The 136,893-nt window shown below is 53.4% G+C and overlaps 8 protein-coding genes and 1 non-coding gene across 11 annotated transcripts in view; 4 read left to right on the top strand and 5 right to left on the bottom strand.

Moving 5' to 3' along the window:
* The first annotated feature begins 5,523 nt into the window (after window positions 1-5,523).
* CCNF (cyclin F) lies at window positions 5,524-18,315 on the top strand. The gene is made up of 17 exons (XM_040079082.2): window positions 5,524-5,643; window positions 7,512-7,666; window positions 8,079-8,185; window positions 8,900-8,967; window positions 9,450-9,643; window positions 9,976-10,029; window positions 10,577-10,681; window positions 11,229-11,306; window positions 11,696-11,847; window positions 12,567-12,731; window positions 13,586-13,709; window positions 14,007-14,187; window positions 15,114-15,201; window positions 15,600-15,699; window positions 15,877-16,007; window positions 16,190-16,359; window positions 16,890-18,315. Exons 1-17 carry the CDS (start codon window positions 5,631-5,633, stop codon window positions 17,285-17,287), a joined length of 2,283 nt encoding a protein of 760 aa, XP_039935016.1. The 5' UTR covers window positions 5,524-5,630; the 3' UTR covers window positions 17,288-18,315.
* VRK3 (VRK serine/threonine kinase 3) lies at window positions 18,303-27,038 on the bottom strand. Its single transcript, XM_040079402.1, has 12 exons — window positions 26,944-27,038; window positions 26,538-26,869; window positions 25,034-25,086; window positions 23,290-23,356; window positions 22,490-22,574; window positions 21,937-22,039; window positions 21,513-21,605; window positions 21,194-21,326; window positions 20,314-20,434; window positions 19,967-20,025; window positions 19,208-19,357; window positions 18,303-18,609 (listed from the first exon to the last, which is right to left on the bottom strand). Exons 1-11 carry the CDS (start codon window positions 27,036-27,038, stop codon window positions 19,209-19,211), a joined length of 1,290 nt encoding a protein of 429 aa, XP_039935336.1. The 3' UTR covers window positions 18,303-18,609; window position 19,208.
* Window positions 27,039-34,740: 7,702 nt separating this feature from the next.
* Window positions 34,741-67,252, top strand: ABCA3 (ATP binding cassette subfamily A member 3). The gene is made up of 31 exons (XM_040078763.2): window positions 34,741-34,796; window positions 39,712-39,813; window positions 42,596-42,860; window positions 43,484-43,611; window positions 43,706-43,871; window positions 45,830-46,089; window positions 46,759-46,875; window positions 47,393-47,513; window positions 48,477-48,650; window positions 49,253-49,434; window positions 50,578-50,724; window positions 51,051-51,180; window positions 51,905-52,059; window positions 52,810-52,965; window positions 53,257-53,467; window positions 53,756-53,906; window positions 54,841-54,939; window positions 55,102-55,294; window positions 56,127-56,430; window positions 57,403-57,676; window positions 58,571-58,775; window positions 59,231-59,450; window positions 59,681-59,839; window positions 60,315-60,487; window positions 60,770-60,904; window positions 60,987-61,181; window positions 62,119-62,306; window positions 62,473-62,643; window positions 63,036-63,223; window positions 63,322-63,395; window positions 64,713-67,252. The coding sequence occupies exons 2-31, from the start codon at window positions 39,760-39,762 to the stop codon at window positions 64,842-64,844; spliced, it is 5,127 nt and encodes a 1,708-aa protein (XP_039934697.1). The 5' UTR covers window positions 34,741-34,796; window positions 39,712-39,759; the 3' UTR covers window positions 64,845-67,252.
* Window positions 67,253-67,904: 652 nt separating this feature from the next.
* MCRIP2 (MAPK regulated corepressor interacting protein 2) lies at window positions 67,905-71,445 on the bottom strand. The gene is made up of 5 exons (XM_040078766.2): window positions 71,324-71,445; window positions 71,160-71,241; window positions 69,462-69,589; window positions 69,179-69,280; window positions 67,905-68,366 (listed from the first exon to the last, which is right to left on the bottom strand). Exons 1-5 carry the CDS (start codon window positions 71,373-71,375, stop codon window positions 68,296-68,298), a joined length of 435 nt encoding a protein of 144 aa, XP_039934700.1. The 5' UTR covers window positions 71,376-71,445; the 3' UTR covers window positions 67,905-68,295.
* A 1,627-nt stretch (window positions 71,446-73,072) lies between these two features.
* TRNAG-CCC (transfer RNA glycine (anticodon CCC)) lies at window positions 73,073-73,143 on the top strand. Its single transcript has one exon. It is a non-coding gene; the product is annotated as a tRNA-Gly (tRNA).
* Window positions 73,144-73,259: 116 nt separating this feature from the next.
* METTL26 (methyltransferase like 26) lies at window positions 73,260-76,154 on the top strand. Of its 2 annotated transcripts, XM_040079171.1 has the most exons (6): window positions 73,260-73,456; window positions 74,573-74,735; window positions 74,838-74,897; window positions 75,298-75,365; window positions 75,557-75,635; window positions 75,705-76,154. In XM_040079171.1, the coding sequence occupies exons 1-6, from the start codon at window positions 73,260-73,262 to the stop codon at window positions 75,750-75,752; spliced, it is 615 nt and encodes a 204-aa protein (XP_039935105.1). In that variant the 3' UTR covers window positions 75,753-76,154. The 2 variants fall into 2 exon arrangements, with proteins under 2 accessions (XP_039935105.1, XP_039935106.1); XM_040079172.1 differs by lacking the exons at window positions 74,573-74,735; window positions 74,838-74,897; window positions 75,298-75,365.
* A 426-nt stretch (window positions 76,155-76,580) lies between these two features.
* On the bottom strand, window positions 76,581-79,163 carry WFIKKN1 (WAP, follistatin/kazal, immunoglobulin, kunitz and netrin domain containing 1). Its single transcript, XM_040079355.1, has 2 exons — window positions 78,936-79,163; window positions 76,581-78,071 (listed from the first exon to the last, which is right to left on the bottom strand). Exons 1-2 carry the CDS (start codon window positions 79,161-79,163, stop codon window positions 76,581-76,583), a joined length of 1,719 nt encoding a protein of 572 aa, XP_039935289.1.
* A 3,857-nt stretch (window positions 79,164-83,020) lies between these two features.
* RAB40C (RAB40C, member RAS oncogene family) lies at window positions 83,021-119,450 on the bottom strand. Of its 2 annotated transcripts, none has more exons than XM_040079351.1 (6): window positions 119,229-119,450; window positions 101,239-101,299; window positions 98,513-98,573; window positions 88,357-88,434; window positions 87,760-87,982; window positions 83,021-85,992 (listed from the first exon to the last, which is right to left on the bottom strand). In XM_040079351.1, exons 1-6 carry the CDS (start codon window positions 119,380-119,382, stop codon window positions 85,712-85,714), a joined length of 858 nt encoding a protein of 285 aa, XP_039935285.1. In that variant the 5' UTR covers window positions 119,383-119,450; the 3' UTR covers window positions 83,021-85,711. The 2 variants fall into 2 exon arrangements, with proteins under 2 accessions (XP_039935285.1, XP_039935286.1); XM_040079352.1 differs by lacking the exon at window positions 119,229-119,450 and adding an exon at window positions 109,992-110,030.
* Window positions 119,451-123,294: 3,844 nt separating this feature from the next.
* Window positions 123,295-136,893, bottom strand: part of PIGQ (phosphatidylinositol glycan anchor biosynthesis class Q) — a 37,626-nt gene continuing 24,027 nt past the window's right edge. The window contains exons 9-11 of the mRNA XM_040079332.1: window positions 136,183-136,297; window positions 132,096-132,157; window positions 123,295-127,777 (exon numbers count right to left, since the gene is read on the bottom strand). Of these exons, the coding sequence (XP_039935266.1) occupies window positions 127,625-127,777; window positions 132,096-132,157; window positions 136,183-136,297 (330 nt within the window). The 3' untranslated portion in view covers window positions 123,295-127,624. The remainder of the gene's footprint in view (window positions 127,778-132,095; window positions 132,158-136,182; window positions 136,298-136,893) is intronic.

A 136,893-nucleotide genomic window follows, 5' to 3' on the forward strand; every position in this document is an offset into this window, starting at 1 on the left:
ATGTACCACCATGGAGTACTACTCGCAGTAGTAATTATGCACAGCAGTAGTAAGCATGAAGACGACTAGTGAAACTCGAGCTTTTCTAAAATATCAGTGCAGCCCCTCCCATCTCAGGAATCCTACCCTGAGATGTCCCAAAACTGGAAAAACGTCCCGAAACGGAAAGTTCGATGTCCCTCCACGTGGGTTTGATGCCACCTCGTGGTAGCTCCACGTCCTAGTTTGCAAGGCAAAGATTTTCACCCTTGGGATGTTTCCCAAGGAAGTTCCTTCTGAGAGAGAAACAGTTTGGGAAAAGGATGAAGATAGACAGATGTCCGGCTCTTCATTGCTGATTTGCAGCTCCACAGCACTGTTAATAATTGTCAGTATGAGTGTAAAACAGAGGGATTGCACATTATTGTGTACGGTAACGTGGAAATACCTTCAGGATATGGATGTGGCCATCACAGAATATGCTGAGATGTCCTGACATGAAACTTTTGCCATAGTTGCCTCATCATCTTGGGACGAAACACTTCTACTGAATTCACAGTTAGATTTTCAAATTTGGAGTTCTTTCCTCCTTTGAAGAGCAACTTCCCCCTCCAGCCCAGTTGTCATTATATTGTTCTAAGGGTGTAATAAAGAGCTGAATTATCTTTAAAAGGGGGAACAGAAAATACTAGGACTGGTACAAATATTTCAACCGAGAATTGGCTCTTTCAAAAGGAAATTGTTCCTCCTCCCCTCTCATCACTATAGCAGAGAGTGATTTGCCAGGTGCATTCATGGAGCTTTCGAGCCTTTCATGCAGCAAATGGCCCAGATTGCTTTTGTTTGCCCTCTGAACTGCAGGAAATACACCACTTTACAACGGCCAGAACGCATTCTTGGGCTGTTCTAATAGAAAACTCTCGTGTTAGTTGATTGAATAATCACAGACCGTGTACAAATTGTAGTGAAACGACTCCTTGTTCCTGCTTTTCCCCTGAGCCTCCGGCACTGTCATATCCATGACAGCATTATGTCAGGCCCTGCACAAGTGCAGCATAGCTGGGACTGCTGCCGCTGAGCTAATTACTCTTAGGTTTCAGCTTGGCTGATTAACTTTTATGCAGCCCTGTAATATCACAGGTATTTTGTTTTCAGCTCTGGAAGTATCAGGGACAGTGTTAATCTGGGGGAAAACCCTCTGCAAATCACGCAGGTCTGCCGTGCAATGAGACAGATGTCATTTCGCTGTCTATATAAATGAAATTACTTTTGCAATAGTGTGTAATGGAATCTCCACTGTTCAGGTGCTTGTCTGCAACTTTTTCACCAGACTGAACGTGACAAATGTTTAATACAGCTGTTTATTAAGCTGTTCACTATCTGAAGAGTTTAGATGGGGTGTTCCATTAATCTTTGTTTATATCACTCTCAAAAAATTATTTGACTGAAATTCTTCATCTTCGCTCTTTCCTTAAAATCTGCACATTAGAATCTGATCACAATGTACAAATTGAGTGGAAGAATAGGAGAGATTTTCACACATGCCCATCTGAAGAGGCTTTAAAGGCTGAAGTGGTAGAGGCAGCAAGTGAGCAATGATCTGTGGAGCAAGGAACCTTTTTCTCTCACACATAGACTTGTGATAGTGGGAGCTGATATTTCCTGGCTAAGAGATATTTTCAGCAAATTTTTGGTTTTCCTATGACAACGTTGCTGTTGGATGTCCTGCTTAGATGCCATGGTCTCAGGCCCTTGGATCTCTTCAGAAGATGGATCAATCCCTTCAGTGAAACCAGAGCTGGTAAAAACAACTCTTGCCCCAAGAGAATCCCAGTTTTGGCATAACTGCCAGTAAGTGTTACACCTGTGCTGAGTTTTGTTTAAATAACAGCAATCAAGGCAAACAAAATGCCTTTGTTGTATTTACCTACATTTCCAGAGTCGGCAGAAGAGAAGAAAACAAGGAGCCATTCAGATTGAGGAGAAACACAACCCTCTCCCGCTTCTTCAGTGGAGGAAAAGGCATATAAGGGAAATCACAGAATCCCAGAATGGTTTGGGTTGAAGGGACCTTAAAGCTTGTCCCATTCCATTGGACACTTCCAGGGATGGGGCAGCCACAGCTGCTCTGGGCAGCCTGTGCCAGGGCCTCACCACCCTCCCAGGGAACAATGTGATAGGACAAGGCTTAAGAATGGCTTAAGGCCGTTCCCTGTTGTGAAAAGTCCCTCTCTAAACTGATCTGAAATCCAGCTCAAGACTTAGCAATACAGATTTAAACATGCACAAATCCGCCTTCTCCTCTGCAGTGACTGACTCTTTGCTGTGTAATGGCTTCCCACCTGGTGCAGGTGTGTTTAGGATGCCGTATCCCACCCAACATCGGCTGCCTGTTGGGGAAGGTGCAGGTCCCACTCCTGTCCTGCCTGCCACCTCCGGGCACGGGTTACAAACCACAGGCTTAGCAAAGTCAGATGGATGTGTTCAGGTAACACAAGTCCACTTTACACCTGTCAGCCTCTGCTCTGGGTTATCTGTCAGTGGTAAAACCACCTGGATGTCCTGCCATCCTGTTCTAGAGAGAACAACGCAGGCCAAGGTGTACTGCTGCTGAGAATCTCACCTCCCACCTCCCAGTGCCCACCCAGGTTTTGGTTATACCTATCCCTCAAATATAACCCTCTCCATGCCCTGCCTTCCTCTGCTGCTGCTGCTGTGTTTGGGAAGAATAGGATCTACCTGAAGGGACTCTGCACTGCAGATCACCCAAGGAGCATCACTTGCCGGGATCTGAGCTCTCCGTAGGCAGCTGATTATTCATGTTTTGTTTGCTGGTTCAATTTATTTTTAGTTGATAGAAACAGCTGTGAGGGGGAGAAGAAATGAGGAACAGAAGCTGACAGCATGATTAACTTTTTAACTCAAATTGCTTCTCAATTAAAAGAAGCTAAATATTCCCTGTGCTCCTGGTGCCACTTTTCCATGTTGGCAGCTGCTGTGCTCCTAGGAGTATAAGACAGTTTTGCAGATGGAGGCGGAGGTGGGGCTACACGGGAGAAAGGCTGTTCACAGCTGCTTCTCTCTCTGGGGTCACCTCACGGGACTGGGGGACAATGCACGAGGTGCCAGATCCAGCGTGGCCAGCGCTGTGGGGTGGGCTCAGAGAAGCCTCAGGCTACCCAAGCTCAGCCTCCCCAGCTATAAAATGAGATCTCTAGCGAGATTTCAAAGCTATTCCAACCCCTTGCAGGGTGGAGGGGTGGGGTGCAAAGAAGCATCCAGAAGTTCATGTTCTAACAATGAAAAGCGCTTGTAAAATCCCCAAACAAATCTCATACACGCTACCAGGAAGAAACCTCAGCTCTTCTGGGATTGATAATGTTTATTCAAGGTACAATGCTGGGAAAGTTTCCAGCCACCACTAACTGGGGTGCAGTCATTTAATGTCCTACAAAACAAGAGCTCTTCTTACTGCTTTTAAGTCTTGTGAGACTTAAGACTCACAAAAGTCTTCACCTGGGCAAACTCGATATCTGTTTCTCCCTAATTTTCTTTGTTTGCTTGACAGCCTTTTCAATACACCTCCTTATCCCACTCTGCCCTTTGCCTTGTGAGGATCAGGGCTTTCCTCTGAATCCTGTACTCAGGTTTGAACTTTGATTCCCAGTTGTCTGCATAATTCCCCCTCTCCCCCACACAAGCCCAGGAAGGGGCAGGAACAGGGGTATGCTGGGGAGGGATGGCACAAGGTTGCAACTCAGGACATCAGAAACAGACTCTGTCCAAGCAGCCCCTGGCTCCTTCCCTGAGCAGGAATCACAGAATGGTTCAGGCTGGAAAAGACCACAGTGGATAAAATAGTCCCATCTCCCTGCTAAAGCAGGGTCACATAACACAGGATTGTGTCCAGGTGGGTTTTGAGTATCTCCACTGAGGGAGAGTCCATCCCACCTCGGGGCAGCCTTAGTCACATGTACAGGAAAATTCTTCCTCATGTGCAGATGGAATATCCTGTATTTTAATTTTTGCCCATTGCCTCTTGTGCTGGTCTTACACTCTGACCTCTCCCTGCAGACACTGACAGATATGGAGCAGGGCCACTCTCAGCTGTGTCCTCTTGAGGCTGAATAGCCCCAGCTCCCTCAGCCTTTCGTCATCAGGGAGATGCTCCAGTCCCTTCATCACCTTCCCTCTGTGGACCTGCTCCAGCTTGTCCAGAGGAAGCAATGGAGATGTTGCAAGAACTGTTAACCCTCTTGTTCTGGAGCCAGGCTGGGAGAGCTGGGGGTGTTCACCCTGGAGGATGCTCCAGGGAGACCTTGGAGCCCCTTTCAGTACTTAAAGGACCTTCAAGAGAACTGGAGAGGGGCTTGGGGCATGGGCCTTGAGAGACAGGACAAGAGGAGGTGGCTTCACACTAATATGGTTAGCTTATTAGGAAGCTGTGGCTGATTAGGAAGAAATTCTTGACTGTCAGGGAACTGAGCCCTGGCACAGGTTGCTCAGAGAAGCTGTGGCCACCCCATCTCTGGAAGTGTTCAAGGCCAGGTTTGTCAGGGGTTGGAACAACCTGGGATAGCAGAAGGTGTCCCTGCCCACGGCAGGGAGTGGAACCGGATGCTCCTTCAGGTCCCTTTCATTCCATGATTCTATACCCACTCCAGGAGCTTCAGGGCCCTCCTGTCCCTAGGAGCCCAGAACTGGACACAGTATTCCAGATGTGCCTCACTAGATGAACAGACAAGCAGGATCTCCTCCCTGACCTGCTGGCAATGCCCTTCCCACCCCAGGATCCCCCACCTTGGCCCCTGCACACAGGGCTGGTCAAGGACCATTGTGACCCCCCAGGGCTTTCTCTGCAGAGCCCCTGTCCAGCACGTCACCCCCATCCCAGGCTGGGACACACCACAACCTCCCTGATGTTTTAGCTCCAGCACAGATACACTTAGGCGCTAGATATTCAAGGTGGAAATCATCAGGCAGCAACCAATAAGCCCCCATGGCTCCCCGCAACAGCTCCCTTAGCAAGGGAGCCTCGGCTGAGCATAGATAACTATGAGCGACACAGCACCGGCAGGCAGGGCTACTGCTGGCTGGGGCCGAGAGAGGAGAAGGGACTCCCGGCTCCCGGGGGAGCCGGGGCCGCCGCTGTGCCCCAAACTCGCCGCCGGCCCCGGGTAACGAGACCACGGGAACATGGAAGTCGGCCCCTGAGGGGAAGCACCGCGCCGCCACTCCAGCGTACCGCCCCGCACGGCAGGGGGCGCACTGCCGCCCACGCATGCGTCGCTGCGCTGGAGGTTCGAACCGCCAACTGCCCCGATTCGAATTCGCATCCTCGCCGACCAATCACAGCGCGCGAGGCGGGTACGGCCCCGCCCATTCGGCCTCCCGGCCAATGACAGAGCCTGCTGTGTTTCAAACAAGTGCGCGCGGGCGGTGGGCGGGGCGGCGGCGCGGCGGGCGGGCCGGGGGGCGGGGCTCCGGCCGCTCCCGGCGCCCACTGGGCGCGCCCGCGCCGCGAGCGGGGCGTGTCAGCCCGCCGGTCCCCGCCCGCCCCCGGCGCTCCGGTCCCTCCTCCGCCCGTGCCGCTCTTTTGGAGCCGGGCTGGGTGTTATATCCGTCCGCTCCGTCCCCGCGGACGCGCCGCGATGAAGGCGGGCGGTGAGTGCGGATCTACCTGTGGGCGCTGCCGTTTCTCGGGTCCTCCCGTGCTGAGGGGCGGCTCCAGAGCGGGCTCTGCCTGTTGGGCGCCCTCTGAGGAGATCTGGGGTTGGCGGGTAATGGGATCCAGCGAGCCCGGGCTGAGGGACCGCTGGGACCGGCAGCGGGTGGGGGCCGGCCCACGGCTGCGCGCCCAAATTCAAACGCGATGGGGGCTCGGGTCCGGGCAGTGCGCCCCGCCGGGGCCGTGCCTCGGCCCTCCTGTGACCGCGGGAGCCGTGCCGGCGGCTGGAGGCTGCTCCTGAGCGCTGCTGGCCTCAGAGCCAAGGGGTCAAAATGTGCATTGCGCGTGGGATCACATCTCGGGCGTCGGTGAGATTGCAGGGTGCACAGGAATGTGCAGGAAACCCCGTTCAAAAGTAAGAGAAAGTATTTTTTACTGTTAGGGTGGCTAAGCGATGGTGCTTGACTGCCCAGAGTGATTGTGGGATCCACATCCTTGGAGCTGTTCAAATCCACCTAGATGTGGTCCTGCCCCACTTGGCGGGACGCTTGAACTGGGTGACCCCCGGAGTTCTCTTCCAGCGTAAACCACTCTGATTTAATGAAGCAATACATTGGAAATGAACCCGTCCTGCTTCCTGTGTGCAGAAGTGGAGTTTTCACTGAGTTGCTCTTGTTACCCCCTGGCCCCCATTTGGATGCTCATATAGGCTGAACTGGCGTCCCAGTTTGGGTGTCCATTTCATTTTCATGGCAATAATACTGCTGAGGATAATACCTTTTGTATATATATATATATATAAAATATTGCATTGTAATAATACTCCAGAAGATATAGGCAATGGATCTTCCATTAGCACCCCTGGCAGCAACTGTTTGGAAAGATAGGCTTGAGTAGGTTTGGTGGTTTTCCTAATAGTTCTGGTTGTGTTCCAGGGACTGCTATCAGTTGAGAAGGAAAAGTTGGGGCATGGGGGAGGTAAATGAAGTGATAGTAGTGACAGCTAAACTATTTGTTACTACTGAACAGGGACAGCTGAACAGTTTGTTGCTACTAAACATGGTCACAGAGTTCCAGAATGGTTTGGGCTGAAGGGACCTTAAATTTCGTCCCATTCCATGCACAGGAACACCTTCCACTATCCCAGGTGCCTCCAAGCTCTCTCCAGCCTGGCTTTGGACACTTCCAGGGATGGGGCAGCCACAGCTGCTCTGGGCAGCCTGTGCCAGGGCCTCACCACCCTGCCAGGGAACAATGTGATAGGACAAGGCTTAAGAATGGCTTAAGGCTGTTCCCTGTTGTGAAAAGTCCCTCTCTAAACTGATCTGAAATCCAGCTCAAGACTTAGCAATACAGATTTAAACATGCACAAATCCGCCTTCTCCTCTGCAGTGACTGACTCTTTGCTGTGTAATGGCTTCCCACCTGGTGCAGGTGTGTTTAGGATGCTGTATCCCACCCAACATCGGCTGCCTGTTGGGGAAGGTGCAGGTCCCACTCCTGTCCTGCCTGCCACCTCCGGGCACGGGTTACAAACCACAGGCTTAGCAAAGTGGGGTTTGCTAAACATGAGCACAGGAGTCAGGGCTCAGAGGGGCTCTTGGTGAAGAGCACTTGAGCTTGAGCCACCCCTTCCAAGTGTCTTGGCTTCGTTAACCAATTTGAACAAGCCCTTTCTGCTCTGTGGCTTACTCCTGTGGCATTATGAGACATGAGCTGTATTTCCCTGGGTAATGTGTTAGCAGTGTCCTGTGCTGCAGGAGGAAGAGGTGCTCAGTTGAACACTTGTGTAATACTATGTAGTATCTTTTTTCCTTGTGCTGTTCTATCACTAACTGAGTTGTCCTGTATTTTTCTTTTCCAGTGGTTCACTGTAGATGTTCCAGATGTTTTTCTTTCCCTTCAAAGCGAAGGATAATAAAACGGCCTCGTGTCCTGACGTTCTTGAACCTCCCCGAGGATGTTCTGTTTCACATCCTGAAGGGCCTCCCTGCTGCAGACATCCTCTCAGTCAGAGCTGTAAGTGCTGCAGCTTCCCCTCTGCCAGGCACCAGTGCTCAGCTCTGCCTTCAGGAGCCTGGACTGCACACAGAAGAGGCTTCTCATGTCACAGAGCCTGAAGTGCCAACGAGTGCCTGCGGGGTTAAGGTTTTTGCTATCCCAGGGACAGTTTTGTTTCTCACTGCTCACGTTAAGAGTAGCAGCAGTATTTGGCTGCTTTTTGTACCTTTTCTGTGGCAATTGTCATGATAGATTACTGTGGCTGAACAAATTGGTTTGCCAATTCTTGCCGTACTGGTTATCAGGCAGGCAACAAGTTAAACATACCTTGTGATTAATTAGTTACTTCTCTAAAATAAGATTGCAAAGACCTGTTTTTCTGTTGGTCTTTTTATTTTGGTAATCATTATTTTGTGTTCCCTCCATGCAGGTGCACTCACATCTTAAATACCTTGTGGATAATCATTCCAGTGTTTGGGCACATGCAAGTTTCCAAGACCTGTGGCCATCTCCAAACCATCTGAGGATGTTTGAAAGGTAAGTTTTAAACATCAAATTTGTCTGGCCTTTTAGAAGAGGATGCTTGAAGGAAGATTAACTGTTCTAATCAGTCCTCAGTGTAATTGGGGTATCTGAGTCATACAAAGAGGGAAAATACTTGCTTTGAAATGAAAAAATTATTAATTTCAGGTCTAAGCTGCAGCTGGTCACTGCTGTCTCTTTAACCAGAGCAGGGCCTATTGCATATACCAGAGTTATTTCTCTTCACAGGCGTTAATATTCCAGATTGGAACGTAACACATTCCCTAAAACCTCTCTCTGGTGCTCCCACGTGAATGAACAAGTGAGGTCAGGGGCTCCAGAAAACAATCCTGTTCCTAAGTCTGAGTTGGCTTGGTCACTTCTTGTGCAAACCAGTGTGTTGAAAAACAGGTGAATTTCAGTAACAAAGTTTGAAAGGGTAATAATAAATCTGCTTTAAAAAGATGGGGGACATCTTTCTATCCGTCTGATTTGAAGGGGATCCACTGATGTCAGAGATTTCTTTAACAGGTTTAAATGCCATGGCAATAGTTTTGCTTCTGACTGTCGCTTCTTTTGAGGGAAACCACTATGTGTGCATCATTTGGGGAGGGAGGAGCACAAGGGCTTGGTGTTTTTATGTATGTCCACGAGGGCACAAGGTCCAAACTGTGGATTCTGGTGCTAGGAGGGATTTAAACCTATAGTGCCTTCTCTGTTTGCCTTCAGGGCTGCTGAAAGTGGTAACTTCGAAGCTGCTGTGAAGCTGAGCTTGGCGTACCTGTACAACGAAGGCTGTGAGTGTGGGAGCTTGCTCTGGGGCTTTGGTGAACGTGGCGTAGCACAAGGAAGTTGTACATTGCTCTGCTTAGGCACTGGCCACGAAGCTGCCAGGTGTTCAGTGATGGGGCAGGATAGAGCCTGGGAATTCAGGGTTAGGAGTTATCCTCTGTAAACTTGTGATCAAACTCCACTACTTTGGTAGGGGGATAAAACAAGGGCCTGGCGAGTGACAGGAGGAGTCTCCTCACACAGGGGCCTGGCAAGGCAGTTGGTGTTTGGAGAACGAACCCCCCATCTTAGGTTATGTGTTCCTAAAGCCTGACTGTAGTAAGATTTTTTTCTCCTTTAGCAATCTCCATGATTTCTAAGGCTCTAGATAACAGAGACAGTTCAACCTTTTCCTGATGGTTTCCTCTTGTCTGTCTTGGTCTGACTGAATGCCACGCAGACATTGTGAACAAACTCTTCTTGATTCCTGGCTTTCTCTCTGGTTCAGTGTCCATCACGGGTCACGGACGTGCAGAAGTGAACGGAATAAAGGCATCTCACTACTTCAGCTTGGCAGAGCACCTGAATGTGTGTGCAGTCCCCTTTATCTGGCTGTTCATCCGTCCTCCCTGGTCCTTCTCTGGAAGCTGCTGTAAAGCTGTGGTCTATGAGAGTCTCAAGGCAGAGTGTCAGCTTGACAAGGTCAGCTTTCTTTCTGTCCTTGGCTTTACCCTACGTCAGTAACTGCATCTCATTATCTTGGAAAAAATACTTTTGTTTCCCCAAGGAGCCTCCTGTGCTCTTGTTGCTTCAATGCCTGTGGCTCAGTCATTTTATTGAATTTGTTGCCAAACTGCACGTGATAGATCATGAGTGCTGGAGGCATGTACTGTCTCTTCAGAGGTTCAGTGTCATCTCAGGGATAGCCAAACATAGAGAAAAGGAATGACTGAAAGATAAACCAAAACTGTAGGTGACATTACTAGCAAGAATTGCTGTGGTTTAACAATGCTTTATTTTGATGCTTTCTTCAGGTTCAGAAAGGATCTATTCTCCACAGCTTGGCTAAGGTTTTGAATTTCTTTGAGGTGAGCACCATTTCTGATGTGATAGGTTTGGAATTGAGGTTTTTTTTCTGGTGATGGTAATGCTGTTTACCTTGATTAAAAAAATAAATCAGCCAGATGTTCTTTTACTCCTCAAGTGGCCCAGGAGTTTCTGTTCTCATGAGTTTAATTTACTGGTTGTTTAAAGGAACATTATTAACTTACTTTATTGAATTGTACAAACAGGGAAATTAATTTTGGCTTAATCATGGGCTTGCAGTATGTTCAGGTCTCAAAGGAAGCTTGCCATTTGTAATGCCTAGCAAAGCAAAAAATAAAATAAAAAGCCTTCAGTGGCAAGCAAGCCAAAAAGCATTTGTCTGGCTTGAGTGAGGAAAAGCACTAACTGAGCCTGCATCTGCAAATGGCAGCACTGAGTGGATGTGGGAGCGTTCCTCAGAGGATGAAGGGCATTCCCAAGGGATGGCTTCTGCTCTGTAGCTTTAGTATAGTGTTCTGTAGCTTCTGAAATGTTGAGGCATCCACTTGTCAGGACAGAAAGAATACCAATATATGCCTTTGTTTTTAGGATGAAGGAAAAAAGAAAGAATCCCTTGAAATGCTTGAAGAATCATCAAAACAGGGCTGTTTAATCAGCTCCTACCTCCTTTGGGAAAACAACAGAAAAGCTGCTGTAAGTAGTCACTTTTTGTCTCCAAACAACTTTTACACTAACTTCTGGATCTCTGTTGTATGCAAGGAATGTTGTCAAAAAGGAATTGCTTTTCCTCAGAGCTTACCTTCATAAACAAGGAGGGTGCTAAGAACTCTCTGAAATGAGCTCCCGTGTCTGCCTGGGTCTTTGCAGTGAGGCTACGAGCAGTTGTAGCCAAGGTGCCACAGATGTTGCTTTACTCCAACTCTGCTGAAGGCCTGGGCACTGCTGGCCAGTGATCCCAGGGCTCTGGGGAACAGGAGGGGGAGGCTCCTGCCTTGTTAATAAATCTGCCAAAGCTGTCCCCTTGGAATGCTGAGGGACTGCTCTCATTTCCTATGAGACCTTGGGCAAGAACTGAAAAAAGGTTCTTAAAAACAGTGGTGTCAAGATGAGAAACGGATTTGTTGCTGAAATAATAGATGTACCTCCAGGCAGTGTTTTTTTCTCTGGATATTGGTGCTACATTTCTTCTGTTATGTTAAAGACCATGGGGTTTTACATCTGTTTGTGTTCTTCTCTGTAGATGTCGGATCCTGGCAGATACCTCCAAAGTCTCAGGAAGCTACGAGACTATGCAGCCAAGGGCTGCTGGGAAGCACAGGTAAGACTGAGTTTTCCCAGAAAAACAGTCTTTTTTTGGTCCTTCCTGTGCTGCCATTATAGGTTTAGATTTCTCTTTTTAGAAGCAGGACCAGCATTGCTGAGTAATGTCTTTACATGCACATTTGCATCTACTCTGCAGATTCTCTTCTTTGGGAAATTACTGCACACCTGTGGCAAAATGGAGTAAAGATGCATCTTTTGATGTACTTAAAAGACTGCCCCCAAATAATCTGTGTGCTCAACATTTAAACCAAACTAAGAACTGCTGGTTCAAGTAGTTTGCCACGTTCACTGTTTTCAGCAAGAAAAACAGAGGACCATCCTCTACTGCCTTAGTTTGCATTTGGTAAAATAAGCATACTTTCTTTTGTGTTCTCTCTACTACAGATAGCTTTAGCCAAAGCCTGTGGGAATGGAAACCAACTAGGATTAGAAGCAAAATCTTCCAGGGAAATGGTTTCTCAAATCTTTCAAGCTTCTCTTCCTATCAGCAAGCAAAGCATCTTCACTGTGCAGAAAGGAATGAATGAAATAATGAGGTAGGAACTTGGATCCAGGAGTGAGGTCCCACAGCAGAAACCATTCCCTATTTCCCTCTACATCTCTACAATCCCTCTACAATTTCTCTGGGCAACCTGTGCTGGGGCTTACAGCCCTCACAGGGGAGAATTTCTTCCCAGTATCACATCTAGCCCTGCCATCTGTCAGTGTGAAGCCATTCTCCCTTGTCCTGTCACTTCAGGTCTTGCCCAAAGTCCCTGTTGACTCGCTTTTCCTGAATAAACACCCACAGCAGTGTCACCGGTGTTAGCCTGCCCCTTAATCCTTACTCCTAAGTTCCTTATCCTTCCCTAGGCAGACCTCAATACATTGCAGTTGCTCTTTCACATTAGTGCAGCTCCACCACTTCCCCTTGCTGGTGTTGCTTTCCTAAAAAAGCACATTACCATCCATGGCAGCATTCCAGCAGCCACATGGGTGTCCCACCATGGCTCTGTAACCTCACACACATCTCCATCTCCTCCTGTTTATTCCCCACACTCTGTGTGCTGGTGTGCAGGGAGGGGATGGAGCAGGCAGTTTTCCAAGGGGATCCACTGCAGCCACAACTCCACTTGAGGGAGTTGGCTCTTCTCTTGGGAGGCATCTCAGGAGCACTTGTCACTGCTCTGCTTGGCCTGGCTCATTTCCCAACTGGATAGCATGGTGTGGGACACCACTTCCCAAGCTCTCCCTTAAATCTGTCTTCCTTTTCTAGGTATATCCTGGTGGATTGGCTGGTGGAAGTGGCTACCATGAAGGACTTTTCTAGCCTGTGCCTTCACATGACAGTGGGATGTGTGGACCGTTACTTGAAGCTGAGGCCTGTACCTCGTGCTCGGCTCCAGCTTTTGGGAATAGCCTGCATGGTCATTTGCACACGGTGAGGGTTCTGGCTGGTGAGCAGAGGTGGTCATTGTGATCATCCAAATTCTTTCCTGCAACTCAGACTTCTTCCCCAATCCCATCCCTTGCTTGTAATACTGGAAAGACTCTTAGACTTCCCCCTATTTTGACTGCATTTTAATTGAGTTTACATGCAAGCACAGACTGTGAATGAGGCAGAAAAGGTAGTTCCTTGCAGGTTTTTTTCTTATTTAAACACGTGGTCATAGTTGTGAATTGCTCTAAATGCATTCCATCAGCAACTGGAGTCTTTGACACCATATTGGCATGAGAAAGCTGGAAAGGAGTAACAGCAACAGCATTCCATAGTTGAGCCTGTTTACACTCAGATGAACTGCATGGTGTGGTGGAAGATTATCATTCTGTGTTAATTTCCTTAATATCTTGCATCTTAACCTAGGAGAGGCTTCATAAATGAAGAATTAGGATCAGAGAATCACAGACTCGATTGGGTTAGAAGGGACCTTAAAAATCACGTCATTCTTCCCCTGCAATGGGCAGGGACACGTCCACTAGCCCAGGGTGCTCCAAGTCCTATCCAACCTGGCCTGGAATACTTCCAGGGATCCAGGGGCAGCCACAGCTTCTCTGGGCACTCTGTGCCAGGGCCTCCCCACCCTCACAGCCAAGATTTTTTTCTGTATTAGGAAAACATTCCAAATTAGGCATGTTCTACTAGGTGGTTCCATCTTACAGGTGAAATGAAGAGCTGCAATTCTTTCTTTGCTGGTCTGCCTGGGAAAGTACCTTGTGAAGTTGTTTAACTCTGGTCATTGTGGGTGCAGTTAACTACCCTTTCTGCTGGGGCTGACTCATTATTTAACGTTACAGTTTCATCAGCAAAGAGATGCTGACGATACGGGAAGCTGTGTGGCTGACAGACAACTCCTACAAATATGAAGAGTTGGTCAGAATGATGGGCGAGATCATTTCTGCCTTGGAAGGAAAGATAAGGGTGAGTTTGGAAGGTGGATGGAATATTTCCTCCTTTTGGGCTGCTGTTCAAGTCAGGCTGTAGCAGTTCTTATCTAACAAGTTGGGCGTTTATGTCAGTGTACTCAATCAACTGTGGAGCCTGTGCATGTCTCAGAGCATGCGGATACAGAACCCTTTACCTTCTGTAGAGATAATGTCAATGTAGTAATTAAACAAAAAAGCCCCAAACAAACAAAACCCAGCACCTGGAAACAGCTGTTCTATAAACGGTGTGCTGGTACTGTATTTCCAACCCCCATTCTCCTTTTTGCACTAGATACCCACCATTTTGGACTACAAAGACGTTCTGTCAAGCATCGTCTCGCTGGAGAGAAGAACTCTTCACCTTTACAGCTTCATCTGTGAGCTGTCCCTCCTGAACACGAGCCTCAGTGTGTATTCCCCAGCCCAGCTGGCTGCTGCTGCACTGCTGCTGGCCAAGATGCTGCATGGGCAGGGTAACCAATCTTTCCTCAATCTGAGCTGCAGCACAGAGTGCCAGTCTGCCTTCTCTTGCTAGAGAGATGTTTTGGGAGTTTTGGGTGTCAGTTTGTCTATAGGCAAAATGTCCTAGTCACTTGGCTTGGGGAGGTAGAGAAGAGGGGGACAGGTATAATAATCCAGAATGAAGAGCTGAGTTCAGCTGTATTGGGCAGCCCAGATGATTAGAGGGCTGGAACAGCTCTGCTGCGAGGAAAGGCTGGGAGAATGGGGATTGTTCAGCCTGGAGAAGAAAAGCTTTAGGGTGACCTAATTGTAGACTTCCAGTACCTGAATTGAATGGAGCTGACAGGAGACATGGGCAGAGTCTATTTACAACAGCTTAGAGACAGGACAAGGGGCATGGCTTCCCACTGGCAGAGGGCAGGGCTGGATGGGATATTGGGAAGGAATCGTTCCCTGGGAGGGTGGGCAGGCCCTGACACAGGGTGCCCAGAGCAGCTGTGGCTGCCCCTGGATCCCTGGAAGTGTCAAGGCCAGGTTGGACGGGGCTTGGAGCACCCTGGGATAGTGGAAGGTGTCCCTGACTATGGCAGGGGGTGGAATGAGATGGGTTTTGAAGTCCCTTCCAGCCCAAACCATTCCATGGTTCTCTGATTCTATTTTACCTCTTATTAGCAGTGATGAACTAGAGCATTAGCATCAGACTATGAAAGTTTTGTTTAAAAGAGACTGAAGATTTCTTTCGTTAGGTATAACATCAGTTTGGCAGATAAACCTATTCCTGAAGCCAGTTGTGAACTTGAACAAACTATGGACAGATAAAAGCTGGCAAATATCATGATCCTTATCCTATCTAAAATTAAAAAAAAAGCTTCACTACAGAACAACTATACTTTATGAATATGTAATTCAATACATTAATATATATTCTCTTCTCCAGCACACCCCTGGACCAGCCAGCTGTCTGAGTGCACTGGATTCTCTCAAGAAGACCTCTTGCCCTGCGTGTTGAGCCTCCACCAGAAGTGGTAATGGTTTTGGGACTCTTTGGTGGGGGGGCACATGAGTACTGGGATTGCAGCTCTCGCAAATGTGCTGCGCCTGTACAGTCAGCCCTTCCCAGTGAAGGAGGGGCCTTTGGTTAACTGCCTTGCTCCCCTGCCACAAGGCACCAAGGTCCAGTTCAGGGACAGCTGTTCTGTTTCTGCCAGCTGGTCTGGCACTGGGTCACAGAAAATAGGGACAGAAACGGAATTAGATGCTCACATGCTCAGAAACCACCAGGTGTCCTGATGGAGCTGCTGAAACACCAACTCCCTTAGCCACAGCACACAGGGACAGAGGGAAATTACCCGACTTGGCAGGTTTTCTTAATATTGTTTCATAGAATCCATTTTGAGATAGGGGTTTTAATCTTTCTTTCCAGCTTCCATGATGATGTCCCAAAGGACTATAGGCAGGTGTCCCTAATGGCAGTGAAACAGCGATTTGAAGATGAGCGCTATGAAGAGATAGGCAAAGAACAGGTGGGTGAGCTGTGGCTGCATCTGCTGCTGGCTGACACCCAGAGCAGAGCTGCTGCCCCATGGCAGGCTGTGTGAATAATTGGTGTCCTTCTGGCTATTTAGTTCTTATAAGAATCTCATGGTCTAATTCTTACAGGTGCTTTGATTTTTTTAAAATCTATTTATTTAATATTTTAGGTTATGAGTTACAGCCAGCTCTGCTCATTGTTGGGTGTGAAACAGGAGGATCCAGAGCCCAGTCCCTTGCACAGGAACGTAGTGGAAATTCAGACTTTCCTCAGCTCTCCCTCTGGAAAGAGAGCTAAAAGGTGAGTATAGCTCATGGCTGTCAGCAGCTCTGAAGATCAGCCAGAGCTTTCCTCCTCTCTGGTACCCTGAGGTTTCATTTCTAAATACAATCAATTTTCCTGTCACCATCTTGACATACCTATTAAAAGAGCTGGAAAAGACTTGGCTTTTAACATGTGATTTCTGGGGTGTTTTGCTACAGGAGGAGGGAAGACAGCATTCAGGATGACAGGGGCAGCTTTGTGACTACACCCACAGCAGAGCTGTCCTCCCAGGAAGAGAGTCTGCTGGACAACTTCCTTGACTGGAGTTTAGATTCCTGCTCTGGTTATGAAGGTGATCAGGAAAGTGAAGGCGAGCGAGAAGGAGATGGTGAGCAGTTTATGTTTATAAAAAGCAGCCAAGAAGATTAAACCTGTCTTTTCGTTTTTGCTTAAAACTGTTTCTCAGGCACCAGCTGCCTGAACTTTCACCTGAAGACCAGTTGGAAAAACTCTTCCCCTTCTCCCCTGGTTATAATTGTTAAAACTCTCTCAGAGGTATCTCTCTGTTCTTTGCACTGCTTCAGAACATGATGAGGGATTTTGTATCAGCATTTCAAAGTCAGGCTGTTTGCAGTGCACCAAATGTGATGAATGAGCCACTGTCTTAGAAACACTCATTAGCTGTTGGTTTTGGCTGACCCTGGGCCTGGCTGCTCATTTTCTAACAGCTCTTAGTATGTGTTCAAATGGTCTGAAGGAAGAAAAGATGCTGTGTGAATAGATGGTGAACTTAGTTCTGCCCTCCAGGTGTGAGCAGACAGGTCGACTCTTGCTTGGCTTTCTTCTGCTTGACTCTGTGCTGAGTGTGTGCTTGGTTCTGGACTGGGACAAACGAAGGTTTCTTTTCCCATCCTGCAGTGACCAGCCCCAGTGGGATCCTGGATGTGACAGTGCTGTACCTGGACCCTGCAGAGCACTGTGCCCAGGACTCCAGTGATGAGGACAGCCTGCCTGGAGAGTGGGATGGCTCTGGGGCACCCCACGGGAAGGGGGAGCTGCCAGGGGCCTATCTCACCCCAAGGAATCCCAACCCCGAGGGGAGCTCGGGCTACTCCTCTGTCAACACTGCCAGTCCTACATCTTCTGTTGAAGGCAGCCCTGGAGCTCCCCCCAAACCTACCTCAGCACTGCCCCATGGCAATGCCATGGAAAGGGAGCCCTGCCAGCCCCATTACCTGCACAGGAGGCAAGTAAAGAGAAAAAACATGGCAGGACACACTGAACAAAGGCTGAACTTGGGCTTCTTAAGCCTCTGATTTCTTCATGCTTTTAACATTTCTAGGATTTCTGGAAAATGTATTTCTGTTGCAGTCAGACAGGGATGATAGTGAATAATTGTAAATACCTCCAGAATACCTTCCCTTCAGCCTTGTCTGTCTTGTATACCTGGGCTATTTCCTCCCTTCACAGCTGCCTTTTTACGTATCCCCTATTGTCTGATCCTCTGCTAAGGTTCTGCTCTCTCTATGAAATTCATAGCCCAGTTTTATCATCCCTCTTAGTGATAGAAAAGAACTGTCCTGTCCCTTGCTTCCTCTGAGGCCTGGCACTATGAGTGAAATGAATTGACATTGGTTCTCAAGTTTCTGAATGTAACACTATGCTTGAATTCTTCCACTTGAAAGACCTATTTTGAGGTTGTGCTGCCTTTTTACTCTGTCCAGGTCTCCCTCAGCTCCCCTCTTCTTGTCTATGGCATTTGCTGCACTGATACTAGGTTTTTACTGAAAAAACCCCAGAGGTAAATGAAGGCTCACTGCAGGTCTGAGCTGCTCTCTCACCTACCTCTCACATGGTTTAAACTCCATTTGCCTCTTCTCTTGTTGCCATGTTTTCCTCACCTGAAAAATCCTTCAGTGCCTTAACACATAGGAATTGGAAAACCAAGGTACAAGACTTCAAAAAGATGTCACTGAAGTTAACACTGGAACTGGACTCCAGGACTGTTTAGAAGTTACTGTGGCATTGGCAACACTTCAGATACACACAGTGTAGTGAGTGTTTATTGACTGTTTTTTATAAAATTGTTTTGGTAATAGAGACTGGTTGTGGTCTTCCTTCCCCTCATTCCCTGGCCTGAGGCTTGGAGAACTGCTGGACTGAGGTCAGGGTCAGCTCTGAGCTGAGTTCTGATGGTTAACTTGTAGTGGCACTGCCTGAAGGCTATTTACACAAACCTCACAAGGAGCACAGGGCTCAAATCACCCTCACAACCCTACAGGAGCTCCAGAAAGGCCTTGAGTCTGACAAATAACCAACAGCAGCCTTGGGTACTTGTCCACAAAGTTTATTACAAAACCACGTACTGCCACTCTCGCTCAAAAGAGAAATCCCTGATTTAGTTCCCCGGCTCACGGTGGCTCCACTGCAGTTCTCCAGCTACTGCTTCCCCTGATCTGCCATGCAGGAGTGTCTTCACATTAACTTGGTACAGCAGCAGCTCAAACTTTAGCACTGGGTCACATTAACATAGGAAGAAAATGCTTATAAAAAACCTCTCTCATTCTAAAACTGGTAAAAGTGAAAATATATCACAGGAAAAGGCCTCACTGCAGAAAGCTCTGAGCTCTTCCTTCATCTGAAAAAAATAAAAGCAGAGAAGGGGAAGATTAATCAGTTTAATTCCTTCCCAGGAAGAGGAAATTATGTGAAGAGCTGGCTCTGTGTTCCTGCTGCTGGATGCAGAGCCTTGGGTGATGCAGCCCTGCACTAAAACCAGATCTGGCTCTGTATCAAGCCTCACTCTTGGAGGTGCCTCATGGCTAAAATAGTACCTGGGCTTGAGAGCCAGTACCTCAGGGCTGAGGCACTAAAACCAGAACTACAGGCTGCTTTCTGAGAGAGAAAAGCAAAAAGTACAGCCCAGAGCTTCAGATTTAAAAAAAAGAAAAAATTACCAGATGGCCTGAGTCTGCATTCTGTTATCACCGCTGCAGCCCCTTCAGCCTTTGCTTTATTAACCCTTGCTGTATTCCTTCATGGGCAAGTATTTCCAGAAAAAATTGAGGAGCCACAGGCTAAGCCTGGCTTTGTGTAGCACTGGACTGGTTTCGGTAGGTAGTGACGTACCAAGAGGAGCAGGTTGGTCTCACCTGGAGAGATGTCACAGCCCAGCCTGCTCTGTCCCCACCTGCCTGTGGCAGAACAGGGCACGCACAGCAGGTACCAGCACTCACCTCAGGGCACCACTCGGACATCCAGAGAGTCGTAAGCTGAAGCTTTCATCCTTTCCAGTGGCTTCCCAAAGAGCTGCCGCAGGGCTGCGTAGTTAGGCTTCTCCTCATACTCCAGTGCCATCACCTGCTGCAGGTAGCTCTCCAGGGCATCTGCAAAGAAAGGCACATTGGAGCAGCACAGAAACTCCAGCTGCCAAATGGCCAGTTCAGGCTCCTCGTCCTGCAGCCACTCACCCATCCCCCCAGGCAGCTGCAGAGGAAAACCAAACCAAGGTTAATACAAAGCTCAAAAAAATCACACAACTGTACAATAAAATAGAATCACCAACTGGTTTGGGTTGGAAGGGACTTTGAAGCCCATCTCCTTCCAGACCCTGCCATGGGCAGAGACACCTTCCACTATTCCAGGTTACTCCAAGCCCTTCAACCTGGCCTTGAACACTTTTCGGGGACAGTCACAGCTTCTCTGAGAAAAAAAAATGGGATGGGGAAGTGATCTAGCCCCAGATATTTCATTTCTAAACCCACCAGTACAACTGCCCCTTCAGCAAGGTTCATGAAAGCAGATCATGGAAAGCAGCCCTTGTTCTTCCGTACAGAGAACAAGGGATTTGTTCCCAGCCTGCCAGACAGCTTGTGCAACGTTTGGTCACCATCACCATTGGAAGCCATTCTGGACCAGCACAGAGAAAGTTCTGGCTTCCGGTACAGTCAATCCTCCATGCCCGAGTCCCACTGCCACTGAGAGCAAGCCCATACCTGGAATGGACCTCTGCTTGAAGCACAGTCGGAGAAGGCATCTCACATCCCTTCTGTACCTGGAACAGTCAGCACAGAGTCCTGTCAGGTGAGAAGCAATGGAGCAGGCACCTGAGCACCTGGCCTTGACAACAGACAAAAACAATCCCCAGAAGACTGAACGCAGCTGGCCGTGTTCTGGATGAAGCAGAACTTGGGGTTCATCAAACTCCCTGGGGCCAAGCTCAGCCTTGGCTGTGGGATTTACCACATCCCAACAATGTATTGTGACCTGGGGATTTCAGTCACAAACCCCCCTTGCCACCGACTGCTGAGCATTTCCCAGAAGAATAGATGATTTCTCCTACCTTTCTTTCTGTTCCACCACAGCTTGTACTTTGGCCAGCTCATCAGACCAAGGCAAAATGCCACAGAGCCATTTCAGAAGGCAGTAGCCCAGAGATTCCAAGTCACTCCGTCGAGACGGTCCTGATGGGAAGTATGAGACATTCACATGTCACTCATGAAGGGGCAGAAGTAAAGAAATTCAAGAGCTTCATGAGGATGTGCTCTGGGATATCAATACTCCTGGGAGCCTGCTAACTCACATAGTTAAGGAATCACCTCCCAGCCTCTGGAGGAAGATTTCCTGAACACTGTGAAAGAGCAGTCACATCCCAGCCAGGAAGATGGAATTTGGCACAGGCTGCCCAGGACAGTGTGGAGTCCCCAGCCCTGGAGGGATTTAGAAGTCATGTACATGTGGCACTTGGAAACTTGGGTTAGTGGTGACTTTGGCAGTGCTGCATTTACAGCTGGACTCAATGATCTTAAAGGTCTTTTCCAACCAAAGTGATTCTATGATTAAATGCCTTTCCAGCTCTCATTGCTTCAAGGTCAGAGCAGAGCCTGCTGCAAATCTGTTTTGGGCAGGGATCCAGTCTGGCTTGAAATAAATCCCTGCTAAGCCAGCACTTAGCAGGCCCTGTTTTCTATTCCCCACGTGCCTGCAGCAGCCAAGGATCCAGATGGAGCAGGAACATCCCTGCTGCAGTCACTGAGTGACCTGGCAAGTCCCAACACAGCAGCCATCAAGAGGCAGGAGTGAACAGCCCAAAGAGGAACCCGGTTCCTGGTGCATGTGAGTGCCTGGAAAGCAGCAGTGCCAGCAACGCCAGCGGGGAGCCCCAGCTCCAGGGAGCACGACGACAGGAGCAGCCTCAGCATGTGTCACAAACCCAGACCCACCTGTGCCCTTGTGGCTGTCCAGGCTGATGAACTCCACTGTGCCCTCGTGAGGGGTCCTGCTGCCCTCGCGCCAAGCCACGTGCTTCCCCCCGGGGCAGTACCGGAATGCGAAGCCATAGCCAGCGAGGGTCACCTGCAGGGCAGCACAGAGCACCCCCCTGAGTGCAGAGCAGCCTGCAGTGCTGCCCCACAGCCCCTGCCTGAGCACTGCCCAGCCTGCTCTGCTGCCCTGCCCGAGGCAGGGACCTCGAGGCCGCTTTATCCCATGTCGCAGTCCCACCTCCAGTGCCTTTCCTGGCAGCATTGCTCGGCTCCCTACCTGTGTGAGGTCTGCTGGGTTCAAATAGATGTTCTCAGCAGTGATGTCCCCATGCACATACTCATTCTCATGAATGTACTCCAGACAGTCTAGCTGGGAATAAACAGAGAAGCATATCAGATCCACGCAGCCTGACTATCACTAGACCTTCCCCAGCTCCCTGCAGCCATGTGGAGGAGCACTAAAAACACCATGTCTCGTAGCCTTCAAGTTCAAAGGTCATGTTTTCCTCATTCTTATCCCAAATTCAAGGTGACACAGTGTACAAAAGGTGCTACTAAAGTTTACAGTAGACTTGAAAGATGCTCCTCAGAGACCCCACCCAAGCCCCTGGAGCAGCTTTAAAACACCTCTGAGAGATCCAGAAGGAAGTTAGAAGTCTTTTCTGAAAAAGTCTCTTGGGAAGGATTGTTTCTCCACATACCACACGAATTGCAATCTGAAAAGCCGCCTTCTCCTTCAGCAGGTGCAGGCCATCACTCAGGACCGACTGAAGAGATCGCCCCAAGTCAGAGAACACCAAAAACCTGCAGGAGAAAAAGCATTTGCACATGGCAGTACCCACCTGGTTTGGAGACCCTGCAACAGACACTTGTTAAGTGATCCACTGGACCCCATTTCAACTCCAAGCTGACCTGGGCAAACACCTCCTTGACTTTTGATAAGAGAAAACTTCTTACAAAGGAGAAGTGTGTGCTTGTCAAGTGTTGCAGACACACAGCCTGAGTGTCCCCTTTGTGTAAGTGTCAAGGACCAAAAGAAGGTGTCCCCTGGCCCAAAGGGGCCAGCAACACAACTTCACCAGCAACACAAGGACTGAAGGAATCGAAGTAATGAGAGGCAAAGCATTTAATAAATGATAGGAGTAGTGCATAAGGTCAGGAGCCCAGGGGACAATGACAAAAGGACTAGCAGACAGCAGGCAGAGGAGGGAAAGCCAGAAATGCTCAGACAGCCCAAGAGCTCAGTCACCTCACCTGTAGCTGTCTGCATGCAGTCCAAAGCCAACGCAGTTGGGGATGCCCAGCAGTGGCACGGAATGCCACTTCTTCCACTTCTGCACTACAAGAGAAGAGGACAGTGCAGCAGATGCTGCTGAGGAGCTTCAGGAGGAAGGAGTTAGGGATGCTCCTCCCCTGAAGGTCTTCTCTGCCCTGGACAGCTGACAGTGGCCTCTCATCCTGACTCTGTCCCCAGAATTCCAGCTGATGTGTGCATTGGCATGTCAATGCATATAGCACTGTAGAGCAAGAATGAAACAGGGAAGATTCTGGGAATACCAGAGCAAGCTGTGACATGGGATTGCTCACAGAGCTGGGGAAAACCAGGAGAGGGGAAAGAGGGGAGAGAGGGGGAAGGAAAAGCAGATTTTCACACTTCTCCCAGAAGATTTGACATAAATTCTTCCATCCCTCCTGCCTACATTCCCTGGGCAGCTTTCTTCTTGCTCAAGTTTTGGAATCAATGGAGTCAATACCAGAGAGCAGCTGACAGAAGCACCCATGGGAGAGGGACAGGAGAGTGAGCCAAGGTGAGTCAGGCTTCAGGGCTGGACAGCTCCCAGACACATCAAGACAGAGTGAGGAGCACAAGAAAGCTGTCCTCATACAGCACACAGACTGCTGGGAGAACTCGCACTGACTGAATTCCTCAGCAGTTTGGCACTAACCAAGCAGGGGATTAATTTATCCTAGCCTGGCCTTCCAAGAGATTCACATAACTGGTGAGAGAGGAATGCCAGTTATCCTTAGTCCTTGCCCTCCCAAGAAGCACCAACCTGTTCCTGCCTTCGCAGCTCGTTGGAAGAAATTCTGTTCATTGTAGATCCTCCCATCTTTGGCATCCTAAAGGGAACAGGAAGGAGCATTACTTCAGCCACACACATCCTGCTGGGAAGGGAAACTTGGGTAAGATTGCTATAAGACCTTCATTACTCCTTTTAAAGAAAGCAAAGATCAACTAGCAGAGCTGAGAGCAGAGCTCAGGTGTCTTGGTTCCCTATTTAATGCTGCCCCTAACAACCACATAAACTCTAAGCATCAGCACAGAACAGGAGAGGGGCCATCTCAGGCTGGGTCTTCCAGCAGCCCATTTACAGCTGTCTGAGAGTTAACAACAGCCAGGCAGCGCAGACCAGGCACAGCATGGAGAGAGCTCTGCTCCCACAGCTGTTACACTGAAGGGAGCCAGAGGTGACCTTAGCCACAGCAGAGATGAGGGCATTTCTACAAACACACAAGTCTCAACAGAGAGCTGTAACATTTATTCTAGCTGTCAGAAAATGAGACAAGAAAGTCGGTATTAGTAACATTTGAGGTATTGCTGTCATCGGGTGACCTCAACTGCACATAGTTCACACTTGGTATGTCTGTGTTTGCCTACACACACGATCTATTCAACGCTAACTCAGGACAGCTGCTATCGTGCCTGGGAGAAGGCAGCAGTGTTATACTCTACCTGGTTTGATACAAAACCGGTATCAAAGATAGCTGGAGGAACAGCAGGCTGCAGACAACACAGACCATGTCCCTCACTCTGCATCTTGCCTGTGAGCCCACCTGGCCCATCAAACTCCAGAGCCAAAATGCTCTCACATGTGCCATATCACACTCCATAGTGCTCAGCAGACCACCAAGCAGCCAAAAGGTGCAAAACAGAGAAGTTGGGAGTGTTACCTACAGAATTTTGCCTACAGTTGCCTACAGTTTCCCAGCTACTGGTTCTAGTTTTGTGGCATTAGCAGATTTGTCTCATCCACACTGTATTCCTTCTCCATCCTCTTACATGTCTCCTCTGACAAAAGGCAGAGGGATTAACCAAGTGCCTGCAAGAGCCACATAGCTGTCAGTCAGCACTGGCCCTCCTACAGACCAGCAACCCCCAAGAGCCACAGCAGACAAGAAAACAGTCTTTCAGCTCTGGTTTGTGAGCTACTGAAAATCAATTGACTGAATTTCTGCCACAGAACAGCTGTTACTGGAATTAACACATTTCTGGAGAACCCAAGATACTGACAAGTACCTGGAAAGGTGACTTGGAACTCCAACTCTAATTCCTATTTGATTTCAAAGTATGCTCTGGCTTTACACAGTGTCTCCATGCTGGCACTCACAGTCTCAGCACAGCACCAAATTCCAAGCTCTCCAGCTTCCCCAGACTTCAGCAGGGTGTGCGCACACCTGCTAGAGGAGGCAAGTTGATCTGACATTCCTGAATCAAGATCTCCACCTCACGCCACCAAGTTCAGTTCTGCAGGTTTCTGAGCCTGGTCAATCAAAGCAGCAGCCTTCTGTGATTATGGCTTCAGGGTTTTTTTAATACTCATATCCATTTTCTTCACACATTTAGCAGAAAAGCCAACTGAAATCCCAGCACAACACCTTCAGGAGGTTAGATCCATCTCCTAAGTTAGCAGGAGCCTTTCTGACCACTCCCTCCAAATTCCTCAGATACTCTCAGCCAAACAGGTCAGGACACAGTACTCTATGCACTATTCCTTACCCAAACAGATCAAAACTCACAAGTTTGAGGGAGTAGCTTTGCTTTTGAGGACAGGTTCCAGATGCTGACTGCGCTGTGGAAGGATGGAACAGATGTGGTTACAGGAGCATAGAAAAGAGGTTGTGCATCATCAAATGCAGCCTGTGCAACTGAATTAACTCATCCTTCTTTCCCTTGAGCTTTGCAAAGCAACCTCTCTGACAGCGCCTTCCCACATCACTACAAAATCATTCTTACCTTGCTCCAGGAGCTCAGCCCCCTGACATGCTGCAAGTGCAGTTCCACTTAAGTCACAGAAGCATCTGGGCATGGTTACAGTATGGGGGGAACTTTGAGGGGTATGTAAAGAATAGATCATTAGAAGAATCTCAAAGGCATCCCCAAATTCATTTGCTGAGCACTCCCTCCAGCTCACTCCATGGTTTGACAAATCTGTAAGAGACGCCAAGTCCCTCTGCTCTGTATGGATGTTAGAGTTGTATGTGGCTTCCATTCTCCAAAGGGATTTGCACCCATGACTTGGCCTCAGGGCAGTTCCTCTTCTCTTGCTCTTAGACCAAGTGCTATCCACAGGTAACCTGCTGCTCATCACCTAAAACCTATTTCTGTAAAAGCACCCTCCACTACTGATTTTCCTTTTTATCACATTTTTTTAAAAAACATTGATGGATGTTCAGACTTCGTTATGCAACAGCTTGAATAATGAAAAAGAAAGTAAAGCCAAATATCAGACAAAACTTGATAACGGGAAAAATTCCTCCTGGACAGTTTCCAAATTAACAAGAGAGAAGATCAAAAACTCCCCTTTGGAACTTTACAACTGGACTGAAAAGATCAGCTCTTACTAAATGGCTGAGAAGCAGCCTATGTGGTGTAGTTGCTTTTCTTTGGCCCCAAAACAGGATGAGAATTGACATTTAGTGGGTACTGACACCACTTACAGCACAGGAACTCCTATACAGTGCCAGCAAAGTTTTTGGACCTAAAATAACAGAAAGTGTGGCTCCAAGAATGGACATTTCATAATAGCAGAGCAGCCTGGCCTCGGCTTGATATTACGCTAGTGGCAGAATAGCTGACAGGCAGATGCCCAGTGAAGAACGGTTGAAGCTGTGCCAGGGGAGGTTTAGATTGGATATTAGGAAAAGCTTCTCCCCCGAAAGGTTTTGGGGCACTGCCCAGGCTCCCGAGGGAATGGGCAAGGCCCCAAGGCTGCCAGAGCTCCAGGAGTGTTTGGACAAGGCTCTTGAGGATGCACAGGGTGGGATGGTTGAGGTGTCTGTGCAGGGCCAGGAGCTGGACGCCAGGGTACTTGTGGGTCCCCTCCAACTCAGAATACTGTATGAATGACGGATCCTGCAAGCCTCTGGGTCACTGCCAGCCCGGCGGACACCGCGCTGTCACCCACGCCGCGGGCTCTGGGGGTTTCGGGATGTCCCAACAGCTGTCGCCGAACCAGAGACGGGGACCCCCGCCGCCCCTCGCCTCCCGGCCCCCCTCCGCCCGCCCCGGGCCCCGCAGCACCTTCGTAAACCAGTCCGCAGCCGCCCTGTTCCAGCAGCCGCACCAGCCTCCACTGCCGCCCTCCCAGGTCCGTCAGGACCGTGTCCGCCGGGAGCGGCGCGGCCGTGCCGGGCCGGGGCCTGCGGGGCGAGCGGGGCGAGCAGGAGCCCGGCCGCGCCGCGGGGGCCCGCGGGGAGGGGGCGGCGGGGCTGGGGGCCGGCGACGGGCTCGGGCCAAGCGCTGCGGGCTCGGGGTGCTCCTCGGGCGGCGCGGGCAGCCTCCCGCCGCAGGCCGGGCAGAAGCGGAACGAGGGCTCCACGGCGAGCCCGCACTGCGGGCAGAACCGGCTGGGCCTGCGGGACACGGACAGCGTCAGAGCCCGTCCGCCGCCCCGCTTCCGCCGCCCCGCTCCCGCCGCCCCCAGCACCTTGGGGCGCCGCCGGACACCTCCGCCCGCGGCCGCTCCGGGGTCCGCGGCCCTGCCCTGGTCCCGCGCCGCCCGCGCACCCCCCGGCCCGACATGGCCCCGCCGGAACAGCGCGGGCCCGCCCGCCGCGCCGCACCGCGCATGCGCCCGGCCGCCCGCGCCTCGGCCCGGCGGGACCGCGGAACTGCCCTGGGGATCGGAACCCTGTGGGGACACGGGGTGTCTAGGGGACACCGGGGATGTGAGGGGACACCGGGGATGTGAGGGGACACCGGGGATTCTAGGGGGACACCGGGGATGTGAGGGAACACCGGGGATGTGAGGGGACACCGGGGATTCTAGGGGGACACCGGGGATGTGAGGGGACACCGGGAATGTGAGGGGACACCGGGGATTCTAGGGGGACACCGGGGATTCTAGGGGGACACCGGGGATGTGAGGGGACACCGGGGATGTGAGGGAACACCGGGGATGTGAGGGGACACCGCGGATTCTAGGGGGACACCGGGGATGTGAGGGGACACCGGGGATGTGAGGGAACACCGGGGATGTGAGGGGACACCGCGGATTCTAGGGGGACACCGGGGATGTGAGGGGACACCGGGGATGTGAGGGGACACCGGGGATTCTGAGGGAACACCGGGGATTCTAGGGGGACACCGGGGATGTGAGGGGACACCGGGGATTCTAGGGGGACACCGGGGATTTGAGGGAGCACCGGGGCTTCTGAGGGAACACCGGGGATGTGAGGGAGCACCGGGGCTCACGACGGTCCCGCAGCAGGGACACGGGTGGTCAGGCCGCCCCGGTGGGGGCCGGCGGAGCCTCGGGAGTCCCTCAGGCTGCGCTCCCAGCGCTCCCTTCTGGGGTCGAATGTTTCCACATTACTTCATAAAAGACACCAAAAAACTACTCAGAAAGGACTCTGGGACTGCGGAACAGGCGTTCACAGATTAATGAGTGCAGGAGTTAATGTGTGGCACAGGGCGGTGTATTATACTCACCTGTGTATCCCATCCCTTGTGTACATTTGACGCCTCAATCCATAAAGGAGGTGTATGTGGACTTAAACCTTTCCCATCATGTGGGCGGAGGCCAGGGTTTGCCTGGGGAAGGTGCCTGGCCCCTGAGCCCCCACAGCAAAGGGTAGCAGAAGGAGGCGAGGTGGGGGCAGTAGGGACCTGGTTCTTGTCCCACAGAACATCTCACATGTAAAGATGTTTTCAAAGTCCATCCCAGTGAACCATGGAACACCACCGATGGGGCACGAGCGGGAGCAAAGCAGATCTGAAAAGTGACTGCCCATTGCATGAAGAGCTGAGTGGAGCAGCTGCTCCCACCAAAGCTCAGTGTGAATCAGGAGTGAGCTCCATGTGCTGATGGTGGAAGGCGGAGCAGTGGTGGAAGGCAGCATGAAATAACACCTGGGGTATGAACCCCCTGACTGAGCCCACCATGGGGCTTGCAGGGCTTGGAAGAAGCATCTCCAGATAGGGTGTCCTGCACAGACCTCGTCCTGCCACGGGCTGGTCGCCCCTTCTCAATCACTCCAAGCGCCAGGGCGTGTTGCTAACATTCACTAAGCACACAAAAGTTCCCAGCAAAGCCAGAACTCTGCCAAATGACCCTGGGAAGCTTGGCATGTGTTTGAATTGGTTTCTGCAGCCTGTTGCTGGGATTTTTTTGAAGCACCTGGACACTGTCAGGAGGGACAGGGCAGGCTGGAGGGATTCTTCCGTTCCCGTCCACCATGTCCATCAGGACACTGCACTCCACAATCACTCTGTTATTTCCCCTAGCATTGCAGGCATCAGCAGGACATTGCCTCACCTCCACTGCCAGCCCCCCGCACAGCCACTTCAGTTCCAGCTCTTCCCACATCCCATACAGGTACGGCCTCAATTCCTTTGTTAACTGAAGCATCCCCTCAGAATTTTGACAGAAAAGAAGCATCCCTTTATCAGATTTATTTGAATTTACCTTAACAGGCTGGTGGGTATTGTTTTGTTTCCCCTAATTCCTGAATCAAGATCATTGTCCCCAAGCCCTCCACAGTGACCAATGACTTAGCTGGGAATGCCTTGGTTCCGCAGATTTATGAAGTCTTTCAATTACCATTTTAATTTTTTAAACTTTCTAAAGCTGTCAATTCTTGATCGTAGCTCTATTTCGTTGGTGGTTGCCTAGGGAACAGTGATCATGACCTGACTACATCCAATTTGGGGAGAGAAGAATCCATGCGGTAAACAAATACAGGGTGCTTTAAAAAGTCAGACCCCATAAACACAAGAAAAACTGAAAAACCAGAGTGATAGGGAAAGGCAGACAGAAAATAGCGGGAAAAGGTAATTCTTTAAGATTTATTTCAAGAGCCACCAAGCCAGCATCAGAGAAGAGAAACCTCCATCCTAGTTAGTGCTGTTTTGAAAGTAATAATTAGCAATAAAAAAGAAACCCATAATAAATAGATGAAAAGGGGAATAATTAACAAATTTCTCAATGTCATAACTGGTAATTTTCATCAGCAGAGCAATCTGGGTGCCCACAGTCACTCCGTAAGGGATTGTGTCTGCAGCACTGTGCCTTTTGCCTGCAATTTGCTCCCTCTTTCCTACCTCAAGCATTGAAAACCAGTCTGGATTTTAGGCTGCAGAGGGCTCTGGCTCCTGGAGAGCCTCTGGAGAGCAGGACAGAGCAGATCTCGAGGTCAAGCTTTGGTTTTTTGAACCTTTCAGCTCTCAAGTCCTTGGGTGAGGTGCCAGGGCTTCATGACCCTCAGAGGGAAGGATTTACCTTTGGATGATTCCCTGTTGCACTGCTCACCCATCTCACCCGTTAGCCATCATTTAAAACCCCTCAGGGGGTCATTTCAAGGGATTGCACCCCAGTTTTGTTCTCCTTTAGCCAGAGCTCATCTCTCCAGGAGATATTCCCTCTATCCCCCAAGTTTCTCTGGTTTATCTGTAAGCTAAAATTCCACCCCCACAGGCAGCAACCTGCAGCACTGCCTGCCCTGTTCCAGCTTCCTCTAAAGTAGTGGGTTAGGTGAATTTTTAACTCTCCCTTGCTCTCAGAAGAGAAGTATCGATTTTTAGGAGAAGACCTGTCTTCCTGTGGCCTTTGTATGTTGAGGATGGTCTGACAGAGTCACAGAATATCCTGAGTTGGAAGGGACCCACAAGGATCATTGAATCCAGCTCCAAGTCTGTGCTGCTGTGCCTTCTGGGAAAGTGCAGACAGCTGGGGTGGCAACAGAAAGATCCCTATCTCCCCCCTGCAGGAGTCTCCTAGGTGCCAGCTCAGTTATATCTCCCTTATCTCACCCTTGGCTTCCCAGCATACTGCCAGCAGCCCAAACACATGACTTATCGGATTTAGGTACTGGCAAAGATCTTTGAGCTTGACAGAATGCCCAAAGCCGCCAGTTCTTCAGCCTCTTAATTAAATGAGGCTGTTCCTTTTCATTTACACACCTCTTGGATCCTGAAGTGATGCCTCTTGAGAAGCCATGCTAGAGTCCTGGCAGAGGCCTTGGAACCCTTTCAGCTCCGAATTGCCAGGTCCAATCCCGCAGCTGTAAGAGGCCCTGGCTGTTGGCACACCCGTGGGAAGTGGCCCTGGGGACACCAGCTGCCTCTCTGGGCTGAAGGAACAACCAGGCTGCCTTCGGGCAGTGCAGGCAGAGCCTGCCCAGGTGTCCCCAGCTCCCACCACAGCGGGAGGCTCAGCCAGACACAGAGGAACAAAGGTAGCCGAAATTCCCAGACACATCTCCTCTGTGCTGGTGGTGCACCAGGGTCTGTCAAGCGCCTGGAGCTCTGAAAACCCCAGCAGGGACACGGAGACAGAGCAGGGACACCCTGGGGACACTTTGCTGGAGGCTGGTGTGGGCAGAAACTGTGCCAGCTCCCTGCAGAGCACTGCCAGGGAAATCACAATTGAGGAGGGCAGGGATTGCAAAGAGCAGCAGGTATTCTGGAAAGCTTCCTCCCGTGTCATTTCCCAGCCCATGGAGATTTTCCAGTGTCTGAGCACTCCAAGGGGAGTCTGTTTCACTGTGCATCTTCCCAGCACTTAAAGGGCAAAGTGATACACCAGGAGACTCCAACCTGGCAGCCAAGACTAGGGGGCTGCAGGCTGGCATGCCTTAGGGGTGAAAGGAAATAACTAATCCACCCTGAGGAAAAGAAGCCCAAGAGATCTAGTCCTTGGCAGGTCTGGGGGGAGCAAGAGAAGGTGTTAGTTCCACTCACCCATTTTAGTCAAGACCACCATCCTGGCATTTTACTTCTGGATAATGGCAATACAGGTTAAAAAAATGCACCATGCAGCACTGCAGCAAAGTTAAGGATGGAAGAAATAGGACAAGATGGAAAATGCTCTCAACAGAAGTTGGTGTGCCTGTCCCTGCACCACAGCTCCTGAGATGTGTCTAATGAAGCCCTCGCTGCATGTCCCTGAGCCACCAGCGGCTCTGGAGGAAGGTGCCACTGGGCATCATGGGCTGTATGCCCTGCTCACGCTCCTTCCTCCCTCACGGGGAGCAGCAGGAGGCTGGGATGGAGGGCAAGGAGCAAAGCGGATGTGTTCACACAAGGACAGTGGTAGTGAATCCCAGCCAAAATCCTCACCTGGATACTGTCCAGGGTGGCAGTGCTGTGAGGAGAGCAGAGGAACTGAAGGAGGAATTACTTAACCAAGTTCCTCTTCCCAACGTCTGCATTTGGCTGCTGGCTGAGAGATGAGGGGCCAGAACGCCCTGTGCCAGGCCCACGTGGGCGTAGCTGGCCTGGGGGCTCACTGGCACACACACACCCCACCCCAGCGCCCCTGCCAACCTGTCCTGCATTTTGGGTGTTGTTTGGTTGGGGAAGGAGAGGTCCTTGATGTCCTTGATGGACAGAGATAAGATGGTTTCATGAGCCAGCCAGCACCTTTAACCATGTATGGGGTGAGCAGGGCTGGGGCTTCTGAACCCAGGTGGTCTGAAGCAGCAGGGGCTGGTTCTTCCTTCCAGGGGCTGTTGTGAGAGGTTAGAGAGGGACATCCCCCAGGCAAGTGCTTCCCCACTGCCTAATCCCTGCTCTGCCTTCTGCCTCCTCTTTGCCTGATCCCCACTGCCTGATTTCTCCCTGCCTGATCCTGCCTTTTCCTGGGTTTCTCCCATGTTCCTGCTGAGTCTCCTGCACACTCCCAGTCTTAGGTGTGAGCTGAGTCACTGCAATGCCACTGCACCTCATTGCAACATCTCCTGTCTTCTGTTCTAGGCACCATGAGGAGCCTGTAAATACTTTCTTTGGCAAGATTTTTGTTTTGATCTAATGGCTCCGCTTCCTTCAAAGGCATGCATGCAGAGGCACCGCATGAGGCAACAGGGAAGGTCATGGGGAGAACTGAGGCAGCTGTAATTGGGGAGGATCAAACCCAGGCTTGAGCAGGGGTGTGGACAGGTGGCTAAGCCCGGGCTGGCACGAGCTGCCAGCGTGTCACCACAGGCAATGACTGTCCCAGATACTCCCGAGGCCCACGGTCACCTGTGAGTACTCAGCTGGCTGCTGGCATCGCCTGAGACAGGGCCAGGGGCCCTGTGATGACGCAGATGCTGGGCAAGACCACACCATTCCTGAGGTGGCCACAACAGGATGCCGTGCAGAAGGGTGACACACAATGGGGGAAGGCAAACGAGGAGAGGATGAGCCCTCAGCCAGGCCATGCTTGGAGGCAAGGCATCCCCACGCCTGGCCAACCTGCATCATCCGCGTCTCAAAACGCTCGTGGGGCTCTGCTGAGGGATAACAACTCTGAGCCAGGCAGCTCCTTCCTGCCTCTGAGCACTGGAATGAGCTTTGCTGTGTGCCACTAAGAACATGAGTGTGAGCGGGGAAGCTTTGCTGTGGTCTGGTGGCTGCTCAGTCACCCATGGGAGACAGCTTCAGTTCCTCTGGTGTCTGTGGAACCAGCTGGGGGAGGGCACGAACACAGGTTCCAGCTGCAGCTCTGCATCCAGGCCTCCCACTGCAGTCCAGTGGGAGATGGGATCTGGGCACAGACCAGACAGTCAGAACTTCAACGGCAAGCACCCCATCTGGGGCCAGACCCACAACTGTGACTTGCTCCAGGTGCCCTGGGGAGCCAAAATTCAGCTTTGGCCATCACCAGGATCAAAAGCACCAAGGTGGAGAGTGAGGTCTCCCAGTTCGGGCGGTCCTGGCAGTGCAGGCTCTGTACAGGCCTCATCTTAACACCAGTGCTGCTGATTCCTGCTCCCATATCCACCTTCACCCTTGCCCTGGTTCTCAGTTCATTTCCTCCTCTCCCAGGGCCAGCCAGGATCCAGCAAGCAGCTACAAAAAGCCCCAAGATCAGAGAGGAACACAGTTTCCAAAGCAGTCATACTCAAAGCCATCATTGTGGCATTTGCTGGAGACCCCAAAAATTATAGAATCATAGAATTATAGAATCATTTAGGTTGAACAAGTTCTCTAAGATCAAGTCCAGCTGTTTCTCCAGCACTGCCAAGGCTACCACTAAAACATGTCCCCAGGTGCCACATCTACATGATTTTTGAACACTTCCAGGGACTCCACACTTCTCTCAGCAGCCTATTCTGATGCCTGAATTCCTTCTCTTTATCATGTGGCGAAAGGCAGTGACCGGGGGCTGCCCTGTCTCCTGCCTGTCATAGCTGGGGTGGGCTGGGATCTCTGGGGCTCCTCAAATCCCCCTCAGTGCTCCCAGCACCAGACAGCTGCCCGAGGGGTACCTACCCCATGTCCCTTGTTCAGTAGAGCTGCCTCAAGCCATGGCTATCCTTGTCCCCATTGCAGTCCCCTTTCCCCACCCTTCTCTTCCTCCCTCTTCCTGTACTGTGCAAACTTTCCCCACTTTGGTGTTCTCAGCACCGGCAGCACTTCTCCTGCCAACTTGGCAGCCAGCAGGCAGGGCGGGCAGGGCAGCCAGACACCAATAACTGTGACCCCACTCCACCGTCGGCACTTTCATCCTTATCTGGATCATTCCACCTGTCCCCTGGAGTGGCCCGGGAGTGCTGCATTCCCACGCACGGGGGCTGGCACCCGCTTCCGAAAACCAGGGCACCAGGGCAGGGCCCGGTGTAGAGTGCTGCTGCTCGGGAGCGGGGAGGACGGACAAACGGACACGGCAGCACCGACTCTGCACCGGGAACCACCACGGCTGCTCACAGCCCCTGCCCCACCCAGTGCGTGTGAGCTCCTGCCACGCACACACAGCCCCTGCACACACACAGAACCCTACACACACACGGCCGCTTGCACACACTCGCGTGTCCGAGTGGGCACACGTGAACGTGTGTGTCCCACGCCTGACACACGTGCAATGCCCAGTGCATGCGCACACAGCTGTGCACTCACACGGTGGCATGGGTGCACACACCCGCACCCCCACATGCACCTGGCACACGCGCAACGCCCGCGACACACACACAGGCGCACCATGCTCCATGCACACACACACCGGTGCATGCAATGCCCAGGGGGATCTGTGCACACACTGAGAATTCACACCCACAGGGATGTGTACATACACACACACACACCGCCCAGACAGGTTCACAGTAACACACACACATCATGCACACACAGGATCACGCACACGCTGACACACACATACATGAACGCACACAGACACCCGTGTACGTACAGACACGCACAGACGTACACACACACATTTCCTCACCCTCCCAGGCTCCCGCCCCGCTCCGGGCCCGCCTCTCCCGGCGCCTGCGCGGTGCCGCGGTCCCGCGGCGGGCGCGGGCGGGGCCGGACGGAGCCGGAGCCGCGGAGCCGCAGCCGGAGCCGGAGCCGCCCGGCCCGGTGAGTGAACGGGGGGCGATGGGCGCCGGGACCGGCACCGGCACCAACACCAGCACGGGGGGCGATGGGCGCCGGGGGGCGATGAGCACCGGGGAGCGATGGCAGCGGGAGCGGGGGAATCGGGCGGGGCGGGGGATGCGTGCGGCCGCGGCCTCTCTGCCGGTCGGCGGGGCGGCCCCGCCCGGAGCTGCGGCAGCGCCGGGGCCCTTGGCCGGCTCCTCCCGCTGCCGGCTGCGCGCTCCGGCGCGGCTCGGGCGCGGTGCCGGCGGTGGCTCCCGCGCCGGTCGCGGCCCCCGTAGGCTGCGGCGGATGGAGGCGGCGCCGCGCGGGCTCCGCCGGGGATGCTCGGCCGCGTTCCGGCAGTGGCGGGGGGCCGCGCCTGGCTGGGACCCCCCGGCATCCCCGGGGGAGCTCGGGACACCCCTCCCTGCCGGGGAACGGACACCGGGCTGCGAGGACCGAGGGGCCATCTGCCGGCCCCTCTGCGCCCCGGTGCCCTGGCTCCTACGAGAAAGTCTCTTATGCCAAGAGAGACCTTGATGGGCTGGAGCGTGTCCAGGGAAGGGAACAGAGCTGGGGAAGGGTCCGGAGCACAAGTCTAATGAGGAGCAGCTGAGGAAGCTGGGGAGGCTCAGCTTGGAGAAAAGGAGGTTCAGGAGGGACCTTCTCAGTCCACAACTCCCTGATGGGAGAGTGCATCCAGGTGGGGGGGTCAGACTCTGCTCCATGGGAACAAGTGGTGGAACAGGAGGAAGCGGCTTCAGGCTGTGCCAGGGCAGGTTGAGGTTGGATGTTGGGAAAATTCCTTCATGGAAAGGGTGGTCAAACACTGGAACAGGCTGCCCAGGACAGTGGTGGAGTCCCCATCCCTGGAAGTGTTCAAGTAGACACAGAAGGGTTTTCCCTGTCCTCTGCTCACAGCTGCCACAGAGCAACTGCAGGGCAGGAGCAGGGTTGTACAAGGGTTCATGAGGAACCCGTGTTGGGCTCCAGACCTTGTTCTTCCTAAGTCTGTGAGGCTAGTGAGTTTGCAGAGTTTCCCATTTTATGGGCAAACCCAGCAATGTTGTTTTTGCAGCAGCTTTGTCCCCCCTCTCCTGCTGCTGCCCCAGCACAAAGGCAGTTACAGACGCACCCATGGAGCCCATCAGGCTCCCTGTGCTCACCAGCCCACTCCCACTGCAGGGCAGCAGCTGGGCACAAGCCAGCCCCTCATTCTGCAAACAGGATCCAGCCCCAGCTCTCTTCTCTATGTCAAGACCCAAAGTTCCTGTCTGGGTCAAACCCAGACTCATATATCTGTCAGGTGTTGGGTTTGTAGAGGGCTGTGAGGTCGCTGCAGCACCCAGCCTTACAGCCTCTTAGAAAGTTTTATTACTGTTTGCACAGCCAAGGTGAGGTTTTTATGGTCTGGCTGTGTTGTGACTCCCAGATCTCTGTGAACACTGAGAAGGTGAGAACACCCTAGCAGTGAGAGCTGTGTGTCACTAAAAACTCATGTTGTGGTGGCTGCTGGCCCTGGTTGCTCTTTGCAGGACCTGTGACTTTCTGGATGCACCCGCCTCGGAAATCACTCACTCTTCCTGAAAACAGTGGCCATAAAAAGTCCTTGCCCTGCTATGGCTGCTTAGTTTCCAACAAAACACTGTGAGGAGCAGAGAGGAATTTCCTGCTCCAGTGTCAGTGTGGAAAGTACCCAGGAACTGACCTCGCCAGGTGTGTGATGCCACCACCCCAGGCACCATGTGCTCCTCAGCACGGCTGTGGAGGTGCAGGCACCTGGCAGCTCATCTTGTAGGGGTGACAGGGTGAATCTGTCAACCAGCAGGAGGAAACGCCGGGTTTATATTAAAAAGGCAACGTCTGCCGTTTCCAGGGCTGGTTTCTATGGGAACGGGACATCAGAGGAGCAGAAATGTGGTGTGTGCTCTAAAATAACTGCCAGCTCTCGGGGGAGTGTGGCCTTTGCTCGGCCCTCTCTGCTGAGGCAGCACCGGGCACAGCACCCCCGGGCGATGAGGCGGTGTGGAAGTGGATGGGGGTGGGATCCCGAGTGGATCCCACTCAGGAGGTGGGATGCTGTGGCTTTGATCCCTGTCCATCCTCAGCCTGTCCTCATCTGAATCCACTGGCAGAACAGCTCTGGTCCGGGCTGGCAGCTGGTGCCACCACATTATCCAGCACACCTTGGTACTGTGGCAGGGACTGGTGAGGACCAGGTGGTGTGGACCGCTCTCGTATCCACTCATGCAGGCTGTGGGTAGGCAGGAGTGTCTCCTTCCTCATTGACCTCCCTGGGGATGGCAGGGTGTGTCCTCACTCACGTATTCAGGAGACCCTTCCTCCTGCTGTGGTTAGATGCAGAGAGCAGGGAGAGGAACTGGGTTGTTCTCCCAGAAGCTGGTGGTGGTCGCCTCTCCTCCGAGATCTTTGACCCTGCCTCTTGGTGGGAAATTCAGTTTTATCTTGTGCTTGAGGTCAGGCAGAAGCATCTCTGGCGGGGACAATCCAGTGTGCTGCCCACGTCCTCCTGCAAGGCACCTTGGTGTCTCTGAGGTCATCAACCTGTGGCACTCAGCCCTCCCTTTCTGCTGAAGATGGGCCCAGACATGGACCCTGGGCCCTGCCGGAGCTGCCTCTGGTCACGGACATCTCAGGCTGATCCAGACAGCACCTCTCAAAACAGGTTTTCTCTTTTGGGTTGGGAAAAAAATAATAAATCATTTTTGGATGTCAGAACCTAGAAAACCATTTTTGCTCTCGAATCTAGTACGAACTTCTGTAACTTAGCTTCTTCCTCCTCTTGTCCTCCAGCAAGCAAAAGGTCCAGAACACGTTTTCTTGGAACACTTAAAAACTTGGAAAATATTTTTTGGCAGTAATGGAGTTTTCAGTCTCTGCGTAGTGTTTGTGTTACCCAAGAGCTGCTTGACATTTTCCCAGCAGCAAGCGTAAGAGCCGTGGGGGCGGTCGGGGGGACAGCTTGAGTTGGAGGGTGCGGCAGGGCGAGCAGGATTTGGGATCTCTGTGAGGGCTGCAGCCTGCTCCTGCCTGACCTGCAGCATTTGTCCTCTTTAAAGTGAGTCACAGCTCTGATTCCCTTGGTTTGCTCTGGATTCCTTCAAGGGGGTGCATGACAAAGGACTGTGCTTGGGGGTGAGGGGGCTTATTTGGGGGGCGTTTCACATGCTGCCATGTGGGGTATGTGTGTGTGGGCCTGTGGGACCTGCTAAGGGCACAGCATGGAGTGTTCTGCTTAGCCACATGTGGACCAGAGGTCAGCTGGAGACATGGCACTTTGTGAGGTGCTTGAAGTCCCCCTTGCTGCTAGTCCTTTCCTGCTTGCTCTGGGCAGGGGTTCTGATGGACTTTTTGGGGCTGAAGCATAAGTTCTCTTCTGCTTTTTCCTGTCTGGAGGAAGATCCTTGAACGCAGATGTCCCTGCTGTTGTGGGAATCTGTCTTCCGTGCATGGAGGGGCAAAGAGACGGTGGGTTCTTTGTGCTCTGAGAATATATTTGGGTTTAGCATTTGGGCTGGGAAGGTGCTTGCAAAGCCAGGAGAAGGCTCCTGGGTTTAGGGTTGGGGCTGGGAAGGTGTATGCTAGGGCAGGAGAAGGCTCCTGGGTTTAGGGTTGGGGCTGGGAAGGTGTATGCCAGGGCAGGAGAAGGCTCCTGGGTTTAGGGTTGGGGCTGGGAACGTGTGTGCCAAGGCTGGAGAAGGCTCCTGGAGAGGTCAAGGAGCTGGTGGCAGAGAGCAGGTGAGGCAGGTGGGTGTTGTTGCTGTGCCTGCAGCCCTGTGTGCGTCTCAGGTTGCTCTTGCTGCATTTCTGTTGCCCCCGGAGCTGTGCTCGCTGTGTGCGTTCACCAGCAGCGGCCCGGGAGCCAAGGTCGGCGGGCTGGGTCAGCAACCTCGCCTCCTCTTACTGTGGCACCCTGAAACTCCTGCTGAGGTTGCTGGGTGCCAGCTGCATCCAAGGAGCTGATACCATCCCGAGCAGGGCTGCAGAACGTGCTGTGGAGCATCTGCCGGGGCGTTGCTCGTGGGTTATGTGCCCGTCCGTGTCCCTGTGGCAGCTTGCAGCGCTGCCAGGCTTCGGAGCACCAGCTCAGAGCTGGTCCCAGCAGCTGCCCACTGTGCTCCTGTTGGGATTTGCCATGCTCAGAGGCTGGCACTGCTGGGTGGGGGCTTCTGAGAGTGCCACAGCGTGTGCAGGAGGCTCTGCTCGTGCCGGGGCTGCCCCTTCCTTCTCCATGCCGCTCTGCGAGCTCAAAATCCCAGCCGGTCTTCTGATGGGACAACAGTGCTCCATCAGGAAATGCCACTGCGAATGGCGACACAAACAACTTGAAGGGATGGCGGATACTTCCCGAGAGGGGAGGAGGTGGCGGGGGCTCGTCCTCAAGCACCGACCTTCCCTTGTGCTTCCCTGCCCTTTCCTCATGCTCGCCTCTCCGAGCAGAGTTTCTGCTGGGAAAGCACCGGCAGTGTTGCAGAACCAACCCTTCACACGGCAGGAGGTGGAGGCACAGCTCAGAATCCCCACCCATCCCAAAATAATGGGCTGCCAGAGGTTTGACGGCCTTCGTGGGGCTGGTGTTTTTGGTTCTGTAACCCTGTGCTCCTGCAGCTCTAGGAAAGCTGTTCCTGTCTGCTGCTGGGACGGACCCAGCTTGGGTACTGAAACAGCAGCTTCCATCTCTGAGAACAGCCATGCCAGAAACCAGGAGCTCTTGCTTTGAGGAGAGGGAACACAATGGTTATTTTGCCGTGTTTGGGGTTAAGCCAGCTGCTGTGGCAGCAGGCTGGAAGCAGAGAGCTGCCCTGGGCTGGATGTGGGTGGGGTGTGGGATGCTGCCCTCTTACTGCCCGACTCCACCAGCACCTGGCACTCACAGCTCTCTCCTCTGCTCCAGGGTCCTGTGGAGGAGTGGTGGCAGCGCTGGACCCCTTCTGATGGGAGGATGGTTGTGCTCAGGCAGTTTAGGCTGCTGCTCTGGAAGAACTACATCCTGCAGGTAGGCTGGCACTGCGCCCGGGGGGCTGCTTCTGACACGGCTAAATCAGCTTACATCAGAGCTTGCTTTCCTCCAGGAAACCTCCCCCGTGGACACAGGGCTGGGGAGGAGGAAAGCTGGGTTATTTGTGCATGTGCTGTCTTTTGTGCTGGGCTGTGTGACCTTACAGGCTGCGCTGTGTGCTCAGTTTCCTTGTCCCTGGCATCCCCCGCCTGCCCTCCCGTTCTCCTGGGACAGGGTAACCCACAGCCCACCATGTGACAGTGGGGTTTTTTGAGCTGTCTCATTGCACAGCTTCCTCTGGAAGTGCCCGTGCCTCCAAAAACCCACTGAGGCCCTGGGGTTTTTTTACTCCATTGCTTTCTCTCTTTCAGGAGCAGCTTTTACGGGTTTTAAAAATATCAAACCACTGGGACCCACTGCCAGCCCACCTCCCACCATGGCAGCTGGGTGGTGCTGAGGGATTTGGGGACCTCAGGGCCAGCAGGTCCCAGCTGGTGCTGGCCAAGGCCATGGCCCCTTTAAGCAGCGTGTGGGTGTTCTTCAGTGGATGCTGTGGCTCCGCTGGGACCTGGAGCCAGCCCTGGCAGAGTGCAGGGGAGGAGGAGGGAGCAGGGGTGGCTGCAGCCTGGCTTTACGCTTTCAATTACCCGTCTGCATCTCTGCACAGCCTTGCTGTAAAAATAAACCAAAGGAAGAGGGAAATGCTGGCTGCACCCGGCCTTCTGGCAGGCACAGAACAGGGAGCGGGGGCTGGAGGGGGTGAAAGGGACTGGCAGCAGGGCTGATTTGCAGCCAGGAGCGTCCCCCATCCCCTCTGCAGGGCAAAAGCGTTGTTTTCTGGGTGTGCTCCAGGGTGGGGATGCATCTCAGCGTGCTTTACAAGGCCACAAGCTGACTCAGATCTACTGTGCCGGGATACAGCTAAAAGTCATGTTCCTGATAAAGACACAGAGCTCCCAGGTCACCCCCAGCCCGCTGTGAGGATGGATGCTGGCTCTCCAGAGCTGCTCCGGCTAGGCAGAGGTGGTGATCATGGATGAGTGTCCCTGTCACCTCTGAAATACAGCGCTCGAATGATTTCTGCCGCAAGGCTGGTGAAGGTGTGTGAGCCTGCAAGTTCAAGGAGGCAGAGAGCTGTTCTGGAGGCAGCCCAGGAGATAGGGAGAGCTTTAGTACGATAGTAAATCAGCAGGAGGCAGCTGGGCTGCATTATAAACCCATCAGACATCTGCAGCGTTCGCTTTTATGAGCGTGGCTTTGGGAAAGCTCCTTTTTCCCTGCCTGCCTGAAGCTGCTGCCTCCTGCCCATGCTGCCGGGGCTGGCTGTGGCTGGAGCAGACTGTTCCTCCCAGGGGAAGCCCCAAGAGGTGTTCTGGGCTTTGGCAGTGGGTGCTGAGAGCCAGGGTAACGGTAGTCCCCATGTTATCTCCTGACAAACTGTCCCACATCCCATTCACCCTGGCTCTTGCAGGGCTGTCTCCCTTCCCAGGATGTCCAGGCTGTTCTCAGGGGTCTCTGTCTGCCCCACTGGAGACTCTGCCCACCCGAGCCTGCCCACTGGCTGCTGGATAAAATCCAGTTGCTGAGACAGCAAAGTTGTGAGACTAAAGCTCTTGGTGCTCCTCTTCCAGCTTTGCAAAGGGGAGGGTGGAAAATCCCCATGTCTTGAGGAGCTCAAATTAGCCAGAGGTCTCAGAAAAGGTTAATGCTGCTGCTGCCGCTCCAGACACGTGCTCCAAGTGAGCAGCCATGACCCCCTGTGGCCAGGGACATCTCTGAGCTGTCACTGCTGAGGCGGGGTGTGCTGTGCTGCTCTTGAGCATGGCCTGGGGGGAAGGCAGCTCAGTTTACAGGAGGAAATCACAGAATCCCAGAATGAATTGGATTGGAAGGGATCATCCATCCCACTGCCCTGCCATGGGCAGAGACACTTTCTACTAGACTGGGTTGCTCAGACGACCATAGCCCCTGGGACACTAATTGACCTGGGTTGGATGCTAATGAACCTGTGTTGGGGGGGGTGTTACTAGGTAGGGGGCATTGTGCAGGAGGGGGAGCCCTGGAGGGATTGATGGATGAAGCTCCAGAGTGCAGGGCTTGAGTTCATTCTCCGGTTGCTTGAACCTCAATTAAAAAATTACCTACTGTGTGTAGTGCAGTAGCGGCTTGGGTATGCTCCTGGGTGTGCTTGCTGTGCTGCAGCCATACCATAGCCAGAGGCTCTGCTGGCCCCATCCTGGGATGCAGATCCCATGTCCAGCTGCCTGGAGCAACTCAGCTCCAGCAGGAAAAGTTGCACTGGTTACAGTAGTGTTGCTGCACGTGGCAGAGCCCCAGGGCGCAGGGAGGATGCAAAGGATCAGCCTTGGTTATTCAGCCCAGCAGCGTGGTGAGGAAGGCTCTGATGGAGGCTGGTTGGAGCTGGAGCAGTGCTTAGGATAGGGGACGCCTTGGCTGGAGCGTCCTCAAGGATGTGGGAACCAGCACAGTGTCATTCCTGGCCTCTGGAAAAACCCAGGTTGTGAAACCTTGTGGAATGCAAGAATGATATTGCTCCTTGGTGTTCTCATGCCCTGAACCATGTGACTGTGCTCATCTACCGTCTGTGTTTGCATCTTCTTTTTTATCTCTTGAGAAAGAGAGAGAGAGTACTACATATGGATAGGTGTCTCTGTATAGATACGTACCTATGGTAGATATCTAGCTGTCTGTGTACGTATCCATAGATAATAGATTTTATATCCTCGTGCCCATATCCGTATCCCCCCCTGGCCTGCAGAAGCGGCAGATCCTGGTGACGGTGATCGAGGTGTGCCTGCCGCTGCTCTTTGCTGCCATCCTGATCGCGCTGCGGCACCGCGTGCACTCCGTCAGCCACCCCAACGCCACCCTCTATCCCGCCGAGTCCGTGGATGACCTGCCCAGCTTCTTCTCCTCCCAGCACGCCAGCAGCCCCTGGCAGCTGGCCTACGTCCCCTCCAACAGCAGCGCCGTCCGGAGCATCGCCGAGGCGGTGGAGAGAGCTCTGCCCATCAACATCAGAGGTGAGCGGGGCTGGGGCTGCCCCTTCCACCCCAGAAATTGGTGTGAATCTTTACTCTGAGCAGCCTGGTCCAGTGGAAGGTGTCCCTGCCCACGGCAAGGTCTTGAGACTGCATGGTCTTTTGTGTCCCTTCCAGCCCAAACCTTTCTGTGACTGATTCGAAATCCTCGTGCTCCTGGAACACCATTTTTTTCTGAACTTCAAGGCCATCGTTTGATTTTTTTTTTTCCCCCCCACTAAAACGACAGAATTTTAGGTTGCTTCTTGGAATCATTTTATTGCGGTTTCCATCTAGAAAAATACCACTCTAAAACAGTTAAAGAAGGTGGCACCGCTTCCCTGTGAAAGAGTATTTTTGGAAATCTTTTGGCACAGAAAATTTTAGCACTTGGCGTTCCAAACTGTTAGGATTTTCTGTGGGAAAGCTGACTCCTACTCTCAAGGAGGAAGAATGTCTGCATGCACGTACAGGGCAGCATCCCGTGCAACTCCCCCGTGTCTGACAGCGGGCACGGCGCATCCCTCCTGTCCCGGACCCAGCGATGCTCCCGGTGACGGCTGAGCACCGATGCGTGCTGCGTTGCTGCGCTGCATCCCCGCATCTCCCTGTTTTCCCCTCCACAGCTCAGGGCTTCCCCTCGGAGCGGGACTTCGAGGAGTACATCAGGCTGGACAACCGCTCGGGCAGCGTCCTGGCTGCCGTGGTGTTCCGGCACCGCTTCCCGCACGGCTCGGCCCCGCTGCCCCTCCAGGTGAGCGAGGGGAGGCTGGGGCCGGCATCCCCCGGGTGGCATCCCGGGTGTCGCTGCTGCGTGTCCCACCCACCCGCCCTGGTGCTCCTTGCAGGTGGAGTACGAGCTGCGCTTCAAGTACAGCCCGAGGAACGCGCCGCGGAGCGAGCAGACGGGGCTGAACCCCAACCTGGACCGCGACTGGCACACCAGTTACCTCTTCCCGCTCTTCCAGCTGCCCGGGCCCCGCGAGGCCAAGTTTGCTGATGGGGGGACGCCAGGTGGGCACGGCTGAGGACGTGGGGTCACCTTCCTAGAGCACCCGGCAGGCTCTGAGCTTTTAAAGAAATAGGTTCATTTAGAAGAAATGATTAAGTTCGGTTAATTGTAGCGAAGTGTTGATTTGTATTGATGCTAGCATTAAATTTGTATCTGTGTAAGGCAAGCAAAGATTTGTTTGCTATGAGCGTATATTTGTTTTCTAGAAATACAGGCAAGCGATTCAATATCTATATAGATATTAAAATTGTAAATTTAGGTATAGATCTTTATGAACACATAAATAGTTATGTGTTTGTATAGATGTTTATATGCAGTTTTATGCATGTATAAGCAATTTATCAAATAATGACACAATTTAAAATTAATATTTGAATAATAATTATTAACTACAGAGCTTCTTAATGTTTATTTATATATTAAATAATATGTCTTTATTTTGTTGAATTATTATTTATTACTTAGATATAATTGGACTATATTTACAATTTTGTTATATTCCTTATAGCTATCCTTTATTTAAATTTTACCCTGTGACTTCGTGGGCATTGCTTGGCCTCTGGGCACATCTGCTGAGCGGGGTTGCATAAGAATAAATTTTAATGTGCATGAATAATTTTAAAATTTACTTTTTTCCCCGCTTCAGTTTTTAATGGAAATTTTTTTTCACGATCCAAACTGCCCAGTGTTTAGTGTACTGCTTAAGTACTTGAAAAGTAAAGAGGGCAGTTCTGTGGTTTGAGGTGTTTACAGGCAGCCAAACCACTGGCAGAGCAGGAGCCAGCAGGGACATTGTTGGAGCTGGTGCTGGCTTAGGACTGGATTTTTGGGAACTTTTGTGGTGGCAAAGGGAACATTTCCCTCAGTGGGATTTCTCCCTCTGTATTTGATTGCAGTGTCCAGGGAGAGTGAGGGCGAGGAAGTGGGCAAACGGGTTTTGCTCACAGTGTGTAAATAAAACAGAGCCCCAGAGTGTTTGCTCAGTACATGAGTTAATATCAAACAAAGTTCCCAATCTCATAATTCCACTTTTATCTTCTCTCTGGGTCATTTTAGCCCACTGACTTTCAAAATGTTCACTTGTGGTTTTGTAGGAGAACTTAAGTTCCTGTTCAGGTAACGCCAGGCAGCAATTCCACTAAAAAATAAACTATTTAAAGTTTATTTTGTTATCTAAAGCTGTTTCAAGAGAGGTTTAGATTGGATATTAGGAGAAGGTCCTTTCCCCAGAGGGTGCTGGCACTGCCCAGGCTCCCCAGGGAAAGGGCACAGCCCTGAGGCTGCCAGAGCTCCAGGAGTGTTTGGACAATGCTCTCAGGGATGCCCAGGGTGGGACTGTTGGGTGTCTGTGCAGGACCAGGGGTTGGACTCATGATCCCTGTGGATCCCTTCCCACTTGGGAGATGCTGTTGGGAAATTAAAATATTTTCAATGTTTTCTAATGCACAAAAATTAAAGCCACACATGCAAGTCACAGGATATACTTTTTCTCACTGCAACCCGTGTAGTATTGTTTATTCTTTGGATTTACAAAGAAAAAGGGGTGAAACACAAGCCTAGTGACTTGTGGTAGTTGGTGGTGACAGAGAATCTCCCCATTGCAAAATCACAGCCGTGCTGCAGGACAGCAACCATGGACAGAGTTTTCCTGGCAGCTCCTTCTGAGTGATGGTTATGTGAGGTACTGGTTTGGTCAGGTGGAAGGTGTCCCTGCCTATGGCAGGATGTGGAACAAGAAAAGCTTTAAGGTCCCTTCCAACCCAAAGCAGCGATTCTGTGCATTTGCTGTGCTGTCAATCCTTCCCCAGTCCCCCGTGTCACAGTGATGCTTATCTTGCTTTTCCCCTGCACTCCAGTTTTAGCCCCTGTTCTCCTTCCCACGCAATCCTTCCCACAAGGGCTGTTTGTCCCTGCAAAGCCCAGACCTGTCTCCATTGCTGGTGTGGTTCTTGCCGTGCAGGTTATCTCCGGGAGGGCTTCCTGGCGGTGCAGCACGCCGTGGACAGGGCCATCATGCAGTACCACGCCGGTGCCAGCTCTGCCAGCCTGCTGGAGAACATCACCGTGGTGGTGCAGCGCTTCCCCTTCCCAGCCTACGTCAATGACCTCTTCCTCCTGGCCATCCAGAACCAGCTGCCGCTGCTGCTCATGCTCAGCTTCACCTACACCTCGCTCAACATCGTCCGCGCCGTCGTCCACGAGAAGGAGAAGAAGCTGAAGGTGAGAGCTGGGATGTGCTCCCCTCCCTCTGCAGCCTTTCCCAGTGGAGGATATCTTTAGATTAGGAACAGAATCCCTGCTGGATGTAGAGCCAGTGAGCAGGAGGTGAGGGTGGCAGTGGATTAGCGAGCCCCAGGGAAGAATCTTGCTAATCCTGCTGCCGTGAGGAGGCTGGGCTCTCCTGGCTGTGCAGCCCGGGGGTGCTGGACCACGGGGATGGTGTTTCTCCTGGGCTGGGAGAGAGAGCAACATATGTGGGTTTCTGAGTCCGTGGATTCAAGAGCTCAGCCCGTCGGAAGGAAGGTTTTTGCCTTTTGCGTTGTGTGCGTGCTGTGGGAGCGCCTGGAGCTCAGCTGCGTGGTTGCAACAGCAGCGCTTGGCTTTCCCTAGATGTTGGGTGCCCTGCCCTGTGCTGGGTGGCCCTGGTGGCACCGCTGGCACCCTGCTCTGGGTTTGGGTTCAGCTCAGCTCCCTGGGGACTCCTGCAGTGGTGGCGGCCCTGGTGTGGGGAGGCGGGGGACACCATGCCGTGCTGGTGACTGTGCAGGACCAGGTTCCTGGGGCTGCCACCTCTTTGCTTGTGCCACGACACAAAGCCACCTGTGCCGTGCCCCAGCCGTGCCTGGGGAGTGTGGGTGCAGCCCTGGCTGACACCCTGACCTCCCACAGGAGTACATGCACATGATGGGCCTCAGCAACTGGTTGCACTGGAGCGCCTGGTTCCTCATGTTCTTCCTCTTCCTCCTGGTGTCCGTGTTCTTCGTCACTGTGCTCTTCTGTGTCAAGGTGAGCGTCTGTCCCCAGGCCACGAGCTGTGGGGCAAGGCACAGGGGTGACAGGGCCGCCCTGCCATGGGGCTCTCCTTGTGTCCCAGGGCTCCTCCAAAGTCTGCAGTTTGGGTTTCCCAGGCTGAGATGGGCGGTGCTGCTCCACAGCTGCGTTCGTGGCCGGGGTGACTCCCCAGGGAGAGAGGTGGGGATTGGAGCCCCAGGGACACTGCAGCAGAGCAGGACCACCCTGCGTCCCACTGCCACTGGAGGGCCTCGAGCTCTCCCCTCTGGATGTGCCCACACCAGGGGAAGCAGGAGGGGACTGTCTGGGTGCTGGCCAGGGTGTTCCCTGCCCCTTAGGCCCTGCATCACACAATGATTTCCTGTATTTCCTCCCTCTGGAGTGGTCTGGGAGTTTCTGGGTGTTCTCACCCATCTCAGTTTGTCTCCAGCACTTGGAGAACACCAGGTCTGTGCTGCTAAAGCCACAGCTGGCTCCAGTAGCTCTGGGCTTCACATGATTTTCTTGGCAGGTGAGCGAACAGGGAGCGGTGCTCACCAACAGTGACCCCACCCTGGTGTTCACCTTCCTCGCCATCTTCTCCATCTCTTCCATCTCCTTCAACTTCATGGTGAGCACCTTCTTCTCACGAGGTGAGTCCCCCCACGCTGCCTCCTTTTGTTATTGACCACTTTGACTTGGGCATTTCTTCCCATTTTTGGCTGCCTTTTCTGCACAGTGTGTAGAAGGGGATGTGGATACTCTTGCTTCTAGAGCAGGTCCAAGGGCTGGGGCCCCTCTGCTCTGGAGCCAGGCTGGGAGAGCTGGGGGTGTTCACCTGGAGAAGTGGAGGCTCCAGGGAGAGCTCAGAGCCCCTGCCAGGGCCTAAAGGGGCTCCAGGAGAGCTGCAGAGGGACTGAGGGACAAGGGCTGTGTAGGGGTTTCAGGTTTGACAATTTCTGTGTCTGAGTCACGGCACCAATTAATGTAGTGGTTTGAATGCCCACTAGAATTATTTACTCTTTTTCTGCTGTGAGATAGGATTAGGAGAAAAAAGCAAAGCAGGCTCAAACTTCAAAGGGTATAAAGAAAGGGCCTGGAGGGACAGGACAAGGGGAAATGGTTTCCCACTGCCAGAGGTCAGGGATAGGTGAGAGATTGGGAAGGAATTCTTGGCTGTGAGGGTGGAGAGGCCCTGGCACAGGGTGCCCAGAGAAGCTGTGGCTGCCTCATCCCTGGCAGTGTTCAAGACCAGGCTGGATGGTGTTGGAGCAGCCTGGGATAGTGGAAGGTGTCTTTCCCATGGCAGGGCGTGGGACAAGGTGGTCCCTTCCAACCCAGACCGTTCCCTGGTACTATGACCAGCTCCTGTCTTAGGGCCTCATCTGGCTGGCTTGGCCCCAGACTGCGCTCTGGGATGGGCAGGGGGCTTCTGCGGCTGCCCACCATGGGGGTGGTGTCAGGCTCCTGCCTTGCTGTGGGATGTGGGCGTGTCCTGCCCCCACATAACCACTCTTTGTGCACAAACCTAGAATGTCCCTGGATGGGAAGCTGGTGAGGGGTGCTGGGTGGCATCACCCTGACATTTTCCCTCCTTCTTTTCCCTGTGCTGGCAGCAAACGTTGCGGCTGCTGCCGGCGGCTTCCTCTACTTCTTCTCCTACATCCCCTACTTCTTCATCTCGCCCCGCTATGACCTGATGTCCCACAGCCAGAAGCTGGCATCCTGCCTCATTTCCAACGTGGCCATGGCCATGGGGGCACAGCTCATCGGCATGTTTGAAGGGAAAGGTGAGCAGGGCCGTCTGTTCCTGGGGAGAGGAGCATCCCCTTCCTGTCAGCCTGCTTCTGGGCTGGGGTGGGACTGGCTGGGTGGAAAGACATCAGGGAGAAGAAGCACTTTCCTCCTTACTAGAGCTGATTGCTCCCCTACCAGGGCTCTCTGAACTTGTGCCTGTGCCTCTGGGCTGTGCAAAATGCCATCCTCAATTTAATTACCAAAGGAATTCTGTTCTAATGGATGGCAACCGTTGCATTTCCTCCTTCACAATATAGATGTTTCTTTAATCTAAAAGAGTCCGCTGTTGGTTCCAGCAGAGCCGTGCATTTACTAAGCGTGCCAGTAGCTCAGTGGCTGTAGTGATGCAGGGGTGGTGCTGGAGAAGGGATTGTTGCTTCCCAGGCAGTGGCAGGGAATGGCATGGAAGGAGCATGGTGGGGTGGGGAGCCTCGAGGTGTCAGTGCCTCTTTTCCCTCCATCTGCAGAGGATCATAGAGCTGTGCAGGTGCTCCTGGTTTCGGGGCAGTGAACTTGCAGAGGGGCTCTCTGCCAGTCCTGGGGAGGATGGTCCTCCTGGGGATGCAGAGGTAGCAGTGTTCCGTGTGCCTCGCAGGGACTGGCATCCAGTGGAGAGACCTGATGAAGCCTGTCAGCGTGGATGACAACTTCACCTTGGCCCAGGTGCTGGGGATGCTGCTCCTGGACTCGGTGCTCTATGGCATGGTGGCCTGGTATGTGGAGGCTGTGTTCCCCGGGGAGTACGGTGTGCCACAGCCCTGGTACTTCTTCCTCACGGTGAGCACTGCTGACACCCCTTCCCTGGGCTTGAGAGGTGTCACCTGGGGCAGCCACCACCTCTGTGCCGTGCAGCAGGCCAGTCTTACGGGCAAGGGTGGCACCATCTGGCCGCCAAAATCCCGTGGTCTGCAGCATGTCCCCCCTGAAGGCTGGTGCAGCTGTAGGTCTTTGCGGTGGATGAAGGTCATCTTGGTGTTAAATCTCTCTCCCAGCACTTCCTGGCATGCAGGGTGTTCTTAAATGTCTCCAGCCCCAAACAAAGGCATTGGAGAGAAACCCCAGGTGGGAGCAACCAGATCCAGCTATTTGACACCACGCAGGCGAGCGTGGATGACCCGTGTCCCACTGCCAGCTGCCACGTGCCAGGGGGTGTGTGACACCTGTCACCCCATCAGCTGAGCTGCCCTCGCTCTGCCAAGCCAAGCACTTGGCATCACCCTCAGCAGCTGCTGCTGCAGTGGGCACTGTGGCTCCGTGGCTGCCGAGAGGATATGTTCTATTTGGATACTGGAGATGGATCCTTTGTTATTTGATAGAGAGGCTTTTCCTTCTCCCTTCCAAATTCTCGTCCCAGAGTGGTTTCACTTCAGCGTCTCACTCCCTCTTGCAGTCAGACCAGGGAAACAGACATGCAGCCACTGACAAAAGCTGATTTTGCATCCAGGAGTCACTGAATTGTTATGCCTACTGGGATTTAAGGTCCCAAACACTTAGTTTCATTCTTAGAGAGCTAGGTCAATAAAAAGGGGCTGTAACTGCAGCAGCCAGACCGCAGGCTGTGTTTAGAGTTTCTCAGGGGTTTTGGAGGGGGTGGTTGTCCATTGGCTCTCCTGGGCAGAATGATTCTGCCTGAGTGATTTTACTTCTCAGTGGAATTTTTTCCACAGAGACGAAGATGGGGAAAAGCTGCTGTGTAATCACAGGCAGTCCTGCTATGAGGGAGAGAATGGGGGAGGGCAGGAGGTGTTCCATCATGTCAGCCCTGCTGGCTGAAGATATTCTGGTTGGTAATTCCCAGGCCAAGGAGAGCAGTCTGGGAGATCCTTGGGAGGTGTCTGTGGGAGGAGGAGGGTGGCCAAGGCTGGGAAGAAGAGATGGGCTCTGCCTGTGCCTGATTTCTGCCTCCCCCTTCCTCATCAGCCCTCATACTGGTGTGGGCGGCCCAGGACTGTAGTGGGGAAAGAGAAAGAAGAGGAGGAGGACCCCGAGAAAGCCCTGAAGAGTCAGTACATTGAGGAGGAACCAGCTGACCTCGTGTCAGGCATCAAAATAAAGCACCTATCCAAGGTATTGACTGCCCAGCAGGGCACAGACACACCGTAATGTTGGGTTTGTAAAACCTGTTGCCTGCAGACAGCTTCTGTATCCTTGTGCTGCCCTAGGGCTGGGTATGGCTCTTGGCCAGAGCTGGCTGCATTTTGTGGTGGGATGAAGTGCTGGGTACTTAGAGGTGCGGTGACATCTGTATTGAGCTTGTTGACATCTGAATTGAACCTGAATTAGACCTGTTGTCTGCTGCTAACACCCCGTGAGCATCCCGGGCTTCTCCTGCTGGGTGGAGCTGAGGCACTTGCCTGAGGTACGGCACCAACTCATGGAAGTGATCTCCACAGGTCTTCAGAGTGGGAAACAAGACAAAAGAGGCAGTGAAGGACCTGACAGTGAACATGTACGAAGGGCAGATCACCGTCCTGCTGGGACACAACGGTGCTGGGAAGACCACCACTCTGTCCATGCTCACAGGTAGGAGCTTCCTGCTGTGGGTGCCTCAAAGAGCCAGACCCTGTCTCTGAGGGCATGGAGGGGGTTTTGATCTTCCTTGGAGCACCTTGAGTTTGCTATTGGCCAGGAGTGCCAGGGTGGTGAGAGGGAGATGGGAGGAGCATGGGGGTCCCTGCTTAGCCCTCCACAAGAGTGGGGTCAGCCAGTGGGTGAAATGACAGCCCGGCTTTATGCTGGGGAGCCATGAGAAGAGACTGGAGCTGCTGGAGGATTGCCCTCTGGAGGCTTTGCCGGGGTAAGGCAGATAAGGTAGAACTGGTGTTTGTCATTCCTGAGCTGCAGCGCTCCAGGACACCTATTTTGGCACGGCGGACACAGTGACCTTTGAAGATCCTTTTCTGTTCTCTGTTGCTCTGAGCTGCTCCTGGCAACTCAGGGCGCTCACAGGACCTTCCTGGAGCTGTGCCCGCCCTGCCTGGCTCTCTGCACAGCTCAGAACCATGTTTGACCTGCCTGTTCCTCTCCTTTCTGCACTGGCAGGCTCAGTTCCCACCTGTGGGTGCCCTGCAGCCCATCTTGCGGGCAGGAGGAAGCTGTTGTACCCCAGCCTGAGCACAAGACAGACTTGCTCTGTTTTTTGGCAGAAAGCTGGCGGCAGTGGGGGGTGCTCATCGGGACCCTCCCCGTTTCCACTGGCTCTTTGCCGCCGGAGTCACCCTGAGCTGCTGTGTCCTGCTCCCCACAGGTCTGCACTCCCCGACGGGCGGGCAGGCCTACATCAACGGCTACGAGATCTCCCAGGACATGGTGCTGATCCGCCGGAGCCTGGGGCTGTGTCCCCAGCACGACGTCCTCTTCGACAACATGACAGTGGAAGAGCACCTCCACTTCTATGCAGGGGTGAGCCTGGCACTGAGCAGGGGGGCAGCCCTGGGGGAGGCACCTGGAGGTGAGGAAGTGTGGTGAGATCTATCAAGTGGGTCCAAAAATGATCAGAGGGTGGAACATCTCTGCTCTGGAGCCAGGCTGGGAGAGCTAAGGCTGTTCACCCAGAGAAGAGAAGGCTCCAGGGTGACCTTGGAGCCCCTTGCAGTGACTACACGGGTTCCAAGAGAGGGATTTTGGACAAGGGCCTGGAATGACAAGACAATGGGGAGCGTTTTCACAATGAGAGATGGCAGGGTTAAGTGGGATATACAGAAGAAATTCTTCCCTGTGAGGGTGATGAGGCCCTGGCACAGGGTGCCCAGAGCAGCTGTGGCTGCCCCTGGATCCCTGGCAGTGTCCAAGGCCAGGCTGGATGGGGCTTGGAGCAGCCTGGGACAGTGGAAGGTGTCCCTGGCCATTGCAGGGCAGTTGGCTTCGATCATCTTAAAGGACCCTTCCAATCCAAACCATTCCGTGATTCCAGGATTAGCAGAGCAGCCCTTGCATCCTCTTCCCACCTCATCTGCAGGCTGGTGGAGGAGTAGAGGGTCTCAGACAGCACAGCTCCATGAAACCAGCCCTGCCAGCTGTGCCAGCTCCTGCAAGGGTGGGCAGGAGTCCATCTCTGCTTCCCCACCTTGCTGTCAGTGTGTGGAGGAGGGAGTGCGGTGGGGTTTGGCAGCCCTGCGGATGGGCTCATCCCTCCTTTCCCCTGTCTGGCAGCTGAAGGGATATCCACCCTCCAAGTGTCCAGAGGAGATCAACCACATCCTGAGGATCCTCAACCTGGAGGACAAGCGCCGCTCCCTGACCAAGGCTCTCTCTGGGGGCATGAAGCGCAAGCTGTCCATCGGCATCGCCCTCATCGGGGACTCCAAGGCAGGTGGCTTTGGTGGGCTCACCTTGCACCTGGGGCCAGTGCAGGTCCTTGGGGTGGCTCTGAGGCTGTTCCTCATCTATGGTGAGCCAGTGGGAGAAGCAAGGACAGTGGGGAATGGGCAGGAGCACCCTCACTCTAAGGGCCGTGCCCTGAGGCTCTGCTGTCTGGTAGCTGCTCCCCAAGGTCACTGCTGTGAGGCCAAGGCTCCTCCTGGGCCCTGAGGTTGTCCCCTCCTGTGCTGCTGGGCCTCTCCCAGCCCTTTCTGACCTGCGCCCATCTCCTGTGTGCAGGTGGTGATGCTGGACGAGCCGACATCGGGGATGGACCCAGCCTCTCGCAGAGCCACGTGGGATCTCCTGCAGCAGCAGAGGAGCAACAGAACCATCCTGCTGACCACTCACTTCATGGACGAGGCAGACCTGCTGGGGGACCGCATAGCCATCATGGCCAAGGGCGAGCTGCAGTGCTGCGGCTCCTCGCTCTTCCTCAAGCGCAAATACGGTACGGGGGCAGCAGCGGCGGTGCTTCGTGTCTTCTGCTGGCCAGGGAGGAGCAGGGGAATAGAGAACACGGAGGGATCCACTGCTCCTTGCCTGATGGCTGGTTGCTCCCCATCCTGCTGTTCAGCCTCTCCTGAGGCCCATCTCCACCTTTGCTCTCGCATCGTGTCCGCGTGTCCGTGTCCTGTGCAAAGCGGTGCCTGCGCCTCCCTCTCTGTTCCAGCCCCACCCCCAGGCTGGGCTGGGCTGGGACTGACCCTCCTCTCCCTTCTCTCGTGGCTCGCCCCAGGGGCAGGATATCACATGGTGATGGTGAAGGAGCCCTACTGCAACCTGGGGGAGATCTCCCGCCTCATCTGCCAGTACGTGCCCAACGCCACCATGGAGAGCAACGCCGGGGCAGAGCTGTCCTTCATCCTGCCCAAGGAGAGCACGCACAGGTAATGGCACTGTCCTCTGCTGCCCCTCCCTGAGGGGGTCCCCTTGTCTTCACACCCTGTCTCCCAGGCTTGCTGGGAAGGGGAGCTGCTCCCTGCATCAGCACTGGTCATGAAAAATGGGGTTCAGTTCCTCCTGTAGTGCTGAGGGTGGCACAAATGAGGCAGGATGTTCTGGCTCTGAAATCAGATCTATGGACCCAGGAGGTCAGAGAAGCTGATTATCTCCATCTACCCTATTCTTGTGAGACCCTCCTGCAGTGCTCCCTCCTGGTCTGGTGGCACCAGCAGGAGGACATGGAGCTCCTGGAACAAGTCCAGGGAGACCACGGAGCTGCGCCAAGCACTGGAGCCTCTTTGTTCTGGAGCCAGGCTGGGAGAGCTGGGGGTGCTCACCTGGAGAGGAGAAGGCTCCAGGGAGAGCTCAGAGCCCCTGCCAGGGCCAAGAGAGCTGGAGAGGGGCTGGGGACAAGGGCTGGAGGGACAGGACACAGGGAATGGCTTCCACTGCCAGAGGGCAGGGATGGATGGGATATTGGGCAGGAATTGTTCCCTGGGAGGGTGGGCAGGCCCTGGCACAGGGTGCCCAGAGCAGCTGTGGCTGCCCCTGGAACCCTGGCAGTGTTCCAGGCCAGATTGGATGTGGTCTGGAGCAGCCTGGTCTAGTGGAAGGTGTCTGCCCGTAACAGGAGGTGCGATGAGATGGTCAGTAAGGTCCATCCCAACTCAAACCCTTTTGTGTTTGCATGATTCTGTGACAGCTGAGGCAAGAACGAGCGGCCAGCGGAGCCCAGAATCTGCCCTTGGGGCAGGGGTGTGCTCAATGGGGTTGGATGCAGGACTCCAGCCAGCTGCAGGACTGATGCCCACAGGGTCTTTACACCTGGGTGCCCCCTCCCATGAGTGTTGGTGTCTGACATCTCCCTTCTCCGCTCAGGTTTGAGGCCTTGTTCACGGAGCTGGAGCAGAGGCGGGAGGAGCTGGGCATTGCCAGCTACGGTGCCTCGGTCACCACCATGGAGGAGGTGTTCCTCAGGTAGGCGCAGGGATGACCAGTGCCCGTGTGCTTTGATGATGTCCAGCACGGCTCTCTGGGGCACTTGTTGGCTTTGGTCTCTTGGCTTTGGCTTCCCCAGCTCAGAACAGCTCTATCCTGCCTGGATCTCTGTTTCATCACCCGCTTCCCTTCCTGGCACAGGGTTGGGAAGCTCGTGGACTCCAGCATGGATATCCAGGCCATCCAGCTGCCTGCTCTGCAGTACCAGCATGAGAGACGCTCCAACGACTGGGCCATGGACGACTCGAGCAGCCTGAGTGGCATGACAGACATGACGGACGACAGCGGGGCGCTCATTACTGAGGACTGCTCCAGCATCAAGCTCAACACCGGGGTGAGTGCTGGGGTGCAGCAGGAGCGGGGAGGGGACGTGTGAAGGGCGAGGTTTGAAGTAGGGTTACCAGGTGGAGCCTCCCTCACAGCTGCTCTTGTTGCTTGTGGTTTGGAATATCAAATTGAAAGATGGACTTGGAATCTGTGAATGATTATTAGGGTTGGTAGGGTTCCCCTTCCACCCTCTTTGTGTTAATCTTGGGGTCTGAGTTGTCCTTCAGGGTGATCTAATGTGGTTTTCCTTCTGCCATTGTTCCATCATTGGGGTTTTCCAGAAGGAAGATGAGAAAATCCATCTTCCTCCCTTTGCTAGGCTCATGTTCCAGTTCCCTGGCAGCCCTTCATGCCCCGCTGCCTCAGCGCCTGTGATCAATAACCCTTGTCTTCTCAAGGGCGCGTCTCAAAGGCACAGGGGGAGAAGGATGTCGCTGGGTTTGAACAGCACAGAGAGGTTTGCAGGGGCTGGGTTGGGCACCCTCAGGTGTCTCACCCGGTTACTCTGGCCGACAGCCGCCCTGCAGTAATCCTGTTTGGAAGCCTCAGCTGCTGGGAGATGGAGGAAGCTAAAGGTCATGGCTAAAGCTGCTTTTAGCACCTGAGATCTCAAAGTGATCTCAAAGTGACTGTGACTCGTTCAGAAACCGTGGAGTTGGATGTGCTGGAGCTGGGCAGCTGCCCTGCTAATCCCTTTATAGGCTTCGCTGGGGAGCAGACTCTCCTGCAGGCTGGCAGGTGCATACGGGGTGGTTTGGGGTCATCTTCCACATCAGCTGCGTGGGGTGATGTGTCCCCGGCTGGCAGGGCTCGCCATGACCAGGCCTCTCCCCTCGCAGTTCTACCTGTGCTGCCAGCAGTTCTATGCCATGTTCATGAAGCGGGCCATGTACAGCTGGCGCAACTGGAAGATGGTGGCGGCGCAGTTCCTCGTGCCTCTGATCTTCACTGCCTTCGCCCTCATCGTGGCCAAGACCTTCCCGGGCCCCCGGGACTCGTCCCTGCTGCGGCTGACGCTGGAGCCCTACGGCCAGACCATCGTGCCTTTCTCGGTGTCGGGCAGCGCCGGGCTGCCGCAGAGGCTGGCGGAGCAGTACGCGGAGCTGCTGGATGCCCAGCATCAGTCGCCACTGGAGGTGCTGGGTGAGGGTTCAGGGAGCACCCCCGGAGCGGGTGGTGCCTGGCAGGGTGTCCAGGGGCCACCGGTGGGGGTGCTTTAGGTCCCAGCAGCAGCCTATCTGATGCTTTCCTTTCCTGCGTGGGAGTGTCGCATCACTGGCGGGAGCTCTCCTCACCTGAGCGGAGCTGTCTTCTCCATAACCCCATGTCTGTCTTCTCCATAACCCCATATCTATCTTCTCCATAACCCCATGTCTATCTTCTCCATAACCCCATATCTATCTTCTCCATAACCCCATGTCTATCTTCTCCATAACCCCATGTCTATCTTCTCCATAACCCCATGTCTATCTTCTCCATAACCCCATATCTATCTTCTCCATAACCCCATGTCTATCTTCTCCATAACCCCATGTCTATCTTCTCCATAACCCCATATCTATCTTCTCCATAACCCCATGTCTATCTTCTCCATAACCCCATATCTATCTTCTCCATAACCCCATGTCTATCTTCTCCATAACCCCATATCTATCTTCTCCATAACCCCATGTCTATCTTCTCCATAACCCCATGTCTGTCTTCTCCATAACCCCATGTCTATCTTCTCCATAACCCCATGTCTATCTTCTCCATAACCCCATATCTATCTTTTCCATAACCCCATGTCTATCTTCTCCATAGCCCCATGTTTGTGGCCACTGGAACAGCCTCCCCAGGGAATGGTCTTGGTCCCAGTGCTCCCAAAGCTCAAAGAGCTTTGGACAATGCTCTCAGGCACAGGGTGGGATTGCTGGGGTGTCCTATGCAGGGCCGGGAGTTGGACTCGATGATTCTTGTGGGTCCTTTCCAACTCAGAATGTTCTATGGATGTGTATTTCTGTGATCAGGACTAGGGTGGGCCACCAGGGCTGAGTCTGCTCGGGGTTTTTTCCGTTGGCCTCAGTTAGCTCTGGTGTGATGGAGCCCGCCCGTAACAGCGGCGGTGTTTGGCAGGTGGGCTGGAGGAGTACCTCATCTCCCGAGCCTCTGAGGAAGGAGGAGCCTTCAACGAGCACTACATTGCAGCAGCCTCCTTCGAGGGCGCGGGGAACCGCACGCTGGTCACGGCGCTCTTCAACAACCAGGCCTACCACTCCCCGGCCACCGCCCTCATGCTGGCCGACAACGCCGTCCTCAGGGTGCTGGCGGGCCCCAACGCCTCCATCACCGTCACCAACTACCCCCAGCCCCGCAACATCACCGAGAAGGCCAAGGACCAGCTCATGGAGTATGTGTGATGATGGCACAGGGCTCGCTTTCCTGCTGGGGCTCCGGGCTCCCATGGGTGCAGGTTGGCTTGGTTGTACCGGGGTCAGTGGAGAAGCCAGGCTGGAGCTTCTCAGACCCAAGTGTAGCTGTGATTGCACTCAGGAGGTCAGGGGAGCAAAGCTGTAGAGGTGACTTCCCTGCTGAGCCGGGCAGCCACGTCACCCCGTGCACATCTCAGAGGCTGGCTGTATCTCCTCAAGATACTGGCTGGGGTTAGTTCTTCCCAGGTGCTCCTAGTAGGGGAGACCATGTAGCTGTGTTCTTCACAAAACCCCACATCCAGGGGCTCTGAACCTCACCTAGACCAGAGGGGCCATGTCTGGCACCTCCCCAAAGCACGGTGGAGGTTTGTGGTGTGCAGGGTGGGCTGTGCCTGGGGGATTTTTGTCTCGCTTGAGTGTTTCTTCAGCATGTTGGCAGAGCATAGCCTCAAGAAGCCCAGTGTGGGTGTGCTGGCCACAGCTTCCTCAAGAGGGCCAGCAGAGGGGCATGTGCTGATCTCTGCAGTCTGTGACCAGAGAGGGGACTGAAGGAGTGGCTGGAGCTGTGTAAGAGATGGGTTGGGCTGGAAATGAAGAAAAGGTTCATCCCCAGAGGGTGCTGGGCACTGCCCAGGCTCCCCAGGGAATGGGCACAGCCCCGAGGCTGCCAGAGCTGCAGGAGTGTTTGGACAATGCTCCCAGGGATGCACAGGGTGGGATTGTTGGGTGTCTGTGCAGGGCCAGGGGTTGGACTGGATGATCCCTGTGGGTCCCATTGTAGACTGTTCAATGATTCTAATGCTGTCCATGCGTAGCCTCAGCATTGGTTTGCTGAGCTGTCCCTGCCCTAAGGTGTCCCTCTGTCCCCACAGAGGCCAGACTGGGTTTGCCATTGCCATCAACCTGCTGTACGGGATGGCCTCGCTCGCCAGCACCTTCGCGCTGCTGCTGGTCAGCGAACGCGCCATCAAGGCCAAGCACGTCCAGTTTGTCAGCGGCGTTTATGTGGTCAACTTCTGGCTTTCTGCTCTGCTGTGGGACATCATCAACTTCCTCATCCCTTGTGCTCTGATGTTGGTGAGTCACCCCTGGCACCCCAATGCCCTCTCTGCTGGTGGGAGTGCTGGATGCTGCTCCTCTGGGGTCTGTGTGGCTGCAGGGAGAAGGACAAGGCCGCTGGCATTGTCTCTGTAGGAAGGACCAGCAAGAAAGCTGTCCCTCAGTCCTGCTGGGAGCTGGACCATGGCCAGCCAGCTGGGACAGTTGCCTCTGGCAGCTGAACACTTTGCTGTTGGGCCTAGAAAATGTTAAATCCATGGGATCTTAGAGAGGAATTCTCCAGATCTACCCTTCTGCATCCCAGTCTGCAGAAAGGGCCTCCTGTGGGGACAGCTGTGGGCTGCTGGTAGGACCCATCCTTGAGGGGTTGTCTGGGTCAGTGCAGTGCTGGTATTACCCTGGGCCACTGGGACAAGGAGACATCGTCTGAGGTCAAGCCAAATGTGCCTTCTTCCCACATTGCTGTGCCCCAGGTGATATTCCAAGCCTTCAACGTGCAAGCCTTCACCCAAGACAGCCACCTCGTTGATGTGATGCTGATCTTTCTCCTTTATGGCTGGGCCATCATCCCCCTCATGTACCTCCTCAGCTTCTTCTTCTCGGTGGCGGCCACAGCCTACACCCGTCTCACCATCTTCAACATCCTCTCCGGCACTGCCACCTTCCTTGCCGTCACCATCATGAGCATCCCAGGTGGGTCACTGCCCTCTGCACCTGCCCAGCCATCACCACCAAGCTCCAGCCCCCAAGGGGGCTCTTTCCCCAGGGCTGTTCCCACAATAGCCATAAAATCCTACCACGGTCCATTCCCACCCGTTAAATGTGACAGAATATGTTTGGTTTCCCTCTAAAGTTGGCAGTATCAGGTTTTTTTCTCCCAAACCAGCAGTCTCTAATCCATTGATCCACCTGTTCTCTTTCAGAGCTGGGCTTGGTGGACCTCTCCAAAACCCTGGATAAAGTTTTTCTTGTCTTACCCAATTACTGCTTGGGCCAGTGCATCAGTGACTTCTACCAGAACTATGAGTTCATTCAGTTCTGCACCTCCTCTGTTGAAGCCATCTTCATCTGCAAGGCCTTCAGTGAGTCTCTGTGTCCTCACCTGGCCAGCCAGCATCACTGGGGGCTTGTGTGGAGTGGATGGTGGAGCTGGGCAGTATCATGGGGCCTCTTCCTGGGCAGTAGCTGCAGGTACCATTTTAGAGCAAAAACTGGACAGCATATTAGGATACACATAGGAGAAAGTTCCTTAACTGGATCACCTTACTCATGATTTGGAGGAAAATGTGGGCAAGGGGAAGTTTCACAGATGAGCAAAGAAATCCTAATCCCAAGACTGGTGTCCTCTTCCTGCTTCCACTGGGCATCTTCTGGCAGATCACCTCCAGACCCAAATCCTCTTGTGGGAAGCATTGGAAAGAGCTGTGGGCCGGGAGCCGGTGTGGGATGGAGATGAGCCTGGCAAAGCTTTGGGCTCACAGCTTCCTCTGGAGTTTATCTGCCCCTCCCTAAAGTGTGGACTGATCCAGGAGTTGATTTTGTTCCATCTTTCCTCAGATATCAGTTATCAGATGAACTACTTTTCCTGGGAAACCCCTGGGATCGGGCGGTACCTGACCTCCTTGGCCATCCAGGGTTTCTCCTTCCTCTTCCTCCTCTTCCTCATTGAGACAAACCTTCTCTGGAGACTGAGAACTCTGGTCTGCGGCATCTGCAGGCGGCGGAAATGGGTGAGTGAAGCACGTGGGAGGGAGCTGTGCCCCCCAAGCCCAGCCCAGGAGTCCCTGTGAGCTGGAGACGGGCCCTCATCACCCAAAACATCTTCCCAGGGAGCATCCCCGGAGCTTGGAGGAGCCAGTCCTGTTAAGTGTATGGAGTGGCAAAGGGAGTGAGGCATCCCCAGAGGTGGCTGATGGAAGGGATGGGTCCTGCCAGGGTTGGGGACACTGGAGGAACCCATTCATCCCCCAGCAGCCAGATGACACAAGGGTGTGTCTTCCCACTGTGTTCAGGTGGCCCTGCTGAACAGGGTGTCTGTGCTGCCAGAGGACAGGGACGTGGCAGACGAGAGGAAGAAAGTTTTGGAGTCACCACCAGAACTGCTGTCGTCTCTCAGCAGCCCTCTGGTCATCAAGGAGCTCACCAAGGTGAGGCGAGATGACCTGAGCACGCTGCTGCCTTGCTGCGCCGTCGGGCAGTGACACGTGGCTCAGGTGTGGTCTCCTCCAGGTCTACGACAGCCGGGAGTCCCTGCTGGCGGTGGACAGGATCTCCTTGGCTGTCAGCAAAGGGGAGTGCTTTGGTCTCCTTGGCTTCAACGGAGCGGGCAAAACCACCACCTTCAAGATGCTGACGGGTGACGAGAGCATCACATCAGGGGACGCCTTTGTGGATGGTCACAGCATTCTGGCCAACATCAAGAAGGTACCCGAGGCTGCGGGGGCGAGGGTGGTGTTGCAGGCTGTCCTGTGTTTGACTGGTCTGAGCCACCTCGCAAGTGCCTCCAGGGGGACGTGGTTGCAGTTCCAGAGGTGGAGACAATATCCCGGGGACATTGTGTCCTTGGCCGGCTCAGTTCTCCATTATCTGGCCATGTGGAAGCAGTCTCCTCTCCACTGGGATTACAGATGTGATGCAAATGGAGGCCGAACCTGGTGAGGGTAGCAAGCCCTTCATCAAAGGGTTTACCTCCATAGTTGGAAATGTGGGGAAATATTGGAGGATGGTGTCTAAAATTGTTGTATCAAACCTTTCCAGACCTCTGCTAGGGGTCTCCTTGCTGGGAATTGCCCACTCCCTTTGGAAGAGGAAGGGATGAGCAGGGGTTAGGCTTTCGGTCCAGTCCTTCCTCTGCCATTGTCCCAGATTTCACAGAATATTCTGATTTGGAAGGGACCCAGAAGGACCATCAAGTCCAGCTCTTAAGTGAATGGTGATCCCAGACAAGGTCAGACATGAAGAACATTCCTTGAGATCATGCCCCAGATTGCTTCCTTCCCTGAAGCTGCCTTCTCTCATGAGGTGACCAGGACATGGGGGAAGGTACCCAGCCCTCCAGCGCTTTCCTTCTCCTGAGAGCCTGGGCACCCCAAAATGGTCCCTCACAGTGAGGAACCAGCTTGGCAGAGGCATTGTAGCCTACCCAGTTGCTGCCCAGAGACACACCTGTCCATCCCTATCAGCCCAGCTGCTCCAGGGGGCATTTCCTTCTCGTTCCACCCGTGGTTTCAGAGCTGTGGCTCAGTTCCCATCCCTCTGAGCAAAACCTCACGGGGTAGCAGCAAAGTCTGTGGGTGCCCAGGCACCTCCAGCTCAGAGAGCTGCCCGTGAGCTGATTGCCGTGTGCTCCTCTGGGCCCAAGGTGCAGCAGCGGATCGGGTACTGCCCGCAGTTCGACGCGCTCCTGGAGCACATGACGGGGCGCGAGACGCTGAGCATGTACGCGCGGCTGCGCGGCATCCCCGAGCGCTACATCGGCAGCTGCGTGGAGAACATGCTGCGGGGGCTGCTCCTGGAGCCGCACGCCGACAAGCTTGTCAGGACCTACAGGTGAGAGCAGGCGTGGACAGGCTGCTGTCCCACCTCTTGCATGCTGCGCTCCGTGCTCCTGTTGGGTCTCTGTCCCCGTTCCTCGCTTCCGTTTTTCAGCTGAAGGTTGGGCTGGATGAGCTCGCAGGTCCTTTCCAGCCTTAATGGTTCTGTGATTGCTCTGCAGCGGTGGGAACAAGCGGAAGCTGAGTACTGGCATTGCCCTCATCGGTGGCCCCCCCGTGATCTTCCTGGATGAGCCCTCCACTGGCATGGACCCCGTGGCCCGGCGCTTGCTCTGGGACGCAGTGACACGGACACGGGAGTGTGGCAAATCCATCATCTTCACCTCCCACAGGTGACGCTTGGCTGGGCAGGGCTTGGCATGAGACATCAGGGAGAGTGGTGGGATCCAAGGGATGGGACACACCTCCAGGGTGGGCATACACTGCCTGCAGCCAGTGGCTGGCTTTATCCAAATCTCCCTCCTCAAAGAGTCCAGAGAAGGGAATACACCTCCACCCACTTTCCAGAAGCTTCTGCTTATGTCCTGGTGCTTACATGTCCAGAGAAGCTGTGGCTGCCCCATCCCTGGAAGCGTTCGAGGGCACGCTGGACTAGGCTTGAAGTAGCCTGTTCCAGTGGATGGTGTCCCTGCCCATGGCAAGGGGTGGAACAAGATGAGCTTTATGGTTCCTTCCAACCCAAACTATCCCGGGTTTCTCTGAACAATTCCTTTCCTTCCTGCAGCATGGAGGAGTGCGAGGCGCTGTGCACACGGTTGGCCATCATGGTGAACGGGCAGTTCAAGTGCCTGGGTAGCCCCCAGCACCTGAAAAGCAAGTTTGGTAGTGGATACACCTTGCTGGCCAAAACCCAGAGTGAGGAGGAGGGCGAGCTGCAGGCCTTCAAGGCCTTTGTGGAGAAGACTTTCCCAGGTACCGTGCGCTGCTGGAGCGGTCGCTGCCAGAGCAGGGGCAGGGTGCTGGGTGTGAACATTCCCTAACACACAGCCTCTCCCTGCTTGATTCCCCAGGCAGTGTCCTGAAGCACGAGCACCAGGGCATGGTGCATTACCACTTGACCAACAAGAACCTCAGCTGGGCACAGGTAAGAGGGCACTGGGCACCTTTCTCCTGCCCCTTCCTGTGTTCTTGGTGCTTTGCTTTCGGTGGTGCGTCCTCCCCACGCTGCATTCCGCTGTGGGAGCGTGGCACGGGTGGGCACGGCTTCCCCGTGCTGGCACCTCGCTGCTCCTGCCCCTCGGCCCCAGGAGCCCCCTGGCAGTGGCTTCAGATGGTGCCACCGGAGCTGTGAGCGGTGGCTTTCTGATCCTGAGGGATCCCAGCCCAGGGACACTGATAAAAACCCAGAGTACAGATACAGTATGTAACCCTCTGCGTGCAGTATACAGAGTTATGTCTAGAGTATACATAGTATATCCCTCTGCATTGCTGTCTAAATGTACATTATCTATATGTAAATGCATGTATACTATACAGAGATATTCATAGTATACAGATAGCTTTCATATGCAGTATCTAAGTGTATATATTTATATATCTGTGTATTATATGCACTGGATGTAGTGTATATAATATACTGTATATTGTATATATACAACATGCACTATATTATATACTCTATAGGGCATATAGTATATGTAGTCGTCTATACAGATTATATACTAGGGAGTATATATCCTGTATTAACTATGTAGCATAGAGTATATATATAGAGTACATAGTGTACAGATTATATAAAAATTATGTACAGGATTATATAAAAACTAGAAAGAATGAGATTAGAAATATGTATATAAATATTTATATTATATATAATAATGGCTGCATTGATAATTATATTAAATGTGTATAAATATATAAATATGTATATTATGTATAAATATGTATATTATGTATAAATATGTATATTATATATAGCTCAATATAAAAATTATGTGTATGCTAGATACAGATAGTTATGTATAGTGTATATAGTATCCTATATAGTAATTTCTATATTACATACATATTCTCTATATATAATGTGTTAGCAGAAACCTTGGGCAGGGATTCAAACCCAGATATGTGTATATACATATATACACACATATATATGTATGTATTGGTATATATGTATACATGTATGTGTTTATCACATACAAACGTGTAAAACAATCATATACACATCATATCTTTTTAAGTGGTGTCAGATACTCCTGGTTTCCCCCCACTCTCCTGCCAGGGAAGGTCATTTTCCTGGGTCTCCCTGGAGAAAAAAGCTTTCTCTGCTTTCCCTGCCACAACCTGGAGGCCCCCAATCATAGCGTGGTGTTCCCTGTCACATCCTGGGGTTCCCCCTGAGGTCCTGGAAGTGCCCCCACACCAAGTCACGCTGCCCTCATGTCCCTGCCGTCCCTTGCAGGTCTTTGGGGCCCTGGAGAAAGCCAAAGAGAAGTATCGCTTGGAAGACTACTCGGTGAGCCAGATCTCCCTGGAGCAGGTCTTCATGAGCTTCACTCGCTTCCAGCACTACACAGAGGACAGAGGGAAATGAGCCCTGCCGGTGCCCTTCGTCACGGACTGGCCCTCAGCCTATACATAGTATATATAGAGACAGTAATTTATATATCAGCGTGTCTTAAATACTGTATAAATGTCAAACTTCACCGGGGAGGGGTGAGAGGATGGCAGCGCCCCCGCTGCTGTCACTGGCTCGGGGCATGCGTGTGCATGTGTGTTCACATGTGACATTGCCACTCTGCAGCCTTCATCCATCCACACAGCAAAAAAACTCGGCCCAAAACGCCGGGAGGAGCCTGGATGGGTGGAGAGGGGTGTTGGACGTGGGCTGGCAGAGGAGGAGCGGGATCCTCGCTGCTCCCCTCTTCCCTGCCCCTTGCTCACACCCTGCGCCACGCTGCCCTGTGGTCCTGACCCGCATGTCCGTGTGTTGTTCGCTGGTTGCTCATGGTTTAGCAGGAGGCTGTCACAGAGCTCACACCCAAACCGTCCCTGGGGTCAGCAGGATGCGCTGGGATTGCCCGTGGGAGCGCCTCGTGTCCAGCTGGAGGGGATGGCTCAGCTCATGTCTGGCACCTGCCTGGCATGGGAGAGAGGAGGCTGTGTCTCCTTTAAGTGCTTGGGAAAGCTGTCTCCTCCTGCCTGCTTGCCAAGCCTGGCCCGAGGAGCTGGCGCTGGCCCCAGCCGCAAAAGGGAGCTGTGTGGTGCCAGGAGCTGGCTCTGGGTGAGAGGTAGCGTGGTGCTGGAGCAATGCCCAGAGCTCGGCCCCAGGAGCAGCACGTGATGGGCACGTCCCTGGGGCTGCTGCTGGATTGAGTGAGAGGTGCTGCAGGGTCTGGGCTGTGCTCTGTAGGACGGGTGTGAGGTGTCACAGGGTGCCCAGGGACGCTGCTGGCCTCAGTGTTGTGCCCATGCGGGGGTTCTGCCAGCACCACCGCCCCACACTGTGCAGCGCAGCCGCGGGACCGGTTTGAAGCCAGCAATGCCCTCGCTGTGCCCGTGTCCTGCTGAGCTCACCCCTTACACCCCACACAGCTCCAACCAAACCGTATCTGTCCTGCATCCCCCTCCTCATCCCCTCTGCCCCTCACCAGGCTGTGCTGGCAGCAGGCAGGGAGCAAAGGCCCTGTCCTGCCCCTGCCTGGCTCCAGGATGCTGCTGGGTACCAGCATTACCCAGTCCTGCCTGGGCCCAGTTGGAGGAGGCAACTTCTTTTTGGAGTTTCCCAGTGGCTGGGTTGGGGTGGTTTTTGTTTGTTTGTTGGAAATCTGTGTTGATTCTTGTCTGTCCTTAACTAGTCCCTGTGTCACCTGGGGCAGCCCTTGGGGTGCTGCCCCACGATCAATGCAGAGCTATTTGCACTATAGTACTACACACAATTGCACATAACCAATTAATATTTATGGCAAGGGGGGGGCTGATTCCCTCCCAGTGATTGCATTGTCAGGGGTTGGGTTATATTTTTGGGTTGGGTTTTCATTTTTTTCCTTGTGACTTACTCATTCTTTCCTGTTCCATTTTTTCCCCTTTGCCTAATGTTGTTGTTCAGAACGATGGTGCATCATGTTACTAAGAATTTCCCTGGATCTTAAAGATGTGTGTTTTTATTAGTCAGGAGCCACCAGGTGAATGGCCCTCCTAGTTGGATCCCTTTGGAGCTGCTGACAGGGGGCATTGCACCCTGGTGGGCAGCAGAGCCAGCCACTGCCAAAGCACCTTGCAGGGGATTCCCAGCACCAGTGACTTTCCAGGGGGGGAAGAAGAAGGGGGGATGCTTTTTGCTGGGAGGGTGGCTGAAGTGCTGAAACTCCCAGTAACTGTTTACTAGAAAGGGAAATACAGCAGGATGTAGTAGAGCCTCCCAGGTTTTGCCTGGGATGGGGAATAGTGGGAATGTGGAGGTTTCACTGGGTGAGATGCAAAATTGCCACAGGCTGGCAGTGCCCTGAGCACAGCAGCAACAGTCCATGGTGCCCCCTGCAAGGTGCTGGGGTGGGGTCACAGAGGCAGCGTGACCCCCACACTCCCCCGACGCCATGGCAGAGGTGGAAGGAGAGTCCATGGCAAGGATGACCTCCCCTGGCCCCACCCTCCATCACTCTGGGGTGACCCTGGCCTAAATGAAGGAAGTGTTGTGCAAGCAGCACTTCCCTGTCCCGGGGGCTGTAACGCCCTGCTGTCAGCGGTGCAGGCACTGCGGGCTGTGCATGGTGCTGCTCCTGATTTCAGTCACAGCCACAGTGCCAGGCGTGCCAGCCCGGGGCAGGGAGCAGGACCACGACCTCCATGGGCAGGTGCTGCCACGGGCACAGCTGCTGCTGGCACTGCTCTGGCGTGCCAGCTGGGAGTAGTAACACGGCTCCTGGCGGCTTCTGCTCCCCGCTGGCTGCAGTGTGGTTGTTCTTCCCATCATAGGAATAATAAAGATGATTTTTTTTTCCAGAGGGTGCTTCCTGGCCTTCTTTGGCATCAGACTCTATTCAGGTTGTGCTGGCTTCCTTGCTCTCTGCTTGGGGAAAAGGACAATGGGGGTAGAGGGCTGTCCCATAAAACCAGAACTGGAGAGGCGCTGTCTGGCTTGGAAAAGCCCTTTGGCTGAGGCATTTTCTTCTAGAACCAGAAGCTGGGGTCCCCATCCTTTCTACCTTCAGGCAGCCACAGTTTTCCTCTCCCAGCTCCCCCAGACAACCACAGGTGAGGGGAATACCTCAAGCCTGCTGCTCAAAATGCCTTTTGGCCTCCGTGGCAGCTGGCCCTGGCACTCCCATCCCAGCAGCTTTGCCCAGCTCCATGCTGCAGCCCAGCTCTGGAGCACAGCCAAGGTGCTCAGCCCCCTTGCAGATGCCCATGTGCCCCCCCTCCCTCAATCACAAACATCACCTAAGACAGCACCAGCCCCTGGCTGAGCCCCAGCAGATAAGGCAGCACTGGGGCAAGGATTCAGGTGTGAGGAAGAGGAGCTCCAACCCCTTGAATCCACAGAAGCCAGGTTCCCACCGAGCCACAAGTCAGCTGGAAGCATTCCCCTCTCCAGGGCATGATGCTGCAGCCCCTGTTCCCCCTCCTCCCCATCCCACAAGCACGTCTCCATGTCTCCACGGGCAGTTTCAGCGCTTTATTGTCTGGCGGTCCTGCTGCAGCACCCCACTGTCCTCCCCGTGGCGATGGCTGCCAGGGGGGAGCCGCTCCCTCATCCCCAGCGTGGCACCGCAGTGTCCCTGGGAGCTGGAGGCTGCAGGAGCTGCAGCAGTCCGAGAACTGGCACTTAAGGAATCCTGGCTGGGGCCGCACGCCGCTCCTCTGCTGGGCACAGGGAGGGCGGGGGGCCGGGCATGGCTGTGGTCCGGTCCTGCTGGGCTGGGTCACTCCACCTCGGGCATCTTTTAAAAACGTGCTTCAAAAACGCCACCGATTCTGGGTTGTGACCAGGTGCTCGCAGCTTCGTTTCTCTTACAAAGAAACCAAACGCAACCTTCTCTTCCCTTTTATGAGCAGTTCTCGATTTTGGCCAGAAATTGCTGTGCCCACCACTCCTCCAGGTCGATGGGAACAAAGTCTGAAAAAGAGGGGAGGGAGAGAGGGGAGCGGCTAGAGCCGGAGCAGAGCTCTGGGTGCTTCCTTCCGAACCCCAGAAAAAATAACCATGGAATCACATATCCTGAGCTGGAAGGGCCCCACAGGGATCATCCAGTCCTAACTCCTGGCCCTGCACAGACACCCCAGAATCCCACCCTGGGCCCAACAGCTTTGTCCAACGGCTCCTGAAGCTCCGGCAGCCTTGGGGCTGTGCCCATTCCCTGGGGTGCCTGTTCAGCATCCCAACACCCTCTGGGAGAAGAGCCTTTCCCTGATACTCAATCTAATGACACCCCCAGGTCTCCTCCACCCCTGTGCCATGTCCCCAAAACGCCAGACTGGGTTTACAGGGACATTCTCCTACATGGGGAGCTCTCAGGTGCTGCGAGAGGCCGCAGGCTGCTGTCACTGCCCCGACTCCAGGTGCCACCAGACAAGTGTTGCACCCATGCCCAACTGGTCCTGCTGGCCCCAGGAGAAGCAGGTCCCCACGGGGGGCTCCTCTCTCTCCAGCATGATGCTGAACCCCTTGGTGGCAGGAGAAGGCCTGAGTCCCAGAGGAGTCACCAACACAGTGGAACATCCAAGGGACACAATGGGACATCCTCACCACAGGCCCTGGGGCCAACTGTCTCCCCTCAGCACCCCCAGAACAGACCCAACCAGCCCCTCTGGCACATCCAGCATTGGAATCCTTCTCCTCCTTCCACCACAGCCCTGTTCAGGTGCAGGCTGAGCCCAAAGCCGCTCACTGCAGCTCGAGTCTGATGCACCCCAAAGTGCCACACTTACTTTTGAGTCCAGGGTTGGGGGTTTTCTCCACGTACTGCACGGGGCCGCAGGCGCTCTCCCCGCTCCGGCTGCTGTCCAGCTGCTGCTCTACCTGCTGCCAGGCTGGGGAGGGGGAACAAGCACTGGGTGGGTTTGTGACCAGTGTGGGGGGCTGCGGGACAGGAGGAGGACGCGGAGCAAAGGAGGGCAAGTCCCCAGGCTGGGGACTCCACCCCTGCCACCAACGTCCCCAGCACGGGGACATCTGCTCCAGCTCCCCTGGGTGCTGCCACTCTGCCCTCACCTTCATAGACAAAGCGGACGTTCTCCTCGTGGGCCAGGGTGTAACATTCTTCAGGGGCTGAGATCTGCTGCAGCAGCAGTGGGGGCCTCTTGCCATTCACTCTGTTAAAGACGAGTTTCGGCGCTGGGCTGTGGAGGGAGGGAAGCAAGGGGGGATGAGGGCACAGGCAGTTCTGCCCACCCCAGCAGGAACTGGGGTGCTTCAGGGGTCCTGGGTTGCCCCACAGCGCACACAGCTGTAGTCACCCAGCCCTGTCCCCAAGGACTGGGATGGAAAGGGATCCAGCCCCCAGGGACAGGGGATTCTGACACAGGAGGGGTACAAGGGGAGCTCCCTGGGGAAAAGCACCAGCTGCCCATCTCCCACCCATCCTCCAACCCAGCACCAAATGCAGTCCCTAAGATAAAGGATCTACCACCAAACCCACAAGAATATCAAGAAATAGAAGTGAAATCCAGTTAGGTATTGGACAGGGGATGTGCCATCCTCTGCAGATCGAGCACCCAGGCTCACTGGAACAGCTCTGGCTCCAGCACGTTCCCAAGGTGCCCCAGGACTGGGATGTAACACTCTGTGAAGTGGGAGCAGGTCAGGCGTCCTCAGAGCTGGGATCCCCTCTGGGGAGGGGCACTTCAACCACCCCCTGCCTGGATGCAGCAACACCCACCAGAGCTAAAGGAAAAACTCGGGATGACACCTAGCAGCACGGCCAACGCAAAACTCCCGTGTTTTGGCTTTTCTGCCCAGCTCTAGGGCAGGACATGTCTGCAACAGCCACGTTCCTCATGGGACAAAGTCTAAGGGGCCCTAGGAGTGAGTTTGGAGGGCAGGAGAGACTGGGAGCAGGCAGCTCCTGCAGACCTGCAGGCAGGGGCCGGGGAGCGCAGTGACCCTCCAGTTCCCACAGCCGGGGGCACTGGGCAGGCAGGGAGGTAGCCGTGGCAGAAGCCACTCCAGTGAATTTCAGGGTTCCTGGGAAGGAGAGAAACTGGGGAGGGGGGACTTATCCATTTCTTGGAGGTAGAACGAACACGCAGAACGAGCGGGGTCCCACCGCCCTGTCTGGGTGCGCTTTGACTCCAGCGGGGAAAGCGTCTCCTTAAGGGTCCCATCACCGCCTCCCAGCCACCGGAATACCCCACAGCACGCAGCCAACAGCTCCAGGTATTGCTGCTGGGCACTGGAATTCACCCAAAAGCGTCGCCCCGGCTTTCGGGGCAGAGGGGATCGCCAGCTCCGCGTGGGTGCGCGGCCGCGGCGGGCGGTCACACGGCGGGACCGGCGCCGGCCCCGCCGCCCGTTTGTGCAATCGGGGCCGCCCGCGGGGGGGTCGGAGGAGCCCGGCCCCGGCTCTGCCCGGCACCGGGACCCCCCCCGCGCCGCCTCCTCGGCGTGACCCCACCGCTCCCGCTCCCCGCGATTTTTGGGGACGGCTCGAGGGAAGGAGGAGGGGCAGCGGCTCCGGCGCGTCCCCGGCGCGGGGCGGCCCACGCCACGCGCGTCCAGAGCCCCGCGGGAGAGCGGGCACGGGCACGGCCGGGAGCCCCGGGGAGAGCGGCAGCGAGCGGAGACCCCCCCCGGTCCCCGTCCCGCGTCCCGCCAGGCGGCCCGGCCGCCCCGCTCCCCTTCCCAAGGTCACGGCCCGGCCGCCCGGGTGCCGCTCCCCTTCCCAAGGTCACGGCGGCGCTCGGGGCTCACCTGGCGGGGGGCCACGGGCCGGGCTGCGGCCGCCCCCGCAGCTCGCCCAGTTTGCTGCTCTCCACCGCCTGCTGCGTGGGACCTGCGGGGGGGTGCGGGGCGTCAGGGGAGCGGCGAGGGCGGCGCGGAGCCCCCGCGCCCCCCGGCCCCGCGCCCCCCGGTACCTGTGCGGCGCTGCGTGGCGAGCTTGCTGGGGCCGCGCGTCAGCGTGTACATCCTGCGGCCCCGGCCCACGGCCCCGCCGCCCCCGCCCGAGTGCCGAGCGCCCCCCTCACCGGGGCCTTTAACGGGCCGGGCCGGGCCGGGCCGGGCGGCCCCGCCGCCGCCGACACGCCCCCGCGCTTAAAGGGACCGCGCGGGGAGCGGGGGACGCGGCGGCAGCGCACCGCCGCTCGGGGGGCGCGGGGGACACGCGTGACACACCCGCGCCGTGCGAGGGACGTGTCCGGGCCGTGGGGACGCACAGGGGGCGCGTCGGGGGCGCGCGTGGGGTGTGGAACGCACAAGGGGACGCGCGGGACACGCGAGGTGTCCGTGCGCGCGGGATGCGTGGGACACACGAGGGACACGCGCGACGTGCACGCGGGGGATGCGGGGACACGCGGCGGGCGTTCGTGGGATACGTGGGGGCGTGTGTGGGAACACACGCTGGGGACACGCAGGACGTGTCAGAGGTGCACGTGGGGGCGTTAATGGGGACGCAGGATGCACGGACACTCGGGAGACAAGCAGGGCACGTGCTGGGAGCACATGTGGGGACATGCGTGGGACACAGAGGGGACATGGGGGACATGGGGGACGCGGGACACGCACAGGACACGCAAGGGACATTGGAACACGCGGGGCTCAAGTAGGGGAGAGGGCACGGCAGGCACGTGGGACTCCAGACGGCACAGGCGCGCAGGGGACACGGCAGTCACGGGAAACTCGGAGGGGACCTGCACGGGGACATTCAGGAGACAGGACACTGGGGCCACGGCACACACAGGGGACAGACACGGGTCACTCCTGGGACACAAAGGACCCGGGCAGGGAAAAGTGAAGGGGTGCAGAGGCAGGGGCTGAGGCGCCATCCCCACGGGGGCAGCGCCGTGAACAGTCCTGAGCTGCGCTTCCCATGAGCAGCGCAGGAAGCCGGGGTGGGCAACAGCGTCCCTGCCAGCGCGGTGACCTTTGGAGCGGGGACGTCCTGCCAAAGGTGTCCCCACGTGGCAGGAGATGCAGACCCAGGACGTGACCACGAGCTGGTCCCCGCAGTGTCCACCGACCCCCGTTTTGGGGAGAGATCGTGTGACAAACACACTGTGGTCTCTGGGAAGGCTCCAGCCTGGCCCCAGGGGCTGCAAAGCCACCCCACCGAGGCGACCTTTGCCTTTCCGCCACGTTGCCACGGTAGTGGCCAGGGAAGGAGGGGTGCAGGAGGGTACCTCCCATAAAAGCCCAGCAGCGCCTGACCCGGGTGGGTGCCTGGCACGCGTGGACCCTTCGCGGGTGTGCACTCACTGCTGTCACCTCCAGCCCTGTTACTGTGCCTAACTACAACCCCGACCCACGGGATGTCACCGCTGGCTGTCACCCGCCCTGTCACGTGCTGGAGGCCGTGCCTCAGTTTCCCCCCCGGACCTGCCCGGGGTTTTTAACCGTCGGCGCATCCTTGAACTATTCTATGCTCGGAAGGGCTGAGCCCCCTAATCCTTGTGCTCCAGATGGATCCCTCCAGACCTCCATCACCAGCGACAGCTGTCGCGGAAAAGGTGGGTGGGGTCACCCTCAGCCCCATTTGTGTCCGCGCAAAGCCTCAGTTTGCCCCTTTCAGGGAGTCCCGGTGCAGGGCGAAGGAGCGGCAGCGCCGGGCCGGGGTCCCCGCGGGGCCGGCGGGGCCGAGGCGCGGTGGGGCGGGAGCGCTCCCGGCCGCGCCGCTGGTGTAGTGGTATCATGCAAGATTCCCATTCTTGCGACCCGGGTTCGATTCCCGGGCGGCGCAGTTCTCTCTTTTTCCTTCCCCCCGCATTTTCCCCTCCCCGCCGTGGGAAGCTCCGCCCGCGGCGCGGGGCTCTCCCGGGGCCGCCGGGAGCGGTAGTTCCCCGGCCCGGCCCGGCCATGCAGGTCCCGGCGGCCGCGGAGCGCAACAAGGGCCCGATCCTGGAGGTGCTGCGGCAGTACGCGGGGGGCGGCGGGGGCGCGCTGCGCGTGCTGGAGGTGGGCGCGGGCTCGGGGCTCCACGCCGCGCACTTGGCGCGGGCGCTGCCGCGGACGCGCTGGCAGCCCTCGGACATCGACCCTCGGGCGCTGCGCAGGTGAGCGGGGCCGGGGGTCCCGGGGGTCCCGGGGGGCGCTGCCCGCGGCTCCCTCCCTCAGGCCCATGGACCCGCGGCCTCGGTTCCCTGCTCCCCGTTTTATTTTATTTTATTTTTTTTTTTTTAATTTATTTATTTCATTTCGTTCGAGGATTTGGGGAAAACCCCAGTGTCCAACTCTCCTGCAGCCCGGGGTCTCTTGGTTAGTGCTTTGTTTCCTCCAGGAAAACCCCAATATCCAACTCTTGGATGAGCTGGATGCATATTTTTTTTCCTGCAAAAGACCCACTCAACAGTAGGCCCAGGCTCCACAATTTTTTTTTTTTTTTTTCAGGAAAAACCCAATAGCCAACCCTCCAGGAGCCCAGGCTCCCCCACTCAGTGCTGTATTCTATATCCTGCTCTCAGATGAGCTTAATGTGTATTTTTTCCCAGCAAAGACCCTCTTGGACAGCCCAGGCTCTCTGGCTTGATGCTTTATTTTTTCCAGACAAACCACAATATTCAAGTCTTGCCCAGCCCAAGTCAATACTATATTTTTTTTCAATAAATCCCCAATATCCAACTCCCAAACAACCCATGCTCCCCAACTCAGGACTTTATTCTTCCCAGAAAACTCCCAAAATCCAGCTTTCCACCATAGAAAAAAAAAAAAAAAAATAAGCCTGGTGGGGAGGTGCCAGGGGGAGTTCAGTGCTGCCCATCCAGCAGCACCCACCACCCTGGGCAAAAATAATCCCCATGCTGGGACGCTGCAGGAGCTGAGACCTGGGCGCAGAATGGGCCTAAAAGGGTTTAAATAGCACCAAGATCAGGAGAGGCTGGTGCAGTGGTGCCAAGCGGGGTGCCCCACAAGGGGAGGGTGCTCCAAAACTGGGGAGCTTAGGCCCGGGGGCCTCTCCATCCACGTGCTGCTGGTTGTCCAGGTGCATCCAGTTCTCCATCTGCCAGCTGGAAGCAAAGGGCTGGGCAAAGAGCCCCCAGGCTGTGCTGCACTCACATCTTTGTTATTCCACGTCTGGGGGTCCGTGCAGGGGTTTGTCCCTGTCTGCAGCAGGTGCCAGGGCTGCACGGGGGGCACCCGGCCGGGTTTGAGGTGAGGTTTGGTGCCCACAGCATCGCTGCCTATGTGGAGGCCGCGGGGGTGCCCAACCTGCTGCCCCCCATCCTGCTGGACGTGTCACAGGGCTGGGAGACCTGGGGGGGCACCCAGCCCGCCACCCTCGACCTCCTGGTCAGCATCAACATGATGCACATCGCAGAGCTGCGGTGCACCGAGGTGAGCAGCCCCCGACAGCCCCTGCCCCCTGCCAGGGCCGAGGGGGGCTCCCGGGGGGTGTCCCTGGCCCCCTGACCCGGCCCCCACCTCTCTCGTTCCCAGGGCCTGTTCAAGGGTGCCGGGGTGCTGCTGAAGCCCGGAGGTGTGCTCTTCACCTATGGGGTGGGTCACCTGTCCTGCTGCAGGGGTGCGGGGTGTCAGAGCAGGGCCGGCAGGTGGGAGGGCAGCTCCAGCCACGGCTTAGGGAGGGAACTGGGAAATGCAGGGGCTTGGGTTTTGGGGGGTCTCTTCCTTTTGGGGCACATGCCGGGCCCTGAAAGGAGCAGTTTTTCATGGGAGAGATCCTGTCCTCCCTCACCTCGTGCAAGGCAGGGTCTGGGGGTTCTGCAGAGGGTGACAGGACTCAGAGCGGGTGACAGGACTCAGAGTGGGTGACAGGACTCCTTGCGGGCCGCGTCTCTTCCTGCTTGGCTTCTGTGCTTGGTGGGGACACAGCCCGTGGAAGGGGGGCTGGGGGGACACAGGGTTGCTCATGCCTGCAGCTCCAGCTGTGTCCCTCCAGCCCTACGCCGTGGACGGCCAGATCAGCCCCCAGAGCAACGTGGACTTTGACCGCAGCCTGAGGCAGAGGTAGGAGGAAGTTCTTGGGGGCCCATCCCGTCCTCTCTGTCCTGCCCCCACTCCTGCAGCTGCAGGAAGCTTCCTCCCAGCGTGGTCCTTCAAGATAAGCCACGCCTGAGGGCAGCCCCCGGCCGGGGCACCCCTGGGAGACGCTTCGGGGCGCGGTGTCCCCGCGTGTGACCCCCGCCTCCCTCCCGCAGCAATCCCGCCTGGGGGCTGCGGGACACGGCGCTGCTGCGGGAGCTGGCCGAGGCCAACGGGCTGTGCCTGGAGAGGATGGTAGGTGCCGCGCCCTGGAGTGCCCCCCGTGCCCGTGTGCGCCCCTGAGCCCCGGCTCTGTGCTTCCAGGTGGACATGCCGGCCAACAACAAGAGCCTGATCTTCCGCAAGCTGTAACCTGTCCTGACAGCGCTCCCAGCGCCTCCCGGCACTGCTGTCCCCACCGATGCCTCCTGCGGGGGTGTCACTGTCCCGCCATGGCTGCCGGTGGGGCCGGGGACAGCAGTGGTGGGACAGAGCCCCACTCTCCCCAGCCGGGGCTGCCTTGGTTCGGGGGGTCCATCTCCCCCGGTGCCTTTGGGGCTCCCTTTGCAGTGGGGTGCCCCAGCCTGGACCACGGGAGCCAGCACAGCTGCCAAGGGGGGCACGGGTGTGGGGGAGGGACACAACACCCCTGGGCATGAGGGAGACTCCTTGCTCCGTTTCCTCGGAGGATGCTGTGCTGATGGTGTCCCACTTCCCTCCCTTCCCAAGACTGTGCTGCTGTTCCCCCAATAAACTCTGTGGCTTTGCCCCCCAGCAGCTCCCTGATGTTTTCAGCACAAACACTGGGGGTGGGGGTGTCCCCGGTTCCACCTCCAGCACCAGTGGAAGGGTCAGGCTCAGCACCAGGGCTGTTACACTGGGCCCAGAGGGAAGTGTAAGTTTGGTGAGGAGGGAAGATTTTATGAGTGGGGTGGTCCTGGCAGATCTCCCACCCCTCTGCAACCTAACCCAGTTCTCTATTGCTCCTGGACAGGCTCGGGGGGCGGTTCACGCGGTGGGGGAACATGCGGCAGATAAATTACACTGGAAGTGGGAGCTGGTCTGGGGCGGAGCATGGGGTTGGGGGGAACTACGAGAGGGTGAAAACCTCTAGACACAGGCCCTGGTGCAGGGGCTCCCTCAGGCTGCCCCTCGGGGCTGTGTCTGCAGCTCCTCCTGTCGGCACGTCCCGGCTCTCCCCTAGTCCTGGAAGCGGTTCAGGAGGTCGCAGGTTTTCTTCTCCATCAGCTCGTAGATCTTCTTCACCCGTTTGTCGTTGGCCGCCCGGACGTAGCTGCTGGGGTCCAGCGTGGCCATTCCGTCGTGCACCTCGCCCATGATGATCAGGGGCCCGTCCTCCGCCGTCATGTTGGGACAGGGGCAGCTCCAATCCATGTCGGTCAAGGTCACCTCCAGGTACTTGATGTTGAAGAACTTGAGGCCCATCTTCTCATCCTTGAGGACGTCCTCGAGGGCGAAGCGGGCTATGCCGGAGTCCTGGTCCTCCACGATCTCCATGAGCCGCCCCACGATGGCGAAGTCGCTGCGGCAGAGGCTCAGCACCATCTTGCTCTTCAGGCGGCAGGCCTTGCACTGCAGGCTCTTGGGGAAGGGGCACACGTCCTCGCAGGTCTCCTTGCTCTCGAAGTTGTTGGTGTTGCCCTCGCAGCCGCCGTACACGAAGGAGTGGCACTGCTTCAGCAGGTGGTTGTACGCCCAGCGCGGCTCCCAGTTCTGGCAGGGCCCCTGCACCATGGGCAGGAGGCAGGTGGGGCGGGCGCCGCCCAGGCAGGCGGCTTGGCACTCCTCGTACGTCTCGAAGTGGTTCCTGTTGGCCCCGCAGCCGCCGTAGCGGAAGGTGAGGCAGGAGCCCTGCTTGGCGTCGAAGTGCCAGCGCACCTCCGCGGCCTCGCACCGCCGCCGGTCCGGCTCCTTCAAGCACTCTGCGCTGGGGAAGGGCTGGGGGCTGCCGGTCCGCGGGGCCCCCCCCGGCTCCCGCCTGACCACCGACAGCGGGAAGTCGGCGCGGAGCAGCCCGGCGGCGTTCCGGGCCGTGCAGGTGTAGATGCCGGCGTCCTCGTGGCGGGCGTTGTAGATGACCAGCTGGCCGATGTTGGTGACCACCACGTTGCCGTACATCTGGTCCGGCCGCATGATGAAGTTCTCCTCCCGCTCGCTCTGCTTCTCCCAGGTGATGTCGGGCTGCGGGCGCCCGCTCACGTCGCAGCGGAAGCTGACGGTGCCGCCGGCGCGCACGGACTGGTGGAAGGGGTTGGTGTAGAGGGCGGGGGGCACCGGCACCTCGGGGCCGGCTCCCGGCGTGGGTCGCGCCGTGGTCTCCTGAGGCACGGGGCTGGTGTCGGGCCAGGTGAAGATGTGCTTGCAGGGCACGGTGGTGAGGCGGGTGCCGCGCAGACACGCCTCGGCGTCCATGTAGCACTTGTTGTAGTAGGTGAGGCCGTCGGAGGCGCAAGTGAAGTTGGGCTCCTTCTCGCAGCGGTCCTTGCACTTGCAGACGGGCTGCCCGTCCCAGATGTCGCAGTCGGAGCCCTGCTGCGCGCACACGAAGCTCTCGCAGGAGGCGGCGGGCGCCAGCGCCAGCGCAGGAACGCTGCCGTCGGCAAAGCGCGCGGCCACGCAGCTCCGCAGCCCACACACGTTGGTGCAGCATTTCTCAAAGTCTTCGCAGTCCTGGTCGGGGAGGGAGAAGAGATTGCGGGGGGGGGGGGGGGGACGGGGCCGGGGACGGGCCGGGGACGTGGAGGTCACGGCTGTGCTGGGGCCGTGGGTGCTGTTCCCACCCCTTTGGGACTTTCGGGTGGGCAGGTGTCCCCCGCGCAACCCTGTGCACCTTCAGCATCGCCGGGCTCCAGGTACGAGCCAGACCTCCCCGGCGCAGCTGCACCAGCCCCAGCCCACCCTCAGCACCCCCAGGATGTTTGGGGGTGCACCGCAGTGATGACGGCTCCCTCTCCCCCACAGCAGAGAGCAGCTTGCCCTTCTCAGCCTTTGCCGGCCGAGTGCAGGCAGAGCTCATACAGATGGATTGTGAAGGAGTCTCCCTCTGGGTTCACGCAGCCCCAGCCGCGGTGGGGTTGCCCCTGCTCAGCCTGGTGGAGCTCAGAGCCAGGGCTCTCCGCGATGGACAGCCCGGTCTGTGGATGGGCTCCGGCCCTCCGGGAAAAGCCGGGAGAGGATTCTCTCCTCGGCTTGATGGGGTCCGCGTCCTAGCACACCCACTCCCTTCATCCCAGCCAGCCCTTTAGCAGAGTGGAAGCATCCTGGGGCTGCCCGAGGAGGGTGTTCTGACCACGGGACACAGTCTGAGGCGGGTGACAGGACGGGGCAACAAGCAGTTTCTCTGCCTGTGGGGGACCAGGGAGCCCAGCAGACAGGAGAAGCTTAGGGGGCAAAGCTGCAGCCGGTTGCACTGAAACGTCGGAACCAGCTGCGCCACCCGGCACGGGACCCGCACCCCAAAGCATCTCCTTCGGGACCTGGGGATGCGCCCCAAACCCCGTTACCGCCCGCCGCCCCCGCAGCCCCCTCGCTCACCTGGTCGGTTCGGCACTCCCGCTCGCAGGTGCTCTGGGCGTCCACCCACAGGTTGGGGTTCAGCTGGTTGGGGCAGACGCCCAGGTGCCGCATCCTGCCCGGCTGCAGGCTCAGCCCGGCCGCCGCCGCCAGCACGGGCAGGAGCAGCGCGACGCCCGCGGGGAGCCGCTGCCGCCCGGCCGCTCGCTGGCCCCGGGGCCCGCGCCCGCCTCTCCCGCGAGGAGCCATCGGGCCACCCCGCGCCGCCGGCCTGCCTCGCTGGCGAGGGCTCGGGATAAATCACATTCAGGACGGACGGGATGAAAGAGAAGGCGGGCGGGCGGGGGGACAAAGAGGAGGAGGAGGAGGAGAGGTCCAAACCTCTGTCCTTCAGCACGCCCGGCGCCCGCCGGACCACCGGCGATGCCGCCCGCCGCCTCCATCCATCGCCGCCGCTCGGCTCTCGGGGCGCCGGGGACGCGGCGGCGGTGGCGGATGTCTCTCGGGGCTCAGTCCATCCCCGGCACGGCCAGCGGGGCGAGTGGGGTGGAAGGGGAGGACGGGAAGGTTGTAATCTGAATCCCCTCCCTTCCCACTGATGTTTCTGGGTGTTTGGAATGGGAAAGGCGCTGACCTCAGCCTCTAACCCCGGCGAGCCCGGCGATCCCTGGGCAAACACGGGGGGAGATCAAAGGCAGAATGCAGAAAGTCTCCAAAGAGGGAGAGTGAAAGGGGGGGGTGGGGGGGGACACAAAAACCCGCCCGGCCCACGGAGCCGAATTCCTGCAGGATGAGAAAACAGCCGGAGCCTGCGGTCCCCTCGGACGGGGCGGCCGGCGGGAGGTGCGCGGAGCCCGTGGAGCCCGCGCTGCGGACGGCCGGGGCCCGGCTGCTCCGGGAGTCCCTCGCCCCGCACCGCAGCCCTGGGCGCCCACCGGCACCACGGCCGAAGGTGGCCGGGAGCGGGACGCCGGCACGGATCCATCCCCGCTCTCCGGCCCGCATCCCACGAGCGCCGTGCTGCTGGCACAGGACCGTGTCTCGCCTGGTGGGTGCCCACCCGGCTCCCTGGAGGGCTCCCCCAGCCCCCTGGGGCTCCCAGCCCTCCCTCCCGATGATTTACAGCCAGGATGTCGCCTGAGCCACACCAGACCCCGGCACACTGTGCTTGGGCTCAACCAGCACCTCCCGCACCAGCCCCGAGCCGGCAGGAGCCGGCCCCGGCTCCCCGGCCAGATCCCCCTAATCCCCGATGGAGACTGACCTGCAGCAGGAACATTTCATGGCATTTTGGGAGCATTAACTCTTCCGGCTCTGGTGAGAGCCTCAGCCCTGAGGGGGGTCTGCAGCCCCTGTGGAACAGCAAACCCGAGGGCGTTTTGCCCCCGGGAGCAGCTCAGCACCTCCAGTCTCCCCTCCTGGGGAGTGGGGGGTGGAGGGGACAAAAGAAACCCAAAACAAACAAACAAACAAACAAACAAAAACAATGGGAGCCCTTCCCTTATTTTGTTGGGCTTTTTGGGCTGCGGGGGATCCACCCCCACCCCAGAGCTTCTTTTGCATGTAACGGTTTGGTGCTCCCCCAGTCCGTGTCTCCTTGGGGAAGCCCTTTTGCACCAGCCCAGGTGATTTGGGGGACCCTCAACACCCCCACGCTGGTGTGAGCAGGGTGCAGCCACAAGGCTCTGGCACGGTGACCTCCAGCCGGTACCACTGGCACATGGCTGTGACCGGCCACCCCTGCACTGCTGCTGGCTCTGGGCTGCCCATGGCGATTCTGGGGCTCCCCGGGGCCCTAAAACCCAAAGCACAGTCAGGTCTGTCACCAGCTGGCCGTGACCATGCATGGAGGGCTGGAGCAGGTCCCATGGCTGTGCCCTGAATCCCGTTCCACAGCCAAGCAGCCACCCAAGGGTCCATCCAGCTGCAGATGCTGAGGGAAGGTTTCGCTGCCCTGGGACACTCATGGGGAGGCTGATGTTTTGCAAACAAGGAATTGCATCAGGATAGCCCAGCCAGGAGCTGCCAGGGCCTGCATCCTGCATGCCCTGGCAGCCTGAAACCCCCAGACCCGCCCAGCCACCCCCAGGCACCCGCTGCCTGGAGATCCCTGATGCACAAACACACCAACACCAGCTGGGAAGCAATGGTATTTGGTCCCCAGGGATGCAGCCCAGAGGCATCTTTGCCACTTCGGGGTGTCCCAGGGTCCTTCCAGGAGGGCTGGTGTAGGAGGGAAAAGGGAACAGGACCTGGAGCCCAACTTCTGCCCATACCCATGGCTGAGCTCTGTGTGGTGCCAGTGCCAGGGTCTGGGCTGGTTCTTGCCCCTTTCCAGAGGCAGAGAAGCAGCCCCAGAGGGTGATGTGTCTCACATCAGAGCCCAAGGTGCCTCAAGCATGTGTTCTTGAGATCAGAAGCTGCAAGGACAAGCCAGGAACCCTCACCTCAGTGGTGCAGGGCTGGATGGAGGAATGGCAGTTGCTGCGTGGCTCAAAAAGCAGCTCCCAGCAACCGGAAATCCTCACCCACACCTTGGGACCCCCCACCCAGCCTCTTCAACTGAAGGTGAACGACTTCTCCCACCCTGACCAAGCCCACAGCAATTCCACCATCTCAGCAGTTCCAAACTGTTCACCTCCACCTGTCCAGGCACCAACTGCACCCTAGAACAGGGATTTTTGGGGTCACTTTAAAAGATTCAAGACACAGACGAGGGTTTTATGGTTCATCTTCTCCCTCCAAGACAAGGTGTGGGCTCAGCACCGTGTCCTGGAGGGAAGGATGCTGTGCCACGTGTCCCTGCTCCCAGAACCTGCTGCACCCGGTGGGCTCCTGCCACTCCAATGCACCCATGAGCAGCTGCACCCTCATTTTCAAGCATCTTGCAGTTGCATGAAGGTCTCCACCACTTCCCAGCCTGCGTGGGACAATGGGACCAACCCAAGAAACCTCACATCAGAAAGGTGGGTGCAGAGAAAAACACTCAGTGACCAAAGACCAGAATCATCCCAGAGCAACCTGCTCCCTCCTCCTTTCTCCAAGGAGCAGAGAGCCTTGAAGCTCTCCCAGGCTTCCCACCCCGCTCAGGCTGTGCAGTGTTTTCCTGCCCTGCTCTTCCCAAGCAGACAGCTGCGGCCCCGCAGCCCCCGCTGCTCCGCCGTAATGGGCTCCGGCTGTCCCGACCCCACCTGAAACCACACACAGCCTTTGTTTCAGCCCTGGGAGAGGGAACAGACACTTCCAGAACCCCCTGAAGAAAAAAGGGGAAAAAAAAGGGCTGTGTGCCTCTTCCCTGACCAGGCTTTCACCTTAGCTCCAGGGTTTTCCAGGCTGCAGACACGATCTCATTTCCCCCTGCCCCCTCCCAGCCCCAGCAATTACTACTTAAGCTGTTAAAACAAGCATGGCCAGTCTGGTACGAAGTGGAAAATCTGATCCTGGGGAAGTGAGAAGGCAGGGGAAAAGGGAGGTCAAGGGGAGGTGGGCTGGGAGAAGGGGATCAGACAAGAAGTCTCCCTGCTCCCCAGGATCAAATCCCCCTTCTCTGGGGCTCCTGGTGCCTCCAAAGGCCACCCTGGTGTGACGCTGGTGCTCCGAGCTCCCTGCAGCATCCTCTCTCTTTCAGTCCCATTTGTCCCAGGATTACTCCAGTCTGGGCAGGATGGGTGGCTGCTGCCAGAGCACTCGCTGCTCCCCCAGGATGACCCAGACCAAAGCAGGGATTTCGGGTTTTTGACTGTACCTGTCCTGTCCCCGTGGAGCAGGGACTGGGCACAATTCCTGGCAAACTGCTGGAGAGCCTGGCTTCTTCCAGCCACTATGGGACCAACCCTGTTGGAGATGAGTTTGTGTTTTCTTAGGGCTCCACTAACCCGAATCAGTGGTTCTGTGAGAACAAAGAACAGATTTATCTTCTGCATCTACAGAAAAGTAATCATGGCTCTCCAGAAAATGTAAATTCAAGTTATTTTGTGGATGACTTGGAAATGGGCATACACACCTGTACCACAAACAGTCCCAAATCCCCATGCATGGGCAAAACCACCTCCTTTTTCCTTTCAGCCTCTTCCCAGCCCACACAAAAACGGATACAACTTCTCCTCTTTTCAGCTGGTAGTTCAAAACAAACAAAAAGACTTTAATTTATACAAAACAAAACCATGTAGAATCAGTTAAACAACACTGACTGTACAAAGGAATAAAAAAATAAAAGGATAGTCCAAAAAAACCCAACTCAGGAATGGTACAAGTGTTGGAGAGCAGCTACAGACTAGTGTTGACATCAGATGCAAGAATCTTTTCCTTTTAAATTAAAAAATAAAAAAAAAAGTTTGTTGCTGGGCAATCACTCCAGGGAAATCTTCCATCCTCACTCCAGACGGGATCCGTGAGACTTTACACGGTGACGAAACCTAAACCAGCCACAGGGAAACAGCACGGGGAGGTGGCACGTGTGGCACAGCCAAACCAAAGCAGAGGTACAGCGAGTTTTGAGACATGCAGCAGCTTGGTGATTTCAGGAAGGATCCCTTTATCCCTCTTAGTCCCACACACCGTGGTGCCCGGGGGTGATTCCCGGAGGAGCCACCCTTGGCGGTGCCGGTCACCTGTTGGCCGTATATCCCTGTGCTGCTGAGCCAGCGATTGTCTTCTGCTGTGTGTTAAGTGATGGGAAACAGGTGCCAGCCATCCCAGACAGGTTCTCCAAATCCCCCAGCCTTCGTGCCACCGGCACGGCCCGGCTGCGGCTTTGCTCTCGAGCCAAAGCACCCCTTCAAAGGATTCCTCTCCCCCTCCACCTGCCTGGGGTTTAATTCTGTCCTCGCTCACTTGAGCTGGGTGATAAAGCACGAGAGAGCTGAGCCAAGAGACCTGCCCGTGCTGTGCTCTGCAGAGAGGGGAGGGGGAAGCCTCCGGCACCTCCCAGGTTAGCTTGGGAGCAAGGGAAGCGATGTCCCCACGGGGGGACGTGTCCCTGCTGTCCCTGCTGCCTGGGCACAGCGGGTCCATCGGCCGCGCAGGAGCTGCAGCGGCTTCATTCTGCCCACGCAGTGCCCCAGGCTGCCTGGAAAGGGGGAGCAGAGCAAGCTGATCCCAGGATGAGATTGCAGCACTGTACACTTCACTTGCTATCACGCTACTCACAATCTACTCACCCTGGCCACCTATGAGAACCTGCCACCACAGCCCAGCCCCACTGCCAGGCTCCCTTAGCTTTTGGCATAAGGGCTGGGTGCTATTTCTCAGTTTCCAGGTGAATTTCCAGCACAGGTCAGCTGTGGAAGGAATCCAGGGAGGCAGGTGCACTTGCTTGACAGAAGATCTATCCCAAGCTCTTGCCCCTCCAAGATCCAGGAGCCATCCCATGGAACAAAGCAGTTTGTTCTCCTGATCTCCTGGGATTGTCCCAAGAGCCAAGTGATTTTGCCACGGAGAGACCTGGAGATTGCTGTTTCCCCACCCCAATCTTCCACCTTCCCAGTCCCTGCTCCTTCATACTCCAGTGGGAAAAGCCGCTTCTGCCCTTTCCCACTTTCATTCAGGAGGAGCCACAGCAGCGTGAGCTCAGGCAGAATCTACGGGAAAGCAAAGCCAGAAGCAGCCAGGATCCAGGAGCTGTCACATGGCGTGCTGTCATGGATGGAGGGCACTAGAAGCAACGGCTGAGGCTTTGCAGCAATAAGGGAAAAAATTCAGCATTTTTCCTCTGCTTTAGGCACAATGCTTCCACCCCCTGCTCCCAAATCCCCGACAAGAAAGCATAAAGAGAGCAAGGCATCAGTCTGACGCCAGAGCTGCCTCTTCCTCCTGCCTGCCAAAACACTCCAACCCCCCCAGGACCCTGGCCTCGCTGCTCTGCTTCTCCATGCACTGCCATCCCACCCTGCCTTCGGCACTCACGAGTTCTAGGGAATGATAGCAATAGAGCAGCTTGGGGCACGTTCCACATCAATCGTCCTTTCCTTCTGCACATGTAGTATTTAAAAACGCCAGCACGAGCCCAGAGGTGAGGGAAAAGTCTCTTAAAGCATTTATGCGTTTTCATTGGAAAATCCTCCACTTGTCCGCTTTGCTGACACTGGGAAAGTCAATCCAGTGCTTGTATTTACATGGCTGCATAAAATTTTCCCTGACTGCGTCTTAAAAAAACCCTTAAAAAACAAGTGATATTTATATATATGTATAATATTTACATAAATAAGCGAAGGCAGCAAATGGAGCGCTGCCTTCCCCTTTCCAATTGGCCAACTCTTGCCTTGTTCTCTGTTTTTTTTTGGCAACAGCAGGTTAACATCCTAGTGAAGACCGTCATTAGTCCCCTGCCCCTGTTTCTTTTTGTCTACATCCAATGATCGCTATTGCACCAGCAATCCGTTCAGGAGGCCAAGAGTTAAAGTCGCAGCACAGACTCTCCTTGCCTACTCCCTTAAGCCTCTCAATCTTCCATTAAATCCATTGCTCTATTGAGACTGGATGAGCTTTTTTTCCCCTTCCCCCCTCCCCAACCCGGCAGCTGCTGAATTTTCCACCCCAGGCCAAGAGGCAAAGCCCAAAGCATTCTTGGAGGGTCACTTGGCAGATCCTCTCCCCGCCAGCGCTGTGGGATCCAGCCGGCACCACGCTTCTTCCTATGCCAAGCCAAAACGTGAGCACATTCCTAACGCTCGTGCATGCCGTTGGAAAAGCAACCGTGGCCCATCCGAAAGGATCCAGTGGAAAAGGGGTCGGTGTGCAAACAGCTGTACATGGGCGGGTGGGCGCGGATCCGACACGAGCTCAGGGCGCCCATCCTGCTAAGAGATCTTGCAGTTGTTGCGTGAGCAGTTCTGTGGGGGGCTCTGGGGCGGCCGGATGGATTTGGATCTCTTCAAGCTGTTCCCTTTGCTGCTGCTCCCGCCCCCGCTGCTGGCCAGGGAATAGGAGCGGCCGTGCATCATCACCGCGTTCATGCCGTTGGCCATGGAGAAGGATTTCAGGTGGCTCTTGATGGTGACGGGCAAGGGGAGCTTGTCGATGAGGTGCACTGGGGTGCAGGACACGATGGCTCGGCAGCACAGGTCCTGTAAGCTGAACACTGCGGGGAGAAAGGACCACACAGTTAAGGGCCAGGAGATCTCCCGGGCTGCCATTTCCCCACAGCTATTCCTTATGCTGCACAGCTCCAGCTCCTCAGGGAGATATATCAATATTGATTGCACAGGAGCAGGGAGTAGGGAGCAGGATATTTAGGACAAAAGCTTGGGAAATCAAGGTGACCTCTGCTGTTGGAGGTTGTGCTTTGCCAGACACCAGCTTTGGTGTGAACACGGGGTTAGGCACTGCCAGCCATGCTCTGCTCAGCACTCGGGGCTGGCAGGGCCTGGCTCACATTCCTGACAGACACTTGGCTTCTCAACCTACCCTCTGGCAACCAGGATGTGCCTGGCAAAGAGGCAACAGGGTCAGGCAAGTCCTGAAACAGGACAGTGTCACCTGGGACCTGCTCTCTGCAGAACCCTCAGGCCACAGAGACCCCAGCAAGCCAGAACACCCAGAACACCACCCTGCCTTTTCCAGCTTCCCAGCACCGCCCCAGCTCATCCTGCACCACGTCAGCCCGCCTTGGGAAGTCCGTCTCCTTGCCGGGGAATTCCCAGCCAGGGGCCACACGAGGGCACTCTCCATCCTCCTGCGTCCCTGCTGCCAAAGCCACGCTGCCGTTCCCGAGCGGGCAGCTCCTCATTCCCTGCTAGGGAGCCCCCCGTTCATGGACTCACAACCATTCAGGTTAGAAAGGCCTTCTAAGACCATCGAGTCCAACCATTCCCCCAGCAGTGCCAATGCCTCCACTAAACCATGTCCCCAAGTGCCACAACTGCATCTTTTTTGAACACTTCCAGGGATGGTAACTTCACTGCTGCCCTGGGCACTTTTTAAGCGCCTGACCACCCTTTTTTGTGAGGAATTTTCCCCTAATGCCTAACCTAAGCCTCCTCTGGCACAATTTGAGGCTGTTTCCTTTTGCCCTTTCCATTCTCAAGCAGGCAGCCTGCAGTTACAAATCCTCTGGAAAATATTAATGAAAGGTCTGTGCATTCAGCCCAGCCCTGCCCACCATCCTTCCGTGACCTGCAGACAGCAGCCAGGTTGGGGACAGGAGTCCAGGCAGAAAATTTGGCGACTGGGGCTGGCAAACAGAATTTTCTCACCCTGGTGAGCAGGAGCTGCAAGTCCTTATGAGAGCAGGTCACCCCAGGAACACTGCTGCTGCTCAGACTGCAGTGGGACACACTGCTACCTCCAGCCAGGAATAATGTGAGAACTGAGATTATTCTGCTTCAAACTCAACAGGCTGAGATGTAACACGGAATCTGCTTGTGTTTTCCCTCCCTGCGGCACACATGCCTGGATATATGGAATAACCCAGCCCACTGCTGCAGGCTGACAGCAGGGATTTAGTCCCGTGCAGCTCCTTGGGCACACTCTGCTTCCCTCCAAAACGAGGAAGACAGGCTCAGGCAAGGGCAGGGAGTGAGGTGCTTTCACTTGGATTTATCCCACACAGCTGTTTGAAGTATTTTCAAGCTGGGAGCTTAATTGCCCTCAGCCTCATCCAGAGTAAGCGGAAAGGTGGAGGACGCCCCAGAGCGCTTCAGGTCCCAGACACGCTGAACTGCCCTCTGGAGCCGCCCATCCCTACGCCAGCACAGGCTGCTTCTGGCTCAGCTTCAGCTTGGCCGGCCCGAGGCATTTCTCCACGTCAGGTGGATGCAGCTCCCACAGTTCCACAGCTCCCACCCGGGCAGCCACAGCCGCACGGCTCCAGGTGAGCCCAAACCTCCCAGCCGGAGCCCCCACTGACCTCGGTTGGGTCTCCAGATCTTCTCCATGCCGTGCCGCATGAGGACGATGCGGGACAGCTCCGTGAAGGACTCGATGACGTTGAAGTTGCACAAGGGGCTCACCTCGAAGAAGGTCATGCAGTTCTTCTCGGCGTAGGCGCGCGCCTGCTCCGTCGGCACCTGTCGCTTGAAGGCCAGGTGCAGCCTGTTTCCCACCAGGATCCGAGGGACACCTGGGGCGTGCTGGGACAAGGGGACAAGTGGAGAAATCACGGCTACACCCGGCGTTCTGCTTAGCTGCAATAGCAGCAGGAGAAGCTGCTCTGCGGCCGAGGGACTGCCCAGCAGCACCTCTGTGTGGTGGGGACAACTAATTTGTCACCTCCCAGGTCATTCATTTCTGAGGGAACTTTCCTGTCTTTCTTGATCATTCCTGAGCCCTTTCCTACTACTCCAGATTTACACAGAGGTGGAGGGCAGACACTTATTGCTTTGCTCCACTTATGACTGCACTGCCATCACGTGCCATTCCTGTCCCCACATCAGGCAACACCTCAGGTGATACCTCCCCCATGTCTCTGCTATAGAACCCTGCATATGTTCTTCCATTCACTTACCTCATCTATTTCCTTTATCCATCGGTCTATCCCATCAAAGGACCAGCGATTAGTGATGTCGTACACCAAGAGAATTCCCTGGTGGAACACAATAAGGAAGTTTCACAGCAGGCAACGCAAAAGGGGCAGGACACCCCCAAAAGACTCCCACAAGCAGAAACCAAGAATAAAAGGGACAGGACATTGCTCCAGCTGCACCATTTGTGTGCTGATAGGGCAAAAATTGAGACAACAGGGCTGTGCTAATGCACTCCCAGGTCATTAGGGAAGGTTTTACTCCTGTTTTGGCTCTGGTATCCCCCAAATAATTTCCAAAGCTGCAGTTTCTACACAGGAGGAGGAACTGCCTTAGTGGCTGTATCTGGAGGAGCAAAACCAACCCTTCTCCTGTCACAAATCTGCTACAAACTCGCTGAGGCAGAAACACACCTTTTTTTCTATCCCCTTACACAAAACATCTGCAGTCAGTGTTGAGGTGGCAGCAGGACAGCAAGGAATTTTCAAGCACACCCCTCTTCTCCAGAACCTGTGTCACTGTGAGCCCTTTGCTGACAGGGAAGAAGATGAATAATGCCAATAAGCACTACAGTATCTCCACAGGCTGAGCTCTCAGGACTAGGATCCATCCAGACTTTGCTGAAGGTGTTTCCCACTGTCTCTGCCACACTGGCAGAGAATGCCTTCTTCAGGCCAGAGGCACCCACAGCATCCTGAGGTTCACATCCATTGTCCCTGAACACCACCTGCATCCATGACTCGCTTCCCAGTCACCGCCTGAGGTGCAGCACATCGTGCTGGCAGCAGCACAGGCACGGCTCAAGGCAAGAAAGACATGGAGCAGCTCTGAGGAGCCTTCACCTCACCCCAAACCATGCTGGCAGGACCCAGGAGCATGGCCAGACTGCTGGTCCACAGCATCTTCCAGCAAGTGAGCTTTTCTTGAATCTGAGTATTTTTGAGGACAGACACAAGGGAAGGAGGCTGTGCCTGGCCCTGCAGGCACACAAGTCAGTACCGGCTGGGCACGGCAGCATTTATGGAATTGTCCTCAGCAGAGCCTTTCTGCAACCCTCCCGTTATTTTTCTGACTTCTTGTCACTCTTCTTTGCCATCAAGGACATTCCAAGTGACAACAGGCACTCCAAGCTGACTTGGCAGAATCACAGTACAAGATGTCTGGAATGGGAACTAGGGAGGAGGAGGAGGTGATCCTGTGCTGACAGAGGAGGAATCCAGCTGGAAGGCAGCGCTGGACAAAAGGGAACCCAGCAGCAGTGAGACTACGGGCAAACCAAACCAGATGACTGAGCACCAAGTTCTGCAGAATCAGCCATCCGTGAGTCAGGACCATCCTCCAGGAACAGCCACCCCCTATAGCTAAGCTCCAGCACAAGCAGAGAGCTTAAACTGGCAAAGAAAGGTCTCAGCTTTCAGCCCAGTGCTCCCTTTGAGAGGCCTGGATTGAGCCCAGGGAAGGAGGGAGCTGAAACACTCCCAGCATCTGTCCTGGTACAAGTGTCAGGGATCATGGAGCACCCTCAGGTACCTGTGGAATTGCTCCTTTACCTGCTGAAATGGAAGATGTGCTACACATAGGACACACAAGCTACCCAGCCCTCCCAAACCCCAGCTTCACAATCCTTGCAGCTCCAGCCCCTGTGGTGAACTGAGAGGAGCCTGTGCAGAAGCTTTGTGTATGATATACCTCGAATTTACAAAAAACCCCAAAACATTAATGTGAAATGATGAGCACACAAGAATGACAAACTGGCATCTGGGCCACAAAGGCATCTGAATCCTCATAATAAAGTCCCATCTGGAGCTGGCACTAGCACTGCTCTCCCCTCATGGAACAGAAGCCGTTCCCGGAATGCACTGGGTGTGCCTTGACCTTGTCTGCCTTTCTCTCAGCTCTTTCAGAATAAGCAGCTCTCAAAGCCTGTCCAATTTTATAATTTCATAACAATTCAAATTCTCCCTTGTAGAACAATTCTGGTTCTTGAGCTGTACCCCCAGCCTCACCGCCTACTGCTTTCACTGTGGGCAGTCACTCTCCAGGTGAAGTTTGGTTTTTTCTGTCCTTACTGACCCTCCAACATCTCCACATCTGCATTTGTACCCCCACAGAAAGGCTCAAATGCCCAAAAATAGAAGGGCAGAGTGCACAGAAGGCAAGTCAGGTGGGTTGGCTTCATGTTTGACAGCCCAACACGAAGAGCAAGCACTTCAAAAGTCTGGGTTTGAGGCTGTTCCGTAGGAGCGGGAGGTGAGTTTACATAACAGCAGAAGCATCTGTGGGGCGAAGGAAGCATCTTCAGTTTCCCTCAAGGAAAGTCTGGAGCGTCTACCTAGAGTCCATAATTTTTTGTAGTCTCATTTCTAGGACAGTCCAAAAACTTCATAATCAAAAGAAATGGAGGTAGTTTTTGTTTTGGAGGAGAAAAGGATCAGTTTCTCTTAGATTTAGAGAGGGAAAATAAGAAGGCAGTAATGATTTTCCATAATTAAAAAATCCCACAAAACCCAAAGATACTGCTTATCAAGGACCCAATCTAGAAATACCTACTAGCAGGATACATTACATTTTAATTGCATATTGGGGGGGAAAAAAAAAATACTCCGAGCTTTCTTTTAATTTTTCCTCTATTTGTTTTGATTTCCAGCTTCCAAGGCTGTGTGTGAGAATTAATGACAGTCAGGAAATAATGAAGCAAAGGGTTTGATGAGCCCCTTCCAACACAAATGGCCAGCAAGATAAATAAAGTCTACTTGCTTCATTTCTGGATTGACAAGTTCCTTCAGCCAAGAGAAACAGACCCAAGGCCTAGTTTGTGACAATTATTTCTGCCAGGAATATGCTCGACGAGGAGAGAGTTCTTAAGCTTGCTGGCAGCTTCTGCCTGGACCTACTTTGAATAGGAATAAGGATAAAACTTCAGCAAAAACACATCCCTACATTCTCAGCAGGGTGGAAGGTCAAGACCACGATTTCTAAATGCAAAACACGACACCTTGTCTGCCAGCTGAGCCTCCAAACCACACCACGGCTCGAGCACACACGCTTAGAGTGAAGATTGTCCAGGAAAGCTTCTCAAAGGTCAGAAGATAACGAGGCCAAGTTGCCTGTGCCTTGCTCCATCCCCCTCCTGCCCAGCTGGGTATGGAGCCCAGCTGTGTCGCAGCTCAGGAGCAGGAGGAAGAAGGCTGCTCAACCCCTGGCCAGCTCCTGGTGCTGCCAGATAACCTCACACTGCTTCCCAGCAGCACTGGCGTGCTGCAGACACCACGTCTCCAGAGCACGCATCCCAAATCCACTCTGCCACTGCCACTTGTGCCCCAGAGAGAAGAGCACTCAGCCATGCACAGGGAGGGAGCTGGCTCCATCTCGGCAGACAGTTCCAAGTAAGATCTGTCAGGCTTTCTTAAAAGTCTCCTTTGGAATAACGTGCACAGAATTTTAATTTCCTCAACTCAACAAATGAACAGCTTCCCATTTGCAGCCTAATTTGTTCTCTAAAATGCTTAGATGGCTGTCAACACCCTATTATCTTCACAGCTTTCAATTTTTAGTTTCACAAAGCCCTTTTGTACCATTATGTACCCCAGGTTCCCACAGTATGGAATGAAAAGTTCCACACTCAGCTTCTCAGACCAAGGAGACCTGGACCCCTCACAACCCTGCTTCTTTTCCTCCTCAGTCTGCCTACAGCTTCTGTGTAGGCAGAAGATGACTGGACCCATCCCCAGATCCATCTGGGGTCTTTTCACAGTTGGATTTTCAGAGTTCATTCCCACTCTGGTTTTGTTCTACACTACTGGGATTGGCACAACCCCCAGCAACCAGCGACAGAAATTTCCATGAGTGCCTTGCATAGTGAACAAGGAACAGACAGACCACCAGTTATTGCATCCAGCAGCACATGTGGACACTTACACTGCCAAAACCCACATTTGCTTCCAGCAGGAGCTTACACAAAGAGCTGTCCACATAACTAAGGTGGTGGTGGGGAAATGTATCTGCCTGCTTGCAGCAGGTTTGGACCAGATTTATAAGCAAAAAGCTTTTAAAGGTAAGAGAAAATCAGCTTGCACACTGTCAGTGCAAAGCAGGCTTGTCTATAAAGGCTTCTCACATGCTCTAGGGGCTTCAAGCACACAAGAAGCTGCTAGGAACACTTGCACAACTGCCAAGGACCTCAGCCCAATGCAGGCGGGTGACAGGGTGGCCAGGAAAGTGTCACTTGCTGATATTCTCCATTGATGGAAAAAGGCTGTTGCTAAAGAAGGCTGAAGAGCCCCTCAGAGTGAATTTTCTGTTCCACAGGATGAAAGAAACCTTAAACAGAAGGTCCAGTGCTGACAGGAACCAGAACATTGTCTCCTGCCTGTTCTCTCACAGCTCCATTTGATCGTGGCTTTCCAGCTGGCACCTCGGACCCTGGCTCACGGGCAGTGACATCCTGCTGCCAAACCTCTTCCCAACAGCACAGCACCTCAGGGGGGTATTTATCACTGAGCTTTTGATAAGTATTTTGGCAGGCAGGGCAGGCTCCTCCAGCAGCTGGACAATCCCATCCAAATGACCAAAGGCAGGTGAGGTATTTGCAGCAACCAAAAAAGCAATAAGGGAGGGCTGAATCTATACCTGAGTCTGCTGAGCTGCCAAAATTCCACCACCCTCCTGCATACTAAGAAGCCCTGAACAGGATAAACAGCAGCTCCTCAAACCACCTGCCTAAATAGAACTCAACAATATTCATCATTTCTTTAGGGCGGCAGCTTTGCTGCAAGATGGGAGCATTTTGTCACACTTGTCTGGGAAGAGTTTGGCAAGCCATATTTTCAGAAACAGTTTAAATCACTGGCATATGAGGACATCAGGAACAATCCTATCATTGCTTCTTCCTGGCTAGATCAGGAAGTACCACTACAACTTTCTCCCCTCTGTGATCACTCTTGGAATAGTTTGCATTTGCTCACAGCAGCCAGAAGAGTCACAGCTGCTCGCAACAGCCCAGATCAGCGAGCCAGATCTGCTGCAATGACTGAGACCTTGAAGCCAAGCAGAAAAGGAACAGAGAGCAAAAAAGATTTCTGCAGCACCTTAAAGCACACTAAATACTTTTCACTGTACCCATACTGTGACAATTAACATAAAAATCCTTCTGTAACACACAAGGCTGCAGGCTGCAGTTGGCTCTGCAGGGCACAACACTACTTGGTTTCCATCTCTCCCTCCTCCCTGGCCCTGCAGTCACCATGACTGGCTACACACTCCCCCTGCCCCATCAGTGCCTGGAGGCCAGTGCTCTGCTATCCCAGACACAAATGCTCCTCTTTTGCCCCAAAAGAAGACCCTGAAGTGATGTGCTCAGGACCTGCTGGCCCAGCAGACCCCTCAGAGAAGAGATGAAGTGGAAACTCAACACCTAGGGAAATAATAGAAAAGGAGAGACACAGCAGCAGTGCACAAGCACCACCAAAAGCCTCCACCTGGAGCCCAAGAGCTCACTGTGCCCTTGATGAGATCAGATCTGCTAAGGCAGGGCAGGGAGGAAGGCAAGAGGCCTGTGATCCTCACAGCAAACCCTGAGGCAATCATGCTGGAAGAAGGGGCTGGTTCTTGCTCAGAGCCAGCTCATCAGGGGCAGCAAGGATGTTTTACTGCACATAATTTCAAGAGGAAGAAGGTCCTGCTGATCATGAAAGTCACATGATGCCTGGGGACCCAGGCCACTGGTGCGGAGCTGAAACTGGGGAAAGCATCAAGGTACTCGAGTCCTTTCCCTGGGGAGGGACCAGCCAGAAGTTCAACCTGAGCACTGCACCAGGCTGTGCCATGGGGGAAAAAAGAACTCACAAGAAGGTCTTCCTGCTGTCTGGAGACTGCTTTTCCATGTTGCAACCTGTCCAGGCTCTATTTCAGAAAATTCAGTTCTTATCACTACACTTGAAAAACAATAAAGAGTGTGTGGGAAAGTCAGGCATGCTTCTCTGGCTTAGAGACACTTTTCATACCAAGTATTCTCTTGAGCACTGGCTATTCAGGCCTGGGTAAGGGCTGCCAGGTTGCTGAGCCAGCCTCCTGCTCTCACAGCCAACCTGTACAAGTCCTCTCTGGAACCCCATTCTTCAAGGTCCTCTTGTGCTCTTTAGTCCTTTACTCAGTGAGAACCTTCCACTAATTCTCAGCGTGAAGGTGCTCAAGGCCAGTTTACACCAATCTGTTCTTGTACAAATATCACACTGAACTTCAAACAGAGCTTTTCCCATGCTGGTACCTCTCTTCTCTGCTGGATTTGTTCTTCCTGAGCTTTTGGCTTTTAGTTTAAATAAGCTGTTTCTCTTGCTTCCAAGGGGACTTGTGCCAGCCTTCCTACGGCAGAAGTCTTCAAGTCTGATGATTCCAAGGCAGTAGAAAGGAAAGCAAACAGCTGCAGCTAAGCCAGTACAGCACACAGCCTTGAAGACATCCTGGAGACCACACCTGGAGCACTGCACCCAGCCCTGGGGCCTCCAGCATGAGAGGGACGTGGACATCTTGTAATAGTTCAGAGGAGGCTGCAGAGATGCTCCAGGGGCTGGAGCCCCTCTGCTCTGGAGCCAGGCTGGGAGAGCTGGGGGTGCTCACCTGGAGAGGAGAAGGCTCCAGGGAGAGCTCAGAGCCCCTGCCAGGGCCTAAAGGGGCTCCAGGAGAGCTGCAGAGGGACTGGGGACAAGGGATGGAGGGACAGGACACAGGGAATGGGTTCCAGTGCCAGAGGGCAGGGCTGGATGGGAGATTGGGCAGGAATTGTTCCCTGGGAGGGTGGGCAGGGCCTGGCACAGGGTGCCCAGAGCAGCTGTGGCTGCCCCTGGATCCCTGGCAGTGTCCAAGACCAGGCTGGACGGGGCTTGGAGCAACCTGGGTTGAAGGTGTCCCTGCCCATGGCAGGGGCTGGAATGGGATGGGCTTTAAGGTCCCTTCCAACTCAAACCATTCCATAACTCTAAGTCAGAGAACTCAGAAGCATTTCTTTGTTTCTCTGCCAAGAACACACAGGTTATGCTGTATTTATGCTAAGGCCATGCCAGAAGAAGTCAGCTTCTGCATACTGAAAATAACTGGAGGTGTTGGAAGTCCATCCTTGCAGTCACACAGGCATTTGTTATTCAAAACAAACAGTCCTCTTGCTTTGGTTAACCAGAGTATAAATTTAGATACTTCTTCCATTGAAAGTTGTGGTGACTTATTTAAGAGACGTGGTATCTGTATTCCTGTTAATACAGGAATAACACTGGAACATCACATGGGAGCCAACCACTTGTTGCTGAAAACAATCTGAGTTTTACTTCAAGCCACCTGGAGAAGACTGTACAAGGACTCCAGTCATTTTCAAGAGGAACTTTCCCCTGTGCTCATCTCCTGGGCACTTTCAGAAGGCATGGAGAGACTTGCCTTGGGAATTACCTCTCCTCCTCCTAGGCAGGGTTGCTCCTTCGGGCTGGTTTGCTGCTTTTAAGCATTGACTGTTTAGGCAGACCAGGATTAACACATCACAACTGCACTTTGGAAAAGGCATTTGTTGCAGGAGCAGAGGGGGTCTGAGGCAAAGGTGTGAGCTACACCTTGCTGTGCAAGTGAGCTCCATTCCCCAGCATTCAGCAGTGAATTGCTCTCTACAACTTCCTGAAGGGAGGTGAGAGTCAGGTGGGGATTGGTCTCTTCTCCCATATAACAAGGGACAGAGTGAGAAGAAACAACCTCAAGTTGTGCTAGATTGCATTTTGGGGTAATTTCTTCACTGAAAAGGTAGTCAGGCATTGGCACAGGCTGTCCAGTACACTGGTGGAATCACCATCTCTGGAGATGGTTTAAAAAATCCACGTAGAATGTGGTGCTGAGAGACACAGTTTAGCTGGGGCCTTGGCAGCGCTGGCTTGCTGCTTTGACTCACTGATCTGAGAGGGCTTTTTCCACCTTAGTGATTCTGTGATTCTATTAAGCATTCTCATTAGAGGTCCCCCTGCCTGGCTGCTGAGGTTTTCTGTCTCTCAGACTCACTCCTTGGGAGGGGTAGGCAATGAGATGGATGAGGCAAACCTTGCTGATGTTCAGGTGAGAGCTCCTCCAGCAATACTGATAAATATAGCTGAAGAAGGTAAAGAGTTTCACTTTGAAGAAGGAAGAGAAAAATCAATTCCTTTCAAGCCTGCAGGCAGCCAGGTACATGACACCTCGTGGCACCCAGGGAGAACGGGCTGCAGGAATCCCGTGGAGGTGCTGTGCCTGTGCCTCAGAGCTCCATGCAGGCTCCACACAGACGTGTGTCTCTGCCCCCCATCCAAGTGGAGTGCTCTCATCACTGCTCATTTCAGCGGTGCCCTGTGCCCCAGTTTGCCCTGTGGCAGCAGCAGGTACATGTTCTGGCATGTGGGCTCAGGTTCTCAGGGTGTGGCTCTGCCAAGACACAGCACTTGCTCTGAGGAGCTCCCAGGTCACACCAAGGGGAGTAACCACGGTGCACAGTGCTGCACACAGGGCTAAAAACACCCAGGTGACATTCCTGGACACAGTAGTTGCTGCTTTCTATTCCCAGTTTGACCTGAGCATATGACACAGCAAGGTCTTAGAAAGAGCCTGACCAGAGCTGAGTTCTGTGGTCACCAGAAAACCACACTGACCAGTTCTGTTCATTTCTAACTGGTCAGGGAAGAAACGCTGGCCTCAAGCCCACAGGTTCCATGAGCAGGTAGTGGATTCCTGATCCCTGGAAGTGTTCAAGGCCAGGTTGGATGGGGCTTGGAGCACACTGGACACTAGTGGAGGATGTCCCTGCACATGGGCTTGGAATGAGATGAGCCTTAAGCTCCCTTCCAATGCAAACTGTTATCATGTGATCTGAGTTCCAGATTTTTCTGAAATGTAGCAGAGGCTGAAAGAAAATGAAATATAGAAGTTGAAAGAAACTCAGACACAGGACTGAGCATGTGAACAGGAGATCCTCCACTCTCCCACTGCAGAACTCCAACTCTCCTTCCCTTGCACTTTTCTGCAAGCACCAGGAAATTGGCTTCTGCTTCAAAGGAGCTGCCTCAAAGCATCCAGACCACCAGAGATGTGCACTAACATGAATAAACAGGACACGGGGAGATCCCAACAGCACACCCCAGATGAGGTGCTCCTGTGTCTATGGTATGAGTGGATTTGCAGGAAGTCAGAGGAAGAGAACAACATGGATTTTACCTGTTAGCAAAGCAAAGATCTACAGATACAAGGAGCAAAAAGCCAAGAGTAGTAAGAACTGGAGTAGAAGTACAAAGTTTCCCAAAGGCTGGGAATCTCCCAGGATACTGGCATGTTCAGGAGGCTGATATACAGCTTCTGACTACTAGTGTCTAACAGAAGAGGAATTTTCTCAAAAGTTTTCCAACTTGAAAACAGTAAGGAAAATAAAGTAACTCATTTAACCTGGGTACACTTTATCTTGGAGGGACCCTGACATGTAACTAAAAGGACAGAACTGTGAGAAAGCACTATAAACAGCAACTTTCCAGAGGACCACAAGATTTTCGAGCTGTTGAGGTTCTTGATGCTATTCTGGAGCAAGGCCCAAAGGAGAAAATCAAAATGTAACACTCTGCCTCATGTTTTGAGGAACACACATACTTTACGTTCCAATTGAGCTGCTCTAGTTTCAAGTCTGCCTCAAACACTCAAGTACGAGCCACCCCTATTTTTGGAACTGACTCGAAAGCCACACAGACTGTAAGAACTCCACTGGGAAAGCCAGTGCCATATTTAAACAAATTTTAAAAACCTCAGAAAATAAGAGCTCCCACATGAAAGCTAAGGCAGATCTAGAGCAAGAATTGCCTCATCTTCTCTAACCCAAACCTCTCAGCCCTCCTCTAGAAATTAAGACTGAATACTGTCTGCACAGATCTTTTCTGTAGGAGTTTAGCAAAGTCTGCTGTTTGCTCCCTTCTCTCCCACCACTTCATAAGAACAGAATCCCAGGCAACAAGACAATATTCATTGTCTCTGGTCATCTACAGAGATCCTTTTGGTGATCAGTGCATTCCTCTTCAGAGCTCTTCACTATGGCAGGAAAGACTTACACAGCCTAAAGAAAAGGCAAATGTGTCCCATCCAAGCCCTGAGAGCAGCACTTACCTGGGCTCCTCTGGAGTAGGATCTGAAAATGGTGCAAAATCTTCCTTGCCCTGAGGTGTCCCTGAAACACAGAAAAGTTACAGCTATGAGATGTGGAGAATTGACTCCCATACAGCATATCCCCAACTGGCCATAAAGAATAAAATAAAAATCAGTGTTGATCTTGGCAGATCTTTAGGATGTGCTTGGTACCCGAAGCGCTCTGCATGGTGGGTTCTTCTGGGGAGGAACTGGCGGGTACATCTCCACGTCTGGGTACAGGTTGTCACTTCATTGTGCTTCCCACGGAGAAGGTACAAGCCCAAACCACACAGCTGCAGCACTACCTGATGATGTGTGAGGGTATAAGTCATTTTACTCCCCTGGGCAAAGGATTTTCTGCCTAGTTCCCTCCAGTCCACAGGAGTTCAAAGCCAGAGTGAGACTGCAAAGGTCTCCCAGCCATGGAGAACAGCCAACCTGAATGTGACCACTCATGGGAGGAAAACTGCCTTGCACTAGGATTCACTTATTTTTCAAACATATTTTAACCATAAATAAAGGGAATTCTCTTCATACCCAGATCCCTTACAGACCAGGTCTATATACCCTACAGAAAGCTGAGGAACAGGAGTGGGGCACAGTGTTTCCAGACCACTGTGACAGTAAGGGGCTTTTCAGTCACACCTGTCTGGACTAGGTGTAACTAGGTTGGACAACATTACCAACACCCCTCAGGGCTGTTCTGGAACAAGACACCAGAGCCCAGCACTGTGATTTAACCAGGATATACTGAAATGTGTCAGGCTAATCATTATGGTCTTTCTCCAATCTATTCCCTGGGCCAGGAGAAAAGACACTTTAATGACCACTGAGAAGGCCGAGGAATCCCTTAGCCCCAGATTTGCAGCTCTAGGAAAAACATACTGTCCTCACATGCAAGACAGTTATTTTTTTCAGATCTAAAGCTTTGCAGGATCCTGGACATCAATCTAACAGCCTGTGCTTACATGTCCTTCTCCCTCAACAATCAAATACTGGATAAATAATGGTAAAAGATTACACTAAGGCATCATCAATCAGTGTTATCAGCTTTCCAGTTGCTGTGCTGTTCTCCAGCTCAAGAATTGCCATATAAAAAGATGGTTTCAAGAGGGAAGCACTAAGTTACTACACACTTGGGGCTGAAATGTTAAAATAGGCATCTTACAAGAGACAAGAACGCAAGTAGCACATAAAACCATGGAGGCTAGAAGAGATAAATTAGCTGCTTCTGTTCTTCTTCTTAAGAAAAATGAGGACATTCAGCTTCAGAGAGCAGGGGTGTAATTAAAACACCAAACTACACACTACTAGAGTCAGTCACTGAGGCTGAGAACATGGAGTTCATTCCTATTTAACAATTCACACATTACTAATATTCCTGTTACTTGACTCAAGCATTTGTAAGGGGATATTTAACTCCATGCTTTAAGAGCTCTGTCATTCCCTCCTGGATCTGTGTGAAAACCAGGGTAGGGACAGACTACCTATCCTTACCTATCCTGTCCTGTACCTCCTCTTTCATCTCCACAGACTGCTGTGTCAGCTCCTCAGCAAGTTAGAGCTCAGACAAAGCTCAGCCAAAAGGACTCCAGCTGTCCCTCCAGTGCTGACAGATAAAGCAGGGGCTACTCCTCCCAAGCAGTGCTCTCCCATCTCTGTCCCAGTCTCTGGTCACCCCAGGCAGTCCTGCTCTCCAGGGGTTCACCCCACCCTGATGCTGTGATGTCTGTTCACAGCTTGTTTTAATTTTCTACTCAAGGCATTGAGAAATACCCAGCTGCTGAGGGACTAAGGGCTTCACCTGTTCTACTTTCCTTCTCTTGTTTCTATTTCTCATCCTTGGATTTCAGGAAAATAGAGTATTGCTTCCAAAACAATACTAGTCCCTCAGTGATCAAGAACTGTATGGGAATACAGAATGATGTGATAATTTGGTTGGAAGAGGTATTATACACCAACCAGTTCCAACCCCTGCCATGGGCAGGGACACCTTCCACCATCCCAGGCTGCTCCAAGCCCCAATGTCCAGCCTGGCCTTGGACACTGCCAGGGATCCAGGGGCAGCCACAGCTGCTCTGGGCACCCTGTGCCAGCTCCTGCCCACCCTCACAGGGAACAATTCCTGCCCAATATCCCGCCTAACTCTGTCCTCTGGCTGTGGGAAGCCACTTCCCTTTGTTCTGTCACTCCAGGTCCTTGTTCCCAGTCCCTCTGCAGCTCTCCTGGAGCCCTTTAGGCACTGCCAGGGGCTCTGAGCTCTCCCTGGAGCCTTCTCCTCTCCAGGTGAGCACCCCCAGCTCTCCAAGCCTGGCTCCAGAGCAGAGGGGCTCCAGCCCTTGGAGCATCTTTATGGTCTCCTCTGAACCTCTTCTAACATACCCATGTCTTTCTTGTGCCAGGAGCTCTGGACAACAGAGCTACATGTGGGGTCTCAAGTGCAGAGTAACAGTGAAAACGGTCACTTATTATAGACAATGACAGAATTCAGACTATTCCAGCAAAGAGTAGCATGGTGTTTGTGCTATTTGACTGACAGAAAGGGATCTTGCTTGCCAGAGTAACTTTCTGGTAAGAACAGCCAGGAAGTCCCACCACACAGCCAGGGATGTCCATGCCCTACACAGCATCGCCCCAGCCCCGTGTCCCAGCTCACTTGGTCTGAGCTCTCAGCATTTGGCTTAGAAAGGCTCAGAAACACTCACCAGAGTTCCAGCTTGACCCTTCTGCCGTCCAACAAGATAGTAGTGGTCTTGTAGTCAATTCCTGAAAGAAAAGCAATGAAAAGCTGAGCAAACTCTGCAAACGTCCTCAGAGACGCACAAGAACCTTGCTCTGCCCACATGGAGCTCTCATTTCATGTTTCCTAAAGGGATGTTTTCTCCTCCTTGCTCTGCTGCCTCTTTGAGGAGAGCTGCAGAGACCTGACAGGAACAGAACTTCTGCTCCATTGCAAAGACTGCTCTTGTGGAGCTCTATCCCTCCTCCCTGAAAACACTGTTAACCCCTACAGTGCTTCTCACTTCTTCATTGTGGTTTTAAACCTCCTAGAACTTGAGCTGCAGGAGCGGTTGGATGGGGCTTGGAGCAACCTAGGAAGGTGTCCCTGACCATGGCACAGGGGATGGAACAAGGTGAGCTTCAGCGTTCCTTCTAACCCAAGTCACTCCATGATTCTCTGAGACTTAGTGATTCGGAGCATTATCCCACATGGCAGTGATAAATTAGACTTCTGGGTGGTTGAGCCACAGACAAACAATTTAGATACATCTCTGCTACATCAGCATGCAGTCCAGCATCTCTCAAACACCACTGCCTGCAGCCACAGGACATTTTGGGAAATGTTACAGGAAGGCTGTCCAAAGATTGCTGTTTCTTCCTCTGAGTGGCTCTGTGGGGTGGATCACAGAGGGCCAGGTAAGGCAGGACACACTCCCCCCTCGTGAAGGGCTGAGAAACAGCCCAGACATCTGCTTTTGTTTTTCATAGAGCCACAGCACCGGAGCAGCAGAAACCCCCAAACCACCACACCCAGCTGCGCCAGCACACAACTCACTCACACAAGGGGTGTCCAGTACCTTCAGATACGCAAGAAATTTGTTAAAACTGGGAGCCTGTCTCACAGTAAGACTGAGAAATTAAACAAAAAAAAACCAACTCCCCTTGCAAGCAACAGGCCCAAACCACACTGAACAGAGCACGACCTGCATCCCCAGGCAGAGGGCAAGAGGCACAACTGCACCTCCCACCTCCCTCCCAAAGCCAAGGGACACCAGATGCCCAGGAAAAGCAGCTTCTCAGCAAGCTCTTGTTAATAAGCTTCAAGTGTTGTGAAGTTGCATAAACAAAGCACAGAGCACCATTACTGCACACCCACTGAAGCATCAACTAATTTACAACCTTTTAATAAAGCAGAGTCACTTCACTCTAATTACATCAACTTTAGTTTTTCTTCTTGCCAACAGATATCAAACTTTGAATCTCTATTAACACACTGTTGTGTTATGCCCTGCATTTCCCTTTTCCTGCAAGGAGAACACTGCCCTGACAACCAGACAAGTTTGTCAATAAAGCAAATGGATTTTTCTGAGTCATCCACAGGAGTTCCCTGTTAGTGAAAAACAAATTAGATTTCAGCCTTCGTAGGGTGCTATAAAAAGCAATAAAGATAATTATCTTAAATACTATTTCCAGTGCTGTATCACAGAAAATAGGCAGTTTACATTTTATCTTCCTCCAGAGACAAGTGAATGATCTGTATTTATTGTCAGGCAGATATAAATCCGCCTCATCCCTAGGGGTGGCAAGGAGTAGTGGGAGTACGGCTCCTCTGCTACCAGAAGGGAGCATCCAGACATCTTCCCCTACCACTTCCTGAGCCAGGATCTGTGATAGGCTGTTAGGGAAGGAGCCCATTGCTGGTTCAGATGCAAAATCCCCAGAGCCTCTGCCCCCTCCTTAGGCACAAGAGCTCTCCGTCAGCAGCGAGCCCCTACCACCCTCAGTCCAGCAGTGCATGGGTGGAGCAGTTGCACGAAAGCACCACGGAGGGGGGACAGGGACAGTTTTCAGGGCCTGGAGGCCACATACATCCAAAAATACCAGTACTGAGCTGAAACAAATTGCTTGACTACAGCTTTTAAAAGTGAGAGAGGTTCAGCTTAACTGGGAAGAGAAGGAAACTTGTCAATGGAAATGTCAAATACACAGATGTCTTCATTATGCTCCTTGCCCCTTAACTGCCCACCCTACATCCCCAGAGGAACATGGGTTCTCTGTCCTCAAAACTCATGACCCGGTCACCAGAGAAATGCTTAAAATAATCTATGTCCATCTGAAATTACACTGCATACTTTAATCCAGAGGGACACAAGACACTGGCCCAAGGAGGTCACACACATTCCAGTTAAAAGCAAGCGGATATCTGGTAATGGGCTGAGGAAAGTGCTGCACTTTTAAGCTTGCAAACACCCAAACTGAGACTAGGACTGAATTTACAAAAGGTTTTGGAGCAAACTCTGCCTACGACGAAGGTCATTAATGAAGGACAAAAGCCTGCACAACGGCAATGTTCTGGAGAAACTTTCAGCTTCCGTTTTCCATAAACACTCAGTGCATCAGGACAGCTCAAAGGCACTCCCTGGTTTTGGTCTGTTATTTTAGCTGGTTAGCACTGACTAGGCTGCAGTTCACAAGTACAGCTCTCCCATGGCTCACTGGTGCCACAAATTCTGCATGAATTAGAGGTGCCCTCAAAATCATGGGACTCACCACGGTGGTGAACACCAGGACTGACCCCTTATATTTCAGCTGCAGTAACACACAACCACGTCCTGAGCTGCAGCCCAAGGCACCCCCACATTTACATCTCACAGGGAAGCTGAACAGTTGAGCTCTCTTACCCATGCCCAAGGTCAGCCTTGGCTCCCCCCTTGTCCCAGGGATCTGGGGACAGAGGGTCACAGCAGCCACTAGATGCCACCTCTGCACTGAGGCTGCTGGAACGTGGCAGCACACAGCCATGGCCAAACCGGGGCTGCCCCTCTGCCTTTACATTTCAGGCAGCTCCGACACAAGTAAAGGGAAGTTTCTAGAACTTCCTTTCTGCAGGTGACAGGTTTTCCCCTACCTGAGCATCACCTCTGCTTACAGCCAAGCGTGCCTCTTTTCGGGATGGACACTGCTCTGCCAGAGTGGCTCTGGTCCCACTCCCCTGACAGGGAGGGCCCAGCCCCACCCCTGGGATGCTCCTGCAGCACACACAGCTCAGAGAACTGGCCCTGCCCAGCCCTGTGCAGCGACGCTGGGGGAAGAACCCACTCTTCTTTAAAGGCTATTTTATATCAACTGATCTCCTTCTGCACCAATATTAGCATGATGCAACAAGTGAATGAGGCTCAGAGAACAAGTCTGGGCTGTTCTCTCAGATTTAGCATTCAGGCCAACTCCTGTGTTGCTTTAGACTCCTGCTTACACTGATGCCATCCCAGCCCCATTCCTGGAGCAGAGAGCCGACCTGGCACTGGGCACTGTGCAGAGGGATCTGCTGTACCAAGCCTGATGTCAGACACTTGATTCTCCTCCACGGAGCTGGGTTTCATGCTCCAGGCAAGGCTCCAGGGAATCCCAAACCTTTCTTTCTTTCTTCTGCCAGTTGCTATAAGGAAAACCTAAGAAAGCAAGTCATTTTCCCATGGGAATCCATGGGATGTGTTATAGGAAACTCTGATTTCTTTCAAATTACTCATGGTGAGCACAACACACTTCACATCAGTATCACTGGAAAACTCAACACCCAACCTGAGGTTAATTAAAGCTTTCACCCAAAGGATGACACTTGTGAAGAGGAGAAGCAAAATCCCACCAAGAGAAATGGTAACTTTTTCCCAGCACTTGATACTACTTTGTATCAGGCTCTTCCCTTTCCCCCTGGGAATTCAGCCTCTGCCCTGCACCTGCATGAGCAGCAAAAACACAAAGGAGGAGGCAGCAGCCGAGCAGGTACATGGATCTGGAAGTCACACTGGAAAAGGGAGAAACACAAGGGAGATGTGCATTTCATGCTCTCCCTTTAAAGAGGTTGATCTCTCGGGAAAATTGCTTTAAATAGCTCAAGTGAACAAAGCTCTATAAATATTTACTACTGAAACACGGTGGCCTCTGGGTTTTGTGTGGGTCTTTATTTCAGAGAAAAGGAGACAAGTCTGGAGTTTCAACTCACCAGGTGACTCTGCCCTAATGCCTGGGTGGGGGCCAGAAGGGCACCTCCCCTTAAAAGGGCAAGTTTGAGCAAAACCTAAAAGCAGCATGGGCCTCTTTCCTCCTTTAGATTTCCAAGGTGATCCCCACTGCACACTGAGGGGAGGGTGATTCCAGCTCCCAGGCTAATGCCAGAGCCAACACCACATTTAGGTTATTGGTCCAAATCAAGTGTCCTCCTCCAGGGATGCTCTAATGATCCAAGATCCAGCTAACAATTCCTGTGCCTACACAGACATCACAAAGGCTTAACCAGGACTCGCCCTGTGACAGGGACACTCATCCCACATTAACCAAGCCATCAGCAGGTTTTCCTGAGACCTCCCCCAAAAGCTGCCAGCACCATCTCCAGTCTGCATCTGCAGTGTCTCTAAGAAGAACATAATTTATTCACCAATCTGGGACAGAAGACATTCCGGGTGATGCCCAAAAATCTCTTTTCAAAGGAAAAAAAAATCTAGAAGTAGTAAAAATAAATCAATGTACTCAAGTGAAACACTGATATAATTTTAAGACAAGCTTGCTTTCCTTCTGAGAGAGACTCCGACTCCTTGTCACTTGCAGTCATTTCCAGTTTGCATGAGTCAGGTTGGCCAAAGATGCTTTTGCCACCTCATTTCTTGCATGAATGTTTCTGCCTGTGGGAGTTCGGAATCCACCTCGCTGTTAGTCCACCCACAAAAAAAAACCCCAAACCAGTGCACATTATTTTAACTTCATTAAAACTCAGTTCCCCCAGCTTACAGGCATGTGCTATATAATGCAACCTCAGCTTTTTTCCTCCTTTTCAAAATTAAATTTGGTTTCATTGCGTGTAATTCAAAAGAAGATCACCAACCTGCTTGCAAAGTGATACGTAAGGTCAACAGGCAAAATTGGAGGTGTACAGTGATGATGAACCAAGGCCAAACCTTTACTCATTGCATCATATAAATAAGAAATAAGATAAACGGAGTGGACTTTTGTTACCTGACTAATGCTGCAATTCAGTGGATTGTTCCTTTATCTACAGACATAATTAAGTCGGAGTAGCTGCATTTTGCAACTCTGACAGCATCTGAGTGCTCAGAAGAGGGCTGAGGGTGAGCTGTGCCTGGTCTGTTGCAGCCCTACAGAAATGCTCGGCTCGACTTGGAAATTTTAAGACTGGCTCAGAAGCCACCAGAAAGACTCACCGTGTCACCCAGCCAGCCTGGTGATGGACTTTGATTTGTGATTGTCATTAGTGCAGCTGAAGCCACCACAACACAAACGTCTAACTGAAAATGCTGGGTTTTCCCCCAAACCTGCAGCCTCCTCTGTTTGTTCCTAGGTCATCAGCTCTGCCAAGTGCAAAGGTCTCCCTAAAGGTTTGTCGGTTTAGTGCCACACTGACCACTGGCTACTGGGAAGAGAGGAGAGCACAGGGCTGGAATGAAAACATAGAGAATACACATCAAATATTTAACTTGCTGAGATTTCACAGTGAACTTGAGTAACCAGCTGTGAAGGGCTGGACATGCTGTGTGGCACCAGAGCAAGGAGCTGACAGATTCAAAGACATGCCATGATTATAAAACAGGCCAACACCAAGAGTATCCAGCCAGGAATTTGTAACCTGTGTTGTGACAATCCTTCCTTACTACACAGGGAAGGATCAAAGCTGCAATCTCCCACTGTGCAGCTGGGCTTAAACGCATGTTCTCACTTCAACAAAAGTAGATAAGCACCTAGGAACACTTTACAGTGGGTCAATGGACTGCAAATCCTTTACTGTGTGTTTGCAACAGGAAAACATTAAGCATGAATCTGCGGTGAAGCTTCTCAGCAGCAAGGACTCCAGGAACTGTTACTAAGCAGAGATGGGTAAATTTGATTTTAAACCTTATCAACAGTTTAGACAACACTGTGGATGCCAAGAACACCACAGCAATTGTGAATTTTTTTGAGAACATAAACTATGCACGAGAGCCCTGTCCCTTCCAGCCACGTTCTCCATGAGGGGTCCAATCAGTGTCCCCTCCTCTGAGCCCTCTTGCAGGGCTGGCAGAGCCCAGCTGGGTGTCACTTGGGCTCCCCCTGCCACAGTCCCTTGGCACATCTTTGAGGACATACCAGCATGCTTTCTGCCACATAAACTAGCTGCCATCTTATTGGTGTGACAAGACATGAACGGCTGAAAGGTCTCCCCCACCTCTCCCTCCAAAGAGCCTTTGCCAATCTTCCTGCTGGATTAAAAAGGGAAAAAAAAAAAGAAAAAAATCTGTGCTGCACACAGTGCAAAGGCTGCCCCTCTGCCTGTGTTGTTACTGGATCCCTTCTGTGCTTTGCTAAGTCCAGCCTAAGGCAATTAGTACAGAAATTAATTTATCCCAAATGCCAGCAATACCAGAGCAGTGTCCAAAGGCTACTTCTTTATTCTACCAAGTCCCTGGGTGTCACAGATGTTACCAGACCTTTCCAGGATGTTACTAGTCCTTTCCCAAGATGATCCATGCCTTTCCAAGTCATGACTGACGTGGCTGGGGCATAGGAAGCCTTGCCCCTGTGTGTGCAGGCTCCACCTGAGGCTGCCCAGACCCTCCTGAAAGCTGGAACCACTGTGGGGGGAGAGCAGCCAGTGGCCAGACACCCCCACCCCTGCTGAGTATGACAAAAAGGCAGAAGCAGCAACATGCAGCTAAGTCCCATCCTCAACAAGGCCAAGAAAATAAAGGAGGGAGGAGAAGTGCTGGGAGGCCACAAAGTTGAGGCCAAAAGGTAAGAATAACAGCTCTGGGTCTGCTGGCAGATCAGCTACGGAATAAGAACGTCAGTCCCACTTCCAGTCCTAAGCATGTAAAATCCTCACCCCAAAACCAAGGCAAAGACCCCAGACCACCTCCACAAGCAAACCACATTCACACATGGGGCTCACAGCAGGAATCTGGACAGCACAGACATTGGCAGAGGAGCTCAGAGCAGCCCTGAAGCAACACCCTCCTGCTGAGGCTGTCTCAGGATGAAAGAGCTGCCCAGCCACAGCGTGTTACCCACAGGCAGAGTTTCCAGCAGAGCCTCTCCAGTGCCCAGCTTTGGGGGTGCACTGGGAGCATTACACAAGGTGAGGCTGGGAGCGACAGAGCCACTCCAGAGCAGCTCCACAGCACGTTCCTGCAACACAGCCAGGGTGATAGAAACTCACCAGCTTCTCCACAGGCTCTCCCACACACCAAAGTGGGCACTGACCTCCTGGGACTCATTTTCTGGGAAAACCATATTCCACAAGACAACAGAGACTACACCCCCAACACCACCTTCACTGCTCACTCTCACCACACCCCACATCCTGCACTTTTTTATTTAAGAACCGCTTATGGTGGAGATGGTCATGAAATGTCATCTACACTGACTGAGGCCAGTGACCAAGTTGCTCCAAGAGCAGAATACAAAGCCAGGACAGATTGTAAACGTGGTTTAAAATGTCTTATTTTGGGGTTTGCTGGTTTGGGTTTTTTTTACAAGCCTTCAGCAGCCTGTGAGTAAAACGGCAGAATTCAGCTATCAGAATTGGTTGTTTGTGGGCAAAAGCTGATAGAGGAAGACTTGTTGCTTCACTTCCAGTCAAACAAGGCAGACGAGCATGGAAATCACAGGTGGCCAGGAGCTGCTGAAAGCATGTTCAGAGCAAACAGGTTTAACCAAATGTATTAATCCAACACCAAACCCACTCCCAGGCAGAAGGCAGTTGCTGGGGCCAGCACCCACAGATGCAGGTTTGAGATCTTCTTATTTCATGAGCACTTTAAAAACAGGCAGCAATGCCTATAAGAAGATACTACAGGTACATTATCTTCCACCCCAGCTTCTACTATGCACTTAGAGGAGTAGTTACTGTCTCTTTCACCTGTAAGTGATACTAAATTGTTCAGAAAAAATGTACTATGAGGGCATCAACACAACAGATGAAAAAAGAGAATTTGAGCTATTCAAATAACAACCGATGAAGCCACCCAACCCTAAAAAGTGTGTACAGCAGCACATTAACAGCAGCAATTTAACTAGTCAGCTCAGAGCTGTGAGCCATGGGAAAAATCCCTTCCAAACAACACATGAGCTCATCCCTTTGAGTCACGCATTCAATTACCTACTCTTTAGAGAGAGAAACAAATTGTCATCACCAATAAGAGGGGTCAACCAAACACAGGTGGATTCATCCCAGGTCTGTGCCTTTCAGTGCCACAGCTTACCTCACAGTATCACTACTCTGTTTTGTGCAAGATGATAGAAGTTCCCCAGCAGCACCACTGCAAAGCAGCCCAGTTCCTGCCTGCAGAGCTGGGACTGAAGGTCAGCAAGCACGTGATTTTACCTCTGTGATCCTGTCCTGCACTGTAGCCGAGCTTTGGGAACAGGATCAAGAGGTCTCGGCTGCCACTGGGCATGCAGGAGAGCAGCACCACTCCTGCCTTCATCCCCTGGCAGCTGACACACAATCCACCCTCGCTGGGAGGCAACAAGAGCTCCCCATTATTTCTGTGTGCAGCAGATGAGCCGGAGCTGCTTTGGGCAGGAGGAGAGCCCCATGCAGAGCCCACGCCGGGTGAGCTCTGCCAGCCCCGGGGAGCTGCTGAGGGGCTTGGCAGCTCCGGGAGAAATGCAACGAGCTGCCAAGCACCTCGCGCTGACACACATGTTGAGACAGAGAGAGAGCAAACGCCATTCAGTTATCTGTAGTTACCCAGATTTGTAGGTTTTCTCCTGAAAAACATACTCCATCTTTCATTCATAGACGCCTCATTTCAGCTGAGAGGGATTTCCATTTAGCCTGGAAGCCTTTCACAGGAAGTCTGCTCACATCAGTTCCCAGGCATCTTCAGCTGAGAGGGCTTGTAGGTGGGGATCTCTGGCAAATGATTGCTTGTTTGGTTTTGTAACCAGCCAAAAGGAAAACTGAGTTGGAGACCCCTAAGAAGCCCGGATTTGCAGATTTCACTTGTCCATTGCCTGCTCCAAGCCCAGCAGCGTTTCAGCAGCTATATGGTCCTCACACAGAGGAACTCTGTTCTGGGCACACTTAAGGGGCACAATTGCATCAGAAAACGGCATTTGAAGCCAGGAGTAAATCTGTTCCTAAAGCTCCAACAATTTCATCAGACACCCGGGAAATCCCAGAAACAGTCCAAACTCAGTCCAGAATCAGCAATGTGAAGTGGATTTGTGCTTTAGAAGAAAATCAAGAACCATTTTATGCACAGAAGCAACAACAAACAAAAGAGTTTCTTCATGCCTTGCAGTTCAGATCTCCATAAAAACTACACAGCTGCACGCAGAAACAAAGGCAGCCTGTGAGGGAAATCAGAGGGCACCATAACAGTCTGCATTGTTGCTGGATGACCGTACAAACATCAAGATATGCTTGGAGACAAAAAAAATCTCCAACACTCAAAAAAATCCAAGCCTTTTGTCCAAAATACTTTGAATATCCTACCCCTCCATAGTCACATTTCTGTGGACACTGTGCAGGGAAATGCTGCTCTGCAGCATCAGACCCTCGTGGCATCCCCACACCGTGCCTGGGCAGCCTGCATGGTGCATGCCAGGCTCAGGTGCACGCCTGCTCAGGGGTCCTGCAGATGCTGGCTCTGATCCCTGGGATCCCCATCCACACCCCACCTGGCATCTGCAGGTTTTGCCAGCAACAAAACTTCATCTCCAGACCTATGCTTCACACCCAAACACCAAGAGAGAGCTGCAGCTCTTCAGCTGGGTGTAGACAGGTTAATCAGACACTTGCAGAGTTCCCAGAACAGCTCCAGAGATTCCTCTCCCCAGGAATTTCCCTGGCTCCCAAGTCTGGTCTCACTGCACCAACCACAAGTCCTGTGCCAGGAAAGGGATGCTCCACGCTGGAAGCACCAGGATGGCTGCTAAGGCTGCTAACACTGGTTTCACCTTTCCATGTGCTGTTTCCAATGACAACAAATCTCCAGGGGCCTGACTTACAGTGCATGGCAGGTGCACTCAGTTCTCCCTCCTTGTCCTTGAAGGCTGGACTGGCCCTGTTGGCACAGCCAGCACCTCACTACACACCTGTACAAACTCTGCTGCCTCACAGCAGCTCTCACCAGCCTGAAACCAGGTTTTCAAAGCCCAAACTGGAGCCACCCAGGTCGCCTCCTGACCTACAGGACAAAGATCTCACTCCAGCTACCCTGGCAGCCTCTCTGGAGCACTTTTGCTGCCGCCAGGGAAAAGCCTGCATTTGACATTTTTAAAATAGAAGAAAGTATTGAATTTCAGCCTTTTAATACAGACAAACCCTACAAGAACACAAGTGTGTCTCAACCCACGGAGGTGTTCCACAGCAAACACATTTGTTGGCAGGGTGAACAGCACAGGTAAGGCACAGGTAAGACCTACCCTGCAGAGTTTCATCTCCTTGTGCCACAGCATGGGCCTGCAGTTTCCTGCACTGATTTTACCACCAAGTTACTCAGGCAGTTTGACAATGTAAGAAAAATAACAACTCTTGGGACAAGAGAGGAATTAAAGATTAAATAAACGATGGGCAAAATGGGATGAGAGAGTGGGTTGTTGTGTTTTCTTTGTTCATTGTTTGGTTGAGTTTTTTCCATCTAGTTCTTTCTCCAGTCCACTCAGCCTCCACTCCAGAACCATGGGCAAAAGGCCTGCTACAGGTGCTGTTACAGCAGGTACCAAAGGAAACAAGGCAGGGTAACTTTTGTGTCCAGGACTGAGCAGGGAGCAGGGGCAATTACCTGCACAGAGAGGCAAAGAGTACAGTAAAATCCCCAAGTGGGCCCAGGAACTCAGCAGTTGGGCTGGAAACAAGTTAAAATCCAAGTTAAAAAAAGAAATTTTTAGAACTCTGTATTTTATTTAAAAGGTTACCCCAAAGATGCTCAGAACCTTCTTTTAAACTGTCATAGAAGTACAGCCTTTCAGTGTCCCCTTTCCACCTGTCTCCTCCTTAACCACTGATAGATTAAGGAGCAAAAATTATGTTTGAATTGTACGAGGACTTTTTTCCCAGTTCAATGCCCAATACTGCACAGAACATACAGGACATCAAGAATTTCAGGTGCTATATTTATTGGAGAACAGGTGTCAAAGTTTTAAAATGATCTAACCATATCTAGAACGGGCCGATGGAAATGAAACAAGATGAAGCAGAAAAGAGGAAGAAATCTAAAAAGCTGTGGCTACGTAAAAATACTTTCAGCAAATAGAAGCTCTACAGGAACAAACAATCTCTGAGGAACAAACAATCTCCGTGCTATGTTGTAATCTTACTATTTACTACAACTAGCAGAAGCAAAGAGACTCTGATGGAGGCTTCTTGCCTTAAGCCACCACCCTCTGCGCCCCAGGGCAATTTTCTTTCAGGTGAGTCTCACTTTACAGCAAAGCCCTTAGCAAAACAAAGCCGAAGGTTTTCACACTGGAGCTTTCTTCCACCTCCAGTGCCTGCAATCACACAGGAATTGATATGACATAATGCTCCTGTAGAGCTCAAGCTGGAGTGCCAGGGGACAGCGAGGGGCAAAGGGAAAGAAAACCAGATTTTAACCAGCAAGGTTATAGACCCACAGCTCAAAGCCTCAGCTCAGAGGATAGCTACTCTTAAGTGCAATGGAAAGATGCTCTGCTGTTCGGAGAGAGCGAAGCTGCAGAGGAAAACATGCCAGGGAACAGGCTGGAAACAAAAGCTCAAGGAGTAGGAGGAGAATAATTTCCATGGTCTTTCCAATGCAGCCTAAATACTAAACCAACCAAAAACCCTCACACCAGGAGTGGAGTGGACAATGTTGGTGTGGAATCTGGAGAGACCAAAACCTGCCTGCTTTTTACAAATGAAAAACACAGAGAAACTTTTAATCCCAGTTATTAGAAGAACATTCCACCCATTTCAGCTTTGTACTGCTCGGCTCACATCACCTTTGTGCAATCAGGGCTCCAGAACACGTTAACAGCCACAAAAGCACAGCTTTTATAGAGGGATTAGAGGTGGTGAGAACTCTGCAGCGCAATCCAGAATTTTGCAGAGTATGTTCCCAGCTTTAAAAAACCCCAACAAAAACACAACCCTCCTCAAGAGTTCTGTGCACATAACTACCTACGCTGTTAAGTACCTCTAATCCTGACTAGAGAGACACCAAACCTGCGAGGCACTCGATTTGGGGGTTGGGTTTTGGCTTGATGGGGATTTTTTTGTTTGTTGGCTTTGTTTTGGGATTTAAGTTTAAACCGCAGCTGGTTAGTCCCACAACAAGCAGAGCTGGAAGTTCAGCACTGTATCTATGGAACTATTTTTCACACAAAGGTTATGTAGTAAACAATGGAGAAATAAGAGATGCTGGAGCTGTTTCTGAGTTGCCTGCTCTGATGAGATCAGCTTTGCATCTGATGACAGGGAAGTGAACATCTCTGAAGGACACTGATGTAAGTGCTGGCAGACAGCAGGAATTGCTGCAACAACCACTGTGCAAGCCATCCAAAGAGGTTTCCAGCAGCACAACCAGCACAGTCCAGCTCAAACATTTCCTGCACATCAATTGTGCAGCCACTACAGGAACGTGATGGCTGAGCTGCACTTGGAACACTTTGCCTCAATCCTCCTTGCATCAGAGCGCTAAAGCCTCAAACTGAAATATTATTCCAAACATTATTCCAAAGAACACAGTCCTGCCAGAAAACAAAGAGCCGTTCCCATTGGTGTGCAGCAGCTGAAGCAGTGGGGCAGCGCGACCAGCCCGTGCCCACCATCGACAGGGACAGTGCTGCTCTGGCAGAGCAGGACACGCCGGGTGGGACCGGGCCAGGTGAGGCAGAGGAGGCACCAAAGCAGCGCCAGAACCAAGGCTTCCCTCCCTGCCAATGCCAAGGAGAGCCCTGGCAGTGCAGCAGCACCAGGATGAGGACTCAGCCGCCACGTGCCAGGCTCAACACCTGTAGCTCTCATGTCTATGCCCAGAAGATGCCACTACATCAGTGCTGGCCCTGTCTGAGGTTTTACTGCACATGGGGTCACCCAGAAATTCTTGTCTGCTCAGGAGGGCGAGCCAGTATCAAGAGAGGTCCTGTGCTTACACGAGTTCAAGTTTAGAGCACAGCTGCTCATTACAAACTTTTTAATGCTGTGAAAAGTGAACCAGTGCAGCAGGAACTCCAGTCAAACACAGCAGCACCATGGAGGCTGCTGATCAGAAGCAAGAGACCACCTCCATGATCAGTCTTGGAAACTCAGCAGGCAAGGAGCAGCAGCACTGGGAAACATCCCTTCACGTGCCCTCCATGGCAGCAAGGAGGATGACACAAAGTGTCTCTTCGCTCCCCGCTCCTGCACGCTGCTGTGGGACAGGTTATCTCCTGGTTGGCGTGGGACTACCAGGGGAGTTTCTGGTTGCAGGCTGGTGCCTGAGGGGTCACAGGGACACACTGGGAGAGGAACTGCTGTAAAGGGAGAGTTGACAGGGGCATCTTAGGGATCTCCAGATTCAGACAGTTGCACAGAAACAACTGGAGGGAAAAGACACCCAAAGCTCTGGATCACTCAAATAAACAACCTGGTAATTAAGAGCGGTCCCCAGGCAAACAGCAGCAGCTGGAGGGGACTGACCACCTCCGAGGGCTGGGAAGTGTCTTCAGCTGCCCCTCCTCTTCCTCCTGGCCAGGGAAAGCACAGGAAGCTGCACTGCTCCAGCCCTCACTCCTGGCTTGGAACCCCAGCTCTGGTGGGCTTGCTGCTGCTTCCCAGGAGCTGAATTCCTGCACTTTGACTATAGGGGAAGAGCTCTTGGGAAAGATCCAGTTTTCACCTGAACCATAAAATCTGTCAGCAGCTATTGCATTGAGCATTCAGGTGCCTTTTCCCTGACATTGCCTTGGGTCTGGATAACAGTGGGATACAGAGCACCTAAGGATGGTGCTTGAATCAAGGTACTAAAACCCAGCCAAGAGAAAGAGTTGAAAGGAGGCGCTGGGACTCAGTGCATCAGGGCTGGTGTCAGCACCGACTCTGTGCAGGGCAGGGCTCTCATTTTAGCTTTTGTGTGCTCACTGCAAGATCAGAGTGAGGACATTGGCTGCATCCTCATCACTTTCTTAATACAAGCTGAGGACAGGGAAAATAAAAATAAAAATCCACCCCCTTTCCAGTCAAAGCCATCTGCTCCAAAACATGCTCTGCTCTCTCCCTAACACACATTTCTGCTTTCCTGTGGGAACAGCAGCAGGTGAGGGGGAAGGCAGCTGCAGAAAAAGCCCTCCATCATGTGAGAAGGGAGCACAACACCCTCACGTCTGCGAGGTGAGCCCAGGCCTGGCCCTGTTCCTGGGGCACCAGCACTGTCGCATACAGCAGTGCCGAGCGCGGAGCGCTGCCCTGACTCAGCCGCGCTCAGGGCTGGCTGCTCCAGCAAGCCAACAAACCTGCTGGGTGAGATCATTTCAGCACACGAATAACCAGCTGTTCCAGAGTGGATGTGTGACATGGCGGTGACAGAGCCACGGGACCCTCGGGTGAGGAGCTGCCTCGTGCCCCTAACTCACGGCATGCACACCACCCCTACTTTCACGTGCAGCTCCACCACATCTCATGTCCCAAACCACCCTGCGACCACAGACGTTTCTGTCCTGCTTCACTACGTGGGGATGGATAAGAACAGACCCCAAGTGAGCTGTTTAAAGACTAAAGTGATCTGTGTAGGGGACTCATATCCACAAGGAAATCACAGTTTCATCCCGAGTCTGGTGTAACCCCGTAGCTCATGGAACAGGGGCCAGAGCGGCCTCTCCCTGCACCTGTGGAGAAGGAGCCAGGGCTGACAGCAGAGGGCATCCAGGGAAAACGCAGGATTTTTGGCTCCCGGGTGAGATGTTCCAGCTGTCCAGAGCAGCAGTCAGGTTCTAAGAACAGCATCCTGCCTCCATAACTACAGATTTGGGAAAGGGAGGGTAAAAGCTGCGAAGGACAACACTGGAAGCTCAGAAGAACATTTATGTTCCCCCTGTCAAAACAATACTAGGAAGGTTTAATTCAGGGTCTTCTATGGATGCCCAAGAAAAAGTAAAAGCTAAGTCCAAATCAGTTACAATATCCAGCCACAGGACAAAAACAACACTCCCTATTCTTCACAGGGAGTGTGCTTGGCTGATGCTCCTGGAGAGTGATACACTCCATAGTTTCAGCATGAACCTAGTAGGGAACAAACAAGTGTCAACCGGACCTCAAATTCCTCCTCAAAATGCCACCTTTATGTCACTAAAAGTTCCATATTTAGTGCCCTCACAGCTTGGTGCAGCAATGGTCAGGGCACTGCTCACATCTCCTCCTGCACCAGGAGTAACAATCACCTCTGCTCCCACAGAGCAGGTTTATTTTGCCAGCAATTTAAAGAAAGGACATTGCTGAGGCCTTGCTATGCACCACAGGAAATGCAGGGGCTAATTTAAGATGTGCCCGATTTAGAACGAGGTGCCAAGCTCCAAGGCTGTGCTGAGAAGTGACACTTCTGTTCAAGGATCCTGAAAAAGGATGGACAGAAGCACCCATGGTGCTGTATGACAGACACGGCTCCCACTGTGTCCAAGGCTCTCAGATACTGGACACAGGCAGGCAGAGGCTGCTTACAGCACCTAAAAGCCAACAGAAAAAGGGCTTTTCATCTCTCACTTGTGTGCTGATCCAACACCCAGATGCCCACAGAGTAGAGAAGAATGCTTCAATCCCTTTTCTAACAGGCTGGGTAAGAGCAGCTAAAATACAGAGCTACATTTACAGAGCTTCACTTCTAAGGGTGTGCCTTCCTCAAGCTGGAAAGACGATCCATTCCACGCTGCACCACAAAACCTGGCTGCTTACAAATGTTTCCACACAACAGAGTAAAAGCAACAGACCCCAACCAGACAGAGAAGGCAAGTGCTCTCTCTGCTCCCTGCCAAAGTCAGGGACCTGAGCTCCACACGAGCTATCCCCAGCACAAGAACAGCCCAAAGCACACATCAGCACAGGCAAGTTGTGCTTTCTGCACTGACTAAAATAGTGGTAAGATGATACAACACTGATTTTAAAACTGGGATGTGGGCTCTGAGAGGGGGTGAGGACGAGGACGATGTGCTTACAAGCAGATTTACAAACACAACCTTCACATAACATTCTGGCATCGCTGTTTCGGGATGGCATTAGGTACGTGTCAAAGAGGAGGCCAGGCTCGAGCTGTTCCCAAAATCCAAGAGCTTTTGCTCAGGGGATGGTCTCTGTCAGGACAGGGGAGCAGCACGCCCTGCCAGCATGTCCCAGCTGTGCCAGAGGCACAGGGAGTTCCACTGCCAAGGGTGTCAGCAGCATCAGCAGGATCAAATTCACTTGGATATCAAAGCCATTCCAGCTGATTATTCTAAAGGTGCATCGCTTCCCAGAATCAACAGAAGCAGAGACTATCAGAGCACATATTACTGTGAAACAACAGTATGTGACCTAATTCTCTAATTAGGAATGGGCTCAATTGCCCACAGAGGACAAGGGAAGGTTCTGAAATTATTCACTCAGATTTCTTTTACCAACAAAAAGATGCTGGTATTTAGTTGCTACAGAAGAGTGAGTTCTGAGACAAAAAGTCTATAGGCATAGCCAAAATCCCTGTTCTTTGCATTTCATGCTTATACCAAAGACCCCACTTAAGTCATTCCTTATTCCTACCACGTCTGCTTCAAACCCACTTCAATCAGGAGACAATATTAACTATAATACTTCACTTAAAACAGCCACCCCGTTACACTCTGCATAGTAAACACCAACCCCACGAAGCAGTTCCCCAGCTCCCAGGTGAGGCAGGTTCTCCAGAAACACAAGCTCTCTTCAGGGAAGCTCTGAAGTTCCCAGCCCTCCTCGAAGGCAAACCACACCAGCCCAACTAGACACCTGAGGAGATGAACGATACCAAAGCCTTCTCCCTCCTGAAGCGCAGCTCCCATTTCACAGGCAGCTCCACTTCTGAGTCACCACCTCCCCGTAAATCTCCATGGAGCAGGTGTGCACTTGCATCAGCTCCTGGGGAGCTGGTGGTGGCTCCAAGGACCGAGTGTGGTCAGAGCCACACTGTTCTGCACGCTCCGAATTTGGCCAGTGCAGAGCACCAAGGAGCTCCCGATTCCCTTGGGTTCCTGATACAGGCAAAACTCGGCACCACCTGCTCCTGCCCTGGGCTGCAGTGATGATGCAGGGTCTGAGCCCTCGGGGATGTTATTGTGCACGGAGGAGGGGGAAGGATGACAGATTGAAACCCACAGCAGGACCCGCACCCCGCCAGGCCGTGCTACACTGTAACTGCAGGAAATGCACAGCGACGCTCCTTGGCTCTTAATTACGGTCTTGTGATACCGTAGTTAATGGTCTGCTATGGGCTCCATTAGGAATCTCGACGCTGGCAGGAGGTGCATCAGCCAACCCAGCCGCTCCCGGTACAGCCACCGAGCCAGAGCGACTCCGGGCTGGGAATCAGGCTCCAGTTCTTTTGTTACAGACCCTGCTTCCTCTGGGGACGGCTCAGTCCTTGCGGCAGCCGGAGAGAGGGAGGGCAGCCCTGCCCTGCGAGCGGGACGGCTTGGGAAGGGTCCGGCTGCGCATCCAGGGATTACATCAGACACCAGCCCCTCTGCCCACATTCTCCTCCAGATTTGGGGCATTTCAAGGAGCTGAGGAGGCCTCTGAGCTGCCTGCCACGCGCTGCGCTCTCAGTTAATGGAAAAAAAAAAAACAAAAAAACAACCAAAAAAAAACCCAACAAAGGAAAAAGCAAAACAACCCCTCCCTGCCCGCCAGCTCGGCGCTGGGGTTCGGCCCTCGGGAGTCCCCGCGGGATGCGGATGACAGCAATAGCGGGGGGAGGCTACAGCGATAGGAGTGTGACAGCGATGGGGGTCCCGCGGCCCGGTTCCCTCCAGCCCCCCTTACCGTTGCTGTAGGCGTAGGGGGATTCGGAGGCGCCGTCCTGCAGGCTCTCCAAGATCTCCCCCTTCCCCACGTCGCTGTCGCCCACCAGCAGGAACTTGAGCAGGTAATCGTAGCTCTTCACCGGGCTGCCCTGGGTGCCCATCCTGCCTCTCATCGGCGAGGCGGCTCGGCCCGCATCCTCCGCCCGCCAGCCTCGGGCTGCGGCCTCTGCCCCGCCGCCGCTCACCGCCGGCCGCGCATCTTCCGCCGGGGCCGCGCTGGGACCTGCGGCGGAGGACGAGAAGGAGGAGGAGGAGGAGGAGAAGGCGGAGGAAGGGCCCGGCCCGATCCGGCCCCGCAGCGCCCCCGCCGCTGACACGGCCCCGCTCCGCCCTCCCACTCGCACAAAGCGCCGCCGCCCCACCGGGCCCCGAGCCCGTTCCGCCCCGCAGGGCCGCAGCACCGCGCCGGGTCAGACCCAGCTCCGGTCCCGTCACCCACCTCAGCCGGGCCGGGCCGGGCCGCCCCCGCCTCACGGACCCGCCGCGTCTGCCCCAGCCCAGGCGGTGCCTCGGCCCCACTCTCGCCACTCCCATAGGCTGAGTCGTGCGTCAATCTGAGACGATTCCACCTCCTCCGCATAGCCGCCACTTCTATAGGCTTAGCTACATGCCAATCAAAAGCGCCCCGCCCCGACGCGCCCCTCAGAGCTCAGAGGGCAGGGCCAGCGGACTGGTGGACGGCTGCGGACTACAGCTCCCGGCGTGCCTTGCGGGAAGCAGGGCATGGTGGGATAGCGAGTCGGGTGAGGGGGCACCCGTCGCGGGGAGAGGCACCCGGGATTGGAGAGCCGGGACTGGGGAACACCCGTGTGTGCGGAGCACCCAGGTGTCATCCAGGAAGGGGGGCATCCAGATGGCAGCTGAGCATCCACATGGGAGGGGCACGTAGATGGGGGGCATCCAGATGTGTGGGGCATCCAAGAAGATGCGGCACCCAGGATTTGGAGGCATCCAGGTGTGAGAGGTGTCCAGGTGGGTGGGTACGCGGGAGGGAGGGCATAGAGGTGTCCTCCTCCAGATATGGGGTCGGCATCCAGAAAGAGAGGCACCCACAATTTGGGGGCATCCAGGTGGGTGAGTGTCCATTTTATGGCAGCCAGTGGGTTCTTGGGGTGGAAGGTGTGTGCACCCCATTGTCGGTGGGGCAGGGGGCAGCCACGGTGACATCCAGCATGTCCTCAGGGAATGGGGATGGCAGTGGGACTGTGGGTACTAGGATGAGCCTGTACCCAGGACTCCTGGATGTTCTCCACTGGAATCCCTTGGCACAGGCCTAACATCCCTGAGGAAGCACTCCCAAACCCAGTCCCAGGGGATTGCCAGTGGGAAGGTGTGGAGGATCCTCTCCCTGCCGTCATTGCTGACAAATCCCTGTGCTGAACAAAGCATACTGCTAGTCTTTCCAGAGCTGGGCATTTCACCATTGACGTTCCCAGCCCGGCTGCTTCCAATGAATCCCATTTCAATGACCCACGTTCCCCAGCCCAGCGAGCACCACAGATGCCCCTCAGCCTGCAAGGATCCTGCAGCTCCTTGGGGAGTTCCTGGTGGCTGCTCGTGCCAGAGAGCCCTGGGAATGACTGAGGAGCATGGCAGGGTCACTCATGGATGGAGAGGGAGAGGGATGGATTGAGGGCTGATGTTTTTATAGAATCATGGAATGGTTTGTGTTGGAGGGGACCTCACAGACAACCCAGTCCCGCTCCACTGCCATGGGCAGGGACACCTTCCACTGTCCCAGGCTGCTCCATGCCTCATCCCAACCTGGGCACTTCCAGGGATCCAGGGGCAGCCACAGCTGCTCTGGGCACCCTGTGCCAGGCCCTGCCCACCCTCCCAGGGAACAATTCCTGCCCAATATCCCATCTAACTCTGCCCTCTGGCAGTGGAAGCCATTCCCTGTGTCCTCTCCCTCCATCCCTTGTCCCCAGTCCCTCTGCAGCTCTTCTGGAGCCCCTTTAGGCCCTGGCAGGGGCTCTGAGCTCCCCCTGGAACCTTTTCTTCTCCAGATGAGCGTCCTCAGCTCTCCCAGCCTGGCCTCAGAGGAGAGGAGCTCCTGCCCTTGGAGCATCACTGTGGCCTCTCTGGACTTGCTCCAGAGTTGCCTCCACACTCACAGGGAGGGGGTGCTGCCGCCTCTTCGGTGGACTCAGCCTGGCTTCCTTCCCTCTCCCGCAGCCTGAGGGCTTGGAGCTCCTGTGCTGCCCTGGAGCCACAAGCTATGAATCCTTTTGGGGGGGGAACCTGTTCTGGTGAGGGGTTTGTGTCCTGTGGGCCAAAGGGATCCTCACCCTCAGCCACTCAGTCTGGCTTCTCCACTGGCAGGGGGCAAACACAGCCCCCTCTGTGCCCTCTCCCAGCTCTCTTTTTGGCTGCTGCCAAAGCACAGTGAGAGCACTGACAGAGGGAAACGAAATAGCAGCTAAAGCAAACCCAAAGAGCAGATGTCCTCCTGCAGCCACTGCCATTCCCGGCCACTGCATTCCTGGGAAAAGGGGCTGGGAGAGTACGGCCTGTGGAGAAACATCCCTCCAGGACACAGCCTGGTGAGTGGAGCAGGCGAAGGGGAGAGGGGGGGACCTGTGGATATTTGTTTTCCCCAGGAGGAGAGAAAAGCCTCATTTCTGTCCAACAGTCCATTGGATGCAAAGCAGTGGAAGTGGACAGGAGGAGGCTGGGCAGGAATCTCCTCTATTCTATTTTTTTTTCTCAGCCTCTGGGTCTCAGTCCTGCCGCTCCACAGGGCCAGCCAAAGCTCTGTTTGTGGCTCGCTCTTTCAAGGGATTTCTCTTGGCTTTGGTGGGATGGTGGAAACCAAACAGCCCAGACAGGTGGGAATTGTGGCAAGAGGTGGAAGACAGAGGAAGAAGGGCAATCCTGGCACAGGGGTGACCTTGGCAGGGGCTTGCTGCAATGCAGGGACTTTGTCACAGCCATCCGTGCATTCAGCTGGGAGAGGGGAAAAAGAGAAAGGAATGGAATTCAAGGGAGTGACTGCTCTGGTGTGAGGAGGGAAGGAGTGGCCAGGACTCATCATTTCTCAGACCCAGCTTGGGCTCCTGCTCGGATTTTGCTGTGCTGCAGAGGATTGTCCCCTGTCCTGCCCCCTCACAGTGAACACACCACATGGGCAGGCTCACGGGAAACCGAGGCACCCCTCTCTGAATCACAGGAACACCCAGAGCTGGAGGAGCATCACCTCAACCATCTCCCAGGCCTGAGGTGGCATCCATTGGATCCTCCTTGCACAAGCTTTGTGGTTTGGCCTTGGCACAACAATTGTAGCTGGACAAGTGCTGAAATGCCCGTGTGTGTGAGAGCAGAGGTTGAGGAATGTCCCATCCAGGCGCTGGGATGGTGATGAACAGCCTGCCTGGATCAGCTGAGCCTCCAGCAGCCACCCTACCCCATCCCTGTGCTGCTGACAGCCACACTGTGCTCAGCAGCAAGTCAAACTAGAGGGAAGGGCTGGATTTTCCTCCCAATATCTTTATTCTGGAGTAATCAAAATCCATTTAAGTTCTGATTAAAAGGTTGAATTAACCAATAAAACCTATCAGCAGAACAAAGCTCTCCATCCCTAAACTCACCCACAAGCACTGGTATGTGCAGATCCCTCATCTCCGCTGCAACTGGTCTTGCTGGCATTGTCAATGTCCTGCTGGCTGCCATCGCTCTGCCCACCACTCCTGCCTGCAGAACTGGAGCTGCCACGAGCCTGAAGCCAGCGTGGTTCCTGAGCCAGGGCTTGTTCCTGGACTGGTGCACGGGACTGGTCTGTGTTTCACATCATTAGGCTGCATTTCACATCAGGGCTGCAGCGGGAAGGAAGTCACCTTCAGCTGGGGTTAGTGGTGACATTTAAAACAAACACTGCGTCGCTGCTGCGGGAGCACTTTGCCCCTGCTGAACGCCCAGTGGTTCACGTGAGGGAAAGAGAAATGCACAGTGGCCTTTAACTTCCTTGCCAAACCTCGCTCACAAACGCTCACACACTTTTAATGAAAGTCTCAATGAGTCAGTGCTCTTTTATAATACTTTACTTAAAACCAGAAAACCCTGTGAGGAGGATTGATTATGAGAACTGTGGAGTTCTCATGAACTTCCCCAGTGCCACATGTTAAATAACACAGTGGATGGGAGAGGAGCTGCAGCCTATCCCTGTCCTGAGCTGGGCTTGAGTTCTGCAGCTTCCCCCAAACATCTCCACTGCTCCCAGCCCCAGCACCTGCCTGGGAATGCAGGGTGATGCTGTGTCCCCTGCAGGACTCAGTGCAGCAACACTGCAATTTAGCTTGCTGAGATGGTAAATAGGGAGTCAGAGCACGCCCGGTTTGAGGCCCAGGTGTGGATAAGGACTGGAACCAAAGGTGACAGACTCCTGCAGCAACTCCTGATTCAAAATGGTGAGCCAGAGGCAAAGGTGGTGGGCACTGTGTTCTCACCCAGGAAAGCAGATCAGCTGCCCACGTGGGGCTTGGATTGCTCTGAATGTGTTTATCCTGCACCCAAAACTCCCGATCCAGCTGGGAAGCCCTGTGGCCTCCCGTCATGTGGAAGATCAGCTGAGATCCACATCCATCCCCTGTGTGAGCCTGCAGAGCCCCAGGGCTCCACACTTAGGCTGTTCCCTGACCCTGCAGACATGGACACTGCCAGGTTTGGGGTTGTGCTGCCCAAGCCCCCAGAGCTCCCACTGTGAGTTCAGCACAGGCACGAGTGTGGCTGGAGAGAAAGTGTTTTCTGCTACCAAGTCCAGAAAAGGACCAAGGAGCAGGTCAGGGATCTGAATCAATGCACAGACACCCCCCTAACCAGGGCTTTAGCCCCCAAAAGGCAAAGGGGCTGCTGAGCAGTCCCAGAAGAGGGGGAACAGGAGCAGATGACACAGGTCTGCTTATGTTCACATTCACTGAGGCAATCTGAGTTACGGTGTCACTGAGCTCTGCACAACACGAGGACAAGGGACACGAACTGAAACACATCAAACCCTGCCTGAGAGCAGGGAACACCTTCTCACTTGGTTAGCGCCCTAACCAAGCACTGGCACAGGCTGTCCAGGGAGGTGCTGGAGTTGCCATCCTTGGAGATATCCCAAAGCCACCTGGACAAGGTCCTAGGCAGCCAGCCTTGAGGGGCTCTGCGTGAGCAAGGGCTGGAGCAGATATCACAACCTCCAGCAGTTTCCTGTGATGGTGTAACCAGCAGGTCTAAGCATAAAGGGTAAATCACTGAGGGCTAGAGTTAAGCAAGAAGATGGTGCTGTAGCAGCAGGAAGAGACAGCACAGGGCAGGAGGAAAGCAGCTCATTCTCTGCAGGGTGAAATGCAGATTTTCCTGCCTTACACTACTGAAAGTCAACATATGGGTTGTATATCTGTGTAAGAATCTTTCTGTGGACCTGAACAGAGCACAGTCCAGCTGCAGCATCAGGGAAAACTCCCAAACCCATAACCAGAGCCTGCAGTGCAGTGTAATTACTGAGGTTTCCTTTCAGCATTGTCACATGCTATCCTGGTTAGGGGAAGAAAGTATTTCTCCAAGACAGAATTTCTCTCTAGGATACAGTTTTTCACACAGTGAATCACATTTTCCTTCACAAACCCCCTGCCTAAGTAAAGAGGGGGTTTGTGGCAGCACTGGGAACCAAAAGGTGGGAGAAATAATAATAAGGAAATGCAGTATTAAAAAAAGTCTGTAAGATTAGAGTCTTTGACTGATGACTGGCAAAGCCTGCTTGCTGCCTGCTATAAGGGGTGCGTGGTAGGAATGGCAGATCTGGAATTTTTAACTATTTCTCATCCAAGGGTTGCTGTGGATAATATGGATCTGAGGATAAATCAGAGCCAGAGCCTTACCAGCAGCCTTTTCCCTGAGGAAATGCCACTGCTGGGCCACTCTGCTGCTGTGGAAGACCAGGCTGATCCTAACTTCTAATTAGAGAGATGACATAAGGTCAAGTGTTCTTGAGCAGGATGTCTGCTACGTTGTTGTAATGTCTGCACAGAGTCGGAAAAGGGTGGGGGAAGACTCAGGGCAGAGAATGGAAAGGAAGAGGAGAGACGTGGCAAACATCCAGCAGAAGCAACTGAGATGCACAGATACCATCACAGGCAAGGAGAACACCCAGGGTGAGGAGCAGAGAGGCAGCTCAGGCACCAGCTCTGGGTGACACAGGAGAACTGCACCCACAAGGAGCTGCCACTGCCCAGCCAGGCTGCTCAAGGTTCTCTGTTGCAGAAGACTCAAGATCTCAGGTTTGAGGAAGAGCCTTTCCTCAGTTTAGTATTTCCCCACCCCAGAGTCAGTATCAGCCTTTAGTAAACAAACCCAACACTGGAACATCTGATACATCTGGCAGGTTACCAATAGGAAGGTCACAGTTGCTGGTTTTCATGGCTCTGTGCCGTCTCTGGGGCTTTCATGGCATTTGATCCCAAAGGACCATGATCAGGACCATCATGAACTGTCTGGTCTCAGAGAAAGATTTTAAAAGCCAGGATATTGAAACATTACCTTCACAAGACCGAAAATAACAAAGTTTCTCACAGCAGTGAACTGTGCAGGCGTGGGAGGAACCAGGGGATATCATTTAGGAGCTCCAGGGGAAAGATGAGAGGGAGGTAAGGTGTAAACCTGCTCTGCTCAGTGCCAGGTGAGGATGGCTTACGACTCTAACTTCAGCTGAAGTGAAAATGTTATTTAGACCATGTATCCACTTAATGCATCACAGCCTGCATTTATTCCCACCTCGAATGTGAAGAATTACTCAGGCAGTGATAATTCCAAGACAAGAAGATGCTGCACAGGAGTTTTAAGCACGGATCACCAAAGAACAAGCTCTCTCCAGTTTCTGCAGGCAGGGATGTCCCAGCCAGAGCCCGCAGTGGCAGATGGTGGTGGGGCGTTGCCACACTGGCTTTCCCCAGTGATGTGCCCTGGCTCAAGGTGACAGGGCATCATGTAGTGCCCATGTAGTCCTGCCTCCCTTGCATGTCCCTAAGAAACCTCGAAGGCCTTGGAGCTTTGTCTGCTGAGGAATGCCTGGACCATGCACCTGCCTGCAGAGCTTCCTTTTCTCCTGCTCAGGCTATGCCTGCAGAGGCAGTGACTGCACCATGAGGGGCTTTCAGCAGCTCCAGACAACCCAAATCTGGCCAGGGATGTCTTAAAGTACGGGGGGCATAACCCTTCTCTTCTGTGACAGCTGCCAGCACATGGATGAGACACAGGGCTGGGACAGGAAACTCTGACCCTGTCCCTGGGAGTGCTGACTGAAGGATTCTAAAGCCCCAGGGCACCTTGCCCTGCCAACACCCACTGGAATCCAGAGGCAGCCATCCAGAGAAGGGCTGGCACTGCAGCCACAGCACCTTCTCCTCTTCCTCCTCCATCCTTCGTTCCTTGGCCAGCCAGGGAAAAAGGGGCAGGATCCAGCACAGCCCTCACCTGCCAGTGCAAAAAGCAGGGTACAGTGACACTGGCCTCTTGCTTGAGCTGGGGCAGAGGAACAAGCAGAGCTGGAGGAAGTGTATTTTGGGTAAGGACTGTATTTAAATTTGACACAACCACAGCATGCCCAGTGGGCCATCACCCTCCAGTGCACAGGCACCCTTTCCAAGAGAGAGAATAGGAGACACATCAAAATGAGACCAGGACATGGAAAGCCAAGCACTGATGCACTTTGGAAATGTATCCAAAGCAAAAAACTCTCCTAAGAGAAATCACAGAATCATGATACAACAGTCTGTGCTTCTGGGCCTCTAGCCCTGCTCTTTCAACACCTTCTCTGGTGCTGCATTGAGGGTGAGTGCAAGCCCTCCTCAATAAGAAATTAATAAATATCATACAAACTCAGACACCCAGCTGTTCAGTTTTCAGTGTAGGACTCCACAAGCTGATTCTCCACATGGTTTTGATCAGCTGGCTTGAAGGCTGAAGCATAAATGGTCCAAAACACGCTCTGGCTGAAGGCACCACAGCACTGTGGCTCTGAACCACCTGAGGGGCTGCTTTGCTATGGCCCTGCGAGCTGACGTGGAAGGAGAAATTCATCACCAAACCATTTGGGAGCTGCTTCCTCCACGACACTGAGTGCTGGTTTCATGAGGCACTGACAGGTTTAACCTTTTGCTTCCAAAATAATCATTAGCATAATATACAAACACAGTGAAGGGGAAGAGAAAGTTGAAAAATAATGTTTAAAAATACTTGCCTTTAAAAATTCAGCCCTTCTTATGTTAACAAAATCTATTTAAAGGGATGGAGCAGTTGCTGTCTCTGAGCAGCCTTTGGTCCCAAAGCATTAGGAGTTGGCATGTTTTTCAGTCAAATTCCTAAGTTCTTCCACTGTCTTTAGTTCTGCTTGTCTCCTTTGTGTTTCCAAGGGTAGATGAGCTCTCCAAGGAACAGCTTCTTGCAGAGAGATGCCCAGGAGTCCCTGGGATAGCAGCTGTAGGTGGGCAATCTGTACGTCTGGACCACACCTCCATAGGAGAGGGGGTTGATCTGTATGGAGAAAGAGGCACAGCAGCAAGGGAAGCGTGAGTCCTGCTCCTCACACAGCATCAGAATCCCTCCCTGGATTGCTAAGGCTGTTTATCCTCCTCCAACATCACCCAACACTGACAAATTGAGCTTAGCAAAGGGTCTTACTAGAATCATTCCCAAGCAGAGGGGCAGACAAGCAGCACCGTGAGAGCTGGGGGAACGAGAGGAGCGTGTGTTACACACAAGAGTGGAGGGGACAGTGGCTGGAGAGACAGCAGACAGCAATACAATCACAGAGTCATGGAATTTTTTCATTTGGAAAAGACCTTTAAGATCATTGAGTCCAACCCTTAACCCAGCACTGCCAAAGCCACCACTGACCCTTGTCCCCAAATGCCACATCCACACTGTTTTGAGCATCTCCAGGGATGGTGACTCCACCACTGCCCCAGGGAGCTCTACCAGCATCTCACCACCCTTCCAGTGAAGAAATGTTTCCTAATATCTAATTTAAACCTACATCTAGTACCGCACTGGGGATGTACTGGGACTCCAGGAATTCCTCTGGAATAGACCAGTTCAGCTGTACCAGTTATGGGTCCTCAGCCCACAGCTGTGTGTTAAGTTAAACCTGGTATCACCCAAAACTACCCAGCGGAACCAAGTCCCAGCACGACAGGATCACACCACAGAGCTCCTCATTACATTTTCAATTAAGACTCCTTGGCTGAGTTAATCTTTTTTAATTTGACTTCAGTCACCACCCCAAGTCTGTGCCTACAAAAGTTCAGCCCATGGTCCCCAGTTGCTGCATCGACCTTTTGAAGACAAGGATGTGAACAGACACATTAACTGTACAAGGGGTGACAGAAGCATGTCAGACCTTGGAAATGCTCATCCCAGTGAAGAATTCAGGGCAGGGAGGCAGGTAAAGTCCACAGGATGGATCCAGTGTGGCCAAGAGCTGATGCATGTAAAGGATGCACAGCACAGTCTCCAAAGGACAAAAGGATGGCACAGAAATGGTGGGGCTCAGAGCACAGACCATGAGAGATGCCCAGGGCATCTGCCCAGGGGTGAGGACTTACAGAGGCAGGAAAAGCTTGGCCAGTGGAGAGAAACGGAAGGACATCCTTCTCTAGTAAAAGGGTTCAGCTCTGCTGGAGCCAACCAAGCAGCTCTGGGAAAGGAGACTGTAATTCACAGCACAGAATCCAGCCACAAAAGGAAAGAGAGACAGCAAAACCCATGCACAGAGTCACTGCTTAGTCAGAGCTGAATATTTTTTTTTGTCCACTAAAAAGCATCTGGGTTTCTGGGAGTTTGCCTGTGCTACCAGCTTGCTTCAGCTGCCTGGAGCTCATGAAGTGGTGAGGGATGAACCCCCAGTGCCTACAGAGATGGAGCTCTTGGAAAGCAGGGTGGAGCTAAGAGTTCATTAGAATTAATCCTGGAGATCTTTGTCAAGTTCGTTTCAAAGAACAAGATTGCTCAAGCAGAAGGGGGAAATGCCTGTACACAGAAGCATACATAGGAAGTTTAGGAAAAAGGCCAGGGCAGCTGCTTGAAGGGAAAATTACAAAAAAAGAATAAACAGGGGGGGAAAAAGGGCCAAAGAAACCAGTACTAACAACCATAAAACCTGAGCAACTATTTCTACCCATTTCCTCCGCTGTAGGCAAAGCAGAGTGTCTTAAGTGCAAACATGCTGGGGGAGGAGGACAGGAACTGCTGGTCTACAAGGCAGAGACAAGCATGTGCTCCTTTGACTGTTATCTGTGGGGTCTGGAAGGTCTGCACACATTTCTTGTTGAGAAGCATCCCTGAGCAGAGTGGAGATACCCAGGGGTAACACTGGCCACTGCAACAACCAGGGCTTTTTACACCCAGAGAATTCCCATCTCTGCCTCTCCTGTTACAAATGGAAGCAAACAGGCAAAACTCATTATTAGTGAAGAGGCAGTATTTGTTCCCCTTATGAACGTTCTGTAGGTCAAAGCTATAATAAACCCAGTTAGAATATGCATCCTAATGGAGATGTTCCCTTTTCCCTTCCTCTGTGGTTTATCTCTTTCCAAAGCAATTGCTGGACAAGATGAGACTTTCAGCAGAAGGTCCATGAATGGATCAAACTCATCGGGTCTTAGAATCCCAGAATCTGACTGTTTGGGTTGGAAGGAACCTTAAAGGCCATCTTGTTCCCCCCCTGCCATGGCAGGGACACCTTCCACTGTCCCAGGTTACTCCAAGCCCGGTCCAGCCTGGCCTTGGACACTTCCAGGGATCCAGGGACAGCCACAGCTGCTCTGGGCACCCTGTGCCAGGGCCTCACCACCTTCAAAGGGAAGAGTTTTTCCCTAATATCTACTCCAGACCTGCCCTCCTTCAGCCTTAAAGCCAGTTTTCTCCCTGGGCTATCGGTTCAGTTGAACCACACTGCCAGAAATATTTCTTCTTGTGCACCAAAAGAAATTACTTTAAACACTAATGAAAACACTAACCTACGTAAGAGTTCCTGAAGAATATTAAAGAGCATTTGGAACGGAAATATCATCCCCCATCCTCTGTCCCCCTCCAGGGTCTGGACTTTGCATTCCAGACACACTACCTTAAAAATCAAAAATAATCCCTTGGCTGAACCAGGAGCTGGTTTGGAATACTCAAAGCCAGCATTATTGATTTCTAATCCATTACCAGTCCTCCACAGGACAGCTCAGACTATCACCTACAGCTGCAATTATTTTGGGCACAGGTCCATACATCCAGCCTGACTTCCACCAGGCACTGCTCCAAGAGGGCTTCCACACAGAGAGGGGCAAAACCACTGCAGATTCTCAAGAAAGGCACATCACCATGTACAATAAATAAGAATTTCACTTGAAAGTAAGTTTTTTAGATTACCCTCTCCAAAGGCCTACCAGAAAGTGGGATATTCAGCAGGATTTCTGACACAAGCCCATTTTTCATTCCCACCAGCACAAAGAGAGCAAAAAAGTGCCTTTTCTGACCATCTGCTCATTATTATTGGAACAGAGGGCCAGGACAGACGTCTACTGCAGCACTTCCACCTCTTGAGGTGATGACTTGTGCTATATTCCAGATAGAAAATGGATCTTCCTGCAGTGGTCCAAGGAAAATTCATCACAGTCATATGACTCACTGTCTCTGCTCTTTAAGTCGTGGTCTTTTCCCTCTGGAGCCTCCATCCACCTCATCTCTCGCACACACCGATGCCAAAGCCTCTGCTCAGCAGCTCCTGTGCCTCATCTCTGGTGTCAGGTTTCCTTTTCCTGGAATCTCCTGGCCATGGAGGATGGCAGATTTTGGTTCTTACACCCCTATGCTACTGAAAGGCAGGAGCTGGGAAGACAGCTTGCTTAGAGAACACTAGTTTTGCCCTAGAAGACAACTGTAGAAGGGATTCCCTCTGGAATTGCTACTGGCTGTTTTGCTGGTTCCCTGCTAGTCTGACCTTTGCTGAAAGAGGGTGGGACTGGTGATGGAAAAAGCAAAAGGACTGGGAAGCTGCAGTTAAATCCTTCCCACACACTCTCCTAGTGTCCAAGTGCTTATATAAGTGCTATACTCTACTGGCAGTCACTCCCCTTTAGGATGCAGAGAGCAAAAAAAAAAAACCCTGGGTCATGGCTGTGTTCCTGCTGGGTCAGGAGATGGAAATTTCACTCTTGAAAGTGAAAGGAGAACTTCTCTGCTGACAACACCTCATTTCTTTTCAGAAGATAATTTCCTTTAGTATCTTTGATGCCAGAGCGTGGGAATGGGGGGTTACAAAAGCACAGGTAAGATTTGCCTGTACCCCTCACCAGGGCAATTCAAGAGAAAACCAGGAGGCCCTTCCCTCTCTCATCTTGCCCAGGCTCTCGTCCTGCTGGCCTCATGGAGCAGCCAAGGCTTTCCAGCACCTCTGGAGTGGAAGGGCTTTTCCTGCTGCCTCGTTCTGGATGGTTTAACTGCCTTCTTTTGCTTCTCCCAGTGTTCAGCAATTATCACATGAAACTGCACAGAGCCAGGAGGTGATAATGGCATGAGGTCTTAATCCCAGAAGTAACACAACTCCGTGCTTCTCCTACCTCCCCTTCTTCTGCATTTCACTTCACACCATCCAGGGCACTGCGTTTTCTCCAAACACAGGACGCAAGCAGGGCATCAAAAGGCACAGAAAGCAGCAGCCAGCCATAGCAACACGAGATTATTTCCCTTGTTTCAGCTTTTTACAGCTGATAATTTTGAAGTGGAGCCTTTCAGTGGGAGCAGCACAGATGGACTGGGGTCACTCTGGAGGAAGGAATTGTCACGGAAGGCAAAGGAGCCTTACCTGCATAAGGAGCCGCAGAGGTTTTCCATCCTGCTGCTCAAGGACTCTGAACTTCACTCCAGCTGCAAAGACACAAAACAAGGAAAGCAAACCCATGATGGGACTGTTGGGGTGTCTGTGCAGAGCCAGGAGCTGGACTCGATGATCCCTGTGGACCTTTCCCACTCAGGATATTCCATGGTTCAATTCCTGGAGCATAGACCATGCATTTACTGCCCAGTGCTGTTGGCTGAGCAATGTTTCTCTAGAAATTGTCTTCAACCTTTCTGGATTTGGGAACATTCCCCATTTTCAACAGGAAGCATGGATTGTCTCTACAATGCTTTAAGCCTAAAGACACAGCTCCATTAACAGTAACCTCTCTCACCTCCAGCTTCAAAACTCAGTCCTAGAGCAAGCACAAAGCCTAGAAATCAGCCAGCCAGACTTGAGGATGACAGAGGGACTGGAAAAACCTTCCACTTTTCCCAAACTTCCATCAGAATGGAAACTCCATGTTAGCAGCAGAGAGCCCGCCTTTAATTTGTGCTCATGCGGACAGAGCACGTGTGCAAATTCTGTCTCTCTTTCAGGCTGAGGGAGGGAAGTGGCTGACCTGGAGGCATTAAAACATTTCAAAGCAACACCTGCCCATTAAACCCAGCATCCACAGGTTTTTAACAGACTAACCCCATCAAACCTGCCACCTCCCTATTTCCTTTTGGATTTGCCTCATTGCCAATACTGGGAAGATAAACAGGAAAGATTTTGGATTCCAAGGGTGACACAGTGCTCACACAGATTTAATACAATGTTTCAAAGGTAACAGCTTGGACCAGAGAGGCATTTTTCTTACAAAGATGGCAAGTTACTTCACAGAAATAAAACCACCAACTCATCTCTGCAAACCTGTTCCAACCAAGCACACCCTGTTACTCTTTCCTGCAGGTAAGAAGATGAGAGAAGACTAAGGCACAGATAAAACACTGGCAGGAGCACAAACAGAAATAGAACTCTACACCATTGTTAAGTATAAGTGCCACTGCTTCAGTATCTCTATGACTCCTGCACACCGAAAACCAAACTCTTTTTCCTCAAGTTTTGAATTAATTAAAATCATAGAGTTTACTCCTGAGATAGAATGCTTTTCTCTAGCACACAGCTCTGGTTTAAACTCTCTCCCCAAATCATTAAGCTTTTTCTGTCCAGGAAAGGAGGGATTTATCTGCATTTTGCTGGATTATATTGATAGAGGGGCTTCCCCAGTGGCTTGAAATAGATGTTTGAGTACCCTGGGCCTCAACAAGCAAATATGCTGGATGACCAAACTGCTCAACGTGATTCACAGAGCTTTGGCTATGAGGAAGTGTCTAAACCATTCCAGGAACTACTTTTCTGGCAGACTTTGTCAGAGGGAGACAGAAACAAGCAGGCACTGAAGGTTCAGATATGTGGTTGAGCACTCTGGATCCCTCCCCAGGAACAGTCCATTATCCCAGCAAATGCTGGTTCTGTAGGTCCTGGCCACATACCTCCCTTCTAAAGCCGCATGCCAACACTTTCTTAATTAGATTATTTGTTTGCTCAAGAGTCTTAAGCTTCTAAGAAAGTACAAGCACAAAAAGGTTATAATTTCATTTTAGAATGACCTGCAGATGACTGCAGTGCTCAGGACTCTGAGCAGTTCCCTTCTCATGGGAAGAGCAGGAAGGCTCAGGCTCCTGCAGATCACCCCAGCACACTCCTGAACTATTCTGTGACTTCCAGCCAACTCCAGAGCTCAGGGGTCTGCTTTTCCTGTACAAAGGCATCAGCAATGGCACAGGAGAGGTCAGGAAATGAACTCATTTGCTTTTTTTCACATGACAGCACACTCAAGTGAGGGCATTGCTTGTTTGTAGTCCAGCAACTGTGGCAGGTCCTCCAGAACTATGACAAAACCTGTCCCAACATTTCCACTGTGAATATTGGGAAATATAGGGAAATACAGGAAAAACAAGCTGGCCTGTTCAAATCAAACAATGCTGGTAACCTGTGTGTGGGCAGTCTGAGAGCCCTGAAACCCCTCTGTTCCTTTCTTCATGCTGTGAATCCACATCCCAACCAAGGTGGCACCCCCTGAGCTGGCACTGGGTACACAGAACTCTAGCACAGAGGACATCAGCTGTGATCCAGATAAAAAAGGCTTTTGGAGTCATAAATGTTTCACTTGGGGCGTGCAGAAAGAAAAAATGCATTTAAGTTTCTGGTGTGTGGATGGATCATCCACCCACCTCTGGTCTGGGCTTCATCAGTGGAGTATTTTGTCAATTCAGACACTGAGTCAAAGAACTTGGAGGCCACATGCCACAACCGAACTGAGTTGAACTCAATCCTCTTCCTACTAGCAAAAACTATCCATTCATATTGGTAGAACCATCTTGATGGTGCCTGTAAAATCAGCTGCCCTAGCACATGCCAGAGGACATCTTCTCCAGGTTCTGAGTCTGACAAGGGAGGCAGCACCTCAGCAGTGAGGACACCGTGTGATGTGTACTCTCTGAAGTCCTTTGCATTGGATTCAAGTGCTCCACCTGCTCCTGTTGCCTTGCCACGGTTTTGTGCTGGGCAGGAACACAGGCTGCAGAAATGCTCAGAGATGCCTCTTCCTCTCACAGGCACCAGGGCACTGCAGTGCCAGTTAAGAAACTCAGCTGAGAAGTCAATCCCCTGCTCAGGTGGGTGCTTGTTTCCTGCAGCAGAGAGCTGGCTGAACAGGAATGAGAAGTAACCTGTGCCCTTACATAACCTAAAGGAATTCGCAGTATTATACCTCTCAGTGGCACCAAGATTTCCTCCTGCCCTACATCCTGCTCGTTACTGGGTCAGTTCTCTTCAGCAGCATCTCCTGTTCCCCAAAGACAAGCCCTGAAGGGTTTAAGACGTTTCTGCCAGGAAATTCTGCTGAAGGCTTCCATGGAAAAGCAACAGAGTTGGTAACACAGGTCAGCTCTACCTTCCCAAAAATGAGCCTGGCAGCACTCCAGCAGACAAAGCTGCTGAGATTGCCTTGAGCTTCCCCTGCCTTTGATGGCTAGCCTTGGTTCACTGATGATCAAGCTCTTTCTTGTATGCTAAATTCCTGCTGCATGCTCTTTAAAAGGATGGGAGATAATAATTTAGATGTGCTTGATTTTAACTAGATCAACCATAGCTGTGGACAGTCAAAGGCATTCCAAAATGAGTCCTCACTCTAGTGCCAGCCATGGTTTATGGTTACCCAAAGTGGAAAAACAATGACTGGTTTCAAAATGGTGACAGATTAGTCTCAAAAAGGGAATGATTACCTGAACTCTGCCCAGAGAATTGAAATTCATCCAAACACCTCAGCTCAGGGCTGAGTCAGTCAAAGTCAGCATAGAACCGAAACAGCTTCACTGATTTGCAACCACTGTAGATGCAACCCTTTGGAACAGTTGATAATCCAAGTATTTCTGTGATTTGGCTTGTTTCAAAGCCCAAACACCCAAAGTTAAGAGCTTGTTTCACTGAATCATGGAATATCCTGGTTTGGAAGGGACAAGGATCATCCAGTCTAGTTCCTGGCCTTGCACAGACACCCCAACAATCCCACCCTGGGCATCCCTGGCAGCACTGTCCAAACACTCCTGGAGCTCTGGCAGCCTCGGGGCCGTGCCCATTCCCTGGGGAGCCTGGGCAGTGCCAGCACCCTCTGGGGAAGAACCTTTTTGAAATATCCAATCTAACCCTATTGTGACACAGCTCCACACCATGTTTGACTCGCAGAAGTTTCCCGTGACCTGTCTAGAACTGGAATAAAAGATGACCTCATTTATATGGAGCTTGTTTGGATGTAATTTTTAGTGGCCAAGGGCTTTCTAAAGGTCCTCCTGATTCTGCTTCAGGTTCAGATTTCTTTCCATTGACATCCTTATCCTGCTCCTTGCAGGAACTGGTTCACAGTAGGGACACCTGCACGACTCGAGCCTCAGGTTCTTTCCCACCCCACTGCACTGCATCCTTCATTCAGGAGTGACCCAGTGCACCGAAACCAAGCTCATCATGCAAAATGCTCCAAGTGCTGCAGGGGCAGAGCTGAAGGACTCACCTGCAAGCCTGTAGGACCTGCAGAGGCGAAGGATGAGGGAATAAAGAGGCAGGGAATCAATCAGGTCCACCAGCAAGTGTATGAGGCCCTGCACAATCACCACCAGCAACCGGAGCTACAAAAACCAGTTTAACAGAACATCTCAGGGAACAGGAGATTAAACACTTGTAAATTCCTGAGCTGAGCTGAGATCTAACACTGCTGTGGGCTAAGCTAAAGCCTCTCAAAGTCGGTGTGATGTCTGGAAGTGCTGAGCGTCCAGACCCTGCATGAGGGTCCTCAGCAGTCTGGGTTTAAGGTGTAACTGGAATGAAGCTCCTACAGCTGGAGATGCTGTGACCAGCAAGGAGACAAGAACTATTCCACTTTCAACAGCCACAGCTGAAAAGGAAGCCCAAATTCTCCCACTTTGAGTCAACTCCATCACTGTGTACCACTGAGCGTAAATTTTCCTCTCTCCAACAGTGAGCTGCAACAGCTCTTTGCAGCCTGAAGAAACCCCACGTAAAGTTTAAGCAAGAGCAGAGCAGGCAGAAATGAGCTTCCTGCTCTGTGTTTTCTGTCCCTGACTAAAGCACCTCCTTTTGTCACACTGCAGTTATTTTCTGCTGCCAAGCTCATCTGAAAAGAGAGGGCTCAAAAAAGATGCTGAAAGCATGTGATGGCCACTGTCTGTGGAAAATTTGGCTCTGGGCACACCACGTAGAGGAC

Source organism: Hirundo rustica, chromosome 15 (assembly GCF_015227805.2).
Source record: "Hirundo rustica isolate bHirRus1 chromosome 15, bHirRus1.pri.v3, whole genome shotgun sequence".
Lineage (NCBI taxonomy): Eukaryota > Metazoa > Chordata > Aves > Passeriformes > Hirundinidae > Hirundo > Hirundo rustica.

Excerpts from the sequence above, each read along its gene's own strand:
- CCNF (XM_040079082.2), top strand. Across the intron at positions 8,968-9,449 it reads GTACCTGTACAACGAAGGCT|TGTCCATCACGGGTCACGGA; the intron begins GTGAGTGTGGGA and ends TCTCTGGTTCAG. Across the intron at positions 12,732-13,585 it reads TGCATGGTCATTTGCACACG|TTTCATCAGCAAAGAGATGC; the intron begins GTGAGGGTTCTG and ends TTAACGTTACAG.
- VRK3 (XM_040079402.1), bottom strand. The coding sequence starts at position 27,038 with ATGTCGGGCCGGGGGGTGCGCGGGCGGCGCGGGACCAGGGCAGGGCCG. Across the intron at positions 23,357-25,033 it reads AAAGCTACTCCCTCAAACTT|GATGCCAAAGATGGGAGGAT; the intron begins GTGAGTTTTGAT and ends TGTTCCCTTTAG. Across the intron at positions 20,026-20,313 it reads GTGGTGGAACAGAAAGAAAG|GTACAGAAGGGATGTGAGAT; the intron begins GTAGGAGAAATC and ends TGACTGTTCCAG.
- ABCA3 (XM_040078763.2), top strand. The coding sequence starts at position 39,760 with ATGGTTGTGCTCAGGCAGTTTAGGCTGCTGCTCTGGAAGAACTACATC. Across the intron at positions 48,651-49,252 it reads CGGCATGTTTGAAGGGAAAG|GGACTGGCATCCAGTGGAGA; the intron begins GTGAGCAGGGCC and ends TGTGCCTCGCAG. Across the intron at positions 55,295-56,126 it reads GCATCAAGCTCAACACCGGG|TTCTACCTGTGCTGCCAGCA; the intron begins GTGAGTGCTGGG and ends CTCCCCTCGCAG.
- MCRIP2 (XM_040078766.2), bottom strand. The coding sequence starts at position 71,375 with ATGTACACGCTGACGCGCGGCCCCAGCAAGCTCGCCACGCAGCGCCGC. Across the intron at positions 69,590-71,159 it reads GGCCCGTGGCCCCCCGCCAG|CCCAGCGCCGAAACTCGTCT; the intron begins GTGAGCCCCGAG and ends CTCCCTCCACAG. Across the intron at positions 68,367-69,178 it reads CCCCAACCCTGGACTCAAAA|ACTTTGTTCCCATCGACCTG; the intron begins GTAAGTGTGGCA and ends CCTCTTTTTCAG.
- METTL26 (XM_040079171.1), top strand. The coding sequence starts at position 73,260 with ATGCAGGTCCCGGCGGCCGCGGAGCGCAACAAGGGCCCGATCCTGGAG. Across the intron at positions 74,898-75,297 it reads GTGTGCTCTTCACCTATGGG|CCCTACGCCGTGGACGGCCA; the intron begins GTGGGTCACCTG and ends GTGTCCCTCCAG. Across the intron at positions 75,636-75,704 it reads GGCTGTGCCTGGAGAGGATG|GTGGACATGCCGGCCAACAA; the intron begins GTAGGTGCCGCG and ends CTGTGCTTCCAG.
- WFIKKN1 (XM_040079355.1), bottom strand. The coding sequence starts at position 79,163 with ATGGCTCCTCGCGGGAGAGGCGGGCGCGGGCCCCGGGGCCAGCGAGCG. Across the intron at positions 78,072-78,935 it reads GGGAGTGCCGAACCGACCAG|GACTGCGAAGACTTTGAGAA; the intron begins GTGAGCGAGGGG and ends CTCCCCGACCAG.
- RAB40C (XM_040079351.1), bottom strand. The coding sequence starts at position 119,382 with ATGAGAGGCAGGATGGGCACCCAGGGCAGCCCGGTGAAGAGCTACGAT. Across the intron at positions 101,300-119,228 it reads CCCCTACGCCTACAGCAACG|GAATTGACTACAAGACCACT; the intron begins GTAAGGGGGGCT and ends CTTTTCTTTCAG. Across the intron at positions 87,983-88,356 it reads GGATAAAGGAAATAGATGAG|CACGCCCCAGGTGTCCCTCG; the intron begins GTAAGTGAATGG and ends CCCTTGTCCCAG.